We start from the raw sequence: 144,179 nt of genomic DNA, 5'->3' as shown, positions 1-144,179 counted from the left end.
CTTGTTGACTTTCTGTCTCGTTGATCTGTCTAATGTTGACAGTGGGGTGTTAAAGTCTCCCATTATTAATGTGTGGGAGTCTAAGTCTCTTTGTAGGTCACTCAGGACTTGCTTTATGAATCTGTGTGCTCCTGTATTGGGTGCATATATATTTAGGATAGTTAGCTCTTCTTGTTGAATTGATCCCTTTACCATTATGTAATGGCCTCTTTGTCTCTTTTGATCTTTGTTGGTTTAAAGTCTGTTTTATCAGAGACTAGGATTGCAACCCCTGCCTTTTTTTGTTTTCCATTTGCTTGGTAGATCTTCCTCCATCCTTTTATTTTGAGCCTATGTGTGTCTCTGTACGTGAGATGGGTTTCCTGAATACAGCACACTGATGGGTCTTGACTCTTTATCCAATTTGCCAGTCTGTGTCTTTTAATTGGAGCATTTAGTCCATTTACATTTAAAGTTAATATTGTTATGTGTGAATTTTATCCTGTCATTGTGATGTTAGCTGGTGATTTTGCTCGTTAGTTGATGCAGTTTCTTCCTGGTCTCGATGGTCTTTACATTTTGGCATGATTTTGCAGTGGCTGGTACCGGTTGTTCCTTTCCATGTTTAGCACTTCCTTCAGGAGCTCTTTTATGGCAGGCCTGGTGGTGACAAAATCTCTCAGCATTTGCTTGTCTGTAAAGTATTTTATTTCTCCTTTACTTATGAAGCTTAGTTTGGCTGGATATGAAATTTTGGGTTGAAAATTCTTTTCTTTAAGAATGTTGAATATTGGCCCCCACTCTCTTCTGGCTTGTAGGGTTTCTGCCGAGAGATCCGCTGTTAGTCTGATGGGCTTCCCTTTGAGGGTAACCCGACCTTTCTCTCTGGCTGCCCTTAACATTTTTTCCTTCATTTCAACTTTGGTGAATCTGACAATTATGTGTCTTGGAGCTGCTCTTCTCGAGGAGTATCTTTGTGGAGTTCTCTGTATTTCCTGAATCTGAACGTTGGCCTGCCTTGCTAGATTGGGGAAGTTCTCCTGGATAATATCCTGTAGAGTGTTTTCCAACTTGGTTCCATTCTCCCCATCACTTTCAGGTATACCAATCAGACGTAGATTTGGTCTTTTCACATAGTCCCATATTTCTTGGAGGCTTTGCTCATTTCTTTTTATTCTTTTTTCTCGCTTCATTTCATTCATTTCATCTTCCATTGCTGATACCCTTTCTTCCAGTTGATCGCATCGGCTCCTGAGGCTTCTGCATTCTTCATGTAGTTCTCGAGCCTTGGTTTTCAGCTCCATCAGCTCCTTTAAGCACTTCTCTGTATTGGTTATTCTAGTTATACATTCTTCTAAATTTTTTTCAAAGTTTTCAACTTCTTTGCCTTTGGTTTGAATGTCCTCCTGTAGCTCAGAGTAATTTGATCATCTGAAGCCTTCTTCTCTCAGCTCATCAAAGTCATTCTCCATCCAGCTTTGTTCCATTGCTGGTGAGGAACTACGTTCCTTTGGAGGAGGAGAGGCGCTCTGCATTTTAGAGTTTCCAGTTTTTCTGTTCTGCTTTTTCCCCATCTTTGTGGTTTTATCTACTTTTGGTCTTTGATGATGGTGATGTACAGATGGGTTTTTGGTGTGGATGTCCTTTCTGTTTGTTAGTTTTCCTTCTAACAGAAAGGACCCTCAGCTGCAGGTCTGTTGGAATACCCTGCCGTGTGAGATGTCAGTGTGCCCCTGCTGGGGGGTGCCTCCTAGTTAGGCTGCTCGGGGGTCAGGGGTCAGGGACCCACTTGAGGAGGCAGTCTGCCCGTTCTCAGATCTCCAGCTGCGTGCTGGGAGAACCACTTCTCTCTTCAAAGCTGTCAGACAGGGACATTTAAGTCTGCAGAGGTTACTGCTGTCTTTTTGTTTGTCTGTGCCCTGCCCCCAGAGGTGGAGCCTACAGAGGCAGGCAGGCCTCCTTGAGCTGTGGTGGGCTCCACCCAGTTCGAGCTTCCTGGCTGCTTTGTTTACCTAAGCAAGCCTGGGCAATGGTGGGCCCCCCTCCCCCAGCCTCGCTGCGGCCTTGCAGTTTGATCTCAGACTGCTGTGCTAGCAATCAGCGAGACTCCGTGGGCGTAGGACCCTCCGAGCCAGGTGCGGGATATAATCTCGTGGTGCGCCGTTTTTTAAGCCGGTCTGAAAAGCACAATATTCGGGTGGGAATGACCCGATTTTCCAGGTGCGTACGTCACCCCTTTCTTTGACTCGGAAAGGGAACTCCCTGACCCCTTGCGCTTCCCAAGTGAGGCAATGCCTCGCCCTGCTTTGGCTCACGCATGGTGCGCGCACCCACTGACCTGCGCCCACTGTCTGGCACTCCCTAGTGAGATGAACCTGGTACCTCAGATGGAAATGCAGAAATCACCCGTCTTCTGCGTCGCTCACGCTGGTAGCTGTAGACCAGAGCTGTTCCTATTCAGCCATCTTGGCTCCTCCCTCCTCTAAAATAATAATTTATAAATAAAATTAAAATAATAATTTTAGAATAATATCAGTTAATGCAAAGGCAAATGGATAATCATATTTTGATCTTATAATAAATGTTAATGAAGTTCCTTAGCTATTGTCTAATGGACTTTGAAATACAGGGTAATTATTTTTAGCCAACATTTGGTTAATCAATCCAAATGGTTGCCACAGAAGGGGTATTTTAAAAGACAGCAATTAGGATTTCGGTAAATTAATTTGGTTAAATTGTAGTTAAAGTTAAAAGTTATTCTAATCATATGACATAAAATCCTGAGTAAACGCTCATTTAATAATTAGTTCACGCTGAGTGCTGTAGTTCACACCTGTAATCCTAGCACTTTGGAAGGCCGAGATGGGTGGATCATAAGGCCAGGAGTTCGAGACCAGCCTGACCAATGTGGTGAAACCCCGTCTCTACTGAAAATACAAAAAAATTAGTTGGGCGTGGTAGCATGTGCCTGTAATCCCAGCTACTCAGGAGGCTGAGGCAGGAGAATCGCTTGAACCTCAGAGGCAGAGGTTGCAGTGAGCCGAGATCGTGCCACTGCACTCCAGCCTGTGTGACAGAGCAAGACTCCGTCTCAAAAAAAAAAAAAAAATTAGTTCAAATTTTGCCTGCTAACAATAAAGTATTTAAAGTTTCCATTGGGTAAATGCAAAGTTTGATTGTTTCATTCAATCAATCCTGTCAGTGCCTCTTTTCCTAACATTTTGCAAAGGAATCTATACAATTAAAATAAATGGAATTGAGTACTTGTGGGTGGGAGATTTGACTGCAAAATGGACTCCTCAGAGTGTGTTTACTTATAAAACGATGACAAAGCCTTTTAAAATTCATACACAAAATAGTACGATACAATTGTCTAAGACTGTAATACAATGGGTAGATCCAAATCTCTTGAAGTAAAAATAGATCAAATGTCAAAACATGCCAAAAATATTATATCAGCAGCTTTCATCATTGTTAATATTTTATGGAATGAAAATATTCCTTATGCCTCTGTCAGAAGCCTTCTTGAATCTTGACCTAATTTGTTGGGATAATTTAAGAATTTAAGACTTGCTGTTTCTATCTCTGGCTAGTTTAATTCATCATTTAGCTCGCTACAAGACTAAAGACACATAGCAAAAATAGCTCTTACATATCAACATTTAAATGAAAACAGCCTCTATATCATGCAGAGTGGAGAATTTGCTAATCAAATGTTCGCTGGGGCAATACTTATAGAAATATAGTAAAGAGCATCTGACCAAATGTTAATGCTTTGTAGGAAAAGAAATGATGTTATTTGCTTTAGATATAAAGTCATTTCTTTTTAAAAATTAGCCTATTTAATGCATGGGAGATTGCCATATTCCTTCATTTAATGTTGCATTCTCTATAATGATTTCTGATTACCAAAATGCATAGTACAAATGCTAATCAGGGCCCTTTTCACAACAAGTGCGGATGCTGAGTGCCTCCTATGAGTTTAATCACAGTGTGTGATTCACACAGTAATGGGTCATAATTGCCCCCCACCAAGTTGTCTTGAGGGTCTTGCTTCATTTTATTACCACTGGACCTTATCAACCATTGAAATCCACCACAGTTGCCTTGAAGGTTGCAACCAATCTTTACATGCATAATTATTTCCAAATAAGGATGCCCAAGAAGGGTGAAGGATTGTATTTGTTCTCTCCCCAGTTTTACAATAAATTAAAAAATGAATAGCAGTATTTATATAATTTTATATTACCTTTCACTTTTCTTTTACTTGAAAAACAGGCTGATTGCCATCTCTCCAGGTAATCAAATCTAGTTGATAGCTTATGTACAGATGCATTAGAAAGCTTTTTATTTCTGTTAGCTTCAGACATCCTGGGGTTCATTTTCTGTGTGATACCTGGGGAGCTACACATATAAATCACTGTCACTTTAGAGAATAGCAGGCTCCATCATTTCTCCTTTAAATCAAACTTGGAAGATTCCAAACTTTGCAATTGACTGCTGCAGATTATTAGGAGTAGACTGGATGGCTGTTCTTCCCCAGAGGGCCTGCAGTGTCTCCTTGCAGGACTGGCTGTGCATAGTTAGAGTAAATGGCTGCCTAGGTTATGTATCGTGATTACTTCCCCTTTAAATAACTATCTCCCACCTAGACACCTGTATAGTTGACTATATATTTTATAATTAAAAAGAACATTTTTTCACTTTAGTGTAGATGTTCAACAGTTTCTTGATGCCTAAAGTTGTTTTAACAAGCACAAGCTATTTGTGTTCCATAATTAGAGAAATCAGGCCATGGATATTTACTAAGTATGCACTATGTGCCAGTCATCATCTAAGGTCTTTGGAAAATAGGAGTAAGCAGGAAAAGTCCCTGTTCTCAAGGATCTTATAGGCTAGCGAGAGTAGTGATAACACAAATAAGTAACATAGCAACTTAAATTGACGATAATGTGTAAATGAAGGGAAGACTTGTTGGGGTTGGGGTGGAGAGAAAACATGGGACTACTAAATTGGAAAGAATGAATGAATTATGGGAAAGTAAAACACATGCCAGACCCAGTGTGGTGGCTCACATCTGCAATCCCAGCATTTAGGGAGGCCGAGGCAGGCGGTTCACTTGAGGTCAGGAGTTCGAGACCAGCTTTGCCAACATGGCGAAACCCTGTCTCTACTAAGAATACAAAAATTAGCTGGGTGTGGTGGCATGTGCCTGTAGTCCCAGCTACTCGGGAAGCTGAGGCAGGAGAATCACTTGAACTGGGGAGGCGGAGGTTGCAGTGAGCCGAGATCACACCACTGCACTCCAGCCTGGGCAACAGAGCAAGACTCTGTCTCAAAGAACGCAACAACAACAGAGTAAGACTCTGTCTCAAACAACACAACAACAAAACAAACCACATGCCCAAAAGAAGGGAATACAAAGACAATTACCTACTTAAGACTTTTGTCTCAGACTCACTCTATTTATTTTTCTTTCTAAATAGGCAATAGCAGGATTTTAGCTAGGCTTTGGGATTCTGATTTCTTTTCTTTCTTTTTTTGTTATCAAGAGTATTGCTAGTGGTTGCTCAAAAAGTTTAACATAGAATTTCCAAATGATGCAGCCAATTCACTCCTAGGTACATATCCAAAATAATGGAAAGGAGTTACTTAAATCCATGTATAGGCATGTTCATAGCGGCCCTATTCACAACAGCCAAAAGGAAGAAACAGGTCAAATGTCTATCAGTGAAGGACTGGATGAACAAATTGCAGTATGTACATACAACGGAATGTTATTCATCCATAGAAAGGGATAAAGTATTGATACACGAAAACATGCTAAGCATGAGAAGCCAGACAGATAACACTACATATTGAATGTTTCCATTTATGCAATATCTAGAATAGGTAAAATCCATAGAGATAGAAAACAGATTGGTTGTTGCCAGGGTCTAGGAGTAAGAAAGAATGAGGAGGAACTGCTTGATGGGTATGGATTGTCCTTTTGGAGTAACAAAAATATTTTGGAACTTCATAGAGAGATGGTTATATAACATTTTGAATATACTAAATGCCATTGAATTGTATACTTTAAAGTGGTAAATTTTATGTTAGATGAATTTAGTCTCAATCATAAAAAAAGAATATTGCAACATGTTTACTCCAGGAGAAGGTAAGCACGATGATATGGAATGCTGTGTCATACCCTTGTTAATTGATTGATTCATTCATTTTTTTCCTCAAATTTATTGTGTACCATTTACCAGACATTTGTACTATGTGTCACCAAGATAGACTTAGTTACTTGGTGTCTTTATAGACACTGTCTTGTATGGGATCCAGACAAATGTAAGCATTTTGTATGGACCATAGAAGCTTTCCTTTTTCCAATGTCCATCTCATGCTTTTACAGGTTAACTATATATTTTGCAATTAAAAAGAACATGTTTTTTACCTTAGTGCAGATGTGCAACAGGTGTTTCCTCAGCTAGCAGTACTCAAAGTAAGATGCCTCAATCACTTCTTTAAATTCAGCATTGAATCCTCCATGTTATTAAACACAATGGATATTTGGGTCACTAAAGATTTGTCTATACAGCACAAGTATTTGCAGATATACAGCTACAACCCCTATTTTATCAAAATTGACAGTACTCAGTTTTTTGCCCAAATGCTTTCTACAGACAATTTGTTTAGCAAGTTCTACAGTCAAAACAGGGAAATGCTCCATGTAATATCCTAATATTCTTACATTATAAAGCTCCAGCACATAGTAGCATTCTATACCCTCTGATAAACTGTACAGAAATACATTTATTTTACTTTAAGATTTCATGAGGCTATTTGACCATAGGATTTTTTTTTTTTTGCATAAAACACTTGTTATTATCTGACAGAATTAATATTATACAGGACACATAGTGTGAAATGCAGTTTTAGATCTCTGAAACTCTTCAATGTGTTAGCCTTGCCTTTATAGCCAAGTAATTTATGGAGTAGTAATCACAAAATAGCGTAGTGCTCCTGTACTCTTAGTTGGCTTCATTTTTCTACACTTACGACTTCCGAGATTATTTTATTTTATTTTAGAGACAGGGTCTCACTTTGTCACTCAGGTTGGAGTGCAGTGGTGTGAACTTGGCTCACTGCAACCTCTGCCTCCTGGGCTCAAGCCATCCTCCCTCCTCAGCCTCTAAAGTAGCTGGGACTATGGGCATACACCACCACACCTGGTTAATTTTTGTATTTTTTTGTAGAGACAGGGTTTTGCCATGTTGCCCAGGCTGGTCTCAAACTCCTGGGCTCAAGCAATCCACCCACCTCAGCCTCCCAAAGTGCTGGGATTACAGGCATGAGCCCCCATGCCCGACCCTGAGATATATTATTAATTATTTTGTGTACTCACTGTCTCTTTCTCTAGAGCATAAGCACTATAAATGTAGAGATGCCTCATGTTTTATTCACTGCTGTATCTCCAGTGTCTAGAACAATGCCTGGCATGTAATAGGTCTAAATATGTTTCTGTTGAATGAATGAGTGAAGTGGGTGCAAAAAAATAACTATTGATTTTTTGGCTGATTTTTTAATAAACTAATCTTATGTTCTTGTTCTGCTAAAGGGAGAATAGAACAGACATGTACTGTAATCAGATGCGTTTGACAAGATTCTGAAAAAAGAGCAATTTCACTCACCATTTGGAATAGACCATTTTTTGTTGATACTATGTTTATAACACATAATAATATTAATATTAATAAAATAAGAGAATATAAACTGCCAAGAACATCTTGGACAGTAAACGAGACAGGATTGGATTTATTGTCTGTCCATTAAGTCTATTTTAATTTGTGACTAAAGCATTGGAGAGGGCCTGGGTAACCTGATATTTTCACCAACAAGGCATGGTAAAAGCAACCACAACCGCTGACTACATGATCCAAATCCAGATCCAACTCTGCTGTTAAGAAGCTGGGTAAATCATTGTGCAACTCACTTTTCTGGACCTCTCTTTTGTTATCTGTGAAATAAGCAGACTGGACTAACATATTTTGAAGGTACCTTCTGTATTTAACGTACCATAATTCCCACAGTTCTGGATCCATTATTTTCCTCCTTTATAAATCAGTCTCTCCAACTGCTTACTTTTCATCACAACTGTTTTGAATTCTTTCTCTGTGGCTACATTTTGAGTCTCTTAGGAACTGACTTCAATAGGCTATTATTTGGATTCACTGAGTCCTTGTTGTTATTCTGAGGTCAGCTTCTGCCCACTCATTTGCCATCCATCACCAGTCTCCAGACCTTCCAAACAAAACCTATTGAATACATCATCACTTCCTAGGGTCAGGATGAGGGTCAAACAGCCCTAAAAGCACATTTCCCACCGATTGGCACTTGGGGTGCAGACTCTCATCACTCTAAGTCCCAAATCAGCTAAGTCCTGAGGGATCTGCTGGGGAAATCAGTCAGATTGTCAGTTTTCTCATTGCATTCCTGGCCATTCGGTTTATGGAGAGCGTCTGAGTGATGCCTGTAGATTAAACCAGGCGTCCTTCTTTTACAATTCTTTAGAGTCTGGGTCAATCTTGTCTCCCCAAGGGAGCCGCAGTTCTGCTTCCTCTTGGTTAAGATCCTTGGGCTCTCTAACCCAGGGGTCCTAAGCCTCTACTACCTTTGTATGTTTCTCTTTTCTAGGAATCTTCCAGGACTGGGTTTACTAAGAGTCATCTACAACCTCAGGCTTGGGCTCTTCTTGTAGCACCATCCAAGTGGGAGGGGAGGAAGATAGCATGGAGCTGGAGAAGCCGCATTAATGTCTCTTTCGTAGCTACATTCTCTTCTCTGTTGTCTCCCAGTGAAAAAGGGCCTTGAGACAAAATTACTTCTTTTCAGTGACTTACATGGAGGAAGTTTCATGGATTCAGTTGTTGGTGTGAATGTTAAATTAAATGTTAATGTTAAATCAGTATGTTAAAATGAGAACTATTCTAAATATATGTGGGGAAAAAAAACCTGATGCAGTAAAAACTCCTCTAGAATAGTGTGTTTCTTGTTAAATACCAAAAATTAGCACCATTTTGCTGATCCTAAAACATGAAGTTTAAGGCCAAAACATTTTTAGAGTCCCACAATGGATTTTTCAGAGTTCTTAAAAACATTGTCATAAACTCTCATATATTCTAAAATAATTAAACGGAAGTTCTTGGAGCTATCTTGCCAAGGTCATTTGGAGATTATTTCTTGAGCTGCTTTGAAATAATGAAAAAAATTGTAATGTGAATTGTAATTACTTAGAACACTGTAGAATAAAGCTACAGTAAATTCCTTCACAGTTGAACTAAACTGTTTAACACATGGAATGTCTAATTGACAATTCCGTACCAAAGTGTAAATTTGTCAAGGAAGGATACACAACAAGTTTTTTTTAACATCTCAGTGAGTGCTGTTGTGATTTGGATCTATTACTTCTGAATATTGCATGAAGCTGACAAGCACTTGTCATTTAAAGACCACATGGAGGCATTTAGTTTTCCATTTAGACATAATAACACATTATGCAAATAAGCTTGCAAAGGAAAGCTGGAGGCTGACATGAAATAAACTGTCAAACACAAGTTGCTAATAAATGAACATTTCTTTATAGATTATCTTAATTTGGGGAGTTGAAAAATACATTTGGCTGTGGTGGATCAGGAACCTTACTATCGTGGTACATAGCGGAGGTTTCAATTGTTGGCTTTGCAGCAACATTCCTTCCCTGCAATTATGGCAAGAGGTTTTGGTTTAAGAAAAACTCTCAAAACTTACATTTTATAAAAGAGGTTTCTAAGTAAATTGTATTCCCACATTTTCATGGTTTAGAGATACCCTAGTTGGATTTATTCTCATGTGATTTTTCACTCCTCAATTTTGCACTGTCCTGTAATACCTGTAATAGGTCTAATACTTTCAATTTGATCTAGATAACAGATTATTGGAATTCAAAGGAGTTTTTGACATTTGTAATTTTAACTAGGCAGGATTTCTCAGAGAACTCATCCAAATCTCCTGGAAGCCTTCTTAAAAATGCATATTCCTGGAAGACTGATTACAAATGCATATTCCAGAGTACCAACCAAGACTGACCTAATCAGAATTTCTGGGAGTAGGACTTATTAATTTGCAATTTTGAAAAGTAGCCCAGTAATTCTTGTGCTCAATAGAGTTTGAGTAACTCTGGACTAGACAGTCCTTGAAGGCCCATGACAAGTACAATTTTAAGACTGCTAAAGCTGGAATTTGTGTTTCAAATCAGGTGTAGCGTGAAGTTGGAGACTGATTTATTTCTGGTGAGTCTGGCTCAAGATGCAGCATTTGCCACCCAGTGAGCTGCACTCTACGTTTGTCCTCATGTAGCAGTAACTCCAATGAAGTAATATAAGAAACACAACCACAGCTGTTTCTCTGTGACAGCGGCCCCTAGGGGCAGACCTGGAGGTGGGACGGATATCAGAAGTAGGAGAATGTGGCTGGAAAAGGGGGAAGGTCTAAGTGCAGAGACACAGTGGAGGCTGTTTAGCCTCCTCCCTTCATCTAATCTCTGCCCAGAAGTAATCTTAAGAGCTTTTGATCATTTTTTTTTTTTTTTTTTCACAGAACATAGAAAAGATAGCAAAAGTTTCCTTCTGGCCTGGTGTGGCAGTTTATGCCTGTAACTGTGGCACTTTGGGAGGCTAAGGCAGGTGGATCACTTGAGCCTAGGATTTTTTATTTTTATTTTTTTATTTTTTGAGACAGAGTCTCACTCTGTCACCAGGCTGAAGTGCAGTGGCATGATTTCGGCTCACTGCAACCTCTGCCTCCTGGGTTCAAGCGATTCTCCTGCCTCAGCCTCCCAAGTAGCTGGGACTACAGGTGCACATTAGCACGCCCAACTAATTTTTTGTATTTTTAGTAGAGACGGGGTTTCACCATCTTGGCCAAAGTGGTCTCAATCTCTCAACCTCGTGATCCACCCTCCTCAGCCTCCCAAAGTGCTGGGATTACAGGAGTGAGCCACTCTGCCCAGCCAAGTCTAGGATTTTGAGACCAGCCTGGGCAACATAGTGAGATCCCATCTCTAAAAAAAAATTTAAAAATTAGCTGGTGTGTTGGCATGCACCTGTGTCCCAGCTGCTCAGGGGCTGAAGTGGGAGGATTGCTTGAGCCCAGGGGTCAAGGCTGCAGTGAGCCATGATTGTACCACTGCACTCCAGCCTGAGCGATGATTGATTGTACCACTGAACCCCAGCCTGGGCAACAGAGTGAGATCCTGTCTCAAAAAATAAAAAATAAAAATGTTTCCATCATTGCCTTAAATTAATTGGGAGAGCATTAGATTGAAGCAGCTCCAGGGCTCTGGGTTTCTACTTAAGCAAACTGAAACCCAATTTAGTATAGCTATTCTAGAAAAACAAAACTTAAGCTTAACCAATCAGAAACCACTAACCTCTAACTAGTGACTTCCTAGTGGAACGATGGAAATAAGGTTGCTGTTGCACTTTAACGAATTGAATAATTTCTTGGCCTTGCTTCTGATCATAAAAGCCTTCCTCTTGTGCCCTTGGGCTGAGCCTCTGAAACACTTCTGTTTGGAGCCACCTGATTCCTAAATCATTGTCTACTCAAGTAAACTCTTTAAAACGTTAATGTGCATAATGTATCTTTCAACACCCCTCAGACTTCCTTTTGAACCCATTAACTATCAGAACAGGAACACTTTTCTGTTCCCTGACACTGCTGTGCTGTCGCTTAGTTAGCTGTGATTTCAGACTTTAATGGATTCAGTTCTGCATCCAGTTTAGACTTTTGAATTAGCTCAAATTTTTGTCCACTGTTCAGGTGCTTGAAAAAACATTTGCTTTATCTGCCACCTCTCATATGGAGGCATCCTGATGTGTTTCTAATGCTGAAGTGTAGTCGCTTCTTTTAATTCCAATCTCCTGCCTGCCTTAGTGCCCCAATCTACATATTGACAAAGACTCCCTGACCAAACTTAGTCAGGCTCCTCTGAGCCCTCTTCTCTAGGGCCCTGACTTTGGTCCCTGTCTTTGCTGGGTTTGCATAGCCCACTTGTAGCAAGAATCCTGCTGAATCAATTTAGGGAGAAAGTCTCACCCTCAATATCTGATCAAGCTTTTCATCCCCCAGCCTTGATATCTTATCACCCTGGCTTGCCTTCAGCAATAATTTTATTAAATTGGTTTAGAAAGAATCCTTCCACCCTTGATGACTTCTTGTAGTAATTTTCCATTCACTGACCTCCTCATTCTGCTTGTTGGCTGTGAATCTCCATTTGTCTTTGCTGTATTCAGTTCTATCCTATTTTCCCCTATTGCAATATTTTATTAATAAAATCTGTTTTAACTTCTCTGACTACTGTCTGGCTGAGATTGTCTTTAACAGTTACAATGCCCAACCTTGGATGGGATCAGATTGCTGATTGAACCCCCAGGTCTCTCACTCAAGACCCCAACTGCACATCTTTGATGTCTTTCAGGAAGCCTTAGTGAGTCCCACTCTGGAGCCAGTGCTCCAGACCACTGTCCATTGAAGCACAGAAAGGACAGGTTTTGATTCTTAAGACTCCGAGTATGCTATCTTTGTCTGAAAGGTTATCTCCTAGGCTGGAAGTTCTTCCTGCCTCCTTATTTCAAGTGGAGATTCACTCCTTGACTCCTCGGCTAGAAAATTTTTTTTTCTGAGGCTTCTTTATTCTATTTCATCCTGTTTCTCCCATAGGAAATTCTCAGTCTACTAAAACTCAACCACCTCCTCAAACCCTCCTAATGATATGCTCCACCAACTCTGTCTGCTTCCTTTCTTGTTTGCATAATTTCGTTAAGGATAATTTGGAACTTCATTCACTTATTACCTACCCACATTTAAGCTCATTTAAGACCTCTTCTCTTTTCTTCTTTTTTTCCTTTACTACCTTCAATCTTCCCATCAGCTTTCTTGAATCCTTTGATATGACCCTCTTTAAAGACCCTACATCCTCTATTTCTCTGTGTGCTCCTTCCAGACTTTTCCCTCTCCAGTCCAGCTGCTCAACTCCCTACAGTCACTTGAACTTGAGGTCCCTTGTTCCCATAGGGGGCTCTCAAGGGATTTAGGAGCCCCCAACACAGCCACCTGAAGCTTAAAAGAGAGAGAGAGAAAAAAAGGTTAATTTAAAACAGGCTCAATATTTTACCTCCTCAGATGGACTTTGGAAACAACCAATCACTTGGTATTTCCCAAAGGTCCAATACCCAAAATTTAGTCTACAGCCTCCATAAGATTACATATCAAAGCAAATGAAAATCTTGAGTTTCCTCTATAAATAGTGGTAAAAAGAACTAGTTGTCATATTAGGCAGGTCATCTTAATTTTTTTCATTTGCCAAAAACACAATTCAGAAAAAGATGAGAGCCAACTATCATACATAAACCAGTGAGTTTTGTATTATTGTGTTTACCTGCATCATGGCTAAAATTTTAGAATGAAATGTCTGAGGTCTCCATTTGTGTCTGCCTGTATGTTTATATGTGCATGTAGGTAGGTTATGTATATGTGATATTTTTCTTCCTCCTGATGGTATTAACAAGTTTATTTATAAAATTCCTTAAAGAAACTGTTCAAATTGGCTGAAGGCTAAGTAATTATGTATTAGAAAGGAAATACTCTTACAACTCAAGAAATATGGAAATTAATCCGAATGTTTTTCAAATTTAAGTGATTTGAGTAGGACTACTGATATAGTTTGGATATTTGTCCCCTTCAAAATCTTATGTTGAAATGTGGCCCCCAGTGTTGGAGTCTGGGTTTGGTGGGAGGTGTTTGGTCGTGTCAACAGATCCCTCATGAATGGGTTGGTACCCTTACCACAATAATGAGTTCACCCAAGATTTGATTGTTAAAGAGACTGGGACCTCTCCTCTCTCTTGCTCCCTCTCTCATCATCTGACGTGTTGGCTTCCCTTCCCTTTCACCTTGAGTGGAAGCTTCCTGAGGCCTCACCAGCAGCAGATGCCAGCACTATGTTTCTTGTGCAGTCTGCAGAACTGTGAGCCAAAATAAACCTCTTTTCTTTATAAATTACCCAGCCTCAGGTATTCCTTTATAGCAATGTAAAATGGACTAATACAACTAGTTTGGTTTTGTTGGTTTAATAAAAATAGGCATGCCTTGTGAGTTATCAGAATAAAGTATAATATGAGCACTTATTTTTATCCTACTTGGGCTTACTAGTCAAATAAGGTGATATTATAGCTACTAGATATTTAAGATTATAAAAACTATAAATTCAACCTAAGAACAAGTGGACAAGTAAAGATGCAGTAAAAATGAATATAAATGGCTCAATATATATATCAAAGCACAGTAGTAAATAAAACATAGGCACATGTATTTAATTTTTAAGGTTTTTTCTATTGTGATTATTTTGATACTTTCCTAACATGCATGTATTATAAAAATAGTTAACAGGGAAATGACTCAAAATGATGACTAGCTTTGTTTAATGTCTCATAAAATTTTCATGAACAATCTAAGCATAATTTTTTAAGAACATGTATTAAGTTGACATAAGTGGAATAAAAGTTTTATGAGGAGACTTTTGAACAATAATTATGTTTTATAGTATCTATAAACTAAAAATAGTTTCTAATATCATTTTAGTAATGTGCAATCTTTGACCTATGCTAAAGTAAATTATGTAATAAATATTTATTATTAATTTATAAGATAAATTACTAAAACACTGACTGATAAAAATAAGTTTAAATTTATTATTAAGTTGTAGAAGGTTTACAGAAAAGTGATCTCACATGGTCAAACTAAAATTTGATGGACTTATTTATAAGGTTTTCTTGGATGAAGTTTTTTTAGAATATTGGTCTGCTCTTAATATTATATTATAAAAGGTTTTTCTCTACCTTTTGAGTAATCTACCCAGGAAACAAACATTTTGTGCCTTGTCAGAATAATTTCTTGTGTTTTTTTGTTAACTTTTATCATGCCCTTGACTATTTAAGAGAACCAAGTTTCTCACTTTTTTTTTTTTTTTTTTTTTTTTTTTTGAGGGGGAGTTTCACTCTATGGCCCAGGCTGGAGTGCAATGGTGCAATCTCAGCTCACTACAACCTCCACCTCCTGGATTCAAGCAATTCTCCTTCCTCAGCCTCCTGAGTAGCTAGGACTACAGGTATGCACCATCACACCTGCCTAATTTTATGTTTTTAGTAGAGACAAGGTTTCACCATGTTGGTCAGGCTGACCTCAGATGATCCGCCCACTTCAGCCTGCCAAAGTGCTGGGATTACAGGTGTGAGCCACGGCGCCCGCCCAAGTTTCTCACTTTTAAAAGAGCTAAGATTGGTCAGGTGCAGTGGCTCACACCTGTAATCCCAGCACTTTGGGAGGCTGAGGCGGGCGGATCACTTGGGGTCAGGAGTTCGAGACCAGCCTGGCCAACATGGTGAAACCTATCTCTACTAAAAATACAAAATTAGCCAGGCATAGTGGTGGGTGCTTGTAATCCCAGTTACTTGGGAGGCTGAGGCAGGAGAATTGCTTGAACCCGGGAGGCGGAGGTTGCAGTGAGCCAAGATCATGCCACTGCACTCTAGCCTGGTGACAGAGTAAGACCTTGTCTAAATAAATACATAAATATAAATAAACAAAATAAAAGAACTAAGATTTTTTTACAATTGTGTTACCTCCTATAGTTACTTTTGAAGTCTTGTATTGTCACTTTGGTTAAATAGGTAGTTAAGTACTGTTTCACAGTGACTTAGGATCTTATTTAGTCAAGGGTTCAAGATTTTGACACTTTTGATATGTTTCTTTCCTCAAATAAAATCCTAATAATTTTGAGTTTTTACATAGGGCCCCTGGAAAGTCTCAAAGGATTTATTCTTTCACCTTGTAAAAGGAGAAATATTTTTTTTAAAATGAGGTTTATTGTATATGTTAAATTGCATGAGAAACATTGTCAAATAAGAAGAGATTCTTATTCTTCCCTAGGTTAACCATTCATATTTGTGTGGATACATGATATTAATACAAATATGTTAGAAATTGTATAGTTCTTAGAAACTTGTCAATAACCTAGCTGTCTATGATATGTCTAGTCAGTATAATTTTATTAGTCACAATGCCAGTTATTATTCTGAAATGTTGCATGCTATAGAAATAACCAAATTTCCTTGTCAAATGAACTCTCATAAACTCTTTAACTATGGCCACTGCAAGTCTTATCTAAGTCATCATAGATAGTTATTATTTTACTCTGATGCTTTCCTGAAAGTGCTTGCAATCAACTACAGGTCAGACTGCTTTGTTTTCAATAAAAAGGAACTGTTTCAGAGACGCATGGAAAGGCTTATGACAGAACCCAAACCTGACTGCTCAGATCCTTATTGGGACTATCCAAAAAGCCTGGTGAGCTGAAGTTAGACTCTCCCATGCTCTGCTTGGGATATAACCATGGCTATGACACTGATGTCTATGGTACCACCAAAGACGTTCAAGCTTCAAACCAGGAAATCTGCTGGATTGTCGCTTCTGTCCTCACTTTACCATTTAAAGCCCAACATCTAGAAATTTTTTTGACTGGTTGCACTATGGACTTAGAAACTGGGCTTGTAGACTGCTCCAACCACTAATCTTGTTTTTTCTTTTTATTTTCATAGAATTTCTCCTCATTAAGTGTCTGATGGTTTGTGCTATCCAGCAAATATTCTTTACTACCAAGTCCCACCAGATGGTTTAGCTGGTGCTTAATGAACAAAAGAAGTATAAATAAATTTATATTGTTCAGAGGAAAGAAAAATGTCTCTTCTTTCTTTGAACAAGAAGAACTGACAAAGACTCTCTCCCTGACCAAACTTTAGTCATGTTCCTCTGAGCCCTCTTCTCTACTAGGTGTTGACCTTGGTCCCTGTTTTTGTTGGGTCTGCACAGCCCACTTGTAGCAAGAATCCTGCTGAGTCAGGTTAGGGAGAATTTCCCAGGCTAAAATCTGATCAAATTCTTAATATCTGATCACCCCGACCTGCCTTCAGCAAAAATCCTGTTAGGTTGGTGTAGCAAAAAATCCCCCCTACCATTCATATCTCCTCTTAGTAATTTTTCATTCATTGACCTCCTTATTTTGATTGATGGCTGTAAATTTCCATTTGTTTTGCTATACAATCAGTGAGTTGAGTCTGATCTCTCACCTCTGCTGTAATAGTCTTGACATTGCAATAGCCTTGAATAAAGTCTTTCTTACTGTTTTAATAAGTGTCAGAATAATTTTTTCTTTATCTATATATTTGCTTTATATAATACGCATATATATGATATATATCATATATATAAACCAAACTCCTATGAGCAAAAAAGATTAGCAAAAAAAATTTTTTTTTTTTTTTTGAGCCGAAGTCTCGCTCTGTCGCCCAAGCTGGAGTTCAGTGGCGGGATCTCGGCTCACTGTAAGCTCCGCCTCCCGGGTTCACGCCATTCTTCTGCCTCAGCCTCTCGAGTAGCTGGGACTACAGGCGCCCGCCACCACGCCCGGCTAATTTTTTTGTATTTTTAGTAGAGACGGGGTTTCACTGTGTTAGCCAGGATGGTATTGATCTCCTGACCTCGTGATCCACCCGTCTCGGCCTCCCAAAGTGCTGGGATTACAGGCGTGAGCCATCGCGCCCGGCCAAGATTAGCAAATATTAAACCTAACTCTTTTGTTTTACAAACAGTAAAAATGAGACAAAGCTAAGTGAGTTATTTAAAGTTAAAAATATTTTCCTCTGGTTGCAATGTAAGCCAGTTCCTCTTTGTGCTATAGTGAATCAAATCAGAAAAGCTGCTAACTTTCACAGATTCACGTGCTGTACTTTAAAACCATGAATGTTCAGGTCATCCTGTTCTCTCTGTTTAGTAGGTTGGAGAAAAAACAGCCATTTATCAAAGGTATGAAGCTCAAACTATATTGTTAGGGAGAATTTCCAAAGAAGGTTTATATATCTTCGATACATGAAATAGTGTCCTGAAGCCAGAATTCTTCCATTAAAAAAATTCTCTCTGCTCCTTCCCCTGTGATTGTATTGTTCTTTAGTGGAACTTGCCCAAAAAAAGGCCTGAAGAGTAAACACATGGCAAGCAATTGTGATCACTCTTCCCTTGCCCTGGCCAAAAGCTTATTAGATTATATTGATTTACCAGCTCTTTCCTTGCAGAAATAGCCTAATTAAATGCTTAGTTCTGCCTTTGAAGATGAGTTCAGCTCAATAGTTATTTTGGGTTCTAATTTTAGAAGCTGTCCCTCCTATGATTATAATTTTGGTAATGAGAATTAAATGTTGATGTCTTAAATTGGCATTCTTTCCATTTTAACATATTATTTCCTGGAGCCAAAATGTTGTTGGAAGTCCAAGTTTAAATTGGACCCAATCACAGAGTATTTTTACCTTCAGCAGAAAGATTATTCTCTTGTTTACTGAGGAGTGTATATGTAATTCTAGCTTTTCTTCTTTCTTTGAAAAGTTATTTGGGGAAAATTTCAAAGTTATTCTGGTTTAAGCTTTAGAGTGGATATATTCTGCATTCAGGATACTATCTCCTTTTTTTTGGGAATGGAGCCATAGGATTCTTTTTTCAATGGGCATTTTGCCTTTATAAAAGAAAAAGACAATTTTAAAGACTTTTTTTTTTTTGTAAAGCCGCATGATCTAACTTTTGGGGATAACTTCAGCAGTTTAAAAGGCAGGCTCTTATAATGGCTATAGGAAGAAGTAGGATATATGGATTTGGAGTAGCTGTGATTTTTCTCTTCTTTTCCTTCCTTTTCAAGAATAACTAGACTTATTCTTATGGTAGTAAAGAGTTGGCAAATCTAAATGACGCAGTCTGTCTTTAAGATAGTCTAAACTTTCATTTTCTAGCAATAGGTGACCCCAGAGTGACTATGTGAAAATTGTTTAAAAAGTAGACTAAACATCTCAAATACCTACCTTCTGTGGTTAAAAAAAAAGTATTTATGAGCCTTTTGTCTTTATGAGTCTTCATGATTGCTCTTTGCTTTAAATTGTCCACTTAAGAGGTCTTTGATGGTAATATTCGTTAAATACCTACTTCCTTTCCCAATGACCAGTTGATTATTATTATTTGTAATCTAGTAGGAGATAATTTTGAGCAATGTAACTGGACTTGTACAACTGACAGACAACAAAAAAGTTTCCTTTCATAGCTTCTTTTTTTTGGTTTCTGTGAAATTAAGGGCATCATCAACACCCTGGAGCATCTGAAAACAAATTTCCTTTTTTGAGGCTTTGGTGGTTATCAAATAGGGTGTGAATTTACCATGCTTCATTGCGCTGAAGGAGACCCGTGTTTGATGGTCTTGCCAGGCATTTACACATTGTATAATGCTGCCTCCACTTACAGTTCAAAGCAAGCATTGTCTCCTGGGTTTTCACTTAGCTTATATTGCCGCTTCTCATTTATTTTGAGATAACAGTTGACTTCAAACTAGATAATCTTCTGATCAGGAAAATGAAAAGCTAGTTCCTTTCCTTCATAAAACAACCTTTTCTTTGAAGACACAGTTCAGTAAATCCAATAAATTTTGCGACAGCATGACTTTTCATTGGTTGGGTACTATGATAAAAAATGAAAACAAGTCCTTTAAGGATGATTTGATACAAGACTTCTTTTTTTTGCTAAGTTTAGAAAGCCGTTCTATATGTATAATAATTTGATAATATTAGCCCGCATGAATTTTAGTTGTATCAGTGGAATGTTGGCTTTTGAACTGTGTATGTGAAACAGAAGAAAAGAAAGCAAAACAAACAATCAACTAATGTAGTTGGTTTTTTGTTGAAATTCTAAAGAGAATTCAAACATGAATTCAAAATACTGTTTATTAAACAGCAAACACAGAGATATTCATTGTAGAAGCTTAAAACATAGCAAGATTGATTTTAAAAGTGCAACTCAAAGCCATGTTTTAGAAGACGTTTCAGCTAATGATGGCTAGCAAAAGATCTCTGCTGGCAGTGGTTTTGGAATCTCAGAGTTGTTACTTTCTGTGAACCAGTGATTTCGTTTTTCTAAGGTTAGTAAGTAAAGTCAATTAAAAACAATTTCAGGTATGATTGGGAAAACAGAAACAAAACCAGAATCAGTTGTTTGCTTTCAATGTTGAAGCCCTGAAAGGGAGGTTGTTAAAAAAATTGTTTTGAAATTTACAACTTTTGATTTGTTCCTGAAGTTTTCTGAAAATATAAATGTCTTAGTATGTATTTTCAATACATATGTAAAATTTTTATCAAATCATTTTGGAATTCATTGCAAGTGCCCAAACATGCCTGGTAAATGAGTTAACTACACAAACTAGAAATATTAAATTCTAAGTTTATACAAAAGTTTGTGAATTTATGCCTGATTCAAATACTAGCTAACATTCAGTTGGAGTTTCAGTTTGGAAAATAATTCTTCACTCACCACATTATATGATTCTTCTAAGAGTCCTATAAAATAGATAGGGCAGTTTATATAATCTCCATTGTGAAGAGAGGGTAAATAATAGCTATGATTTGTTGAAGGTTAACTGTAAGCCATACATCATTTAAATATTTTGCATATATTAACTCATTTATTCCTCTCTAAGCCTTATGAAGTAGATCCTATTGTTGTGCCATTTTGCAGATGAAGAAATTAAGACACAGAGAGGTTAAGCATCTACCCAAGGCTGTATAGCTAGAAGTGATGAAGCTGAGATTCAAGTTGAGGAACGATTACTGTCTCATTTTGCAGATGAGAAACCTGAGGTTTAGAGAGGCTGAGATCACTGACGTCACTAACCTTACCAAGGTCAAAATCCTTGTAAAGGGGCTGGGTGCGGTGGCTCATACTTGTAATCCTAGTGTGCAGATCACTTGAGCCCAGGAGTTTGAGACTAGCCTGGTCTCAAGACGGCAAAATCTCGTCTCTGCTAAAAATACAAAAATTAGTTGGGCATGGTGATGTGCACCTGAAGTCCCAACTACTTGGGAGAATGAGATAGGAGGATTGCTTAAGCCCAGGAGGTTGAGGCTGCATTAAGCCATGATTGTGCCACTGCACTCCAGCCTGGGCAACAGAGCGAGACCCTGTCTCAAACAAACAAACAAACAGAAACAAAAAACAAAACAAAAAACTGACAAAGAACAATGCAGACATTAAAAAAAAAAGATCTCTCAATCTGTCTAGCTCTAAAAATCTTAGCTTTTAAGCTTTTAAACATGTTATTACAATGTTTAAACCCTGGCTTCTCAATTATTGAAATTATTGATTTTATGCCAAGATATTTAAGCTAATATGTTGCTCAATTCTGGTCACTGTATACAAAGATAAATTGACATTTTTCTCCCACTATGCAATTTTTAGTAACTATTTCTACTTTGTAGCTTTGGTAGATAAATGGCTTTTACTTGGGATATTGGGAAAGGTTTGGGGGAGTATAAGATGCAAAGTATATAGTAATGTACTGGAATCACTGGGGAAGCATTTTTAAAATATATCAGCTGATGCCTCTGAACAGATCTATCATATCAGATAGGCATGGCACTATCCAGGGTGGGTGGAGGCTATCAGAAGGAGGCTGCCCTGGCCTGGGTACTTTCAGAAAAGTTCCCCAGCTGAACCTGCTATGCTCTAACCCGGATGAAAACTGCAAGAGGCCCCTGTCCAAGCCCTCTCCAAGAGGCCCACCCTCACAAGCTGTCTCACATTCTGGAGACTTTTCATGTTGTAGATATTACCTGACAGTTACAAAGTTCAATGAGAGAACTGTTTTCCTCCATCTGGGTAGTAAGGCACCTGATCATTAATTTGGGGGCAGCATTATTGTGCTGTCTGTGGTTAACTAAAATCTGTAAATTTTTTTTTCTTACTGAAACCAAGATTAGAGTAAGTCATCCCCTTTAGGCTTGTCTATATTAAATGTATCTAATTTGGGTACATTATTCCTGTGTGTTGAGCTCTTTGTCAAAATGGATTTAGCAATCTAAGATATTAGTGAACTATTCTTTTCAGGTTTGTGTCATATAAAAATTTGAAAAGTAGAATCGTCCTGAAGCAGCGGCCAGAGAAGAGACAAGGGCACGAGCATCAGAACGCCATGCCTTTCTTGGACGTGCAGAAAAGGTTTGGCCTTAACACAGATGGGTGGTTGACAATCCAAAGTGCTGAACAGCCCTACAAGATTCCTGCTCGACACCATCCTTTTGAAAAAGAATGGAGAGAATGTGCACATGGAATTGGTGGTATTTGGGGAGAGAAAGAGTGCAGAATAGAATACGACTATTTCATAGAGTGTATACTTTGGCAGAAAATGATGAGATGTGTGAGTACCATCAGGAAGCAGTGGAATAAGCTGATAAAGGAAGGGAAGTACACCCCTCCACCTCACCACGTGGGCAAGGGGGAGCCTCGGCTTCTGAGCAGAGTCCCACAGTGCTGGGACTACAGGTATGAGCCACTGCACCCAGCTGTTATAAAATATTTTTCAGCTTCATTTCCTTCACTAAAAAATTGGGATAGTAATACCAATCTCAAATGATTATTGAACATACTGAGATTTTATATGCATATATACACAAACACATACATATATAACATATATAATTTATATGCATATATACACAAACAAATACATATATAACATATACAAAATTTCCTCTAGAATAGTACCTGACATGGTAAATATTCAATGAATAGTCTCTATTATTAATAACTACTAATTATTGGCTAATAATTATTAATGGCTAATAATTATTTAATACATTATTATCTTTGAGGATATTGTGAGAATTTGATCAATATATGTCTTTCTATGCCAGAATGTTATCTCATAAAAAAAAATGAGATGTATTAGTCTTAGCTTACTTTGTAGACCATTATGATTGATCACCATTAGTCTCATTCTTTTTTTTTTTTTTTTTTGAGATGGAGTCTCGCTCTGTCACCCAGACTGGAGTGCAGTGGCATGATCTCGGCTCACTGCAACCTCTGCCTCCCGGGTTCAAGAGATTCTCCTGCCTCAGCCTCTTGAGTAGCTGGGATTACAGGCATGCACCACCAACACCCGGCTAATTTTTGTATTTTTAGTAGAGATGGGGTTTCACCATGTTGGTCAGGCTGGTCTCGAACTCCTGACCTTATGATCCACCTGCCTTAGCCTCCCAAAGTGCTGGGATTACAGGTATGAGCCACCGCACCCAGCCGGTCTCTTATTCTTGAGTTAATATAATACACCATTTTAATCTATTCATATTTCTCAGTTTGTGAAATCTGGCTGAGTTTTTTATGTTTCTTTCTCTCTCTTTGGAGACAGAGTCTCACTATGTTGCCCAGGCTGGAGCCCAGTGGCTGTCCACAGGCCTGATCCCACTACTAATCAGCATGGGAGTTTTGACCTGCTTGGTTTCTGACTTGGGCCTGTTCACCTCTCCTTAGGCAAACTGTGGTCCCCTTCTCCTAGGTCACCATATTGATGCCAAACTTAGTGTGGACACTCAATCAGCTTAGTGCACTAGAGTCCTGGTGCGCTAGAGTCTTAGTGTGCTAAACTCCTGGACTCAAGCAATCCTTCTGGTTCAGCCTCTTCAGTAGCTGGAACTACAGGCACACTCCACAGCACCCTACAGTTTTTTGTTTCTATACATGATGAAATAGAATAAAACCTTGCTTTTCTTAAGCCTGGTATTAGGTATATCCCAAGTACCATCTGCCATTGCTGAGAACCCAGAACTAAATAAACAGTTGAGGAGATGAGCTTTCATTTATAGCTTTACTTGTGAAAGGTTGATCTGGCTTTAGTTTTCTTTGGCCGTCAGTTTCTAAAAGTTCTGAAAAAGTTTGTTTCCCAATCGAGTTAAATGAAATTAGCTAGAAAGTTTTGACTGTTGCTAAGAAGTCAAAAAGAAAAAACTGTAAGAGATTTTGTTGAAGTCAAGAAATCAAATTATAAGAATGTGATTGGTGTTTTTAATTCAATAATTTTGCACAATGCTATGTTTTCTTGTGGACGAGAGGTTAAAGTGACATTAGAGATTTATCTCAGGTTAAATAAGATTTCATTGCTTTTGGGTAGTGAGTAGACATACAGAAGGGTGTTCATTTAATCTCCAGAGAAAGTTTAAATGGGTTTCTGAGTGTGCCAAGAGATAACCATTCAGGTTTAGTTTATAAGCAGGATTCCTTAGCCATCATTTTTATTTCCCTTTTTATAGTTTCTAAAGTAACATTAGCTCTAACATGTCTAACAATCTCAAGAAGATATATCTTAGTTTGTGATATGCAGTCTCTGTAATGGTTTGCCATCACTTTAGACTTCAGGAATAAGGTTCAGTAATTTTAAAACTCAATGCCGTGACATAGAAAACCACTGGCATTAACTTTCAAATCAATGAGGAGAGTAGAAGAATGTTTTAACAAAAGAGCTAATGGCTGTTTTCTTTAACCTATAGTTGGAATAATTAAATAGCGTGGCCTTTTCATCCAACACTAAAAGGAAAATGGAGAGTCTGATATTTTATATCTGAATCCTGTAGAGGATATCATTGGCACATGTGTAATAGGTTTCAATTTTATTCTTCTTTTCTTAAACAGATATTCTTCATAGCAGCACCATATGATTCTTATTATTTAACATTTATTTAGTAGTGGCAATAGATTTGACTCTGCATTGAATTCAGAGAGTATGAGTAATTCCTTCCTGGTGGGCATAGTATAAAAATCAGGCAAACCAAACCTCAATATTAAGAGATAATTATCCACGATACGAGGCAGAGGCAGAACATGACACAGGTGCTCTGCTCTTTCAGGAGGCATCTTAAACGAAAATGGAGGCGAGAGTGCCCACCCCCTAGTGCTGTCATCTGGAATACTGGTGAAACAACCCCCTAAAGCTGACTTAAAAGGCACAGCTGAATTGAGCACAAAGAGAAACCAACGGGCTTGTGGATGTTACTGTGCCTTCAATGAAGCTTTAACTCAATAATATGATGATTTAAAAGCAGACGTGATGTTCCTAGCATTGCTACAGTTTCGACCACCCAGCTATTTTGCTCCTTTGTGATTCTGAATGAATTATTGATAAGGAATACTTCAAAGGTGTGCAAAAAATTATTTTGCGTTTAGTGTTTATAAAACGATGACGTTGATGGAGGGAAAAAGAAAACCACTGTCAATATTTCTCTGAGACTAAACAATAACAAAGTGCCTTCAGGATTCATTTTAATGAGAAATACTGGTGTGGCTCTGTGGAAATCTCGGGACAGGCAGTGCACACTAGCAAATTAATTATAGGTTGGCAGCCAGGCAAATGTAGGAGGCTTATGGTGGCACTGTAGAAAATAAATATTATTTTAATCAGCAATACTGGCTTATTTCCTCAAAGGTAACATCAACCTTTAAATGTACAAGTCACATATATGTAGAAAACTATTTCAAAACAAGGGGTGCGTGGCTTTTCTGCCTATTATTTTCAAGTTAGTATTTGCACAAGGTTTCCTCAAAATAAGGCACAACTGATCCCTTAGTCTTGTCCACGGTCAGAGAACAGGGTTATCATTACCGACAGCATTTTATCTAAGCCTGACTCTGATCTGTGCTGGAAGAGACATTGACTTTCATGATGGTTTTATGGATCGATGATTCAGGTGGTTCTCCAGATAGCTCTGCTGGATTCCTGGGCCCTGTTTGCAAGTCAAAGCTGCATCTCCTCCCCTAGGTGGAATTTCTCAGTTCAAGGATTCACCTCTTAGCTGCCTCCAGCTCCTGCAGTTGGCAGCTGACGGGGCAGCGCTGTTAATGCAACCAGAGTGTTTAAAGCGGCAGGTGATAAGAGACGCTGGGATTTTAACAGCATAATGAATTAATTCACAAACTCACTGAGCACAAATGATAACTTTGGTACAATTTCCAGTTGCAATTAGGAGGGGACTGCATTGTTTTACAGGATAAAGGTATTAGTCCTGATTCTTGTAATGTAATGTGTAGTATACTGGTATCTTTGAGGAAAAGCTAGTTTCTGGATGTGTGAATTTGCCCGTGACCAACTCCTGAAATGGATGCAAATTAAAATGAGTGATTTCTGTGATAGTGAATGTGCTGTAGCGTAGCCTCTATACCCAGATTCTTAAGAGGGGGCTGGCAGAGTCTCAGAATTTCATTTTGCCTCAACGCTTATCCAAAAGCAGCATAACCAGCCCCTGTTCAAATGTATCCCAAACTTTTATTATATTTTGAGTTCATCCAGCCTGAGCATGCAATCTTCATTTTGTACTTCAACCTGTAACTATTTCAGTGGCTGCCTTCAGAATCAACAAATTTGAGATAACTTTTAATTTCTGCATCCATTGTGGAGAAGAATCATTCATATCTTCACCCATTATTTCTGGCATTCCTTCAGAATATTTCTAGCAGAAGAAATACAATTTTAAATACCAAAGTCAAGTTTTAGAAAAATGAATTCTACTTTTATCAGGATTTGATTGGCATTATCAACAGTATTTTCAAAAAGAAAATTGTGAGTTTGTGTTAATGAAAATGTATGCTAATGTCTTTTTAAGAATTATTTGCCATTATTTTTCTCTTTAGATTGTTATACTACTAAAAGTAATCAATAAAATCTATTGTTACCTGTAGAATGCTCAGATAAGTACTAGGTATACATGGCTAATTAAAAAATGCCATTTGATGATAATAGTGGTGATAGACATAATGATAAAATACTTGTTCTTTCAGATGACTGACTTATGCTGAAATGATATATTCATTCAATACAATGAATATTCAATGCAATTTAATAAATATTCATTGGACACCTGTGCTAGGCCCTAGGGATATTAAGATGAGAAAGATTCAGTATTTTGGGAGATTATATTGTTACAAATATTCCCTCCTTTTCCTATATGAGGATTGTACTTCCTGCTTGTGGCCATGTACCTTGCAGTGTGTCCTGAGGGAAGGGAATATGTATACTTCTCTATTCTTGGCCATGTGACTAATTTTAGCCAATGACCTGTGAGTGGACATGACTCATGCTACATCTGAGAGGCATTGTGTGTTTCTAGCAACATTCTTACTTTTTTCTCTCCTCTTGAGAATGGCATATCTCAAAAAGGAGCTGCTCCTAATCTGAAACACAACCCTGACTTTAATCTCAGTCCTGGAAAGAAAAGATTAAACAAAGCCACAGCAGTTGACTATGGCTGCCAATATGTAACATGTCTGTTGTAAGTTGCTGATACTTTGGAAGTTGATTTTTCACCATAGTGAAGCTAACTAAAACACTTTACATGGCATTAAACTACAGTACCTTAATTCTAAGGCACTAAAAGTTGTGATAAACTGCACAGAAATTTATGACCCAAAAAAGAAATAGTTCTAGTCCAAGAATCCTACAAGCTCAAGTTATGTAACATTGTCAAGATGTACTGTGAGCAAATTACATCTGGGTTGTTCTGGCCAGATTTGGATACTGAAAAATTTTAGTGAATTAATTGTGCATCTATCTCCATTGAGTGTTTAGGTTACCAAAAGGAATAACTCTGCCATAATTTAATTGTCCTAGATGTACGGATCTGGTCCAAGTCAATTGGCAGTTCAAAGTCAAAGCTGCCATGCTTTGTTTATCCAGTGGAATGAAAATTAAGGCTTTTTTTCAGGACAGTTAACATGCCAGAGATATATATCCACCCATTCCTAATATCTCTTGATGCTTCTCAATAATTAGATATCAACAAGCATTTGCATCTCTCCTCTCTTTCTCCTCCTAGGGTCTGGGTTATCGTGGATGGAGAGGACTTCTGCCTGAATAGAAAAAATAGACATTGTGTGTTTTGTCATTTGTGTGTTTGCCTGCATCTGAGAGAGAGAGAAAGAGAAAGAGAGGGAATAAAAGGTTTAACTGAGTTCGCACTGTATTATACTTCCTTGAGAGTTCTCTTATACACCTGAAAATATCAGACACCAGATGAAAATCCCATGATATTGTAAGGAAAAAAAAAGATTATTTAACATATTTATTTTTGTTGTGTCTTTTCAGAATGTTTTCCTATATACCCTTTGCCAACTGCCTTTCCTTAGACTTAGATGCCGGGACACAGGCTGTGGTAGACATTGCTAGTGCTCCCCTGTGTTTGGCCCTCTTTGTTGTCCTTTGGAGCATGGCACACTCCATCTCCCACTGCCCCACAGCTGGGTAGGTCATGTGATGGGTTCTAGCCAATGGACCCGAACAGGGGTGATACAGTCACTCTCTGGGCACGGCTCTCCAGAACTCCTTTCTCTTGTCGCAGTTACCTTGGAAAACTCATGTTGAGAGGCCAGTGCCACCAGATGGAATTTGGACAGATCCCGACTCACTGCTTGGACCTGCAAAAGACTTTTTGGGAGCAAGACATATGTTTTTATATATTATTTTTACTGTACCATAGTCTAAGACAACCTATGATTTCTGAACACTTGTCACTTTTTTGCCTTGGAATTAGTTGCTTTTTCAAATCTGTCCTTCCTTCCTTCCTTCTTTTCTTTCTTCTTCCTTTCTTCCTTCTTTTCTTTATTCCAAAAGTATTTATGAAACCAGAGTCTATGCTGGGATTACAGTGACAAACAGTAGAGCCACACTACTGCCCTTATGGATTTATAGGGGAGTGAGAATAACTCACAATGAAAACATTTTTTTCCCTGTACCAACCACTCTATCAAGCTATCTCATTTAATCCTCATAACAACACTGTGAAATAAGACTTATTATTATCTCTATTTTATAGATAAGGAAACTGGCCTTCAGAGAAGTAAATGACATATCTTGAATCATACAGACAGTGAAGGGAAGATTTGGGCTTCAAACCTGAGCTGCTTGATGCCAAAGCCTTGGTGTTATACACCAGGCTATAATAAGGAGTAACTTTTGGTTATCTGGAGAGTTTGATGCAAACTCATCATTATTATTATAGATCTGTCAAAATTAGAGATTTCTCTCCTCTTTGGGCAAGAGTTTGTACTTTGATATTTTGATCATAATGAAAAGGGTATCAAGAGAGTGGGACCAAAGAGTTCCATTCCCCTTACTCTCTGTCTAAAACAATGCCCAGCCATATTCCAATATTGCCCTCAGTGCTTTCATCCCTCTCTTTAAGATGGGATTCCTCATTTGTGTGAACAGCTTCATGAATCCACTGCTGGGGTGGCTTACAAAGTGGTGGGCATGAAGAAGTTTTTCTCACAGTTTTCAGTAAAGCCCCCGTGAGGATAGAATTTCTATCAAAGGAAAGGGCAGTAGGGATCCTTTTTCCAGGGAGAAGTTCTGTGCACCAATAAGGATGTCTAATTACGACTTTAAAACAATATTGTTTGGAATACAAAGTGAGACCTTTCCCCCACTTATTTAAGATTTTTTTTTTCCATCAAAGGAGCAAGGAGGATTTTGAAACAAATCAAGTTTAAGGGAAAAATTTTAATGTCACTGCCTTCTGCCCCTGACCAGTGACTTATATACAGCTTATTTTACTGGAAGGGGCACAGAAAACTTCGGCTTTAACTTAAGGACATTTGATAATAGTAACTGTTTGTTAATTTCAGTTGCTTCTCCTTAGTAGCAACTTCTCAAGTTCTCAGGTCCTTTAGGGCAACTCTCAACTCCTGCATTGCTGATAACAGCAGTGTTTCTCAAAGTGTAGACCATTGATCACATCTGATCATTTGAGTCTTCAAAAATGCAGATTCCCAAGTCTCATTACAGATTTGTTGAATCAGAGTCTCTGTCGATATTACTTCCTAGCACTGAGCATTTTCTCAAGGTCCAAGGTGGTTATCATGCACACACTTAAGTTTGAGAACCAGTGTACTGGCACCTAGAGTCTCCTGGCAAAGGTTTTGCTTTCACAAAGAGCAAACATTTTAGCTTTTTATTCTTGTCCTCCTTCCCCCGTCCCACTCTGTCTTTAACCCATTTATGGAATAGTCTTACAGAACTTCTAACAGTAAATTTGCCATTAAAAGTGATCTACTTAGAATGGAATAAACATTCTTTTTAGGGCAGAAATCAAAGATAGGACCTTTGGGAAACCACAGCTTTCTTTGTTCCTCTCCACTAGGCATATTGAAAGACAATTTCTCCCCTTAAAAGAAATGTGCTTACAGACTAAAAAACCTCTCTTTAAACAGTTTCAAAAATTAGATTCACTGCCTTGTGCATCCACATTACCTCAAGCAGGCACCTGCAAAGATACCAAATGAAGGCCTACCAGAAGAAGGTGAAATTCAGGTTCATTTTATACATCCTTCATCATCGTTTTACTATTGTGCTCTCTTCTTTTGCATTTGTTTCCTGGGCACACATTTTTCCTTTCACTCAACCACCTCCCTATACCTGTTTCTACATTTATTTTAAGCAAATATTTAGGCTTTGAGGCTAAAAGACTCTTCAGACCATTTACAATGAAGCCCAGGACTCAGAAGGATTAGCAAGAGGGAGGAAGAGGTGAAAGCCAGGCTCTCCCTGGTGCATTTGAGGAAGACTGGGTTTACTAGAAGAAATGTAATGATCAAAACTCACATACCTGTGGGAGGCTCAGTGAGAAAACATCATTCCAAATGTGTAGTGGATAAATTACCCAAAGTTACAGGAAAAAAAAAAAAAAACCTCCTGGCTGCAGCAAGTTATGTAGGCTATGAATTATTTTATTGAACAGCATTAAGTGCTTTCCTGTTGGAAAATGAGGGACTTATTAATTATTTTAAGTTCGAAGTAATTAAGTCAGGTACTGTCAGGCTGACACGGTTTTCTCAGCAGGCGGCTCGATACATTCAGCAAAGTGAAGGATTTTTCCCATATGCTGGGCTACAGGTGAGCCAGTTGGTAAATGTGTGGCACCTTTTAATTATACCTCATTGCAATTGAGGTATTGCAATTGAGCTTGTCTTATGAATTATTTGATCATTTGATCATTTGTTGCTCTGTCATGAAAGAGAAGATATTGTTGAGTTTCCCTAGGAAGGATGTAGAGGGAAGAATGGGGGAGTGTCTGAGTTCATGGAAAGGAGGAAAATCACCTCTGTGGTAGGTACTTTTCCAGATTATTTTAGGACCTGACCTGCATGTGACCTCTTATTGTAAGTTCTGGGAAAGTTTCTGTCTCCACTGGCTAGCAGTTGTGAGAAAAGTTTTTCTAGCAGGCCACATCAGGACTGGATGGTAGGAAAGACTGAAAAGCTGTCTCTAGTTGGCCTCCCTTCTGGGCTTTTCCTAGAAGCCTTCCGGGTTACCAGCTGCCTAGCTAGATTCCAGGTGCATGATGGAGAGCCTTTTGATGTGGACAAGAGACAGGGAAATACTGGGTAGAAGACAGTGGTTCCTGGTAAAGGCCCCACCCTCAAGCCTGGAAACCCATGGCCCTAAATGGGAACAGGTATTCCTGTTTGCACACTCAAAAGTTGCCTTTTCGCCTGCTATGTTCCCCTATTCTGTACCCATATAAACCCCAAACCCTAGGCTCCACAAACAGATTAACAGAAGAGCAGAAGAATGACAGAGGAGAGAAGAGAAGAAGCGTCTGAACGTCGAGAGGAGCTTGACTGGGGATGGTGGGAGAAGAGATAGGCTTCTGGGTGGCCAGACTCCAAAGGAATATAATTTTTCCATTCCATCCCCTTTCCAGCTCCCCATCCATCCCACTGAGAGCCACCACCACCCAGTAAAACCCCCAAATTCACCATCCTTCAAGTCCATGTGTGACCTGAATTTTCCTGGACACTGGACAAGATCTCAGGATACAGAAAGCTGTCACACTGGCCCTCTTCCCTCGTGAAAAGGCAGAGGGTCCACTGAACTGTTTAACATTGGCAGATGGCAAGGCTAAAAGAGCACACTGTGACACACACCCATTTGGACCTTGGGAGTCGCAGGCACCCACCCCTAGACATTACCATGGGGCCGGAGCCCAAAATCACTCGCCATAGCTCCTGTACCTGACTGTTTGCATGCTCCCCCTCCTGTAAGGGATTCGAGCGCATGAACAGAAGAACCACATCCCTGTCACACGTCCTGTGAGGGGGGTCAGGGAACTCTCCCATTTCACTTTGAGCTCATATTTGCTTAAAAGAGGAACAGGGCAAAAAAATGGAAAAACGGGGGCTGAAGAGAAATTTGCAGCTGGAGAGATTGACTTCAATATGGCTGCAAAAGTTTTCTAAGATGTTTCTCTTAAAAGGCTCAAAGGTCCCCTTTCACAGCAATAGGTTTCCAACGCTTTCTTCCTTCAATTTGATAAGGTTGGGAACAAATTTGTCTTTGTCATTCTTACTCAATGTCCCACACCCCTACCACCCCCCATCCAACACCAAGTGCCTACTCCTCTATCAGCCCTCTGTGTAACAGAGCATGTTTGTATCCTCAGGTTGCCATATGTTGGTCATTTGTCTCTGGTCCTCCGGTGTTTGGGAAATTTTCTTTTCTGGACTTAAAACTTATTTGTTCTTCCTCTGTGCCTTCTGCTGAATAATAACTAACTAATAATGACATTTGCACTAATGTGTTTATCTAGTCACTCATTTATTTAAATGCTATTAATTTACTGCCTACTTTATGCCCTGTGGAAATGATACATAAGACAAATGTGTTCCTTCCCTCCTAGAACTTATCTTCTTATGTGAAAAGAAATCTTTCCTGGCTCCCATATGTAGAGACCCTGAACTTCGTCCTCAAATTCAAGAGGGCAAGAAGTATTATATTAACTTACTTAAAAAAAAATTCACGTAACTTCAAATTCAATCCCTTACCTTGTTGAGCTGGTGGAAAATTCAACCTAAGTGACTTTATTGTAATGGTCTATAGTATGTTTATACACAGAGATAGGAAAACAGAGTAGGCCCCTTCATCCCCTGCAATACAGAGTTCTTTCCACAAAATATACATAATTTAGTGGCCACAGTGGGGAAGGAGGAAAGAGTACAACGTGGAAGGGAAGGGATCAAATTTCTTCCAGCCCTCTGGGTGAAGAACGGGGACAGGGAGGGGCAGGGGTAGGGAGAGGAAACCATCAGCACTGTGAGGATGGGGGACACAATGAGTGGCCATAGAGGGAAACCACAGGCCGGAGGCACAAGGTCTGGGGCATGAGTGGAGCATCTGAGGTCAGTGTTTGTGAAGAGAAGGGTACACCAGTCTGGGAGTCATCAATAGAAATAAAGCAGGGGCCAGGGAGCAGGGGAGGAGTGATTTCCTGTGAATGCTTTCTGAGGAATCCTACAGTGGCTGTGATGTGTGGAGGAGCCCAGTCAGGAGCAGGGCAGGACTGGGGAGAAGGAGGAAGATATCCAGGAGAGAGGAGGAGGTGAAGAACCCTTGGAGCCTCATTCTCTTATTGGCTGGAGGCCTCTGAGGCTCAGTGACTAGGAAGGAAGGCTGAGTGGGGAATGGGACCAGCTGGCTGTGGGGATGAGGGTGGGATAGGTGACTGCTGGTGAGAGAGTACCTCACCCAAATGTCCCTGAGCCCTCAGCCCAGAAAGATAAATACACACATACATACCCTTAGAAACCCCATATTTTTTCTTGATGGGGACATGTTGCACACAGTCCTACCTGATGCCCAGAACCCAACTGCAGCTCTGGTCTGGTCCTGCTGGTCATTTAAACACACACCAAATCTCCTGCCCTTCATTCACAACTGCTGCCTAGAGTCCCCTGCCTCCACTGTTCAAGGCCCACCCCACTTACTCCCTTTCTCTGACGTACTTTCAGACTCATCCTTAGTCCATCTAGGTTGCACCTACTCTTGGAGAAAGTGGTGGGGGCATGACAGGACCTCAGAGAAGGGGATGGCCATGGTCTTCAACAAGGAAGATGACTAGAGGCCGGTTTGAAGCTGGGAGAATAGCTATGTAGGCTCTAAGGGGCCCCCACCTCTTTGGGGGATCAGTCCTCAGACCCTGGTCCAGACATCATTCTCAAGGCCCACAGTAGGGACTCCTGCCTCTCATATGATCACCAAAGATGACACCATCAGTGAGCAGAGGATGGGACAGTACTAGAGCCAAGAGGAAGGAAGCAGCCTGGTAGGGCTGGGGAGAAGAGACAGAGCATACTGCAGAGCAGGTGAAGTCTTAGCAAGGGACCACCCACGGGGTGATGAATGTCCTTGAGCTGAACAGCAAAAAGATGAAGAAAAATAAGAAGATATTCGATAACTGGATGACAACCCAATAACTCTTAACCCAAGGCACAAATCACCAGATGGCTCTAGAGTATACAATTCATTATCAGTGGCTACTGTTTCATTTTTTCTGCATATGAACATTAAAATGAACGCTATCATGGTAGTAGAAAATCGTGTGTTGCTCAGTGCAGCAAGTTTCTGTATATAAGATAAATACAGTCATCAAGTTTATAGTCAAAATTCGTAAACTCCACATCTCTGGGTATAATAGCTCTACTTTAACTGTAGAAAACCACTCTTATTATCTTGAAAGACAATAATAACAAACAGCTTTTTTTCCAGATTAAAAAATTTGGTTTTCTTTTTTGATTACCTTTTACATAGTGTTTAAATAAAAATGAAATTATTTTGTCTAATTTCCCAGAATAATTTAAACTATATTCATTTAAAAAGTTAGACATGTTTTTTTCTGCCAAAAACACAAATCCGACTGCCAATTTATATTTGTAGTGAAACTGTATTTTATTTTATTTATTTATTTTTTTTGAGATGGAGTCTCGCTCTGTCACCCAGGCTGGAGTGCAGTGGCGTGGTCTGGGCTCACTGAAAGCTCCGCCTTCGGGGTTCCCGCCATTCTCCTGCCTCAGCCTCCCGAGTAGCTGGGACTACAGGCGCCCGCCACCTCGCCTGGCTAATTTTTTGTATTTTTAGTAGAGACGGGGTTTCACTGTGGTCTCGATCTCCTGACCTCGAGATCCGCCTGCCTCGGCCTCCCAAAGTGCTGGGTTACAGGTGTGAGCCACGGCGCCCGGCCGTGAAACTGTATTTTATAATGTTACCTTGCTGACTATGTTTTATATAAGTGACCACTAATAAAGTGTTTAAGACAAGCTTTCAACTCAACTCTATCAAACTCTTCAAAGATTTAGTATTGATAACCTTATCAGCAGTATTCAGAGTTGGATTACAGCTATAAGCATTTTCCTGGTTAAGCTCCCCAAGACACTGTATAAAGGTTTTAACAGAAGACATCATGTTGTGCAGTTTAATGCATGTTTGTAAATATTGCTGCCCATTGGAAGTATTTGCATGAACAGGAAATGTAGATGAAAACACTTATAACATTTTAAATGCTCATTGTAGTAAACTTGTATTTTGTAGATTTGAAGGTACAGACTTTTGTAAGCAAGTTCATAAAATGGTGATTAGGTTATAAATATTAAGTAAAATGAAGTTAAAATAAATTATTTTCTATGTGGTATGTTTTGAAGTGATACTTCATATTGCAGTAGTACCTACAAAACAAACACCTAGGCTGGGAGCGGTGGCTCACGCCTGTAATCCCAGCACTTTGGGAGGCCGAGGCGGGCGGACCACGAGGTCAGGAGGTAGAGACCATCCTGGCTAACACGGTGAAACCCCATCTCTACTAAAAATACAAAAAAATTAGCCAGGCCTGGTGGCGGGCGCCTGTAGTCCCAGCTACTCTGGAGGCTGAGGCAGGAGAATGGCGTGAACCCGGGAGGCGGAGCTTGCAGTGAGCCGAGATCCCGTCACTGCACTCCAGCCTGGGCGACAGAATGAGACTCTGTCTCAAAAATAAAAACAAAAACACCTATTACAATGGTGAAAATTTAAAAAAACTTATCTAACATGTTTGGATTTCCTTACTTGACCCTGTGGAAATCCTCCCAGCCAATGGGTATGCTGGGTACATTTGGCCTTTGTTGGTCTCTGCCAAAAACTTATGAACGGAAATGTAAAACAATCTCTTGCCCTATACTCTTCCCTTTCCATTAGAACATCTTATTATACTTATTTTTTAAATTTGATTTGTTCCAAAGTCTATATTTTTATTACTTATTACCATAAAGCAAAGTTTCAATGTATGTACAATATTAGAAGAAAGTCACACACACAAAAAAACACTTAGAATAATGACTTTTCTGGTGTACACATATAGCTTGGAAAATGTAAAGATGCAAACACAGAGCTTTGTGAAGTAAAACAGTCACCAAATAACTAGTACAATTGAGGCAAGAATTTCTGTGAGAGAATACGACGATAAACCCAGAGCGGGAAATCAAGTCATTTCCAAAAGCCTTGGGAGAGGAGTCCTTGGATTCTTACCAAATCATAGTACATAAGTAGATGTCCGTTCTGCTTATGCTAAAGACCAGCCTTCTGCTTATAGAATTTGTACACTTGAGCAAATATTTCTGAATTCATGTCAGGGAGAGGCAGCTTTCTTTAAAGGAGAAATCATGTTGCATAAGTCCAAGATGCTAAAAGATAGTGTACATATTAAACTCTATGGAAAACTGCATATGCCTTTCAATAAACAAATATGTATTTTCCGTGTTATTCATGTAAAACATTGCACTAGCTATTCTTTTTTTGTTTCATTTCTATTTTGAGCCACTCTTTCCTTATAATAAACTAAATTACATAAAGAAATGTAGAAATAGTAGAAAAAGTCAATTTTTAGACAGGGTCATTTTCTCTTAAATCTGAATTTTGTGGACTGCAGGATATTGGCAACCAGTAACCTATACCTCATTGAACACGTTAATTCCCAATTTCTCAGAAAACAATTAATGCTGATTTATAGAATCTTCAAGTTAGAACACCTCAACCTCAAAAGTGCCCTTAAATTCAACCATGTAATTGTCATCTCACGTGGGAAGCATTTAAAACTTTTACTCACTTTCCATTAACAAGGTGGCATCATAGCACATTTTATATTTTCAAAAATATTGGAAATAAATCGACATTTGGCTAGGCATTTTCTTGAAAACAGCTCAGCACCCGTCAAATTTAGCACATCTTCCTTTGCCTAGAAAGGGAACAGAATAGCCATGAATATTGTGTTGTTACCATGGGTTAACATTTTGGAAATCTTTTAAAGGCAATGCTGTCTGAAAAGTGACATCTCCTTTGGTGTTTAGAGGAGGCTGACATCGAGTGCACCACTTGCCTTTCTGTGGGTAGATACTTTCATGTCTTTCATAATGACTGCATATTCATATTGCTGAAATGTGGCTTTCTGTCTGAGCTAGAGCTCAGGGATAATTTTGAATTGGACACATCATGTAATGGGCTAAAAATCAAGGAGAAAAAAAGAGACTTGTATTTGCAACTGGGACAAAATAGATATTTACAATAAAATTAAATGTTTGGTTTAGCTTGGCCCCTAGTGGATGGTAATTCTCATTTTCACATTGAATTGGTAGACTTTGCTCGAATGAGGTGCAGAACCAAATGACCCTGGAGACTAAATTACCTCTTCACTTTGGAAACGGCATTCACCTCAAGCCAGTTTTGAGATGAATTTGTGGTGAGTTGATAGAAAGCCTGGAAATATTTGCACACTTGGTAGCAAGAGTGCAGATAAACAGAGATGCCAAATTCAGAAAACAAATTCTATGCCATTCCCAGTGAATTCAGAAAAAAATTCCTTATCTAATTAGCACAAGTTTAGTACAGAGGTTTGACATTAGTGTTGCCTAAAATTAAAGAATGATTTGCTTTTATTTTGTATTCTTTAATTAAAGAAAATTTAAGAATGGTTTTCTTTCTTTTGTAAGAGTCATGTTTAAAAAAAAAAAAGCAGCCAATAAATCAGCCAACCAACCAAACAAACAAGCAAAAAATCAGGCATTTTCAACTTAGGAACACTCAAGGTACACTGAGGAGAGAGGGTATAATTTTGGCATTTTAGCCCTGTGTGCAGCAGCTTTCATATGAGCTCTGTGATGCCTGCCATCTCTCACCCCAATGAAAATGATGCCATTTGCTTGCGATTATAGACTCCTATTGATTTCCAATTTTCACCAGGCATGTTCAAATCCCTCGGGCTCTGGGCGCTTGTAGATTCTTATCAGTCTTGCAGGGAGGAAACAATGTGGTAATATAATTGGCACAGTGTAGCAATAAGACTCCTGTTGTACTTCCAATTTAGTTCTTTATTGCAATATCTTGATTATATATATTGTCATATGTATTTAGAATTATATGTATCTGTATCTGTATATCTGTGTGTGTGTGTAAATACACACACATGTACTTAGCATTTAGCACTAGTAGATTCGAAAAATTTCTCAAAGACCAGACTAAATTTTAATAAAGCCAGGGCTTATCTATTGTGTGTGTGTGTGTGTGTGTGTGTGTGTGTGTATATATATACACACACATATGTATATATATATATATACATACACACACATATGTATATATATATATATACACACACACACATATGTATATATGTATTTGCATATATATTTATGCATATCAATAGTACCCTGAGTAGATTAGGTTGTGTCATATTACTCTTTTAGCTTGCTGTGACTTCCGACTCCAGAGTAATGATTGGTTCACAATTACACTGCAGCTGCTGTCTCAGGAGCTACTTCTGTGGGGGAATCTGCATTCAGCAAGTGTTTATCTTATGTAGTACAGTGCCACCCAAACAGTTCTGAGCTCTTACCAAAAGTCATCCTTTAGAAAGCACACTTCACAACTGTAGTATGTAACATGCAATTACTTCCTTTTTATCATGAAAATATCAGAGTAACACTTTTATTCGATCTAGGAAAAGGACTTTCTAACAATTCCAATTTTTTTCCTGAGGTTGTTATGTTCTAAATTTAGGTTCATATTCTAAATTTTAACTTACCAATTAATACAGACCATGAGGCTTGATGTGTGCTAAACCATAGAGTCACACTAAAAGTTAAGGTGATTTGCCAAAATGTGGAAGAAATGTGAATGCCTACATTTCAATTTGTCTCTGAAAGAGTAGACACTAGTAATTGCTTTAGGGAGCTGACCAAGATGAAAGAAAGTAAACAATTTTAATTTCTTCTTTATGGGATTGTTACAAAGTCCCTGCTTTGGATGGTGCCTCCCCATAGGCTTGTGCATTGTGCTGAAGCTCCATTAGAGAGAGTGCACACTTTGATCCAGCTACTGCACTGCACGTGCTCTGTTATGTGAAGAGCATGACAAATCTGCATACTTTCCAATCTTTCCCTTTATTTTCTTTTACACAAACTTAGAGCGGAAAAATAAATCTCTGAAAAAAACGAATGTAGCAGTATTATAATCTTCATGTAGTCTTGTGATTAAAGAAAAAAAACCACCTCTGTGTTTTCGATGGAAATACAAACAAAATTATTTATCTGTTCTGCATATACCCTTTATTTTTACTTTCTGATCATTCTACTGAGACTGGGTTTCAGTAGAGTCTCCAAGGTAATGGAGCCTGGTGGCTAATCCATTGAGCCATACAAACTCCATCTGCTTACTCACTTTGACATTTTAATAATATCCCATTTGGACCTTTGTTCAATTTTGCTTTGTGTGCTACATCTTTGTTTTAATATTACAGCTGAAATAATTTATTATAATGAATACTATCAAGTCTCACTAATTAAAACACACAGAGAGATTTTGTATATTTCAACTCTGTATACTTTCCATGGAAAATGGACCCATTAAAATTTGTCAATGGACCATCAAATTGCCCTCTGAATTATTGTTCATTGTGTATTTTACTTGGAATAAAAGAAAAAGTAGGCCATTTAAAAAAAGTAGCACCCTATCTTATTTCCATCTTACTTTGAAATTTCTTGTATGAAGTTTTTCTCTGTAAATACAATAACAGATTATTCTAATTATATAGTACAGTAGGAAAGTTTCAAACACAACTGCTGATGATGGAAGTAATATTAAATGCTGCCTTATTTTGTTTTATAAATATGTGATTTCTTTAAATGAAGATTATGACCTACTATTTATATACATAAATCATACAAATTGTAACAGACTTGTAACATGCTTTATGTGTTGCCCTCCAGGACTTGATTGTATTCAGCATATGTCACAGTCAAAAGCTTATTAACTATATTGATTAATTAATATATTTCTTCTCATTCATACCAAGATACTGAGGAATATCATAGATGGAAGAATTAAGACTTAAACATGCATTAGAAGATCCCCAAAATATTTAGTCAAATCTTAGTAGGACATGAAGTACACAAAAATACTGTAATGTAACCTAGATTTTGCAGAAGACACAGATGGTAAAGCAAGTGATACATCATTTGCAGGATGTTAAGTTGCAAACAGAAAGTTAAGCACGATCCAGACTGTAAAGCAATGTAGGAGTCCAAGTGTGAAGAGATTTAAATAATAGAACAGTAATATGCAACATATTTTCTCTTTTTCCCAAGTAGTCTCAGTATCAAGAATTTATCGGTGAATGCTGCTCTAATAAAATAATGATTATAGCCTGAATTTATAGAGTGTTCTTCAGAAAGTAATAACCTTTTGCACACATTATCTCATTTAATCTTCTTGACAACACTATGAGGTCAGTATCCCTATACTTTGACTTAACAGATGTGAAAAAGGAGGCTCAGAGAGGTTAAGTGGGCTGTGAAATGTCACTTGTCTAGTAAGTGGTGGAGCAGAATCTCAATTCAAGCTTGTGACCCCAAGCTTAGTACTCTGAATTTCATCATCCTCATAGTCTGGGCAATATCTTGGGCCCATAACTTATGCCCGCATCTCAGAGCTGATTCATTTATTTCAGTTATCTTTACAATATGTACTAATGGCCATGGTTTTAGCAACTGTCTAGTGATCTGACAGTCTAGTGATCTAATATAGATCAGTCATGCAGACACTAAATACATGGATTTGCTGTACCAAGTTCATTAGTTCTACCATACATTAAAAATCTGTAGAGTAAAAATGAGATGAGAGGTGAGATATTAATCAGACAATATGATCACTGAAGAGACAGCTCACCTGTATAATGAAGAAGTAATGCAGAATAGAGAAAAAAAATACAGGCTTTGGAGTTGCACAAATCCAGGTTCAGATTATGAATCTTACGTATACTAGCTGAATTTGAGCAAGTTAAGTAATCTCTATGAGCTTTAGGCAACTTCCTTATCTGTAAACCACACTGTTTTTTTTTTTTTAAGAATGAAATATCTGTAGGGTTATTGCCACATTATAAGCACTCAATAAAAGTTACTGCTATTAATATAATTCTGATATTGCATCTAAACATCTCAATTACTTCAACTAGAAACTTTCAGGGGATATAATTTTAATAATTAAATAATAAATAAAGAATAAAACAATTGTTATCAATTTACTAAATATTTTAAACACTTGAAGGACTAGATATTAATCAGGCTATTTTCTGGGTGGTCTTGAGAAACATTCCTGATTCATATCTAAAATTACACTTAAAGAACAAAGAAAATTGCCAAGAATTTATTCAGAAATAAAATATGGTCAGTGACAGAAAATTATAATTATAGCATTTAAGAGCAGATAGGCTGGGCATGGTAGCTCATGCCTATAATCCTAGCACTTTGGGAGGCTGAGGTGGGAGTATTGCTTGAGCTGAGGAGTTCAAGACTAGCCTGGGCAACATAGCAAGACCTTGTCTCTTAAAAAAAAATAAGTAAATAATAATAATAAAAAAAATAAAAGTGGGGAAGTCAAATTATATTTGATTTTATCAGCATAATGATGACAATTAAATTCAAAAGTGAACAAATATCAGTAGGTACCCAAAGATCTAAAAGGTGTCAACTTTTAATATTGAGAAAACCTATCATTAGGTCATGCCAACAGTTGAACTAAAATAAGCAAAGAAAAGGAAAACAGCTGTCAGAACCATAATAGATACTTTATTTGTATACATTTAATTCTGAAATTTAAGAATGGTCAATTGATAGTAAGCATCCTATTATGATGAAAGCTTCAGTTCTCTCATTAGAAGAATCCAGATGGTAGGCCAGGCGTGGTGGCTCATTCCTGTAATCCCAGCATGTTGGGAGGCCAAGGCAGGCGGATCACCTGAGACTGGGAGTTTGAGACCAGCCTGACCAACATGGAGAAACCCCATCTCTACTAAAAGTACAACATTAGCTGGGCATGGGGTGCATGCTTGTAATCCCAGCTACTCGGGAGGCTAAGGCAGGAGAACTGCTTGAACTCAGGAGGCGGAGGTTGCAGTGAGTCATGATCACACTGTTGCACTCCAGCCTGGGCAACAAGAGCAAAACTCTGTCTAAAAAAAAAAACAGAAGAAGGATCCAACTGATGATAAATCATTCAATTTTATGACAATATTTTCATTCAGTTTTGTAATGGTATAACTTATGAATGACTAACGCTATATCTGGGTTGAATTGGGCCCACCAAATTATGAGACTGTAGGCAGAGGCAACTCACAATCTTTAGTTTGAATCTAATAGGTAAAAACTGATTAGGTAAATAGAAAATCTTCCCTATATTCTTAATATTAGCTATTTTTCTTTGCACATAATGTAGGTGACCAATAGATAAAGTTACATGAAAAAATCCAAGAAATCAGAGGTGAAATATCATTAGCTATAAGATGAGAAAGAAAAGATAAAGATATCTATGAAGAAAACCTAAAGGGACAAGTTCAGAGAGCTAGTAAGTCTGTCTGACCTTGATTGTAAGAGCAAAGACAGAAGCCTCAGACACCAGCTGGAAGGAACAAATGTGAAAAAGATGAAAAAGACAAAGAGCCAGAAATACAACTCTGGAATCATAACATGATAAGTTATCTTGAGTTCCATCAGTTCATCTTTTTTTTTTTTTTTTTTTTTTTGAGATGGAGTCTCGCTCTGTCACCAGGCTAGAGTGCAACGAGCCACCGTGCCGGGCCCAATTTATCTTTTTTTTTTTTGACGGAGTTTTGCTCTTGTTGCCCAGGCTGGAGTGCAATGGCACAATCTCGGCTCACTGCAGCCTCCACCTCCCAGGTTCAAGCGATTCTCCTGCCTCAGCCTCCTGAGTAGCTGAGACTACAGGCATGCACCACCACGCCCGGCTAATTTTGTATTTTTAGTAGAGACAGGGTTGGTCAGGCTGGTCTCGAACTCCCGACCTCTGGTGATCCGCCCGCCTCGGCCTCCCAAAGTGCTGGGATTACAGGTGTGAGCCACCCACCCCCCCGGCCCCCAATTTATCTTTTTAAATGTAGCAAATTCACAAATTAAGTAGATTAGTAGAGATACAAATAATTCTCTTGAATTCCAAAGATGATAGAAGTTAAACAAAATTTTGAAAAAAAAAATGTGAATCCAGGTAAAAACTTCAATTAAAGAACCAAAAGGATGTTTTATTCTTAGCAGAAATACTTATAAACTAAAAAGAGATTTGAAGAGTATTCAAGTAAATGCAAGTCCAGACTCAATTGACAGTCCCAAGATCGTTAGATTGATTTATCACCTAGCAAAGGTCAAATATTAAAACATGGGTAGGGAAATAATATCCTTTAAGAGTCTAAGGAGAGAAAAAATGTGTGATCTTAGCATAGTTTTTAAAAATATTAGCTCCAGTTGCAGTATTTCAAAGTATAGTAAAATTTCAGTTCAGCAGTAATTCCTGTTAACCAGAGTCTATTATCTTTAAAAAAACAGGTGGGGATAATTTTCAAGCCAAGACACTCATACACGAGTGATTTCAGTATGCATTTGGATAAACTGCTTCTTCCTTCTTTATCTCAATATTGGCAGCTCAATATTGGTATGTTCCAAAGCTCATCTCTCAGTTGATTGTTTGAAACTCAGAGTATATATTTTTAATAGCATCAGGATAATAATACTACTTTGCATGTGAAGCTCACAAAAGAACGGGACAGATCTGACATGCTCTGCATTGATAATAAAAAGAAGCTATAGGGTTATAGTACCAATGATTAAAATAAATGTTTAAGTAAAAGCAACGTTCAGATTCTTTGAGTTATCCTATTACCACACTTATCTAATCTATGATGGACTCAGAGACTTCTACAGTGGGGGCGAAAACCAAGCCTCCATTTTCACCTCTCTGATTGTTCACAGAAATGACTGATAATAGACAAATTAATAGGAGAAAAAGGCATATGAATTTATTTTATGTGCATAAGCACAAGGGAATCACAAGAGTATGATTACTCCTTAATCCAATGATGTTCAGATGCTTATATGCACTTCTTTATAGGGCAAGGGGAGATCGAAGTGTAGAAGTAAATAATTTTGCCGGGAAATGAATGAGCTTAAAGAACAGTGGCCTGGGACAAAGTTCCTCTGAGCTTTGGGGGAAGTGGTGGGAAGGTGAGGAGTGAAACTTCACTGTGAACAAAGGTTGTCTTATTATGCAGATAAAGTTTTCCAGGTAATCTTTTTGAGCTGTCTCAGAAGAACACATAAAAAGTGTGTCTGAGCACAGTGAAGACTCTCAGTGTCTTCTCTTTTCTGGTGTTAAAATTTTCCTGTTTATTTGATGAGATTCCTAGGGAGGGGGTCTTAAGACAATTGCATTTCTTTTGGAAAAAGGTTTTCCTAGTGATATAAGGGAATTCCAGAGAGAGTCCTTCCTGGTGCATCAGAAAAGAAAGAGGATCAGAGAGACAGGTGCAGGGCTTGGGAGGAAGATCAGAGAAAGACCTTGGTTCTGAGGCTTATTTCTGAGGTCTTTTAATTTCCCTTAATTCAAAGCATTCAGCATCCAAGACACCATATTTTGATGTATCATTTTTTAAGCCCCAATACTACCAATAGCTGAAGTTCTTCTAAAGTCCTAGAAGGCAAAGACTGAAAGTTTAATAATGTTTACATGGCAGAATATTAGTTTCAGGTTAAATTCATGAAACAGAAAGATTGGATATTTTACGAGATGTTAATTTGCTTTATTAAATAATGCTGTCTCTTCAATAATAATTTATGCTGCAGATTTATAATATTTTAGTATTTTAAGTTTTTATGAACTCTTATGTTGATACATTTGCTTTTAAGAAAGATTATTATCCATATTTACATATTATTTGATGGTAAGTCCTTCATTAAGAATACGGCATCCAGGCCGGGCATGGTGGCTCATGCCTGTAATCCCAGCACTTTGGGAGGCCAAGGTGGGTGGATCACGAGGTCAGGAGATTGAGATCAGCCTGACCAACATGGTGAAACCCTGTCTCTACTAAAAATACAAAAATTAGCCAGGCATGGTGGCACGCACCTGTAATCCCAGCTACTCGGGAGGCTGAGGCAGGAGAATCGCTTGAACCTGAGAGGCGGAGGTTGCAGTGAGTGGAGATCACACCAGTGCACTCCAGCCTGGGCGACAGAGTGAGACTCTGCTTCAAAAAAAAAAAAAATTAGTCAGACATGGTAGTGTCTACTTGGGAGGCTGAGGTGGGAGGATCCCTTGAGCCCTGGAGTTTGAGGTAATAGTGAGCTATGATCATGCCTCTGCACTCCAGCTTTGGTAACTGAGTGAAACCCCATCTCAGAAAAAAAAAAAAAAAAAAGAAAGATAAAGGAAAAAAAAAGAATACAGCATTCAAAATTCTAGGACGCTTGTTGACACCAACAACTAGTCTTCTAATATTTTAAACATCAACTGGGTGTCTAATAATTCAATTCAATTCTGTTACTATCTACCTAGAGCTAGCTCCAGATCCCACAAATTGAAGCAGCTCAGTCTTACAAGACCACCCTACTAGAGATGCCAGCTGCAAGTCTTGAACCACCTGCACTTCTTATTGACTGACTATAAATTGGCGGTTCCAATGACCTTCTCCTCATGTTTGATAATTATTAGAATGGGTCACAGAACCTAGAAAAAATACTTTATCCACATTTTCTGGCTTATTATAAAGGATATAACTCAAGAACAGCCAAATGAAAGTGAGGCAGAAGGCAAAATATGACAGGAGAAGTGGTACAGAGATTTCATGACCTTTCTGGGCACCTTAGTATGTTCACCAACCTGGAAGCTCTCCTAACCTTCTTGTTTAAGAGCTTTTATAGCACTCAATCTTCAGCCCCTCCTTTCCCTGGAGGTCAGGTGTAGGTCTGAAAATTCCTATTGTTATAGGATCCATAGGTTTGTATGACCCCTGCAGTAACAGACCAATTACACTGAGATAGCAGGCTTTGCAGCAGAGAAAGGATTTAATAATTGCATGGTGCTGAGTGAGGAGATGGGAGGAGACCCTGAAATCTGTCCCCCTGAGGAGTTCTGGGCCAGGACTTTTAAGAGGACCATGGTGGGTGAGGGGCTAGAAAATTGGAGTTGTTGATTAGTTAGGTAAGGGGGATGAAATCATCTGGATGTAGAAAATGCGTTTTTTCGTGAGTCAGCTTCTTGGGGAATTCTTCAGACCAGCGGGCATCAGTAGTTTCACTGGTATGCAGGATTGAAAAAATATTGCAAAGGCAAAACTTAAAGTTTCACAATGTTCAGGTTGTTATAATAGAGCAGTCAAGGGGAACTATGATCCTGTGACAGGGTCTACATGATTCTGATGAAACAGTCACCAAACAACCATGAGGAAGCAGGTCAGTGAGCCAGCTGGCCTAGTGATTAATGCTTAGTGTGCTGCAAGCTTGGTTTGTTTTCTTTCTCTCCCTCCCTTCTTCCCTGATTAATTCTGTAAAGTTTATAGGAGCAGTTTCACTTCTCTCTAATGGTTTGGTCTTTCTAGTGGCTAGCACCACCTTGATGCTACCTAGGATTCCCGCCCTAAGTCACCTCATTAGCATAAACTTAGGTGTGATTGAAAGAGACTCCTTATGAATAACAAAAGACTCTCTTACCACTTAGGAAATTCCATGAGTTTTAGGAACCTGGTGCCAGAAACAGAGACAAAGATCAATGAATGTATTCCTGATTTCACAACAATTATCAAGCTACTTTATAACTTAGTATCCAGAAATATTTTATCACCAGAAAAAGAAGGTTCAGTTCCCCACTTCCCTTTTATTTTGCATGAACATATTTTGAGAACTGATCCTTTTATAACTGAAGGAAAGAAATGGTAGCTATTATAAAGACTACAAAGGAGGAAAGGATGACTAAGGAAGGAAATAATTTTGGGAGACCACTCCATTTGACTAATTGAAAAGATACAGTCAGTTGAGGCAGCATGGCTTTAGAATTAGATAGATCTGCATTTGGAGCTCAGTTCTAGCCCTTTCTAGGTATGTAAACTTCATCAAGTTACATAATCTTTCTGGGCTTCAGTTTCTTCATCTATAAAATAGAGAAATAACAATAACAACTTTGCAGGGTATTTCTGAGGTCTATAGTTAAATTATTGGAGCACCAAAAGGATAGTCTTGATCTGAAGTTAAATTATTTGGAACATTTATTCACGGTTGTATGAAGAACAAAAAAAAGCGAAAGCAAATCGGCATGTGTCTTGAGTATAAACAATGAATCCCTAGGGAAAGCAAAATCTGCAATAGAGAGAAGAGAGAGAAAAGAGTTTCATTTATTAGGTAGCCAGACTAATCCTCCTGAAGAATGCAAGTGAAAACATGGGACTGTATATGTGTATTGCTGTTTGGGTCAAACGCTTAATCAGATTTCTAGAAACAAAAAAGCCTTAATTTGTTGTTGTTGCTGTTGAATATTATGGTGTAAATTCTCTCTCTATAGCTGATTTTAAGGTTCAAAGATGACATCACTGAATGCACATTTGGATAGAAATGTTAACAATTCAATCTCAGGATCCAGCATAAGCCAGCTCTAGCACGCCACTGTGTGTGTGTGTGTGTGTGTGTGTATCTTTTATATACATGTATATATATGAATAATATATGGACAATTCATATATGTATATAAAACACATAAAATCTTAAATGCATGAAATTGCTGACAAAATAGTAATAATTCATTAGAATAAAGTCTAAATAAAAGTTATTTAAACATTGATGCCACTTTTATCTTGAGGTCATTTGCTAAAGTTGATGACATTCAGCTTTGAACTGTGTTGCCTCCTGGGCCTGGGCAATGGCTGACTAAGCCTCAGGCTCATACAGGCAGGAAGCCTAAAAAGAGACAATCTCCCCATAAAAAAAGTCCGGGAGCAACATCCTCAGTGCAATCAGAAGGAATATCTCCTTTTCATCCTGCCATTGGAGACTGAGTGGACATTCATTATCAAGCTAATCAGATGAAGGGGGAAAACAAATTGCCTCTGAGAAGTTTTAACCACTAGCCAGCCCTCAAATGGATTGGTAGCCCACATGAGCGGTCCAAAACACTTGCAAACATGAAGTATCTCTACACACTTGGCATAAGAAAATGCAGATTATCTCCGGAGGAGAATGCGCTTTCAGCCCAGACTTCAAAGTATATCCACCAGTAGCTTTAGCATTTTTCAATTGAAAAAAAAAAAAAACCATTAAGTACAAAAGGAAACATGTCATCATGCATGAGATATTCAGAAATTAGATAAAGCAGAAACAGGTCCTCTAAGATTTCAAATATTGAAACAGAAAACAAATATGCCTAAAGAAGACAAAGATATTCTAGAAAACAGAAAACAAGAGATTACAAAGCATATCTTAAAAAGAATCAAATTCAATTTATAAATTTAGAAATATAATACTGTAAATCATTGCTTCTTCTAGATTAGCATGCATAAAAATTAACTGGATAGCTTGTCAAAACATAGATTCCTATGGGCCCTACTCCTGTTTAGTTGTTCTGAGGTCAGTTCTAAGAATTTTCATTTCTAACAAGCTCTCAGATGATACTAGTGCTGCTGGCCTGAAGACCACACTTGGAATAACACTATCGTAAATAAAAGAGCTCAATGGATTGGCTTGACAGCAGTTTAAATCAGCTAAAGAGAAAATGAATAAGCTAGAAGGAAGGTCAAAAGAAATTATTCAGAATGCATTCAGGAAATATAAAAAGACAGAAAATAGAAAAGAGAGAGATAAACAATAATGGAGAATGGAGCACAAGAAGAGAAAGAAAGGGTAGCAGAGGTCATATTTAAAGAAAATAATAATTAACATTGTTCAGAAGTGGTGAAAGATACAATTCACAGATCTGAGAAGTCAAATAAATCCCAAGTGGTATAACTTTAAAGAAATAAATAAATAAAGGAAAGATAATAAGCTGATTCCTCAACCAAGAAAGTGACTGGTTGGTTTCCTTGTTTTCAAGGAATGTGACTGAGAAGAAAGAAAACGCAGCATTCTGGAGATATTTCTCAGACATCGGTCCAGGATTCCTTCAACTGTGGCTCTGCATCATTAGAGATTTCACTGATGGTTTGCATATTGGTTTTCCTCTGATCATGGCATGAAACAGAGAAAGGGCATGTGTTCCCTTAAGTTGCTCTACAAATAGCTGGGGTTGAGTCAGTGTCTTTCTTATAGGAGGTGTTGTGAAAGAATATTCATTTGTTTCTGGAATCACACGTGAAGTTGGGGGTGGAGTCCTATGCATTTGCCGTATTGGGAACGATCAGAATTTGGTGTAGCCATAATTTAGGAGAGTTACCTGGAGATTTTCCTCTACCTGAATATGGTATTAGGTATTGTCTGGACTTAGGGATTGTCTGGACTGAACAGAGTGGAGTGGTATTCAGAGTTATTGTAGAAAAATTCATCTATCTCAAATTTGCTGGTTGTTCAAAGACTACATCTTCTAAAGGAAAATGAATTCTTTTATTTCATACACATTTTCAACAATAAGTATCAAAACAGAAAGAATCTTCTGTTAACCCTCACTAGGTGGGAAAATTACATTAGCAGAGAATTCCCTTCTCTGAGGCACTGTTGTTAACCTAGATTTTTGCTTTAATTTGCCTAAGTATTTATCTGTCTACCATCAAAGGACTAGAAAATTGTGTTAGTTATAAATAAATGGAAGCAACTGAAGACTAGCAGAGAAAATTGTCTTCTTACCCCCCTCCAATTAATTTCAGCAAATTAATTTTATGTCAGAATAAAAATCTATTTTGGTGATCTCATGGGATAATAAAAACATTACCTAGCTAGAAGAGTATAGCTCATTAAAAGGTATCACTCATTCAATACTTTCTTACATAAAGACTTATTGATTAGTGGGGACACAGTTTGCTGGACACTTATAAGTGTCTGGGTTATAAAGATAAATAAGAGAGATTTCTTTTTTTTTTTTTTTTCGTAGAGATGGGATCTCACTATGTTGCTCAGGCTGGTCTTGAACTCCTGGCCTCAAGCAATCCTCCCTCCCTGGCCTCACAAAACACTGGGATTACAAGTGGAAGCCACAAAGCCTGGCTAAAAAGAGAGATTTCTGTTTCTGTCTATGCTGTTATCAATGATACTAGACTATCTTTCCTGACATAAGTGACTTTAAAACTGGGCAAAATATATGAAACAACTATTTTCATTGGACAATAGTTGACACAACACTTGCCACCCTAGGGAAGAGGAAAACAAGAGATGAGCCTCATGACTGCCCTACCTTCTGCCTGGAGACAATTCCCTGAGCATGGTGTGAAGAGCTCGAGTCTGAGTAGAGCACTGTGGCCTCATTCAGCTGAGGAGACCAAGATCAACGTTTGGGTCAACTGAAATGGCTGGAATCTACAGGGTAGGGCATCAGAAATTGGGAACTGTGCAGAGTAGGACCCAGAAGTTTCTGTGTGGGATCCCCTGTGGATTTGTGGCTGATGACTGGGTTATATATATGGAGAGTGGGACCACTTCAGGATCACTAGAAAGAAAAACAGAGACACCAGTGGGTGAGCATCTGTGGGAAAAGCGTGCCTGAGAACACTGGAATTCTGGCCCTGCCAGAGTGGAGAGATCACTCAATACTTTCCTGCTAACACCCTTGCATGCAGCTAAGACACACAAAAGCTGTACTTTAGGAGTAAGGGGAACAACTTCAAGTAAGGCCTAAACTAGACCCTCCTTAACAAAACCTAAAATTGTGATTCAACGAGATCTTCAGAGGAGACAAAGTTCAGTTTGGATGTTCAGTCCTGGCAAGTTAAAGACATTTGTGAAACACATTAGGTTTTTCATGGATCTTAATAACAAACCAAGGTTGCTGTAGTACATAGTGATCAAACGCAATAGAACTGACTGATAACATAAGAATCAATAATCTTCCAAAGAAAATGACAGAATTGAGTTCCTACAATGTGTTAGCAACGATTCAGTATTCAATCAAAAATTGCTAGACATACCAAAAAATTTTTTTAACCAGGAAATTATGATTAATAGTCAAGAAGCAAAGCAGTAGATAGAGATTAACTCTGAGATGGGCCAGGAATTAGGTGTAGAAGACAGGGATTTAAAGTTCCTGCTCTCAAGGTCATTACAATTTGTTAAGGGAAGCAGATATGTTAAAAAAAAAAATTGCTGGCCTTGTGCAGTGGCTCACACCTGTAATCATAGCACTTTGGGAGGCCTACAGGCTGAGGCAGGAGGACTGCTTGAGCTCAGAAGTTTGAGACAAGCCTGGGCAACACAGTGAGACCTTTATAAAAGATTTAAAAATTAGCTGGACCTGGTGGCATGCCCCTGTAGTTTTAGCTACACAAGAGGCTGAGGCAGGAGGATTGCTTGAGCCTGGGAGGTTGAGGATGCAGTGAGCTATAATCATGCCACTGCACTCCAGCCTGGGTGACATAGCAAGCCCTGTCTCGTTAAAAAAAAAAAAAAAAAAAAAAATTGCTGTGAAGTGAGAGATGGGCAATACTAAATTTTGTAGTTGCTATAGTTTTGGTCCAAAAAAGGTAATGATCAAATCTGTGAAGTAGATTTAAAAAGAGTTCACAGACAAAGCATCTGAAATGGGCCTTAAAGGATAAATAGAAGTTTGCAAGGCTGTGGAGGGGGAATAAGGGCAGTTTCAGCTGATAAGCAGAAGGAATGTGTGTAAAGGCATGATGGCTTGAAATAGGAGCCCTGCAAGCATAGCAGCGTTAAGAACATGGTTTCTCATCAGTAAAATGGGGATGATAATAATAATAATACCTACCCCTTCGGGTTGTTGTAAAGATTAAATGGAGTAATCCAGGAATAGTGCTTGAGTTGTGATAAGCACTCAATAATATTAGTTATTATCTTGGCGAAATTGCTTAGCGTATTTTGGAAGAAGCTATGTACATCAGTATAGCTGCAGTATACGTAAAGAAAAAAAGATGTAAAGCCTAGTATGGGATCAAAGCTAAATGCAATAGAAGATCTGAAAGTTCCTGGCAGTGTTGGTGCTCAATCAGCTCAGGGCAAATCAGTTTTTACAGCTTCGCTCTGCAGAGGCAAAACAAGAACAAAAAATGAATCAAGTGCATTGTGTGAGGCCTACAGGAATGACAAGGGGCAGAGAGCAGTTATACTTTCCCCAGCACAATGATGTCAATTTCTTTCTATGTGAAAGGCTAATAGACAAAATCAGGGTCACTATCCAAACAACTTAGAGTTCAAAGAGAGGTAGTTGCAAATAATGGCTGCAGATGAGAAATAAGGTCAATACGGAGTAAAATTGCCAATTAGCTCAATATAAACCAGATGAAATGTATTCTTGAGGACATGAACAGAATGCTATGTTAAGAAATAAAAGTATGATCAAGAAAGTAATGACTGATAAAAATTCAAGTGTAGGTACTAGTAAATTCCCCTAGCAGGTAAAATAGCAGTATATCGTCCTTTCTCTTAGACAAAGTTTTTAGGTAACTTTCTAAAATGACACTTTGGAATTAATATTTTTATGTGTATTCATTTTCTTTAATGTCTAGGCCAAAGAACTTTACTAATAATAATACAGTATCCAATTACAAGTATTCTGTTCCAGACATACACCCTCTTTTCACCATCCATCAAACCTTGATTGAATGCCAGGACACTACATCACATCCTAAAACATTTGAAATTTGTCAAATGAGAGCAAAAATGAATCCCTAAGATATGGGCTTCCCTTAAAAAATGACTTGCTCAGATTTAGAGACCATGTAGAGAAGGACTAGCCTCTTCACCTACACCCCCACTCATTCATTTAACTCTTCTCCCTCTGCTGTGGAAAATTTAAAAATAAGTAAATAAGTGAAAGGAGTTCCAGCCTCTGTTTTTAAATAATTTTTGGTCTTTAGTTAACAGCATACCAGGGTAAGGTACAAATGAACCCATTCAATTGATAGCTAATAGTTGGTGTACTCCAAAATATATATACATCTCTGATAAAACAGCTGAATCGATTATATTAATCACCAAACAATAATCTTGAAAACTATTGGGGATTTTTATTCATGTTGAACAATGGCCAGCTCTTTGCTGATAATAAACATTATATAGAGTCACATATACAAATAAAAGAAAACTTCCTAGGTTACATATTTATCAGTGAAACACACATATGCTAGAATAGCAAATAGCTAAATAGCAAAACACTAGTCTCCGAAGGCAGGGGGTTTTTTCATATGGCTACATAAGAAGTATCATAGAATCAATGTCTTTTGCACAGTGGGAAAACAATTTCAGTTTGAATTCAGCTTGGAAGTTTTTCTCTATCCATCAGAAAGCCAGGACTGTTTATAAAGCCCTTTCCATTGCCACAATACTCTGAGAGAGACAGTGAGAAGTACAACACAGAAAGAGATGTAGCTGTAAAGTGCTGGAGTAGAATTCAAAACCATGTCAGATTTACTGGAGCTCATACTTATCTGTTCTTCTTTCGAAAAGGCAGGTTGCGGGGAAGATCATGGGCATTGGACTAAGAAAGGTAAGAGGCTCAATCCTTGACCTTGGATACATTTCCTGATCTTTCTGCTTTTCATTACCTTCACCTTTAAGATTCCAGTCCTTAACCATATTGTCATACTTAATAAATATGTATTGAATGAACGGATAACTACAATGAATAATAGGTACTTGTGAAGTTGTATAGATTAAAAAAAATCATTTCTTTTTTATTTTTTAGGCAAACGTGATAACCACTAAACTACAGAAATGTATTCTTTTATATTTGTATCATGCTTTACACATAGCAGGTGCCAAATAATTGCTCCTTTCTATTCCCATTCCTTAGGGAAAGATGCCATACCTTTTTTTTGATTAATCATAGTAACTGGGATAGTACCAGAACAATAAAATACATCTTTATTGGTTACTTAATAGTACTCATTTCATGTAACAATAATTGGAAACTGGGGATTTATGTCAGGATGACTTATGCCAAGTATATTATAGTAATCTAGGCAAATAATGTTTAAGACAAGCTGCAAAGTGCAGGCCTGCAGGCCATGTCTGCAGATGTGTTTGATTTGGCCATACACATGCTTAAAAGAAAACAATACATACTGGAATATCTTTACAAGGGCATATGCACTCTGGATATACCTTAGCCTCCAACATTTCCTACTACCTTTTCAGGCTGTTCAGGTCATGATTCTATTACCATTCTGGCTGCTGTTGGCGTATAAGAGTATAACTTTGGTTTAAGACCAAGGAAAAGTATTGAGACTCAACACTGGAGAAATGGGGATATCACCTCTGAATGAAGTATAGGTAGAGAAAAGTTTTATTGACAAGTGCAAGCTGAGTACTCAGGGACTGCTGAATACCTAGGCGTATTCTTAACTCACACAACGTATCAGTTAATTGAAAATCTATACACTTTAAAGACGCTAAGGAAATTCTGATAGATGTACTTTGGTAGATTGCATATGTCAAACCCGATAATTTTTAGAAAAGCAAGTATAAATTGACTCAAGATTAATTGTAACAAATGAAATACATATGAAGATAATCAGGTAACAACATAGTGCAGATTTTAATATGTTCAAAACCTTAGGAAATAGATACGACTAATAAAAAATAAGGTTCCAATTTGACCAAAAGGTAAATTGAGAATAATAATAATGAAAAAAATTTGTTATCATATGGTACATCAGAAAGTAGCCTATCCCAGGTTTAATAAAGATGCTAATATAATTGTGTTATTAAAATTGTTCAGCCAGGCCAGGCACCATGGCTCATGCCTGTAATCCTAGCCCTTTGGGAGGCCAAGGCGGGTGGATCCCTTAAGCTCAGGAGTTCAAGACCACCCTGAACAACATGGTAAAACCCCATCTTTACAAAAAATACAAAAAATTAGCCTGGTGTGGTGGTGCGTGGCTATAATCTCAGGGCGTGAGGTGGGAAGATTCCTTGAGCTGGGGAGGTCCAGGCTGCAGTGAGCTGAGGTGGCACCACTGTAATCTAGCCTGGGCAACAGAGTGAGATCCAATGTCAAAAAACAAATAAACAAACAACCAAAAAACTGCTTGGCCAGGAATATGCATATATTCACTAAAAAAGGACAAGATAATAGTGCAGATTTTAATATTATCAAAATAAACTTCTACTTCTATATTCAGCCAACTGAACGTAGTTTTCTGTTTTCCACCTTAAACTTACTGCTTAACTTGAAATGAAGCATCAAAATTTCCCTTTAATTTTAGTAAAGTCCCATTGTATTTTACAAAAAGGAGCAGGTTTGTTTGCTTTAATGTAAGATCTGCATTTAATTTTAGTAGAAAATTCTATAATTCAACATGAAGAGCAGGTTTTTTATTTCAGGCTAAATTAACCATCATCATAAACTTTATTTCTTTTTCATAATTTAGAATGAGGGCAAGAATCTTCATTTTGTTCACGATGTACTACAAATGCCTAGAAGAATTTCTGGAACATGGTAGGAAGTCAACGTATTTATTAAATCAATGAAACTACATCATTCTACGACACTATAGTAGGGTTTTTCAAATCATAGCAAAATGAGAAAAATAATAGTTCATCCACTGAAAGGACTGTTTTTACTCTATAATTATGTACTTTCTTCTAATTAAATTTGATGATAGACTATGGCAAGATTTGGTTCGTTGTTAGTTTAATGACAATATTCGGAAAATAAAATTTGGCCACCATGTATAATTTGGGAGGGAAATTTTATTGGTTTATTAAATCACAAAGCCTGAATGCCACAGCTATATAGCAAAGAATGAAATGTGCTGTCCTGTCATCTACAACATTGTTTTTTACTTGTGCTTTGGACAACGCCTTCTGTCAGCTTTTAAATTTGTTCCCACCTATAACTGCATGTGGTCTTAGAGTCTACTCTATGTGTTTGAAGTGTCCTCTCAGATCAAACACCTTTCATTCCTTCTGAAGAGTTTGTATGTTTTCCATTAGCTCATATATTGTGTAAAAAGAATGACATGGCATGTTTGAGAATTCCTGAGTTCTTATCTATTTTTTGCATGTTGTAGGTACGAAATGAAAATTTGTTCATTGAATGAATTAATGGATGAATCAAAGGAATGGATTGAACAAGGTCAGGGATTAATGAGTAAGATTAAGAAGCAGATTGGCTTGTTTGGTGCTCTTGCAGAAAATTTATTCTTCTTATTGTATTAATGTACAAGTACTCCTCTACAGTTAGAAATGGCATCATTTCCACATTACACTTGTGGGAATTGAGGCATCTATATATAATCCCAAAACATGAATAGCTAGGAAAATAGTCCACAGAGCAGTAAAATCTTACACCTGGAATCCAAATTTTCTTACTGCCTATCTAGTCAAATGCTGGCCATTGATATCAACCCAACACTCATGGGACTGAAGTCATGCAGAGAGCCACAGGAGCTGTGGAAAGGATGTGAGGAAATCCCTTCCACAGTCACTGGTGATGAAGGGAAAAAGTAAGTAATTTTACAGGCAGAGGTTTGAAAAACTAAAACAAATACAAAAAAGAGGTCCTTGGTTCTGGAAAGAATAGAGCTCTGTGGAAGAGAAGATACTGTTGCCTCATTCCGAGAAGGTCAGAAATGACATTTTCTGTCCTGAACCCAAGGCTTGATTTGAAAGATTTCCCATACAGTTACATTTTTCTGTATTTACTTCTTTTGTAAAAGTTGTCTTAACTATACAAAACAAATAAACCCAGAAGAAAAGTCTTATGCTTTAAAAATTATTTGGAAAATAAGTATACAATATTTCAAATAGCAGAAAATCTAGAGAAATTTGAATAATCACATGTGTACCCACTACCCAGACTCAACATATGGTAACAGTTTGCCACATTTACTTCAGTTTTCTTTCTTTCTTTCCCTCCCTCCCTCCCTTCCTATCTTTCCTTTCTTTCTTTCTTTTTTTAGAGGAAGAGTCTCACACTGCCACCAAGGCTGAAGTGCAGTGGCACAATGACAGCTCACTGCAGCCTCAACCTCTCTGGCTCAAACAATCTTCCCACCTCAGCCTCCCAAGTACCTAGGACTATAGGCACACATCACCATGTCTGACTAATTTCTTTATTTTTTGTAGAAATGGGGCCTTGCTGTGGGGCCGGGCGCAGTGGCTCACGCCTGTAATCCCAGCACTTTGGGAGGCCGAGACGGGCGGATCACAAGGTCAGGAAATCGAGACCATCCTGGCTAACACGGTGAAACCCCATTAGCGGGGCGTGGTTGCGGGTGCCTGTAGTCTCAGCTACTCGGGAGGCTGAGGCAGAATGGCATGAACCTGGGAGATGGAAGTTGCAGTGAGCCGAGATAGCACCACTGCACTCCAACCTGGGCAACAGAGCAAGACTCTGCCTCAAAAAAAAAAAAAAAAAAAAAAAAAAAAGAAATGGGGCCTTGCTAAGTTGCCCAGGCTGGTTTTGAACACCTGGGCACAAGTGATCCTTCAGTCTCAGCCTCCCAAAGTGCTAGGATTACAGGCATGAGCCACTGCACCTACTCAGTTTCTTTTTAAAATTTAAAAAAAAAAAATCAGTTTTAATTGAAGCTTCTTTAAACCCCATCCTGATTCATTTTTTTTTCCTTTCTCTCCCTGGTTAATTGAATGTTTATTATTTTCTTACTTCCAGTCTGTACATTAATAATGTAGAGTGTTGTCATGTATTTTAAAAATCTTTCTTATGCAATTACCTTTTTCATTAACAAAATATTTTTGAGATTAAAAAAACCGTGAATATGCCACAACTTATTTACTCATTCTCCTATTCCCAAGAGTAGGAGTCTATTGGCTATCATGAAAAAAAAAATACTACTACAAATATTTTAGTATATCCTTTTGTGCACGTGTGCATGAATTTCTTAGAATTGGAATTCCTTGGCCAGAAGGTACATGCAGCTTCCACTTTGCTTGATGTGGTTAAATTGTTCTCCAATGCGGTTTCATTGTACAGAACGATTCCTGTTGCTCCATTTTCTCTCCAACATCTGATGATACCAGGATTTTAAATTTTTGACAATATTTCTGATGTGAAGTGTTATCTCATAGTGGAAATTTGCACTTCTCTGAACACTAGTAGATTTTTTCATTGTTACATCTTTTACCATTTTTTTCTATTAGGTTGCTTTTTAAACATTAATTTGGAGGAGTTATTTTATATTCTGGATTCGATTCTTGACAGTATTTTTATATATTAGCATTTAAAAGAAAACACAAAAAGTCAGTATAATAAAAAAATGATTTTCCATACTGTTTGAAGTTTTATTTTTTTAACGCTATTTGGCAATGAGACTGCATGAGTTTGCTACTTTGATGATAGGATTTTTTTTTCTTTTGATGGCATTTACTACAGGATTTATAAATAAACTTTCTTGTTTGGATACATCAACTGTAAAATTTCAGATAATATTACTCTCTTGCAATTGTTAAGTTTAAATTTCATAGTCTTTGATATGGGCCACTGTTGCCCAAAAGAATGAAAGCTTTGCCGAAAGCAAAGTTCCAGGGTGGAGGACACCCTCACCAAATCATCCAAGTGGCTGTGAAGACACTTCATTCATACTAGGTGATTTCAGATTTTGCGGATTATGAATTGGAAATAACTAATACTATTTTCACATTAATTTATAATTCATTTAGTAATTCATATTTATAACAGCCTATGATTAATTTTATGTGTCAACTTGACTAGGTCATAATGCCCAGGTATTTGATCAAACATTATTCTGAATGTTTTTTGTGAGGATGTTTTTTGGATGAAATTAACATTTTAACTGGGTGGACTTTCAGTGAAGCACACATAATGTGGATGGGCCTCAGCCAATCAGTTGAAGGCCTTACAGAACAAAGATTGACCTCCCCTGAGCAGGAAGGAATTTTGTCAGTAGATGAATTTTGGGTTTAAACTACCACATGGACTCTTCCTGGGTCTCCAGACTGACAGACAGCTTTAGGACTTGAAGCGCCACATCAGCTCTTCTTGGGTCTCTAGCCTGTTGGCCTACCCTATAGATACTGAACTTGTCCATAATCACATGAACCAATTCCTTAAAACAAATTTCTTTCTCTCTGTGTAATTATATCAGTTCTGTTTCTCTGGAGAACCCTAATACAGTGTGCTTTTAATATACAGTTACTCAAGAAACACATTTTCTATTATCAGAGCATACTATGTATTTCTTGACACAGCTGGCATGTTAAACCAAAACTATACCCATGTCTTCCACTTTTATTTAGAAATGAAGGTCTTCCATAAATAAGTGTCTGCAATTATTACTGATTCAAGATTGTTAGAATCATAAAGATAGAAAGCATCCCAAGAATTTATTAGGACATGGGTAGAGGTTTTACCTCTTTACTCAGGCTGAAATATGAGTTAAGCCATGCTTAGATAGCAGGTCAGGTTGACAAACAGGTCTACAAGGCCAATTTCTGATTTTTGGTGATGGTCAACAACAGCGCTGACTTGAGAAAATTTCTGTGGCCATTTTTGGGCTCAGCGAGAAAAAGACTGTTATTTGTCTCAGGAAGCAGAAGAATCCTTATGCTATGTATTTGCCATCTCTGGCCTAGGCCTTAGGCCAGTGATTTAGAAGAAATTCCTCCAGCTTATATGTGAGACGGCCTACCTGTTAATGGCCAGGAGCACCGAGGCTTCTTATTAATATTAATCTGTATTTGCCTGAATGTTCCTCCTGTGTATGTCCCTTGAGAATGTGCAATAAGATCTTGGGCAAATATCTTACCATTGAACCACAACTAATAGAAAAGTAATCACTGAATTCGTTCTATTACATATGTCCCATTTATGGAAGAATTACATTACCATTATTATATCCCAGCAACATATTTGCTTTAAAAGCACCTGGATTCTTTTAAATTTCTGAAATATTTGCAATCTAGTGTCTGGCACCTAATAATATGTTGCTGTTTTTTATATAAGATGTTCATAAGTTTATGGCTTCATGAGTATAGTATCTACTTGAGCTTTTTGCCAAGACTGAGCCTTTTGCTTCTTTTTTATCCTCTGTAAATGCTCAATAAATAGTGGCTGGATTGAACTGCTTCTAAGAGACCATGGAGTCTCAGGTCTTTAAGACTCTGTAGCAGTAAGGGGAAAAAAAAAAAAAAAAAAGGTCAGAGTGTTCTTGGCATCGCCAAGCAGGGTATTAGAATGAAAATAGAAAGTATAATGTTACCCTTGAAGAACACGTTCTGGTCCCTACACTTCTAAAAAGCAATAACTGACCTGGAAAGGGGTGAGAGATGGGCAGTTTTGTTTGATAAAGGTGCTGGAATAGTTTCCTGATAAGACCAAACAAAAATGTCTATTATTATGGCCTCGTCTGAAGGCATTTGCTATCAGAGCAACACCTATAACATGCATAACAAGGGAAGATTTTGATAAATGTAATATAAGGACTCCAATAGGGCAGCCTCTATTGGACTAGATTCATAAGAGGATTCTTAGGTCTGGCTGGCAAAGGATCCTTGGGTCTGGTTGGCACATGTAGCTTTATCCACACATGTAGGTGTCAGTGATCCTGAATGAATGAGGAGATCACTTCTGTGTTTTAAGATTCAGGCCTGCAGTAACAGTCGCTGGTTTCTTAAGATGAAAAACACCAAGGTTGCCTCCAGATAATCAAATTTCCTTTACTTTCTATCTTTGCCAGAGCAACCAGCTGCCTTTAGAATTTTCCACCCAGATTCTTTTAATCTACCCAGTTTGCTAAACCTGGCTTAAATCTGAAGCTTACCTGGATTCAGTGTCTCCTCATCTGTTATCCCTACTGTAAGCAGGACTGGATCAGTCAGACCCATGCCAGTGCTCTTATCGTTTTTGATCCCAGGAAGTCAACTATGTCTTTTCTATGACATGGCCTGGGTCTCGGACTGTTTTGTTACATCAAGTCTTTGGTCACCAGCTTTGCCTTTACACCCAAGACTGAGAAATTAGCACTCTTCTGTGTGCAAAGAGAAAGGGAAAGTAGGCTACTGATAAGTCTATAAAATTGTGATTCATTCATTAAATTTCTAAAATTTAAGAACTAGAGGAGTAAAATATTCTGCCCTTTTCACAGCAAATAGCAGGCCCTAGGAATACTATTATCCCAGAGTTGTACAAGACAAATATAAAGATCGCCCTCAAAGAACTTGAATTTAGTTAAGGAAGGCTGGATTCATTATTCGCTAAAGGAAATTTATTAATATTCAGTGTTGTTAACATTTGAAGATGATATTGAAGGGCAGCCAGCCTTTTTCACTAAAGGCAACTCTTGGCATTAGACTGTTGGCCTGAATAAATAATTACTTTATATGAGGCTTGTTTTTTTGGTTGTTATTCTTTATATACTCTTTACTTTGTTAAGTAGTGTTATTTTTATGCCTTTTTCATGTTTTCTTCAGACTATGCTGAAAGAGAGGAAATTAGTTCTACACCTTCATAGCTCTACCATAATAATAATAATGCATATTATTGAACACATCTGAGTAAATGGTTGATGTAGATATCCCCATTTAATCCTCAAAACAATCCTATGTGATTGATACTATATGCATTTTGCAGATGAGGAAATGGAGGCGCACAGAGACTGAGTAACTTGCTCAAGTTCCTGTGGTAGGAACTGGCACTCCAAGATGCAAACTCTGTCTGTCTGATTATAGAACCCACATATTTAGCCACTTCTTACACTGTCATTGAAGGCTACAAGGCCACACTTTCTGATTGTGTGCCTTCTTGGGAAAGTCCAGCCCAGGAAAGGCTGGCATCTATCTTCTCTTGAGACTTTATTTCAGGGCTATTTTAGCAGTGTTGTCAATATCTAAACCTGTCGCCTGATGAGATTATTCCTACTGTAACCAGAAACCCAGAAAGTAAAGTTAATAAATCCTCTACTCATGCCCAGGAACTTAGGAGACTGAATGTGAAGAAGGCCAAAGCAGATTTAAAGTGATTGAAATGACAAAAGGTGAAATGTGAGTGAAGTGAATGAATTACAAAAGCGTGTATGAATAGTATTACACAAGTGAAGCAAATTCAATATCAATTCAATTTCTGACCACGTGCAGAGGGAAAACAAGGGTAAAGGAGCAGAAGAGTCAAGGGTAATGAACAGCTTTATTACTTTTTTTCATTGTGCCACTACATATGAATTTTTGTTGCTATTTATTAACATGTAGAGGTTAAAGTTTTTGTAAGATCTGATCATAAAATTATGGAAGGCTAAGTGAAGTCCTGCAATGGAGAACGCAGTCTGAAGTCAGGTTACAACAAAATATTAGCTGCGTTTCATATTGTAAAGTGCTGAGGATATTTTAGAAATTAAACATAAAGGCTTTAATACAAACATGCTGGGTCTTGTTGGGTGAGTCCATTGTTCCTGTCTGTAGGCGAATCTCTTCTAGGTTATTTGGGGGAATGGTAGAGTTTCATACTAAGTCATCTTTGCTGTTCATGGTGTATAATATTCAGCTTTAAGCAATATAAAAAGACTTACCCATCTAAGCAAACAATTCTCAGATGACTCCATTCTCCATCTCCATTTGAATTTAGACTGGCCTGGGTTTGAGTCTTGGTATCCCACACACAAGGTGTGTCCATAGGCCAGTTGTTTAGTGTTAGCTTTTTTTTTCTTTTCTTTTCTTTCTTTTTTTTTTTTTTTGAAACAGGGTCTTGCTCTGCTGCCCAGTCTGGAGTGCGGTGGTGGAATAATGACTCACTGCAGCCTCGACCTCCTGGGCTCAAGCAATTCTCCCACCTCAGCCTCCTGAATAGCTGAGACTACAGGTGGGCTCCACCATGTCTAGCTTATTATTATTATTTTGTAGAGACGAGGTCTTGCTATATTTTCCAGGCTGGTCTCAAAATTCTGGGTTTAAGTGATGCTCCTGCCTTGGCCTCCAAAAGTGCTGTGATTACAGGCATAAGCCACTGTTCCCAGCCAGTTGTTTAGCTTTCTGAGCACCACTTTCTTTACTGTAAGATGCAAATAATTGCTACCTTGGAGGATTAGAAATAATATAGTATCTGGAAAGGGATTTGTAGAACCCCCAGTATACAGTAGGCCCTCCATGAATGACAGCAAATACAATTACATAAAGTGCACAATGCCGTGCCAAGTACATACAGAAGCTTAATACATATTAGTTGAAGGAGTTTAATAAATGAAGGACTAGAAGCTATCTTCAAACAATAAATTTGCTTTTAATTTGTAGCTTCTTGTTTCCATATTTAAAATGTGACTCTAATAGTGGCAATTGCACCTGTGCTATTGGTGAGGAAGTGGAATAAAGCATGACCCAGAGGTTCAGGAGATTCTCGATGAATACACCAACTTTCATTGGTCCTTAAATTACTATGCATAGGTTGCTATTTATTTGAAATATTTATAGAGACTGACTTGGTTGCAGATGCTCTATCAATCTTTCAGGGCAGGGGCTGAATCAAGATAAATGTAAATGGCTGACGTGGACAGGGTTTTAAATAAAAACATCGATACTTACACATTCTACTTATTAAACACATAAGACTATTCCTACACACACACACACAGAGGCACAATAGTCTCTCTCTTGCATGTTTCTTCAAATACATGGACTTCTCTTATTTTCCTACTTTTGATAGAGACAGGGGCACAGAGAGATCTTTCTCTACTATTAGAAAACCGTAAGTGCCAGGGTGATGTTAAATAACCTTTGTGCCATAGGGAGCACTGATGACTATATGCTGGCGGACATTTGTCCTTTGGAAGAGAACCTGCTCAGCGTCAGCTGAGTGTCACCATAGGACAATTTGAGCATAGTGTAAGAGCTTCTGGTTTCTCACAAGAAACCAAAAACCAGGGGTTTTGTGTGAGATTTATTAAATTTCATGATTGACACAAATATTTTTAAAACATCACGTGGATGAAATAAAGCCTTTTGTCAGCTGAAGGTGGCCCAATGATTTCTGTGATCTTTCTTCTAGATCTGGCTTCTCTAAAGTACTCCATGCTTTAATCAGCTAAGAGTAGGAGAATATCTAGGTTGGAATGCAAGGGACTTCATGGTCTGAACCTGTATTCTGAGCTCAATCAGCAGTGGGAGGAACTAGATATGGAGGCTGGAAACTGGAAAGTAGGCACAGCCCTGAGAACGGGCAGTGGGGCGGTGAAAACTTAGCAGCAGGTGGGGCAGATGTTTCAGAGGGCGTGTTAGGAACTCAGCAAGACCTAACAGAGGGGATAGGTGGTGGTGTGGGGGCAGACAGTGGGGACAGACTCAGCGTGGTGAAGAGAAGGTAGTGGATGTCTGTCTAGATGGCCTGCCTGCACACACTTAGTAGGAGGATTTCTGAGAGGAAAAAGGGATGGAGAAGGGCCGCATAGATATGATGTAGAGCTGCGAGCTGGAGACTTGGTTTCAGATGTGGAACAGAAGTGATTTTAGAATAAATGGCATGATGCAGAGTCACTTGGGTTATGGAATGAGGGCTCTATAACCCACTAGCTCTCATTCAACAATAACAGCAGCCATAACCCCGAAGCCTAAGACAGGGCTGAGCCTGCGAGTTGTGGAAGAAACTAGAACTAGCTAGAACTCCGGCTAGAATTCACCTGTGAGCGAGGGATCAGGAAAGTCAATATGTTAAGAATACAGAATAGCTTGAGGGACTGCTGATCTTTCTAGCAAGAAAAAAAAAGTATTAATATTGAGAACACCTGGAAGCATGTACACAATCCATTTTCATTTCTGGTGAGAGCACAGGGTGGAGGGCCTGAAGGAAAAATCCCAGGCTGTTCCTAGGAAAATTCCTTTCTGAAAATGACTCAAAAGACTTTGGGCCTTTGAAAAGCAAAAGATGTCCTAAGCACTTTGTAGCTGATTCCCATCTAGCAGTTAAGCTGCCATTTAGACCTATCTGGGTATGTTTTGTGAATTGATGGGCTGGGCCTGCTAGACAGCTTTTCACAAGAGGGATTGTTAAGATTTTTGGTAAAGAATTTATTTAAAATGAAGGGAATGCAGAAAAGAGTAGGTTGACTCAGAAAGGGAATCTGAAAATGTCGGCAGTGTCAGGGCAGCAGGGTGATGCAGTATAGTGACTATCACTGGGAATCTATCTCATGGATTAGCACAGGCGCAGGTTCCACTGGAATCATATATGAGTTCTATGGAAAGTAGCAGGGTTTTTTTTTTCCCCCTTAGAAATTGTTTCACCATACTACTAATTATCAGGAAAAGGCAAATTAAAACCACAATGAGGTAATACCCGACTCCTGCAAAACTGGCCATAATTAAAAAGTCAAAAAATAATAGATATTGGTGTGGATATGGTGAAAAGGGACACTTTTACACTGTTGGTGGGAATGTAAACTAGTACAACCACTATGGAAAACAGTATGGAGATTTCTTAAAGAACTAAAAGTAGAGCTACTATTGGATCCAGCAATCTCACTACTGGGTACCTACCCAAAGGAAAATAAGTCATTATATGAAAAAGACACTTGCACACACATGTTTATAGCAGCATAACTCGCAATTGCAAAAATATGGAACTAACCTAAATGCCCATCAACCAACAATAAAGAAAATGTGATATTTATACAACATGAAATACTACTCAGCCATAAAACGGAATAAAATAATGGTTTTTGCAGCAACTTGGATGGAGCTGGAGGCCATTATTCTAAGTGAAGTAATTCAGGAATGGAAAACCAAATATCTTATGTTCTCACTTATAAGTGGAAGCTAAGCTGTGAGGAGGTAAAGGCATAGGAATGATACAATAAACTCTGGGGTCTCAGGGTGAAGGATGGGGGTGATGAGGGATAAAAGACTGCATATTGGGCACCGTGTACACTGCGCAGGTGGTGGGTGAACCAAAAACTCAGAAATCACCACTAAACAACTTATCCATGTAACCAAAATCCACCTGTACCCCTGATATGGTTTGAGTGTGCCCCACCCAAATCTCATCTTGAATTCCCACAAGTTGTGGGAGGGACCTGGTGGGAGGTAATTGAATCATGGGGACAGGTCTTTCCCATGCTGTTCTCGTGATAGAGAATAAGTCTCACGAGATCTGATGGTTATACAAAGGAGAATTTCCCTGCACAAGCTCTCTTCTCTTGTCTGCTGCAATGTGAGACGTGACTTTCACTGTCTGCCATGATTGTGAGGCCTCCTCAGCCATGTGGAACTGTGAGTCCATTAAACCTCTTTCTTTTGTAAATTGCCCAGTCTCGGGGATATCTTTATCAGCAGTGTGAAAAAAGACTAATATAACTGGCAAAACTATTGAAATAAAAATAAAAATTTAAAAATTGTTTCACCAAATATTCTGACAAGAAGTAACACTGAGTAGAATCTCATTGGAGAAAAACATCCACCAGGAAATTCCTCCCCACCTTGAAATAGACACTTGTGCAGCTTTGGCTCATCGAAACCCTAACCTGTTGGTAGGAGCAGCAATGCTGGGTGGCAGATCTGGTGTCTGGCAGGAGATGGCACCTGCTAGGGATGAAAGTGAGCAAAGCAGGAGAAGAGAAAAAGAACTGTTGACAGTACAGCTGAGCAGAGTTTTCCTGAGTGCATGAATGAGGCATGCTCTGCAGACAACTAGAAGTATTTGGAGGACAAGAGGAAACTGAAGTCCTGCCTGAGTAAGCCTGGGGAAGGAATACAAATGATTTCTGTTCACATGAACCTCTCTGTGCTTACTATCTGCTAAAGTTTACTACAAACTTATATTCCATTTTTAAGTCATGACACAAAACCCCCATGCTTTTCCATTATCAAGTAAGTGTAGTCAGTGAGGCCTTGCCACTTGTGAAAGATCTGAGCTGTTCTAACAGTATTCGGTGTCATCTCAAAATTTAGTGTTCTTAGGTTCTTTGACCTTTGGATGGCACTTCTGAGAAGCCACTCTGGCCTGTGACATTATTTATCATTTAGGACGTAAAGAAACTAATCCATTTTATTTAACGATTTGTAGAGGTAGATGCACAGAAGTGCACACCTGCTGGCAAAAACACACACACAGACAAAGGAAAGCAGAACTATATAGAAAAAGAAATAAGTATGTAGGAACTGCTGGTCATGCAATTCATTGTTGAGACCCCGGGTCTCATTTATCTCACTGATAGACTATTTAAAAAGAGACTTTGCAGGACCATAGCTGGAAAAGGTGTAGAAAATGAAACAATTTGTTTTGTGTCCCACTTTTAAGACTATGCATAAAATTAAGTGGCTTGTTAAAAGACTCATGTCAGAAAGATGTGCTAGCTTTGTAAGAAAAACACTGCATATGAAGCATATTAATTTTTCCTTTCTGCAAGCCTTTTCTGGAATAGTGTTTAGATCAAGAAAACAGCCAGAAAAGGAATAGTAATACATTGTTAGGCAATTATATTATAAAATTTTACCCCCTTATATAGGGTCTCTTTGGCAGGCACTCACAGTCCTGTGTTTTTCATTATAAGTGGCTTACATCAGTACTGACATCTTCCAGATGTTAGTAGCTTTGATTTTTTTCCCTCGTGTTGCAAACGAGTTGGCATGGAAACAACTCTTTGCTGGCAACATGACATATGATTCAAGGCAAAATGCATTTTAACACAGATGAATAGTTCAGGAATCTGCCTTTAACAAAAGTCATTTTGAGAGCTGTTTTGAATCTGTTGGTGTTTTGTGACAACTTTTTCAACTTAGATGGGAGAAATCAAAGCATTTCGCGTTATGCAACGTAGCTGTTGCTAAAATGTGATTTGGCTCTTAGGCTGAATAAACCCTTCAAGTTTAGAAATGGACTTTAGGTATAAGGAACCTAAAAAAAATCTTCAGTGGAAATTACCTGCTTGTTTTAAATCATGAACCTTCTAAAACAAACCAAATACGGACTGGCAGTGTGCTGCTCTTCAAAGTAAGAGCTAGTGCTATAATTATTTCAGATGGTTTGAATTTTTTTCCCTTAAGAGGACTGTAGAGAAAGGAGGAAAAATTCTCTTCACTGTGCCTTGCTAGCTACCATTGTTCACCCACTCTACAATCTCTTTACCAGAGAGCCTGGGAGCACAGGATGTTCTAGATGCCCTGATGTCATTCCTTCTGCTTGCTCCAGATACTAGAGAATTCAAGTGCTTGTTCGTTTCCTGTTGTCCTCTCCATCTGAGCACAGGAAGAACTGCACTTCTTGGCCTCTTTGCAGGAAAGAGAGCTTTGTGACTAGCTCTGGACAGTAGGCTGTAAGTGGAAATTAGTTGTCTATGCAAAATCCTTCAGCGCCCTCTTTCTCTCTGCCCTAGCAATGAGAGATCACATGTTTCAGGCGGTGCGACTATTAAATGCCATTAGCTTGGGTACTAGTGACTCTGCTGAGTAGAATCTCCAAAGACTACCCATGAGGGATATGTAGCAGGGTGTGAGAAAGAAACTTCTGTGTGTGTGTTAAGGCACTGAGATTTTGAAATTCTTCATGACCACAGCTACCTCAGAGAATGTTTGAGCCATGATATATGTTAGATATCATCCAGTCCAGCCCCTCATTATGCAGATATAGAAAGTAAAGCCCAGAGAAGTGAGAAACGTGCCCAATTATTACACAGCTAGTAAATCCATAAACCAGGGGCTATAATTCTGCTTGTAGGAGAAATAAGACTAGTCCTTAGGCTTTTCCTCATGGGACTATTAGGGTGTTCGATTTGCATATGCTACCCTAACCTAGTCATTCCCAATCAAATCTTGGTTATCATGAAAATGCATATTATATCTCGTCTTCTGTCATCCCCCTATCAACAAGACACCTATGCCCAAGAGACTGGATAGGAAGGTATGATGAGCAAGAAGAGAGTTTGTGTAGAAGAAAGCACATATAGCTCTATTTTGACTACTTCATGGATTTTTTTGTTACTGGTAAATTTAAAATTAAAATAAGAAACTGGGCACAGTGACTCACACCTGTAATCCCAGCACATTGGGAGCTGAGGCAGGAGGATCCCTTGAGCCCAGGAGTTCAACACCAGCCTGGGCAACATAGTGAGACCCCATTTCTGCAACAACAACAACAACAATAACAACAACAAACTAGTCAAGTCTGTGGTCTCAGCTACTAAGGAGGCTGAAGTTTGAGGATTGCTTAAGTGGGAGAGATTGAGGCTGCAGCGAGTGACAGAGTGAGATCCTGTTTCAAAAATAAATAATAAATATTAAATTAAAATAGAAATAAGTAAATGAAAAATTTTGAAATACTGATTGAAATTGAACTGGTAGTAATTTGTCCACTGAGGGAGAATATAAAGTGGTGAAGAGTGGCAGCCACGAGCCTTGCTGGGCCTTTCTCACTTCATTCTCATCATTATTTCTAATGAGTCCCACTGCCCTGTCTACATCCATGATGCCTATAGTTGGAATATAAGCGCCTTATATTAAGCATGTCATAAAACCTCTTTAAAAATGACCACAGTTTACCTTTCTAGTGTCAATTTTAGAACCTCATACTGGCTCCCCACTAATTATTATGCATCTTCTACTCCAATAATGTATACACTTGGTTGCAGAGTCCAATCTATAACCTAAAATTGTCATTTGTAAATTTTGACATCTTGAGCTGCATTTATGTTGCGCACAGAGTCCTCTTTGTCTACTTAGATATTTTCTAATCATCTTTCATGACAGTTCTTAAAAATTTCCTCCTTGAAGAGGTCTTCTTCAACATTCCTGGGCAGAGTAAGCCACTCCTTCCTATATAGACCTCCATATCACAGCTATGTCACTTCAAGTTTGTATTTTACTTCCTTATCTATATTTTTACTATTACTGGATCATGGATTCCCCAGGGACAAGAGTCATGTCAAATTCATCTTTGCATCCCCAGATGACTAAACTATAAACACAATGCTTATGCTTATTTTTTTCCTTGTGCAATACAACTTGAGTCAATTTTCAGAGTGTTTTCTAAATGCAAAGTACTGTTCCTAGGCTAACAACATACTTAAGACACTGCTTCTTCTCTCAAGAACTTACCATTTTATCTCATTGATATATACATTTTGAATAAAGACTTCTAGGGAGCTTGTTGTTTCTTTAATACAGCAAATTTGTGGCATATTCTTGGACTCATTTACAAAGTCAGCTTGCTCTAAACAACTACCATGATGTAGTTATTATTATTATGTGTGATATATTGGCATTTAAAAGTTTTTAAAATATGGCTACAGTCTCAATAAGCCATAATGCCTGTGAACATGTATTTCATATACTGTATATAACCACCGATCTTTCAAACAGCCTGGTGAGGCTGGGACGTGTAAGACAGCCATAACCCTGGGATTTAGAGTCAGAATATATGAGTTGCAACATCTCTTCTGGCACTTCCTAGCCATTATCACCCTGGATTAAATGAATTTAGATATTATAAGAGACTTAGAAAAGTTTTGAAGATTAAATGAATTTAGATATTATAAATAATGAGACTTCAAAAAGTTTTTCGTACATTGTAAATGCTCAATAAATTTTAGCTATTGTAATTATTTCATACATGAAAAAATAAAGATCAGAAAAATTAACTAATTTCCCAAAGATCACAGAATCAGATGTAACCTTAGGTCAGATTAACATTAAAGTCCTTGCTGTTGTCACTACAACGCCTCCCTCTCCATAGAAGCAGACTGGCTCAATGTACCAAAACTTCATGTGGGTTATCCAAACTTTAATTGGTCAGCTTCAAACTGATGGTGTACACTTTACCTATTACTGCCTCCATTTTATCATGTGCAAAATAAAATGACCCAAATGTTCAGTAGCCTATTAATCAACATGTAGAAAATGTTTACGGTTGGGGCTCGATAAGCAGAGAAGCAGTGTATGTAGTGGAAAGACTTCAGGCATCTGAGTTTGAACCTCAGTTTCTCATCTGTAAAATCATAATAACATCCATAGGCAGATTTGTTTTGAGGATTAGAGACAACACAAGAACAGTGCTTGGCACATAGTAGATGCTCTGTAAACAACAGCCATTATTGTCACTACTACCGTCAGTGCCAGTAAGTTTAGAGCAGCTGTCTGTAAGTTCAACCACAGGGAAAAGATGAGCTTTGCACATGCCTGAGGGCCACAACTCAGTGAGCTACTGCTTAGCCTGTTTATTTATGAAAGTTTTTTATTCCATTTGTGGCTGGATTATGGTCTTAAGGCAATGACAGCGCTGCTGCTTGGTGTTAATTTCTGAGCAGTAATGCAAATTGATGGAGCACAAGACTCAGGCCACCAACTGTACAGAGTGATTCCCTCTGCCATCTGACTGTGAGCTTAGCACCAAGAATTCACATAAGGAGAGACAGCGTGAGGGGCCAATCTTTTGGCTCTGTGCTTGAGAGATGTTTTCCTGCCACAGAAGTGGAGCCTATGGTGAGTGATTGGAGTCCATGTTGCTAAGGCAAAGCAGAAAATGATTTCTTATTAGTAGTAGTGGTAGCATTAATAATAACAATAGCCATGAAATAACAAAACAGTCCCTGTCTTTGAAATGTAGAAGAGAAATAATTGGCCCAGAAAGACATTATCAGTTGGAATGTTCCATATTTGCTTGATTTACCATCTTCAAGCAGTTCAAACAGCTTTGCACAATAAACTTAAATGCCCAAAATGTCCTGCTCCTGCACTGAAGCGTCTTTTATATACTTGTTTCCATAGTTTGGAACACTCTTGCTGCAAAAACAAGAAATCAGAATAGGCCCAATTTATTTTACTGATATTTGAAGGTAATTTTTCCCTTAATGAATGCATCTGTTTGGATGATAAATTGTCCATTAGACAATGCTCAAGTGTTTTTATGCTCTCTGTTTTGATTATGGAGCTTTTAATGTAGTGTTGCCTCCACTCTTTGAATTTCTCTGCAATTCAGTCATCTGCCAAAGAGAATTGACTGAAGAAAATGCCAGACTGATTTTCCTTCCTTAAGTATTTTAATTTATTAAACAAATGACCTAATAGATTGCATAAAGATGTATTTCTCTGCTTTATGCTGACCTTATTGAGAGTTAATCAGTTTTATAACGATAATTAGATGTCAGCATTAGTATCCTGCGTGTACGTAAAGATAATGACTCCAGCACACAGCACGCAGCACACGGCACACAGCACACATAATGACCAAGACTTGACCCAACACAATCACAAGAATTTCTGAATTTGCTCCACTTTTCAAGGGGGTGGTGTGCTGCTTACTTACTTTCAGAATCATGAGGAAAAATGTTCTATGTAGTGTGAGCAGAAGATACATACAATGTGGGGAATTAGTTACACAGTTGCTATTTCTGTCATATTGTTAATGGCAATTACACATCTAAATTCCCCTGTAGCAATAGTTCACAGTGGGCACTGGAAGGGAGTAAAAATGCATGAGAGAATTTAAATAATGTACGACATGGTGACTATAGTTAAGAGCGATATATTGTATTTTTGAAAAATGCTAAGAGAGTGGATTTTAAAATTTTATTTCTTATTTTTATAGCTTTCAGGGGTATAAGTGCAGTTTGTTACATGGATATAGTGCATAATGATGAAGTCTGGGCTTTTGGTGTAAACATCATCTAAATTGAGCTTGTCCAACCCTCAGCCCGCAGGCTACATGTGGCCCAGGATGGTTTTGAATGTGGGCCAGCAGAAGTTCGTCAACAACATTATGAAATTCTTTTTTGGAGATTTTTTTTTTTTTTTTTAGCTCATCGGCTATTGTTAGTGTTAGTGTATTTTATGTGGGGCCCAAGACAATGCTTCCTCTTCCTCCAGTGTGACCCAGGAAGTGAAAAGATTGGACACACAGAAAAATAGTGAACATTGTATCCATTATGTAACTTCTCATTCCTCACCCCCGTCCCACCTTCCCACCTTTCTGAATCTCCAGTGTCTATTATTCTACTTTCTATGTCCATGTTTACACACTATTGTTTCCACTTATAAGTGACAGCATGCAGTATTTAACTTTCTGTGTCTGATATATTTGAGAGTGGATGCTAACTGTTCTTACCACAAAAATCATAACTATGTGAGGTAATCCATAAGTTGATTAGCTAAAATTAATTAATCCACAATGTATGTATACTTCAAAACATCATGTTGTGTGTGAATGAATACATAAAATTTTATCTGCCAATTAAAAAAATAAAATAGTAATAATTTTAAAAGAATTGAAATAATGAATAGTACTGTGTATTATTCCATTTTCATGCTGCTGAAAAAGACATACCTGAGACTGGGAAGAAAAAGAGGTTTAATTGGACTTACAGTTCCACATGGTTGGGGAGGCCTTGGAATCATGGCGGGAGGTGAGAGGCACTTCTAACGTGACTGTGGCAAGAGAAAATGAGAAAGATGCAAAAGCGGAAACCCCTGATAAAACCATCAGATCTGATGAGACTTACTCACTATCATGAGAACAGTATGGGGAAACCACCCCCATGATTCAAATTATCTTCCACCGGGTCCCTCCCACAACACGTGGGAATTATGGGGGTACAATTCAAGATGAGATTTGGGTGGGGACACAGATCCAAACCATATCATATGGTATTTTAGTTTGGTTGAATTTTAAACTACCTTTGGAAATGAACACATCTTTATCTTACATAAACACTCTATATATGTAGGCTTCCTGTCAAAATTGGTATATGTTTTACTTCAATATGGGCTCTACTGCCAGTGCTAGGAAATGGTATTTGACAGTGATGTCCAGTTCCATTGGATCTTCCTGGAGAAAACTAAGTAATGATATTAAGTTACTTTGACAAGTAGCTTTGCATTTCCTAAATGTTTATTCCACAGTATCATTTAGCACCCTGACCTACTAGAGAAGTAATCTTCATGACACTAACTTGCGTAAATGAAGGCCAAAAAAACAAAAAACAGAAAACTTCCCCGTGCATCCTGTGCTGTACGTCATCGAAATTCAATATGCTTCTCAAATAGAAATAGGTAAAACACGTGCTTATATCTGACTTTTCCATTTTTTAAACCACTAGTTTATACACTGTAAAAAAGCTGCAGAGTCCCCCCACCACCAAAGAAAACCCATTTCATATTAAACTGTAAAATTAAGCCCCCCCCACCCCATAATCCTAAAACATTAAATGGAGCTTCTTAAGTTGAAGAAGGGGTGGCAAGACTAGGGTAGACCTCTTCGTAACCCTAACCTGCTACCACACAGGGTCCCCGGAGGCACATCTGAAAAATTTAGGGATCCTAGGAGCACAGTTTAAAAACCATAGTTTAAAATATTTGTATGTCACAATAATATTTTAACAATTCTTCCTCAACAAAAGAGAGAACAATCAGTAAAACTGACCTTTTGGATGGACTAGTTTTAACCATAAATAATTAATTCATCCTTCTTTACAGCTGAGAGCACTTGTTTCCCAATCAAGGAATGGCTTGGAATATTCTCTATGATGTAGTTGTTAAAAACCACCCCTTCTTCAATAGGTTGGATATGAAATGTCCCAGGTGTTGAAGGTCTAGAGCACTTGCTCTGTGTCATTACTGCCATGGCGTGTGCATCCGTTGAGGTAGCGTTGCTATATTGGCAACTCACTAAACTGTTAGTTGTGCGAGGGCAGAGACCTCATCTTGATCTTCCCTGAAGTCTGGTCCAAGCAGACCATCTTGCTGAATGAACAAATAAAATCTCTGGGGTCTGATCTCCGGCTTACACATTTCCCCTATCATGATCCTGAAGTCTTTCCACTGGACTATGAGTACTCCTTATTTTATATTTTCTTTTAGATGATTCTTCATTGATACTCACCAAAATGTATAGATCTTTTCCATTTAATGTTGAAACATTTTGAAAGTCTGAGAATGGAATTTAATAAGATCAGTTGGAAATAAGCCTCCCCATTTTTATTTTTATAGTTCATAAAAAATAATTCATTCAATCAGAATGAACCCCTCTTGATGTATTACAGTTGCAGTAGGCATCTTCAGAATGGCTCCTGAAAAGAAGTCCTAAATAAAAACTTCAAAATAAGAAGCATTTTCCTCTTGCCTGAAAGGCTTTTCATGACACAATGAGGCTGCTGTCCTCCAGGAGTTTATAATCTCTTCAGATAAATAAAACAGATATAGAAATTATGACTAACAGTGTGTGAAAGATATTCCAAACTAATGATACAGAAAGTAAGCTAGAGAAATTCAGAAATAATGATAACATTTCATTTGGTACCTGAAGCCTCACATTCACATTCATAATTATTTAGATATTGTATTCATCTGTTTTCATGCTGCTGAAAAAAACGTATCCGAGACTGGGCAATTTACAAAAGGAAGAGGTTTAATTAGACTTACAGTTCCACATGGCTGGGGAGGCCTCACAATCATGGTGAAAGGCAAGGAGGAGCAAGTCACATCTTACGTGGATGGCGGCAGGCAAAGAGAGAACTTGTGTGGGAAAACTCCCATTTTAAAGACCATCATATCTCATGTGACTTATTCACTATCATGAGAACAGCACAGGCAATACCTACCCCCATGATTCAATTACCTCACACCAGGTCCCTCCCACAATAGTGGGAGTTCGAGATGAGGTGTGGGTGGGTTCACAGCCAAACCATATCATTCCACCCGTTGCCCTTCCCAAATCTCACATCCTTATATTTCAAAACACAATCATGCCTTCCCAACAGTACCCCAAAGTCTTAACTCATTTCAGCATTAACTCAAAAGTCCACAGTCCAAAGTCTCATCTGAGACAAGGAAATTCCCTTCTGCCTATGAGCCTGTAAAATCAAAAGCAGGTTAGTTACTTCCTAGGTACAATGGGGATACAGGCATTGGGTAAATACAGCCATTCCAAATGGGAGAAATTGGCCAAAACAAAGGGTCTACAGGCCCCATGCAAGTCCAAAATCCAGCAGGGCAGTCAAATCTTAAAGCCTCAAAATGATCTCCTTTGACTCCATGTCTCATATCCAGATCATGCTGATGCAAGAGGTGGGTTCCCATGGTCTTAGGCAGCTCCACCCCTGTGGCTTTGCAGGGTACAGCCTCCCTCCTAGCTGGTTTCACAGGCTGGTGTTGAGCATCTGCAACTTTTCCAGGTGCACGGTGCAAGCTTTTGGTGGATATACCATTCTGGGGTCTGGAGGATGATGGTCCTCTTCTCACAGCTCCACAAGGGATCACCCCAGTGGGGACTTTGTGTGGGAGCTTCAACCCCACATTTGCCTTCTGTACTTCCCTAGCAGAGGTTATCCATGAGTGCCCCACCCCTTCAGCAAACTTCTCCCTGGGAATCCAGGCATTTCCATACATCTTCTGAAATCCAGGCAGAGGTTCCCAAACCCCAATTCTTTTTTTTTTTTATTATTATACTTTAAGTTTTAGGGTACATGTGCACATTGTGCAGGTTAGTTACATATGTATACATGTGCCATGCTGGTGCACTGCACCCACTAACTCGTCATTTACCATTAGGTATATCTCCCAATGCTATCCCTCCCCCCTCACCCCACCCTACAACAGTCCCCAGAGTGTGATGTTCCCCTTCCTGTGTCCATGTGATCTCATTGTTCAATTCCCACCTATGAGTGAAAATATGCGGTGTTTGGTTTTTTGTTCTTGCGATAGTTTACTGAGAATGATGTTTTCCAATTTCATCCATGTCCCTACAAAGGACATGAACTCATCATTTTTTATGGCTGCATAGTATTCCATGGTGTATATGTGCCACATTTTCTTAATCCAGTCTATTATTGTTGGACATTTGGGTTGGTTCCAAGTCTTTGCTATTGTGAATAATGCCGCAATAAACATACATGTGCATGTGTCTTTATAGCAGCATGATTTATAGTCCTTTGGGTATATACCCAGTAATGGGATGGCTGGGTCAAATGGTATTTCCAGTTCTAGATCCCTGAGGAATCGCCACACTGACTTCCACAATGCAAACCCCAATTCTTGAATTTTATGTACTCACAGGGTCAACACCATGTGGAAACTGCCAAGGTTTGGGGCTTACACCCTCTGAAACCATGGCCTGAACTCTACACTGGCTCCTTTCAGCCACAGCTGGAGCAGCTGAGATGCAGGGCACAAAGTCCCTAGGCTGCACACAGCATGGGGACCCTGGGCCTGACCCACAAAACCATTTTCTCATAGGCCTCCAGGCCTCTGATGGGAGGGGCTTCTGTGAAGACCTCTGACATGTCCTGGAGACATTTTCCCCATTGTCTTCGGTATTAACATTTGACTCCCCTTTATTTATGCAAATTTATGCAGCTGGCTTGAATTTCTCCTCAGAAAGTGGGTTTTTCTTTTCTATCACATTGTCAGGCTGCAAATTTTCTGAACTGCTATGCTCTGCTTCCTTTATACAACTGAATGCCTTTAACAGCACCCAAGTTACCTCTTGAATGGTTTGCTGCTTAGAAATTTCTTCTGCCAGATACCCTAAATCATCTCTCTCAAGTTCAAAGTTCCACAAATCTCTAGGGCAGGGGCAAAATGCTGCCAGTCTCTTTGCTAAAGCATAACAAGAGTCACGTTTGCTCCAATTCCCAACAAGTTCCTCATCTCCAACTGAGATCAACTCAGCCTGTATTTCATTGTCCATATCATCATCAGCATTTTGATCATAGCCATTCAACAAGTCTCTAGAGAGTTCCAAACTTTCCCACATTTTGCTATCTTATTTTGAGCCCTCCAAATTGTTCCAACCTCTGCCTGTTACCCAGTTCTAAAGTCGCTTCTGCATTTTCAGATGCATTTCAGCTGCACCCCACTCCTGGTACCAATTTACTGTACTAGCCTGTTTTCACACTGCTGATAAAAACACACCCAAGACTAGGCAATTAACAAAAGAAAGAGCTTTAATTGGACTTACAGTTCCACATGGCTGGGGAGGCCTCACAATCATGGTGAAAGGCAAGGAGGAGCAAGTCACATCTTATGTGGATGGCAGCAGGCAAAGAGAGAGCTTATGTAGGGAAACTCCTGTTTTAAAAACCATTAGATCTCATGAGACGTATTCACTATCACGTGAAGAGCATGGGAAGACCTGCCCCCATTATTCAATTACCTTTCACCAGGTCCCTCCCACAACACGTGGGAATTCAAGATAAGATTTGGGTGGGGACACAGCCAAACCATATCAGATACTGAGGAACTTAAGCAACTGTGTAAAAGATCCTAGGCCAAGAGAAAATGGATTTCTGTCTCTCTGCTTTAAAGTAAAAACTTTGGGAAGAAAATGTGGGATTTTTTTGCCCACTGTTAAATTCTTGGTTGTTAGTACAGTGCCTGGCACATAGTAGCAGTTCCTTAAATATTTGCTCAATAAAAGAATAAATGAATACAATGCTATGCCACTCAAATCTTCTATCTAACCTTGAAACCCCAAGGAGGGAATTAATACATTTCAAGTGATAATCCACTCTTGATAGACAGAAAATATCAGGCAATATTCAATGGTTGACATCTATAATCCAGGCATAAATGAGGGAGTGTCTTAGAGTTAGAGTTAAATGGTGAGAGGGCTTGCTTATACAGGAAATATTTTAAACTACATTCAGTACTTATGCTTTTGGAATGTAGATTTTAATGTAGCCTGGAGTAGAAGTAGAGAAAAGATTATGGTGGCTCATAAAACCTTCTCCACTTAATTCAGTCTTTACAAAACTCTTTGGACTCACAGAAACACAGGGATGAAAATTATGCTTATGAGCGTTTTTACCTAACTCAAGGGTGAGTTTCATTTGTGAGGTGGCCTTAATGAGGAATAAAGAATGGTCAAGAAGACAAGAATAATGAAAGGTGAGTGTGTGAGGGCCTGAGGGAAACACCTGGCTAAGTTTTGTGATCTGCTATTACCTAGGGTGAATCTACAAATTTGAATATTGTGTTAATAATTACTGTTTTCAGCCACACAGCTTATCAATTACCAAGCTAACTGCCATTATGAGGAGCTCTTACCATACCAAAAGTATGTTGAAACTGCAATAGTTAGCCTTAGAGATGAATGATTATACAGATGCATTAGTAAACATGAACATATATAATTAGTATACATATGCATCACATAAGTATTTAAACATTTCTTCTGTTTCAATAACTAGATCATTTATGCCTTGAGGTCAGTAAATTTTTCATTTATTTATTCAACAAATATTTCCTGAGTGTCTACCATGGGACAGCCAGGCACTGGTGTAAATGATGAATAAGTCAAATGTGGCCCTACATTCTCGTGGAGATTAGCCTGGAGGAAAAGATGAATAAATGAGCTTTTGCATGAAGTGTCTCACTATGTAAAGTGATGTATTATGGGGAGTACAGGTTACTTTAGTGACATGTAGGAGGAACATCTAATCTGTGCTTAGAGTTGGGAAGCTACCAAGAGAAAACTAGTCTATGTAAACTGAGGCTGGAGAGAGGAGAAGGAGTTGGGCAGGCTGATATGTCCTTTACAAATCTTCATAGCATCCAGCATGGCATTGCACATAGACTGGATGCCAAATGATTTTATTTGATTTAAATTCTTTATTTTTGAGCGCTTGCCACAGATTCAGCTTTGCACTAGGAATTGGAAGAGATTCAAGGGAGTGTAAGAATTCATCTCTGTAATTAAGCATTCTACAAATTAGTTAAGGAGAAAAAGTGCATACATTGTTCTCTAATTGTTTTATACACAAGAGGATGTAATTAATAACTACATGCATGGTATAGGCAATAAGTACCATTGTAACCGCCCAATGGGTTCACCTTGCCCGCAGCCTAGACAGAGCCGATTTATCAAGACAGGGGAATTGCAATGGAGAAAGAGTAAATCAGGAAGAGCCAGCTGTGCGGGAGACCAGAGTTTTATTATTACTCAAATCATTCTCCCTGAGCCATTTGATGATAAGTGTTTTTAAAGATAATTTGGCAGGTAGGGGCTTGGGAAGTGGGGAGTGCTGATTGGTCAGGTTGGAGATGGAATCATGGGGGGCAGTGGGAGTCGAAGTGAGTTTTTTTTGTTTGTTTGTTTGTTTGTTTGTTTTTTGCTGTTTTCTGTTCTTGGGAGGGATGGCAGAACTGGTTGAGCCAGATTACCACTCTGGGTGGTGTCAGCTGATCCATCCAGTGCAGGGTCTTAAGCACTGATCTTAGGTTTCACAATACCGATATTATCCCCAGGAGCAATTTCGGGAGGTTCAAACTCTTGGAACCAGAGACTGCATGACCCCTAAACTGTGATTTCTAATGTTGTAGCTAAGTTGTTAGTCCTGCAAAGGCAGACTGGTCTCCAAGGAAGAAACGGGGTTTTTCAGGAAAGGGCTGGTTCCAATTTGTTTCAGAGTCAAACCATGAACTGAATTCCTTCCCAAAGTTAGTTTGGCCTATGCCCAGGAAAGAACAAGGACAGCTTAAACGTTAGAAGCAAGATGGAATCAGTTAGGTCTGATGTCTTTCACTGTCATAGTTTCCTCAGTTATAATTTTGCAAAGTGGTTTCACTATGAAACAACAGGAAAATGAGAGATTAAAATAAGGGTGAAATTAAAAAGTGGGAAAGGGAAACAGCATAGAAGAAAATAAGCTTGAGATGAATTATGGGACAGGCAGAATTGATGGGGTACGACTTGGTACGGGGGATGAATGTGGCAATAGAGGAGAATGGCTGCAGAGACTTCAGGTCCAATATAGCAGAGGGTGTGAGTTTAGCTGCAGTTTTGACTGAATTTTATAGGTCATGGGATCTAATTTCCTGAGTAGGAGCATGGCAAAGACATGTCAATAAGTTGCCAGCAAGGCAAATCACCCCTCTCCTCAACTTTCTTCCTCCCGATGGGCCTACATTTTGCGCAACAGATCTTGAGGGATGGGACAGGATGTTCTGATACAAAAATAAACTGTTAATTGCTTGAAAATAGAAAAAAGATCTTAGAAGATAAAGGCCTGGTTGTCTTTCCAGTGAAGGAAGTAGGAGGAAAGTCCCTTCTAATCCTTCAAGTCTTCTATAGCACAAATCAGAAATACAAATCACAAATTAATATCTCAACAGATTATCCTATCTAATTATCGGGGTTGCTAAAAAAGATAGATATACCTTAGAAAGAATAAGGATAAGGCCAGAGAAAACAGCTCAAAGATGTTGGTGAATAAATACAGGATTGAGAATACAGGATAAGTGGGAGTTGACAGGATTTATAGAAATCCCTATTTATAATAAATGTAAAGGCTTTAGCTTTTAAGATAAAGAAGGTATTCATTGAATTTGAATTCCCTCAGTCATCTAAGGAAAATAGGTCATATCTTGGTGCTGTTTCCTTTTTCTAATCTTCCATGGGGTCTTGCATATGCTGTTACCTCTGCCTAGAATGTTTCCCCACTCACACACCCTGTCTTTTGCCTGACCTTCTTATAGGCAACCTTCACCTTTCAGCTTAAACATGACTTCCTCAGAGAGGCCTTTCATAACTCTTTTGCATCCCTTTGTTATTCCCTTTCATATCACTGTACAACCTATCTTTCATAGCACTTATTGAAATGTGTATTTCACATTGTGTCTTTGTCTTCTGCTAGACTCTGAGTTCCATAGAGACAGGGAGCATTTTTATTTTGTTCACCACCGTATCTTTGGAGCAGGCACCGTTTCTAGAACAGAACATGCCCCCACTAAGTGTTATTAAATGTGTGCATATATGCAGCTGCTGCAGGTAAAGACAGGTGACAGCCTTGCGGGGGAGTCGGTGGAGTGTAATGGTGGGACATTGTCACAGCTTGTGAGTCAGTCAATGGACAATGGCCAAAAAATTTTCTGCCATTGTCAGAAAGCATGGATTTGTATTGGGTTGACTTCTTGCATTCTGGGATCACGGTTCAGGAAAGCCAACTGTGGGGCACATCCTAAGGTTGTTGGTTTCCTGACACAAATCCTAAGATCCACATTTCCTAGATTTGAATAGTTTTAATGTTTCTAATAATTCCTGTTCTTTTTCTATAACTGTTAATACTGTAACATATGACAGGATGAAAACTATTTGGAGTTAAACATTCAGATTAGAAAATTTCAAAATTACCAACCAATTAGTAAGTCAAAGAGGATTTTATTACCGTTTAGTGAGTCTTTATTCTTATTGTCTCTTCCACCAGAAAAGTAAAAGTTATCCTGAGTGGGGTTTCTTCTGTAGATCAAGTCAAGATATCAGGACTATTAACTTGCTTATTTGGAGCCATAGAATTTGTGTTCAGAAGGTTCCTCTTCACATTGTTGTCAGAGCTTCCTGTTTTCAGCACGTTACACACCACTCATCACTCACTCCCTGTGTCAGAACTTTTACACACCACTCATCACTCACTCCCTGTGTCAGAACTTTATCAGCATCCCGAGCTGTGGCTGCCTCTAGTGGATGGAGAGTTTTCCAGCTTACCTAAAAGAACATCAATCATTCTTCATTTTCAGTGTTCAAACTTGCTCATCAGTTAGTAACAACACTTTCTGCAGCCTTGAAAATTATTTCTGAATAAACACAGGGTGGAGGACAGCTAAAGTGATTGACAGCTCATAACTTCTCCAGTGCTTGATGTTTCAAAACCAGTGTATATGCAGATGTCTCCTCATTACCAACGTTTGAATGTCACTTAGTATAGCTGCTTCTGAGAGAAAAATGGCATGGGTTAGATTGTCAAGCATCTTAATGGGGGTTTTGTGTCTGTAGCAGACACTCTAGCAAGCTCTGAACCAAAGTTGAGATTTGAGTAGGAGAAGAGTTATTGCTTGCAGATCAGGTAGCTCACAAAATTGTGATGTGGGGAAAAATTGTTTTCAGTATTTCTTTTCCTTTCTTTATGTTTTCTTTCCAGATCCCCACAACCAAAGCAAGGCTCCCCTCTGAGATACCTGTAAGCCTTCTGAACAAAACAGATGTTCTTCCCCAATAAGGGATTAATCACTGCCATCCCACTCCACTTCCCAGTCTTGGATTTACAGCTACTGGAGCAGAGACAGAGGTGGGAATGGGTGGGGATAAAGGCAGGGGTTAAGAGGAGAGAGGGGAGAGGGTAATGGATTAATTAAATACATTAATTCCTGATAATGAGTAAGATTTGATCATGGATTTTTTTTTTTTAATTTCCAAGCATCTGATGACTTAATCTGGCGAAAATGGCTTTCTCGGGGGGTCATTAAGAATTTTGTAGTTGGCAGGGCATGGTGGCACTCGCTTTTAGATCCAGCTACTCAGGAGACTCAAGGGAGCATCACTTGATCCCAGGAGTTTGAGACCAGCCTGAGTAACACAGTGAGACTCCATCCCTAGTTTAAAAAATAAAAAAGGGAAAAGGAAAAAGAAAAAGAATTTTGTGGCTGGTTTGAGGGTATTTTCTAGGACAGGATGGGCTTTAGGCTTCTTCAGAGGTGTCAGGCCTTTCTGCCTATGCATGACAACTGCTGTATATGCATAATTTGGAAAGACAAGGATGGCTGCTTACTGTTTCTAGCTGACCCCGTATTAGATTTCATTAGATTCCCCCACTTCCTGTGGAGTATATTTGGTATTCACTTGGGCAGTGGCAGCAAGCCTATTGGCATGGAAGAGTGACCATAGTGCTCAACAATGCATAAGCTAATAGCTCATAGTTCAAGTTCTGGGAGGTTTCATCCATTATCAGTTACCCTCCACACTAGAAGAGCCCAAGGCCTAACAATCACTTACATAGTATAATTTTTGGGGCAGTGAAATCAGTAAGGCTATCAGGTTGATATACAGCAGCCCCTAGTAGATTTTAGGTTCTTTGAGAAGAGGGACTATGTCCTGTTTACCATTATTTGGCAAGAACATAGCCCATTACTTGGCTTAGAGTAAGTAAATGATGAATCGTGATTGAATGAACAACAAGACGTTTCCATCCTCTTTGCTTCCCTTCTTCTCACACTCCTCCTTTCCCTCATTTGCAACTCTTTGCTCCACCCCCACTCCCAATACATGCACTCACACTGCCAGTAAAAGTTCAGTGGCACAGAATTTCAGATTCAGTAGTTATTCATTTGAATGAAAGCCACAGATTCTCTTTACTGACAGCATAGTGATTTGAGTAGGTGTATTCTTATGGTTATTTGGATTAGGAGCAAGGATAATGACAAAATAGGAACAGCAAGAGATAGAGAGCACAGTGCTCATGGAAAATACCAGGGCCATCGCTCATGGTGTCTTATAGTCTTAGTAAAAGGGTAAACTCAAAAGGTCAAACTGCTACAGGTTTAAAAATTTTTGCTTTTGTGTTTGAATCAGATGGTTCTGTAGCTCTAACATTGAAAAGGCTATTTGTTTATTCGTTCATTTAAAATTATTGAAATCCCTCTACAGGCTAGGCACTGTCTTAGAGTTTGTGAATAAGACAAGATGCCTGTCTATGAGCTGCTCAGTCTAGGTGAGTCATATATGTAAATAGTTGCTGTGTATTAACAAAACAATGGCTCAGGGGGAATATCACAAAGCACAACCTATCATATAATTTATTTTTTTTTAACCCCACAGTCTCCTGGGGCAAACACTGGGCCAAGACCAAGCCTCCTTACTCAGTCAGACCATCAGTCTGGGTGGTGTATCTGTGAAATCTTACAGTTGTATGGTCAAGAATGTGTCTTTTTTTTTTTTTTTTTTGGCTTTCTTGAGTCTCACTCTGTTGCCCAGGCTGGAGTGCAGTAGTGTGATCTTGGCTCACTGGCTCATTGCAACCTCTGCCTCCTGAGTTCAAGTGATTCTCGTGCCTCAACCTCCCGAGTAGCTGGGATTACAAGCATGTACTGCCATGCCTGGCTAATTTTTTTTTTGTATTTTTAGTAGAGATGAGATTTCACCATGTTGGCCAGGCTGGTCTCGAACTCCTGACCTCAAGTGATCCACCCGCCTCAGCCTCCCAAAGTGCTGGGATTATAGTAGTGAGCCACTGCGCCCAGCTAAGAGCATGAGTCTTCAAAGATCTTATGTGAGCTGAGAACAAGAACCCATCCTATTAATGACTGGATAGCAATTGGAGCAACCTGTTTTCCCCAAACTTAGTTAAAACATGCACAACCCCTAATTTGGGTCAGTTTTGGTGAATTCATGAGATTAGATAAATCACGAATGGAAGGCTCAGAAAGAGGTCCTAGGGACAAACAACAAAAGAACATATACAGTAAGGCACACAGAAGAAAGAAGAATACAGCAAGTGAAATGAAACAAGTCTCTAGAAATAAAAAATGGGCCTTACCACGAACACTTGGGGCATCTGACAGAACCAAATCAACAAGCTCTGTTGCACTTTCTATTGGCTGTTCATTTTCTATTTTTCTCTCTAGACATCTTTCTTTAAAAAGAAAATCCAGATTTCCCGGGCTGGGCAAAGTGTTGGGATGAAATGACAGGAGGCAGGCGCTGTCAAGGAAAGACGTTCTCTCTGGAAGGAAGTGAGGGGACAGACGGGATGGCTGGCTCCTCTAGGCAGGTTTCCTTGCTGCCATCCCATGTGTCTTTTCCCTCCCACTCCTGTGGGCACTTTCTTGCTTGCTTGGCACAGTGAGAATTTAGGAAAGTCACGACAAAAATCCTGTCATGTGCTAGAAAGGAGAAAAAGTTTTAGATCTTTGCCTTTTCACGAATGAAGAGTTTCATGGAAATTAATGTGCAATTTTAGATAGAAGCTTTGCCTTGTTGAAGCTACTCTAACATTCTTTCTCCCCAAGTTCCTACAGTCCCTGCTTCCACACTTTAACAAACAAACAAAAAGAACAAACAACTGCTCCCCCTGCTACACACACACACACACACACACATACACACACAAAATCCAACTTGGTTGGCAGCCCACATCATCTACCCCAGGGCTTTCCCTAAGGACTGAAGATTTATCTTGGACTGACTTCAGACATTTCCCCTCTGATCTTCCTCTGGCTACGTTTTTCTCCAATGTTTCCTCACTGCCTCCCTTGGCTCTCATTAATTAACTGCTCCTCACTCTGTGACTAAATGCGAGCCGTTGTGTTTGGCTGTAGAGAGGATTATGACATTTTGCAAACACACACACCACTGGGGAGAATATCTTGGGTATCACACAGGCAAAGGAGGTAAACTAAGAAAACCCATTTTTAAAAACCTGTTGAAGCAAGTAACCAAAAAAGAAAAGATAGCGAAACAGGTTGATTATTTGGTGACATTTACTTATTCCTGACATGATATTTTAGAAGGCAAATACAGAAACTGGAACTTGCTATTTAACCGAGGTTCAGGTATTTCAAAGCTTGCTTATCTCTCCAGCCCGTCTGGTGTTTCCATGGTGTTCCTTTTCCGCTTCTATTAGTCTGGAACGTGGGTAGCAAGTTGATGAACATTTTTAATGAGTAAATCCTTTTCTACACCAAATTTTATAGATAATTAAATCTGATTTATAGGGCAGGTTTCAGCGACAGTAAAAGAGGAAGGCAAGGAATGCAAAGGGGGAGGGGGCCAATGATTCGACTCTGGGCCTCTGTGAGTGGGCTCTGCTTTGTATAACCTTCCCAGCAGGCGCACTGCAGGGCTTGCAAGATTTCTGAAGCAGAACAAGACCCAGTGAGGGCTTTGCAATAGTTTTTTTTTTTTTGAACTGTTTGGTTTTGGTTTTTAGGCAAGGACGTTCTCTTGTCCAAGAAACTGATCCTGATCTTTATTTTCTCCTCTCCACTGTTACTCAAAGTTATGCTAAAAGCAAAAGCCACACATATAAAACCTCAGAGCACACCACTAAGGAATTTGCCCTTTCAACAGAATTAAACATCTTCTATGTACTAAACCTCATTCTAGTTGCTGGAGGTACAGCAGTCAACAATACAGGCAGTTGGCCCGGCACGGTGGCTCACGCCTGTAATCCCAGCACTTTGGGAGGCCGAGGAGGGCGGATCACGAGGTCAGGAGATCGAGACCATCCTGGCTAACTAGTGAAACCCCGTCTCTACTAAAATTACAAAAAAATTAGCCGGGCGTGATGGCGGGTGCCTATAATCCCAGCTACTCGGGAGGCTGAAGCAGGAGAATGGCGTGAACCCGGGAGGCAGAGCTTGCAGCGAGCCGAGATCGCACGACTGCACTCCAGCCTGGGCGGCAGAGCGAGACTCCGTCTCAAAACAACAACAACAACAACAAAAACCAATACAGGCAGTTCACACTTATTACCTGTGGTGTCAAATAGACTCAGTGGAAGAAAATGTAGACAAAAGGCAGTCTAATGAGAAAATTGAAACCCAGAGAGGGTAAGTGGGTTGACCAGACTCACCCAGCGTGTCTGTCAGAAGCACATTTGAGTCTAAGAATTCAGGCCCCCTGACTGACTTCCATATTGGACTCTTGTTTTGTTTTTTCATTTTTGGAGACAGGGTCTCCAGCCTGTTGTCCAAGCTGGAGTTGCAGTGGCGCTGATACAGGAGTTGTTAAGAAGAAATTACTTAGGCAGATAGTGAGGGTACGGAAGTCCTCGGTAAGGTTTTCCTTTTAATGAAAAGCAGCCCCCAAATCATTTTCTTTTCTAACAAAGAGCAGACTGTAAAATCGAGCTGCAGACATAGACAAGCAAGCTGGAAGCTTGTGCAGGCGAATGCCGGCAGCTGTGCCAGTAGGAATAAGCTACCTGGGACTAGACATGTTCAAAATGGCAGCTCCTTCTTCTCTTCTCCTTGACAGCCACGTGTACAGTAAGGAGCAGAGAAGACTGCACTGGCCAAGTGGAAAGTCCATTTGCATAATAAGATTAGGGTGGGGTGGGCAGCCTTCCCCATGCGCTACGTAAACATCACAGCTGGTTGAACCTATCTGTGGGCCCTACGTAAATCAGACACCACCTCCTCAAGCCTGCCTATAAAATCTATGGTCCACCACAGACGGACTTTCTCCTTTTGGAAGCCTCTCTGTCGCAAGAGAGAGAGAGAGAGAGCTGCTTTCCTCTCTCCTTTCTTCTGCCTATTAAACTTTTTGCTTCTTAACCCACCCATATATTTCTAGTGTCCCTGATCTTCTTGGCACAAGAAAACAAACCCCGGGTATTTACCCCAAACAATGATGCTGCTTCAGTATCACGGCTCACTGCAATCTCAATGTCCCCAGGCTCAGGTGATCCTCCTACCTCAGCCTCCTGAGTAGGTGGGACTACAGGAGCATGCCACCATGCCCTGCTAATTCTTTAAATATTTTTCTGTAGAGACAGGGTCTCCCCGTGTTGTCCAGGCTGGTGTTGACTCCTGGGTTCAAACTATCTGTCTGCCTTGGCCTCTGAAAGTGCTGGGATTATAGGTGTCAGCCACCATGCCTGGCCCAGGTTGGACTTTTCTGAATGCAATCTATTCTTTTCCATTTGTGGAATACATTAAAAACACAAAACCTTATGATTTAAAGTGCCTAGGATAATGCCTACAATAAGGCAACAGATATTAATTGACCTTGAAACACTATGTGAAGTGGTTAAGTATTATCTTATTTCACATCATCATAGAAGTTTCTAACAGCTCCTCTACCCCTTTTTTTGTATTCATTAATAAATAAAAAATTGTGTTAGTTGGAGTTATGAGTCATGAAATATTTGGTACTGCTGAAGATTAAACATAAACCAGATTTTATCAATCAAAGTTTCCTATCCTGACTCCTCTTTGATAGAATGTGTTCATTCCTGTCAGTCATCATCATCATCATCATCATCATATTACTCTGAGTGATACATGTGTTAGACACCTTATAAAAATTAAAAACATAATTAGTTCTCTGAAATAAGACAAATGGCATCCTGCCAAACTGTGCCCTAATGCTTAACTTAAGACATTGAGAGGCCAGGTGCGGTGGCTCATGCCTGTAATCCCAGCACTTTGGGAGGCCTAGGTGGGTGGATCGCTTGAGGTCAGGATGTCTGAGACCAGCCTGGCCAACATGGTGAAACCTAATCTCTACTAAAAATACAAAAATTAGCTGGGCATGGTGGTGGGCTCCTGTAGTCCCAGCTACTTGGGAGGTAGAGGCAGGTGAATTGCTTAAACCCAGGAGGCAGAGGTTGCAGTGAACCAAGATTGCGCCACTGCACTCTAGCCTGGGCAATGGAGCAAGACTCTGTCTCAACAACAACAACAAAAAAAAGGCATTGAGAGAGGAGTGTACATGTCAATGGGCAGCTTACTTACATATTGTTTTCCCTTTAAATTTTTTAATGATTCTAATGGTAATATAAAGTTGCAACCAATTTGCATATAACAGAAAATATATAGAAAATGAAAGTCCCATCCCCAGGGAGAACTACTAAGAAGAGTATGATGCATGAGCTTCTAGCTTTCTTCTCTATGTATACTGATACAGGAACATAGACATAGAACTGTGCTGCAATATGGTTGTCACTTATTGATAGATTTGGATTGTCTTTTTATGTCCATACATGTAAATTCACCTTTAATTTTTTTAACTGTATAGTATTTTGCTATAAGTCTGAATAATAGTTTAACTAACCTATATTTAATTAATATTTGAGTTGTTAAGAGTCACTTTTTTTTTTTTTCAAGACAGAGTCTTGTTCTGTCACCAAGCTGGAGTGCAGTGGCACAATCTTGGCTCACTGCAACCTCTGTCTCCTGGGTTCAAGTGCTTCTCGTGCCTCAGCCCCCCAAGTAGCTGGGATTACAGGCATGCGCCACCACGCCCAGCTAATTTTTGTATTTTTCAGAGAGACGAGGTTTCCCCATGTTGGCCAAGATAGTCTTGATCTCTTGGCCTCGTGATCCACCCACCTGGGCCTCTCAAAGTGCTGGGATTACAGGCGTGAGCCACAGTGCCTGGCCAAGAGTAACTCTTTATTAAAATCAATGTTACAGAGTTCATTCTTGTACATATGTATTTATGAACTGTACCCCTAAACCCAGAATTCCCTATTTCACTCTTAGGTTAAACATCAAAGCGTTTGGGATGATATATATACACACATATGTGAAATATAGTATATATATTATATACATATAAATATGGGATCGTACATAAACACACACATACACATACATATATATTTCTTCCCATAGGTAAAAGCACTATCCTACTTGATATTGAAGGCAGTTAGCATTACACTACTTACTGATCGGAAGAAACCCCCACATTACCTACCGATCTTCCTCACAAACATAAAATAAATAAAACCACTTTTAAAAAATCACTTGGCTAGGTTATGTTATTTAAAGCTGGGCAAGTGGGGGTGGTAGCCATTAGCAAAACCGGTTTAAAATATAGTGCAAATTAAAAAAAAATTCTTCATGAATCAAGCCGTTATTACTGTGAGTCAATTAAACCAATCTCCCTCAGGGGAAAAAAACCTAAGAACCCAAATTCCTTTCTTAGAAAGATGTTATTAAAATGTCTCTGTGGTTTATTGATTTCTTTACTTCTGCTTCTTTAAGAATATGGGATTTGCTAACAGAACTGATACCAATACTAAATGCTAGGAAATGCTTGTCAAAATAATATTTAGAAACAATAATGTAGTGTGTCACTATGAAGGGGTTGGTTAGAAACTTTTCTTTCAGAAGGCCTCTCATTCTAACCAGGCATACTCCTTCCTTCCACCTGCCAACCTCAGGTTGGCCGCTATTCAGAATTAGTTTTCAGTTTCTTAAGGAAGAAAGCCTGAGATTAAAACTTAATGGACTGTTCCATAGATTTTTTTTACTGCTGGTATCTTGTAGTGTTGTGCTATCTTTTGCTTGGATTTGCTTACTCTTTGCTTTGACCCTTTGGCCTGGAAAAATGGGACTTTGACGTTTTTTCCGTGTTCTTTGTTGGAATGCAATCCTGAACTTCAGTATAGTCTTGCTCCCACTCTGTACTCTCTCCTACTTCCACTTTGTTGAACATGGACTTAAAAGTATAAAAAGATCTGCAGGAAACCTTGGTGATAGTTAATATAAAATTCTTATTTAAGAGATGAGGAAATGAAAGAGTGAGGTTAAGTGACCCATCTAGAATCTTACCACAAGTAAGAGTGAGAACTGGAATTAACAGCTCCTGAATCTCAATCTGGTGTCATTTCAGTACACCTGTCAGTTACACTCTTCTCCCGGCTGGGTTGGTCACTGTACCTGCTCCAACCTGTGTTCCCCACCTTGGCCCCCACGTGTGGCCTTCATACCATTGCTGCCTGCATTCACTGACTAAAACTTGGTGATTATTCCTCCTAATGGATGAAGTGAAGACAGGTGCTAGTTTTCTACGACATCTTATGTAAATGTCAGCATTAATCTTGTGAGTTAAAAACTTCTGACATTCGGCTTGATGACCTCTTGTCTCTTTGGGGCTCTAAGGCTCTTGTGGCTAGATAAGCCACAGGTTGATTATTATCCTTTAAAATAACTGTGTGAATGCTCTGCATCCGTAATTCAGCTAATCAGGAAGCAGACTGCATATTTTTATAGGAGTTGGTCTACAATATACATTTCTAATGACAGGATTACATGTTTTGTCTCTGTGTTCAGTGTGTGGACACTCAATACTATTGGGGTGTTGATGGCATGGATTTTATAGTCAGATGTATCATGGTTTGAAAACTGGTTCTTATCACCTGCTGGCTGCATGACCCTGGATTACATCAGTAAAACTCAGTTTACTCATGAGTAAAATGGGGATAATGATGCTGGCTATGAAAGAGTGGTATGGGAATTAAATGACATAACACACAATTCAGTGCTCAGTGTGGGGCCTGACACATTGTAAGTTCTCAGTAAATGCTACTTTGCTTTCTGTCCCTCTTTTTCCTGTCCACTTTACCACCCAAAAAACTCCCTCCAAGAGGAGAAGTGGGAGAGAATTGTAAAAGACTAAATACATCAATTTTAGTTTTTCTTCTTTTTTTAAATCAAGGATTTCTTGCTGGAAGTGCTGCATTATAAATGGACTTCTCAAAAGCCACTTGTATCTGTAGTCTGATCATTTATTCCTTGATGAGAAATATTTTGGTCTATTAGTGAGAAAGAAGAAAGATGAACCGAACATTAATCAAACACTTCATGATGAGTAGAAACGTGCATATATCACAGAAACTGCCAGAGAGGAGCCACTGCCACAGACTGGGAAATGCGTGTTTGGTGTAATGACTTTGGTCTCACACTGCTGAAGTAGAGCCTGACTACTCTGTTAACTGGGCAACCTTAAAATGTTCTTAAAAATCCATATGTGCTATTATTTTTAAGAGAAGTTTATCTGATTTTGTTTTACTTACATTTTCCCCCCTTCTCCTAGGCAATTAATTTCTTGCTGGTACTATGCCTGGAAACAGTAGGAGAAAATGAGTTGCTAGAAGTGTATTTCTAAATTAGCAATCATCTCAGTGACGTGTGCACTTAGTCAATGTGTTTATTTCTTGGTTATTGCCTGTTTTTTAAAAGTACCTAGACCAAGGCTATGCATATCCTGGTAATTCCCTGGAAGCTGAATTAGAGCATGATAAAGTTGGCCAGAGTTTGCCATTTTGGGGTTCTCACCATTGTTTCTGGGATGAGGCAAGAGCAGGTCTTACCAAAATAGGATGAGTCTGTCTCCACCTGGAAATCCTCTGGCTAACATAAGTATCTGGTGAAAAACTTGGTTAAAAATTCAAGTTCAATTCAGGGTGTCACTGCAAAAAAAAAAAATATCCTCTTTGAAAGCTTTGAAGGGAAAGCCCCATTTAAAGCTCAGTAGTCACAAAAATAAAGGAGCCTTCACAGGGAGTAAATTCCCTGTCAGGGGTGGAGAACTGTTATTTAGCTATTTGCTAGCATGCCATTATATCAGCACATAATGCGACAGAGTTATCCAGGAAACAGTGATCAGTGGTGCAGGGCTGAAGATTGTGTGTGTGTGAGCGTGTGCATGCACATGTGCGTGTGTGTTTGCGTTTAATAAGGTCCACTAAGCTATCAACCATCCATCGTCAGAATTCTCTTCCCTATTTTTGCTTTTTCCCTGAGGCTCACTGCTATATGGAGTGTGTATAGCGTAGCTTTAGAGATGCAATACTGTATCAGGAAATGGGGAAGTATAAGTTGTGAGTCTCTAAGGAGAGTTGTATTGGGTTTATAACCCATTTGGAAATGTAACCACAATTTCATTTCATCCCAGAGACCCCCATGGAGCAGTAACAGGGGAGAGTAGGATGATTCACCTAATTTCTTTGATGTAAATTTAAAATTTCTCCTGACAGATTCTGCTGGAGAACTGGGGCTTGAATGCATCATCCTGAAGAATTTTTGCAGTTGCCCAGAAATGTGGGGCTAGAGAGAGCAGATGCTTGGAAATGCCGTTGACATTTCCAAGTTTTTATAGCCCTGGTACATAGCCCACTAACTCCAGCATGCTTCACACATGGAGAAGGATCATTTGTCATTTTGATGCCAAAATGATACTCACAACTCTAAATGAAATTGATTACTTCTTTCTACCTCCTGCTTGGACAGTCAAAGTCAAAGCATTTCAGGCATTTATTGGTCACCCTGTGTATGCATGAATGGCAGAGTGGTATCAGTATTTGCTCTGTAGCTGTGAAAATGAGGGCCTCCAAAACTACTCATGACAGCAAAAAGGACAAATTTCTGCCACGCTCTATTAGGACACGATTTATTTGGCAAAAGCGGTTTCATTGAGAAGCATACATGCAATAGTCATTAAAAATGTATTTAAATTCTGAAACAACTCACATTCAAATAGATGGTACACACCTATACACACCATTCTTTGTATTTAAACAAAAGTGTTTTTCTGGGTAACTCAGAAACTTGCCAGCATTGAAAATCTGGACAACTTCCCAGACAGTAGATATTTTGTGTTTTGAGTTGTAGACATTATAGTCAGGAAATCTCTAGAGCAGGTATCCCTGCTTTCAGGGAATTATTCCTTTACAGTATCACCCAACTCTTGAATATTACCAGATAATATACTGAGGTGAGCATTAATCATATTTTGGCTACTGGATGAAGAAGAGTGGTCAAGCACATGGTTGGAAGCAAGTTCCTACTTCTCTGGATACCTAAAGATAATGGCAAGATCAATTAATGTACAAGTATTTATTGTGTGCCCACACTGACCAAAAGGCATTCTGGAAGTCATGTTGCTCTCTCTGCCCTGCATGTCTAAAATATTCCATATTCTTAATTTGCCTTTTCTGTCAAATGCATGTGAGATGATCCTCTCAGGGCAAATTTTAGCCACCAGGATGCTCTAACATTTTTAGTTTTAGTTTGCTTCTTTCTAGGGCTTATAAAGAAGTCTTTATGCCTTGGACTTAAGGGTTCGTGAAGCAGGTGCACCTGGGACACAGCCTATGGGCAGGCAGGTCTCCATTGCGAGGCTGGAATCTGTGTCAGACAAACTCTTACAAAGGATAAGGAGACAACCCAGTAGTCCCAGAAGTTGCCCAAGCTGCTGATCCTATACCCTTCATCACTTTTTTTTTTTTTTTTTTTGAGACAGAGTTTTGCTCTTGTGGCCCAGGGTGGAGTGTAATGGCATGATCTCAGCTTACCGTAACCTCCACCTCCTGGGATCAAATGATTCTCCTGCCTCAGCTTCCTGAATGGCTGGGACTACAAGCATGTACCACCATGCCTGGCTAATTTTTTGTATTTTTAGTAGAGACAGGGTTTCACCATGTTGGCCAGGCTGGTCTTGAACTCCTCACCTCAAGTGATCCTCCCGCCTCGGCCTCCTAAAGTGCTGGGATTACAGGTATAAGCCATCGCACCCTGCACCTTTCATCACATTTTGACCACCTGTGGTTCACCTGGTAACCATCTGATGGGCTTTTTTGCCTTGAATTATAGAGCTGGGCTGCTTGGCTCTCATCTGGAAGTTTTTGCTTTTCTTGTTTTTTTTTTTTTTTTTTTTTGAGACACAGTCTCACTCTGTCATCCAGGCTAGAGTGCAGTGATCATGGTTCACTGCAGCCTTGAGTTCTTGGGCTCAAGTGATCTTTCCCACCTCAGCCTCTTGAGTAGCTGGGACTACAGATGTGTGCCACCTTGCCTGGCTAATTTTTGTATATATATAGATTTTTAATAGAGATGAGGTTTGGTCATGTTGCTCAGGCTGGTCTCGAACTCCTGAGCTCAAACGATTCTCCCAAAGTGCTGGGATTAGAGGCTGAGCCACTGCACCCAGCCTGGAAATTTAATTTTATTCTAAATCTACTGGTGGGTAGAATTAGAGTGGAAGGCAATGAGTCAGTGGCTCAGGCTCTGGTTAGTCTTTCTACCTTAGCTATCTTTCTGACTTTCTACCATAGCTACCACCTTTCACTTTCTACCCTAGAGTTGTGAACAAAACTCTATCTTGAATCCCAATTCCAATAATTAGAAAAAAATCCATGGTTCTGCTGCCTAGAATCCTGTATCCTCCACTACCGTGATCCTGTTTTGCCACCTGAGTTATTTTATAGACCTGAACTTTAGTGCCGTGGTTGGCTTCCTTTACCTGTTGTCAGATTTCTCTGATATTGACTCTGTCTGCTGCCAACCTGGCTCCTGATGCTGTATTTGTCTTCTCTGCCAGCACACCTGTTGCTCACTGCTGACTCTCCCCTGATGCAGATTTGCCATCTGCCTGGACTTTCTCCTATCTATTTCCTGCTGCTGGGAATGTGTCCTGTCCTCTGTGTCTGTAGCTATGATTAGACCATACTTTGTTAACAACAAATAAGCAAACTTTCGAAAACCAGGATATGTTTATTTGCCTTATCCATCAAACCTTGGCTAAAAAATGTATTGTTTATGATGCATTGTAACACTAGAATATTTGTATGAAAGTTCAATTTTATGAGATAATTGCTCCATAGACTTGCTCAGGAACAAATGAACAAATGGAGTAGCATCCATATGTAAATGGTGAGTATGGATTAAAAGTTCTGGAAAAGTGAAGTCAATGTTATCAAATAGAAATGATTCTAACATTTCTAAGAATGTTTGCTGATGGACTTTACCAGAGCCAGATGATGGCTGCCTTTAAACATGCCCAGAGATATTTCAGGGATATTTATTAAGTGACAGGAAGCCCTGAAAGAGAGATGTGATCTCTCCTGCTGGGGCGAGTAGAGACAATGGAATGCGCTACCTGGACAGTTGTCAGGAGGTTGCTGAAGCAGTTAGAAAGGAAAGAAAATTTTTCAGTAAACCTGTGTGTTTACAGAAGGAAGGGAAAAGGAGTCTTAAAGGAGCCAGGAGGAGTTGAGCCTGGGTTAAGGGCCTGAGAAAACAGCAATTTGAAAAGGATTAGGAGAACGGATAGGAGAGACAAAATAGAAAAGAAACCAGATTAGGTGGTGAGAGTGAAGACAACAGGGTGGGGTGTGGGAAAGAGAGAGAGACCTTTCAGGAAAAGTGGATTATATTGGAATTCAGTTTAAGGAGACTGAATAACAGGTGGGGCTTCAGAGTTAAGAAAAATATTTGGCTGAGCCAAGGAGGTTTCCAGTTGCATACATGAAGCAAACCACTAACATATGATCTCCTAAAGTCAAAAAGGTTTGGAGCCAGACAGGAACAGCTATCTTTCTCCATTGACCTAAGTATCTGGAGAAGAGGTCTTGACTCATGCCTGGCAGTGATACCAGGGAAGACTTAGAAGAAAGCCAGGACCAGGTCTTAGGAGGGGCAGATGGATGAGATAGAGAGAAGCAATATATGAACACATAGCTCGTGCCTGAGTAAGTGAGAAATGGAAGTGCACGCTTGTTACTGGCTCTTAGTATCTACCGCTTTGTGCCTCAAGGGTTCCTTGAGTGGTAGGACACCTGCATCAACTGGCAGCAGAGCAGAGGAATTAAGAATGTGACCTCTGGCCCAAAGGATTCAGTTTAAATCCCAGGCTTTACCATTTATAAGCTATGTAACCTTGGACAAGTTATTTAATCTCTACATAGCTAAACTTTTCACCTATGAAATAGCATTAATAATAGAATCTACTTCACTGAATTGCTGTGAGAATTAAATGAGATAATGTTCTGAAGAGTATTAAAGGTGTCTATTAACACAAGAAAGGAAAGGAGAGTGTGGTCCCCCTCCTTTACTTTCTGGAAGTGTCAACAGACAACTGTCAGGACATCAACAACAACTCATGGGAAATGTAACAGGGATAAGCCCTTTATTTGCATTCTTGGCAAAGAAGGAGCCTTATATTTGTCCTTACCTTAGGAGTAGTGTGTGTCTATGGCAGCCAGTTTCCTGGCAGCATTCAAGGGAATTGCTCCTCTGCCCCAGTTCAGCGAAGACTTTGAGCCTGGATTATCTTGATTTTTTGAGCACCCAAATAGAATAAGTCAGTTCTCCACATATTCACCATTTGTTCAACTTGCTGAATACAACAAATTATGAGAAAGTTTAAAGTAGACATCACGTTTAATGCTACATTCAGCAAACACATTCCACCTGACAGTAAACTAAAATGTTCATGTGTTGAATTCTGCAAAGGTAATTTCATGTCAATGATAAGTAAAATAATAGATGGTGCTGAAAGAATTGTGAGGCTGTAATACACTTGAGGTGCTAAGGCAATTGACTAATGGGAGCTAGGCCATTTGAGATATTCAGACTTGGAGACATTTTAGAGTTATGGATGTATTTATAAGATTGCCATATATCACTTAACTTGTTCCCTTCACAATTCTAAAATCTTTTACAGAGGATGAGGCCAGAGAATTGTTGAGCTCCAACAATTCAGCATTTTGGACAGCTGTTATACTGGTCCAAAATGGCTAGGTCAGCTTCTGTCAGGTAAGAAAATTACTTGCTAGGTGTGGATTAGGCATTTTGGGAAGGGATGTTAAATTTTTAAAGTCTTCAATATGTCATCTCTCCCCTCCCTTTTTTTGGTCGATATAGCCAAAAGCATTTATGCTTCCTTCAAAGAGTCTGTTTGTAATTGTCTTAAGAACCTCTTTTGGGATTATGTACTCAATTAGAAATATTTCCTTAGAGCCAAAATAATGTTTAAAGTGAGTGGTTTAAGATGGAACCCATGGTGAATATCTCAGTCTCTCTTGACCAATTCCTATAGTTAGAATGTTCTTGTGGTATAAATGCTTTCAGCTTCTTGTGGCAAAGTCTAGTTCCTTATGAGAGGCTTCTAATGCCCCTTTCAGAGTTGGTGGAAGATTTCTCTCCAAAGGATATATGCAGCACATTCAGCATGTAGCTTCTGTGGATGCCATCTGTGTAATCATTATAATCTTGAGAAGTGCGTGGTGGCCGCCACACAGTGGCAAAAAGCCTCACTGTCGGTATCTTTACTGACTGACAGAGCAGAGCCAGTATTGACTCCCATCTGGCAATCTTAGCCATTTTCTAATTCTGTGCAAAAGGCTGCAGTATCCTCAAATACCTTCCCACGAGCCCTCTGAACACAGCCCAGTTCCCAGGCTTGTTTGTCATGATTATAAAGTAAACTCTAATGCCAGGTGATGTGATTTGCCATGCCCTTCTGTGAGATTTATGTTGAAGTTTTCTGAATATCCTGTTAAGATGGTGCCACTTTTCATATCCTAACAAGGTGATGTGTGTGAATGTAAGTGTAGATTTCATGGGCATCAATTCTGTTAATAGCAAAATTCTTAGATTGTTGTCAAGAAATTTCAGACTTTTGCAATATAAACAGTATATATTTGCTTTTCTGTACTCTGAGGCTCTACAGCAACTTGACCACTGTATTAAACTTTCTTCTCTAGCTGCCCTCACAGTTCCACTTGAGAAGCCTGTTGAAATAATGTTGAAATGACCAAAAAATAAAATGCAATAAAAATTTTTTAAAAAGGACAATCTACATCAATACTGGAGACTAAAGAGTATTTGCCCTTTTCCTGTCAGGTACTCTGAGTGAACTAGTGATAACATAGATGGGATAAAACTAAAACGAGTCATTGTGGGTTGATATACAGCTCTCCTCTATAACAAAGCAGGAAAATGTTCCAGACAAGAGTGAAGTACCTAGTAGAACCTAACTAACACCTACTAAATGTAGTTAGTGGACCATGAAACAGATGGAAGCATTTTCCTCAGAATCTCTTTTTCTTTAAAAAGGCTTATACATTTAGATGTGGCTGCATTGGGAGGTCATGAGGTTTATGCAAGTGGGCACAGCACAGATGATACAGTACAGCACACTCTATAGTATCAAGGTTTCTAGCTGAATAACAGTGACTATTTCCCCTGACGTGGAAGGCAACACCAGCAAGAAGGCCTGGACATCTACACAAGGTAAATAGCATGGAGAATGGAACAAACTGAAAGCTGGATACAACAAAGCATGGCAGTTCTGCTACACATCTGCTTGGAGACTGTGGCATGGACTTCCCAGGGCTCAGACAAACACTTTCTCACAATTCCTCTGGCTGTTGGATCTTAATATGTAGTGCTTCCATCTGCACTCTAGCACAAGGTTTGGACAAAGTTTTCTGACCAAGAAGATAAAATGGAGATTGGGAGAGCAATCCACACTTCTGCTCTTAGGCAAATAAGAGGTTAGGAGAGTCAAATTGTCACTCAAAGATAAATAGTAAAGGGTAACAAAAAAGTTTTTCTTTCATAGAAGAATAAGTAAAAGATAGTACTTAAGAGCAGAGGAACTTTTTTAAAGACAATTTTTTTTTAAATGAAGCAGAAGTAAATGTATAAAATCTACTTCATGCATCCCATAAAATTCTAGAAACCATGAACTATAAGGAAAGAGGAAATGAAAGATAAGATGACAGACAAGAGATAGAGAGAATAGAAACTGTCTTATGTGCATAAATAACAAGACAAGAAAATAATATAATAGTACTGTAATAGACAAATGGAAATGTGTACTAGAAGCAGGCAGAGCCAACACTGGAGAAAATCAAGTCAGATGTGGCAGTTAATTAAAGTGATTTTACAAAACTTAGAAAAAAGGAAAAAAATAGTGGATTTAGAAAGTAAAGAAATCCAACATACAGATATTTTATTTTTTATTTTTTGAAACAGAGTCTCTTACAGTCTTCCAGGCTGGGGTACGGTGGTGCAATCACGGCTCAGTGCAGCTTCCACCTCCCTGGCCCAAGCAATCTTTCCACCTCAACCTCCCAAGTAGCTGAGACCACAGGCACAGGCATGCACCACCAGGTCCAGCTAATATTTTTAGTTTTGCAGAGACAGGGTCTTGCTATGTTGCTCAGCCTGGCCTTGAACTTCTGGGCTCAAGTGATCCTCACACCTCAGCCTCCCACAGTGCTGGGATTACAGGTGTAAGCCACCATGCCCTGACAATATTTCATATTCTTGAAGAAGAAGGAAACAAAAGAAAAAGAAGCAATGATTAGGGCTAAAAAGGAGGTGAGTTTTTGAAACTAAAGAAGGAAATCAGTGGAATTAGAGACCTTAACATGTGTTTAGCGAAATTAATTAGAAGAGAAAAGCAACAAGGCATATTATTGGGAAACTTAGGAATTTCAAAACTCAAAATGATTTCCAGAGTTATCCTTTTAGATACTTAGAAATCCATAAAAGTCAAGTAGGTCTCTGAATTTTCTTTGATAACTCTAAATACCAGAATAATGATGATATTGATGATGATGAATGATAATAAGAAATTAAACACTTCCTGGACATATTTAATGCATCAGGTACTGTTCAATATGCTTTTTACAAATAGGTAATTAAAACCTCACAAGTTTATGACTTAAGTACATATAGTCTCATTTTATAAAATAATGTTTTAAATAAATCTAAAGAAAAAAAACCTGAAATTAAAAAATACCAGAAAACAAAGAGCAAAGGAATCATAAAAGGTATAAAATGTGACTGTGAGATAATTCAGACCAGCCATGTTAATTATGTCAGTAAATATAATTTTAGTAACCCTGTTTATAAAAACATACAAAATTTTAAAAGTGTAGAACCAAAAAGTAAAACCAAATCTATGCTATCTGTAAGAGTGATCTCCCCTGCACCCTAAGTAACTCAGAAAATTAAAAACAGAATTGGCAAAAATATTTAAAGTAAATGAAAACAAACAGAAACAAGGATAGAAATGCTATTATTAAAGGAGTTTTTAATGCAAAAGAGCCTTAAATGGAATAAAGAGAGTAATTTCATATTGAAAAATCATCATTATATGTCATCATTATAGTCAACAGAAATATCTCACTATACTTGAAAAATTAACAGGCAAAAAACAAATAAGGATGTAAAGGATTTAAATGGCTTGAAAACAGATGATTTAGCAAATATAACTAATGTTCTGTTTTCTTAAGCATAGGTAATATCTTCTATTCAGATGGGCAATGAATATTTTTAAACATTTCAAAGTATATTAGACCAAAAACTCCTTAAACATATGCAAAGTAGCAAAAAGTGCACAGGGCTCATTGTCTGACCACAGTGCAAGGAGTGAATTATAAATGTATTAAGCTACTCCCTTGCTCCAGCACTTTGGGAATTAACGAACCACCACAATTTTTCTAAATAATTGTGGGGTTAAAGCAAGAAACAAAGCTGCATTTTCAATGATTAGAAAATAGATATTGTGTGAGTAGCATATATCAAAATATATGGGATCTATCTAGTTAGAGCTGCAATCACAGGCATCTTACTTATTTAAATTCACTCATTATTAAATAAGAATGAATGAAAATATTGGATCTAAACCTTTAACTCATGAAGGTGAAAAACAATCAAACAAACATAAGGAAATTAGAAAGAAAGTAATAAAATAAAAGCAGAAACTGTTAAACACCAAAAATTGTAGATTTGAAAAATAAACACAAGCGCTAGTAGTTGAAAAGCAGACAATGATTTATAAAGAAAACTCTCTGCAGCTTTTCAAATCAAGAAAACAGGAAAACAAGTACATAATTCTAGAAGAAGAGAAGGAAAAGATGAGCCATCAAAGACACTGGAAGATTTCACAAAACAAAATCCAGGCTATTATGTGCAATCTCGACTTTAAAATCTGGATTAAGTGCATAATTATTTAGTAAAATAAAGTAACAAATTGATTAAATAAATGGAAAGTCTCAATAGACTACAATTTTGAAAGTTGTCAAATAAATACTTGCAAAAATATGCCAAGCGCAAATGGTTTTATGAACAAAGTTTTTCACAATTTCAAGATGTAGCTTTTTAATTCATTTTTGATATTTATTTCATCCCAATAAAATATTAAGATTAGTATCAAAATTTTAGAAAATTCTAATTAAAATACATATTGTGAATTGAAATTATTTGTATAATAAAGTATGTTAGCCCATGATTAAGTTAGATTTATTCCAGAAATGGAAGCTGTGCTCAATAATAGGAAATTTATTAGAATAGCAGTTAGATTAATAAATGAGAGGAAAAAGACTGTACCTCGATACATAAATGACAAAAATACATTTGAGAGCATTGAAATTGCATTTATTATGCTATTTTTTGGTAAATTAATAATGGAAGATTATTTATTTAATATGGTAGAGAATGTCTATCATACTTAATGGAAAAATTTCTGAAGCATCCCTGGTAAATAAGAAACAAGACAAGGATGTCTACTGCCATTGCTATTATTCACTATTTTTCAGGAAGCTCTAGCCAATGCAACATGTCAAGAAAAAAAATTCAAATGAATAAGTATTATAAAAGAAGAGATTTTCATACGATATGAATTCTCTATGTGGGAAATCCAATGAAATCAACTGAAAAACTATCAAAAACAGAATTCAATAACAAGGTCAGATACAAAACAAATATTGGAAAAAGTAAAAATGTTTATATACATTATTGATCCTTAGAATGCAATATAAATGAAGCCTTAGTTACTTTAGAAATGTAAAATCTAGGCTGAGCATGGTGGCTCATGTCTGTAATCCAGCACTCAGGGAGTCCGAGGTGGGAGGATGGTTTGAGCTCAAGAGTTTGAGACCAGCTTGGGCAGCACAGTGAGACCTCATCTTTACAAAAAAATACAAAATTTAGCCAGCCTTGGTGGCATGCGCCTGTAGTCCCAGCTCCTTGGCAGGCTGAGGTGGGAGAATTGCTTGAGCCTGGGAGCCTCAGGTTGCAGTGAGCTGAGTTCACACCACTACACTCCAGCCTGGGCGACAAAGTGACAGATCCTGTCTTGAAAAAAAAAGAAAAGAAAAGAAAAGAAAGAAACGTAAAATGTATATAATTTCTTGAATAAACTTAATAGTAGAAATTCATTAAACTTATTTTAAAATTCATATGGAAAAGTAAATAGAATGAAAGTCTACTTGAAAAAGAAGCACAAAGATTTTAAAATTCATATGGAAAAGTAAATAGAAGGAAAGTCTACTTGAAAAAGAAGCACAAACAGATGAGACTTTTTAAAAATCAATTATTATTAGGTAATCAAGCTACGGTTATAGAATCTGTTGCAAAGGAAAGTAGACCAATGGAAGTCTGGAGAGTTCAGAAGCAGGGTCATATATATATGGAACATTAATATACAATAGTAGGAGCCCAAGGTATTAGTGGAAAAGGGATAGATTGCAGATAGTGTTGGGAAAAAATGTCTTAATATATAAGGAAACATAGAACATGAGGTATGAAGAGGGACTCCAGATGGATTAATTATATAAATGTGAAAATCATAAAGCTAATAGAAAAGAATAGGGTAGACTATCTCAGTACTGTAACTGTGGAAAAGTCCAATACTTCAGAATCATGAGGTGGAAAATTGCTATATTTGATTACATCACATTAAAGATTTGTATTCAGTGTTGAACACCATTGAGACTAATATCTAGAATATACATGAGCCTCATATGAATAAAGAAGTGGATATGAACCCCGATAGGAAAACGATCCAGGGATATATGTAATGGCAATTCATAGAAGAGCAAACCCAAAGGACCAATAAACTTATGAAGAGATATTCAAAATCACTAGTAATTAGATGAATGCAAATTAAAATAACAATAACATATCCCTGAAGACCTGTCACATAGATAAAACAGTAGCTGATACTGCTAAGTGTTGGTGGGAGGAAAAAAATATAGGTATACTCAAACACTGCAGTTTGATACACACTGACTAAATTATTCTGTAATCCACTGCTGGTTGAATTACAGAATAATTTAGCTATATGTATCAAACTGGCAATACCTAACCAAATTAAATAAAGGTATCTCTTATGACCAGTGGATTCTACTCTATACAGAAAAATAAATGGAAACATCCTCATTTGTTTCCACTTGAAGCATTGTTTGTGATGTTGAGAAGCTGGAAGTAATCTAGTTATCCTTCACTGGAGGAAAGGATACATAAATGTTGTGACTGCATCCATAGAAATCCATACAGGTTAGAATCAATGAATGATGTGGAGATGTGTACTCACAATAATACGGACAAATTTTAAAAACCTTTCATGGAGTGAAACAAAAGCAAGAAAGAATGAAGTTTACATCTCACAATAGAATTTGTGTAAATTAACAATACATGCCTATAAATAAATACACATTTCCTAGAGACACATATAAACACTTGAAAAAGATACAGAAACAAATGACAATTATTGCCTTTGGGGAAAAGAAGGAAAGTGGATATGAAGGGAATAAATTAAAAAATAAAGAAGAGAGAAAACCTGCAAGGTAATGTTAAAGAAAGAAGAAAAGAAGAAAAAAAGGAGGGAAGGCGGGAAGGGAAAAAGGTCTCTCATAGTGATGTTCTTCCAGGATTTTCCTAGTCCACCTGGATTCACACAAGCTAACAGTAATCCAATCAGGGCTCTTTAGCATCAATTACCTCCCTTCCCATGAAAATGTTATCTCAGATGGTGAAAAGGAAAACTGTTTTAGTTTACCAAAAAGGCAGCCCTCTCCTGTGTGTTATAAACTTCTGTTTTTAGGAAGTTTGGCCATAGGAATTTAGAAATTTGCCATGCTATCCAGGCCCTGAACCCTCTACCCATAGGTAACTTGGTTTCTTTGACTTTAGAATCCATCTTAGTTGGTAAAGGGGCATGTGATTTGGTCTCTGAGATCACACAACCCTGCCTCCTTCAAAGATCACTGTGGACTGAATAAACCCTTTATTGTCAGGATGGCTTCTCTACACAGCCCTTTTTGTACCTTCAGGCCTTGAGATGATAGTGGTGTCTGGTGTTAACCGACCCAAGATGATGCACTATTCATTGTTGCAAAAGAACAATCATGAAAATTTTGGAAAAGATGACCAAGAAGTGACTTACACCATCAGATACATTTTAGTGCATCCTAAAATCATAGTAATTAAAACCAAGTGATGGCACAAATATAGACAAAGTATGAGAAAGCCCTGTATGTTTGTGCTTTTATTTGTGCATGTATGAATATAAATAAGGGTAACATTTTAAATCAGTGGTTTGAGAATATTTGTTTAATTTTTTGAAACCATAAAATTACATTCCCATGTCATGGCACACACTGAGATAAATTCTAGGTGGATGAAATAATAAAATCTAAAATAAATACATAAATAAATAAATGAAGAAAGGAAGAAACTCAGCAAAAATTAGTTTGAAATCTGGTTGGCAAATTTATGCTTAAGCATAAGACAACTATAGAGACCATAAAGGCAAAGAGTGCGCTATTTGATTATATAAAAAGAATAGGCCGGGTGTAGTGGCTCATGCCTATAATCCCAGCACTTTGGGAGGCTGAGGCGGGTGGATCACCTGAGGTTGGGAGTTCGAGACCAGCCTGGCGGCATGGTGAAACCCCGTCTCTACTAAAAATACAAAAATTAGCTGGGCATGGTGGCAGGTGCCTGTAATCCCAGCTACTCTGGAAGCTGAGGCAGGAGAATCGCTTGAACCCCGGAAGCAGAGGTTGCAGTGAGCCCAGATCACACCACTGCACTCCAGCCTGGGCAACAGAGCGAGACTCTGTCTCAAAAAAAAAAAAAAAAAAGTATAAACACAAACTGTCCATATGTTAAATGATATAAATAAATTTAAAACGCAAATGTCAAATAAAAAAATTTGTAATGTATGACTGGTAAAAAATTAATTATAAAGATTCTCAGCTTCTTTAAAAATATCTTAAAACATGAACAACTCAATAGAAATGTAGAAATTCACTAAAAAATTGCAAATAACCAATCAATTTATGAAAATGCATTTAACCATGCTAATGCTAAAATGAATGTAAATTAAGATAATATGATACCACTGTCACTTGTTAATTTGATGAAAATATAAAACCTAGTGCTGGCAGGGTTTTGAAAAATGAAGTTAAATTATTAAAACTATTTTGGAGGTAATGCAGATGTGTATACATACACATACATATATTTGAACTTTAATTCTATATACAGAATTTTAATCTTTGAATAAATAGTCATAAACATAGGCAAAATATATGTAACAAGAAGTTTATGACTACATTACATGTGATACTGGAAGATTGGAAGTAATCTAAATATCTTAAATTCATAATTAGTTAAATAAAGTAGGGCATATCTATTGGATTACATAGTATAAAGGCATGTAAAATCTTTTCATGTAACATTTAAAGAAATGAGAAAAAAATTTTTTTGTTTTGGTTAAGGGAAAGAACAGTTTACAGAGCTTTAATATATTAAGTATGAGCTCAATTAAATACAAAGACATTGTATAGTTTCCATAAATCATAGAAAATAAAAAAATCAAGGTATTAAAAATTGTTATCTCTAGGTTATCATAAATATGATCTTTAATTTCTTCTTTGTTTATTTCCTGTATTTTCCTAAAATTCATAATTTATATAAATTAATACATTTTATAATCAGAAAAAATTTTAATTTTAAAATGAGCTGTTCCCATTAATTTTGATTCATATTGTATGACAAAGTCTTGTTGGCTAATCAGTGGGTCATTTTAAATACCAGTTTTGCTTTAGTAAAGAAGCATTGCTGGAGGGCTTTACATGATTTACTTTGTGATTCCCAAATATGTCACCAAATAATTTCCTTAAACTGCAGTGTTGAGCCAAATGGTATATTTTGCTAAATAAGATAATTGTTTCATTAGGCTGATTAGTTTATTGATGATTTTATATATCTGAATGATAATAATATGAAAGGCTTCCTTTTAAAGCTTTCTATATAGATTACAAAGTGCTGTATTTTATAACAACCCAGCAATGCAGGTACTATTATTCCCATCATGTAGGTCAAAAACCAGATTCAATTTATGAATGAGGAGCCAGATCTCTAATTGATGAAAATATAATAAATGGGTATTTTAATCCTAACCACTCATTGCTTTTCTTCTCCACAATACTGGCTTGTATAGACACAGAAAGAATAGATCACCTTTGGATATCAAAGTATTGCTATATTATGTATTATTTGCCAGATTAAAGCAAGGCCCTTTACCCTCCCCCTCAAATTCTCCAGTCTTCCTACTTTCCTCCCTTCCTCTTTTCCTTTCTTTCTTCCTTTTACTTTAATGCAGTCTACATCAATTTATTTAGGTACCGTGTATGGATACTTCTGCATAACAGTGGCTGAGTTGAACAGTTGTCAGAGGGATTGGATGGCCAACAAATTTTAAAATACTAACATCAGGCCCTTTACAGAAAAAGTTTGCTGACCCCTACTGTATAGAAAAGGGTTTTTAAAAATAGAAACAAGCAGTCTTTCAGAAAGTACCTTGGACCTCCCTGGCATATGTAATAGAGCTGTTCCTTAAAAGAGCTATTTCCCTAAAAAGCGGCAACACGGTTGTAAACTATCCTCTATAGATTTGTGCTGACAGAACAGAAATGAATTGCTCATTTCCCAGAGGACCTTAGAAGCTATTTGAGCAGGTAGTATATGCCTAAACCAAGAAAAACCATTGACAAGTTTAGCACAGACAGACCTGGTGTTTAGGCAGGTACCTGGGAATGAAGTAGCAGTCAATAAACTTTAACTTGGAAACGAAGAGTTCCCGGATGAAATGAAGACATTACAACAATAAAGAAAAAAGGAAATAAGGATGGTAAAACCCCACAGCAGTTTAAGGAGCCACTGGACAGGGCATTAAGCTTAGCAATTTTTATTACCTATAAGTAGGGCATCCCACTCTACCACAGTGTGAGATGTGGTTGTGGGAAAGAGTTGTGGGAGGTCTTATTGTTAGGGTACACCTGAGGAGTATGCAGGCTATTTTGGGTGACTATGGGGGCCAACAATAATACTACTGAAGGAACATGATATTATGTAAGCCCTTAAAACTCTAGGTATCTGGATGGTTTCAAACTGCATAGAAAGACTCTGGGCGTAGAATCTGAAAAGGAGGATTCAAAACCGTGGATGAGTATACTCCAAAGTGAGATTAGTGGAGAACTGGTGGGAGATTACTTCGGAGGCCAGGGTGCAGGGAGAGATGTTTTGGGGATCCATCTGAAGGCAGAGGGTTTCTACAAAGCAGACTATCCATGAGTGTGCCGAGCCAAGGAAGAGAGACAAAAGCACAGTCCACAGGGAAGGGAGAGTAGGAGACCAAGAAGGACTAGCAAGGTGAAAAAAGGATAGAAATGTGGAAGTTAGGGGGTATGGAGACTGGGACGAACAATGAGGAACAGATAAGATGATATCATTTCATGGAGGAGGGAGCTCCCTTCATTTTTGAAAACCTGATCTGCCAGGGTTATAATAGGACATAATGGATTAGAATACACAGTGCTTTCTTTCAAGGAACTTGCAATCTGGGGTTGGGGGTGGCTGGAGAGAAAACATGTACACATAAAAATCAACTAATAGTACAAAGCAGTAAAAGGAAAACAATCTACAGAATCATAGCAGGTGGTTTAACCCACACAGATGTGAACTGTAAAACATTTCTTTTTCATTCCTGAATTCCTTTATAGGAAAATCTCAGATCAGTGATTTAGTTAAAAAATGGTACCTAGCACAGTAGTTTCCACTAAGGTTATCCTGAGGGTCATATTCAAGTGGCATAGATAATAAAAAAGGCCATGCATATATTTGCATTTAAAGTGGTATGATTTACATGTTTTTGCATATTCACATGTACTACGCATATGATTATGTTGACTGTGTGGTCTGCCCTTACACACAATATTAAAGTTTAATAGGCTGGTGGGAGTCTGTTCTTAATTTTTCTTGCCTTGATTTCTTCTAATCATTTGTCATTGAGCTAGCCATCTTGTGGGAAAGGCAAAGAAAAGGTGCATAGGGACTGGGCTGGTAGAGTGTTGAGTGTTGACAGGGATTTAAACCAGATCCCAACGTAGAGAGTGCTGGACTCAGTTTATCAGGTTACTATGTCCCCCAAAAATAAACTAAAGCTATATGTTCTGTGTCAGTGAGAGGTTCAGTCAACAATTATAAAAAATATGCTAATACTATTAATATCATTACCAATTATTCACATCTGTCCATTTTTTTTTCTCTGCCCTGTATGAGTGACATAATCCCAAAGAGACAGGGATTAATGAAAGCAGTCACTGCTTATTGAGATCTTAGTATATACCTGGTACTACCTGTGCCAAGCACTTTACATACAGTCTTTCACTCTATTTGTATAAATAATTAATTACCTAATGAAGTTGGTATTATTGTCTCTATGTTTGAAAAATAAGAGACTTAAAGAGGTTATGTGACTTGCTCAAAGTCTCACAGCTAGTAAGTGTCAAGGCAGGGATTCAATTCACTGATTTATTCATTTAATACATATTGAGTGCAAGATACTGATGAGGTACTATTTGTTGAACTCCAGAGTCATGCTAAGTAATTAAAAGAATTACATAATTACAATAATTATTTTCTGCCTTAAAACTACTTATCCTTTTGGTGTCTCTTCATAACAATCAAACCATTCACCCACTGACTGAAGCCATAAATCCACAAAGCCATCTTAGAGTATACCTACTCCATCGACTCCATCATATCCAAATAATCATGCAGACCTGTCAATATCTCACTCTTCCAAGGCCTCCTTCAAATCTGCATTGCCACCAAGGCATCTTTCGCTCATATTACCATATAACTTTCTCCTTGTTCTCCTTTTGTATAGAAAATGAGTAGCCAGAGATGGCAGGGATGACCTACTGGGGATCTTTCTTTCCCAATGCTCAACACAGAGGCCGTAACACAACTAGGGCTTAATGTTTGTTGAATAAATTCTTGAATAGAATTCTTACAAGTGAAATTTTGAAAAGTAGTCTGTCCATGAGACAGAGACTTACTCAAGTATATGTATACTTTTCTATTCCAGTGGAGACATGTATATGGCCATATCTATACATGGTATTTGTAGATGACATTTTCAAATGAGGTACCATTTGGTCAGCAACAGAACTGTGCTGCAAAGAGCCAATGGGTTTAGGTCAGTCTGCTACATAATATAGTAATTTTATATGGATGTAGGGGGAAGAATTGTCCTGATTGAAAATGATCCTAAAAAGCAGGTTGAGAGAGGTACCAGACTGAGAAAAAAACCTAGATCTTAGAAACCCCAACAAGCCAACTCCAGATACTTTCTGGCAATGATTTCTTACCATTCATGCCAACTTGCTTTCTCCCCTATTCTCCAATGTAAGATGGACCAGCCATAGTGAATTTAAGTCAAATTAATAAACATTTACTATGGACTGATTGTGTGTCAGGAGAATGGAAAACAAATAATACATAAGCACTGGGGACTGAGAATTAATTAGTGATGCATAAGTAGAATCTCTGCCCCTAAGACGGTAACTGAATACATCAGTCCTTTAATGTTTGTGATGTGCTTTCACATAAACTCTCTGTTGTAAACTCATTTTCCTAACTATTGTCCCCATTATTTACTGGTGAGAAAATAGTCTTGAAACATTAAGTGAATTACTCAATATCACATTACCAATGAGGGTTAAAATCCAGGACTCTGAGACCAAATCTTTGCTCTCATATTATGCTGTTAGGTTGCTGAGGCATTTATTCAGCGACTTTCTAATCAAGCAAATACTTATTGGACATGTAGTGTTTTCTAAGCACTTGGGATATATCAGTGAACAAAAGAGATGGATATCTCTGCTCTCAAGGTGCTTATGTTCTTGGGAAGCCTTAATAAGCTGCAAATCTCCCTTTGTATGGGAAGGCTCTGGCTGCTACACACTGAGGCTTCAAGATTCTTTCCCTTTAAGGACAGTAGCTTACTCTGTGGAACAACTGTCTTCAGGCCCTAACCACTGAGGATGGCTTTTGGGGCCGCAAGCTTTTGGGTTAGCCATTTTTAACTACATTCCACTGATTTGACTGCACATATCAGTTACTACAAAATTACCTAGAGCACAAGCCTGTTTGCATTTAATTAATTTAAATATAAACACACAATCTTAGGAAAATTAAGTAGACAAAAACGTTTTCATGCATCATAGGCATTTTGCAAACATATACAGTGTAACCTGTTAATTACATTTCCCTCACAAACCATTTATCTTCTCAAAGACTTGCCTAATAACTTGATGCTTCTCTCTTACATTTTTAACTCCTTATGATTTATTTTTCCATGCTGTTTCTAAAGCAATTGCCACGTCCCAAATGAGAGGGAATATTATAATAATGTGGTACAATAAAACAGCATACAGTATCTAATTTTAGCCCAAAGACTATGAGAAATCATTCAAATAGTTCCAATTTACTTGAACAAAATAATACAATGAATTCCTTCCTAACCAATATCCTCTCTTTGATTTGAAGGAAGCTCATCAGAAGACCAATAATAGAAATTTCCAAAATTGGATACATATCAATTGGCATCACCATTTATGCACTCCTAAACTGAATCCTGGAAGTCATCCTCATAGTGTTCTTCTGCCTCACTCCCAATTGACAGTCTGTGACTAAAGTTGGCTCAGCTCTAGTCACAGCCATCTAGTCCTCCTTGCCATCTCCTCTCCACTCCATTCTGACATTCATCATCTATTTCAACTACTGCAATAGAACTCAATTTCATCTCCTTGTCTCCAAACAGCCACTACGGGAAATAGATGTGTAGCAAGGAGTACCACCTTAAGCTCCAGCCACACCAAATTATTTGTGTTTTCCTGAATAAACTCTATTCTTTCCAATACCTGTGCCTTTGTAAATCCTTCTTTTATTTCCTTCTAAAAAAATTCTTTCCTTTTAGTCTGCTTAAAATTCTGCTCTCTTTTTTCGTATTCTGATCAGAGGTCACTTCTCTCCCAAAAGAAACATTTCTTCTCCCTCTTCACTTGGTCTCGGGTAAAAATGGCTCTTCTCCTTTGTTCCAACTCTACTCCACACTACAATGCTTTACTAGTTACCTTTCTTTGCAAGTTTGTCTTTCTCTGCTACAAACGTTAGCTCCTTTGGTAGATGGCATGAGGCATTTATTTCCCCAGCATCTACCAGAGTGACAATCAATGATTCAGGGAAACCTACTGGATAAATAAACAGACACCTTCAATACGTAGGAATGTGCCCACTGTTCAGGTGCAGTATAACTCTGAAGTAGCACAAGAAGCTACAGAAGGCTGTTCCTAAAAAGTGGTGAGATATGCCGGGTGTGGTGGCTCACGCCTGTAATCCTAGAGCTTTGGGAGGCCCAGATAGGCAAATCACTTGAGGTCAGGAGATCGAGAGCAGCCTGGCCAACATGGTGAAACCCCATCTCTTACTAAAACTACAAAAATTAGCTGGGTGTGGTGGCGGGCACCTGTAATCACAGCTACTCAGGAGGCTGAGGCACGAAAATCACTTAAACCTGGGAGGCAGAAGCTGCAGTGAGCTGAGATCGCCCCACTGAACTCCAGCCTGGGCAACAGAGCAAGATTCCATTGCAAAAAAAAAAAAAAGTGATGAGATCGCAAGATTTGCCAATCATTTTTTTGCTTCTTCTCTCTTTTGATTCTTTACTTTCCCTTCTTGCCAAACAGATAGCTATAACATTTCTATTCAAATGATATTTGCTATGTCTTAGAAAACTAAGAATTGTAGAGTTTTCAGCACTGGAAGTTTCTCTGCTACCCCTGGATATTTTCTCAAAATGAGCTACACTGGTACAAGCTGGTGGAAAATGACTTTGTCACAGTGTCTAAACCACAAGCCATATGCTGGGCCTGCAATTCACATGGGGCTCCTTGACCAATCTCTCCTTCACATACTTGCAAAAATAAATTCCTCAACTTAAATTATTTTATTTTAGTTACTTACACTATTGTGTGTCTTGAATTTGCTTGTATTACTGATGTGTAAGACAAGTCCACTTTCGCCATGAATGATTGCCTAAGATACGCACCTGACTTTTAAAACATAAAATATAAAGTTGATCAAAACACGTGACTTTAGTAATTCTTATCAGGCAAAATACACTTGTTTGCACTGCATAGCTCCTGAAAACTATGGCGTTTGGCAGTAATATGAAAATTGATTTATGCTAATTCAGTGGTGGAAAGAATCTTGGGATAATTTTACTATCCAAGTTATTAAACTAGGCTCAAACATCTACCTTTAATGGTTTCCTTAATATCTGTTTGATATTTCTTAATAATCAGCCAAAGTAGATGCCAACTGGTTTAAGAAAAAATACAAGGAAAATCAAAATTACAATTAAGAGTTGACTTTACCTAAGGGTAGTGTTTTCTTAGGATCATAAATTTGAGAATCATTAAAATGAATCACACCTATGGAGCAAACATTTGATTAAAAACCATCCTATGTATTGTTACAACTAAGAAAAAGTCACATTAGGTCATCCTTGACTTTGCTCTCATGGTTTGTTCTGCCAGAATTCTCTTTAGACTCAAATCACCTGATGACTGTCTCCACTGTAGCTTTTCGTTATCTACCTTGTCTGCTCCATTGTTACCGTGACAGTGTTTATAATGTACTAGCGAGTTATTTGTTTATCGGTGACTCCCCAGGTGGACTGTGAGCTCACAGAGGACAGCACTCACATGTATAAGATGGTATCTAGCACAGGGTCTGAGCTAGATCTGGTATTTTAAACATTAAAGTCATTATTAGTTACAGAAAATCTGTAGTCTCTATGTACTTGATCAGAGTGTACTATCAGAGTACTATGTACTCTTAATATTGCCTCTATTGTAGAATTTAACAGTGTGTTGAAGGTTGATTTCTTCAATATTAGGGAAATGCCTGCTTCACAGCTACCATTAAACTGGGGAAGTGACCTTTTTCTACTCACTTGCCCCTGCAATTTCTCCGTTCCCTGAATCTCTTGCACTGCCGCCTTTATTCTCCAGGAGATGAAATGTGAAGTGGTGCAGCTTCCTAGTTAGGCAATTGGACGCTGGTGTCAGGTGTCTGGTGTCAGGAGTCAGGCAGCTCTGCATCCCCCTCTGCCACGTACTAGCTGTGTGATCTCAGTGTAGTTACTTAATCTTTCTATTTCCTCTGACCAAAAACAAAGAGGGGTTAGTTTTGCTCTTCTTTTTGCCCAGGTTTTCTCATTTTTTAAACAAGGTAATGTTAGGATTTACCTCACAGGGTTGTGGGAAGCATGAAATGATGTGAGATGTTGAAGTTTCTCAGAAGAGGATCTGACATATGGCAAGTACTTAAGAAATGTCAGTTGTTATTATTTTATACTTCAGTGGTAGAAAGGGTTTTATAAGCCAGTTCTTAGTATAGGAAAATCTTCCTGATTAGGGTCTAAGCTAAAAAAAGTTTCTCCAAATAAACATAAATTCTCTGAAACTTTCTATATCTATAACGTCATTAAAAATGCTTCTTGCTGCTGGAGCTTAATGCTTTTCTGTTTTGTCATTTCATATAATTTTATCACACTATATAGACTCTTCCTACTTTAATTATGATCCCTGGACCAGCAGCATCAATATCACCTTGGCGCATGCAGAACTTTAGGACCCACAGATAGCCTACTAAATTAGAATCTAAATTTTAATAAAAACCACACATGACTTTTGTGCACATTAAAGTTTGAGGGGCACTGGTGAAGACTAGATTGTAGTTTCCTCATCTAAAACAATGGGAATGACCAAAGTACCTACCTCACAGGTTTATTGTGAGAATTAAATGTGTCATCGTCTGTAAAGCATGTTACACAGTGCCTAGCACACATAGCAAATGCCAAAGCCATCTATATACACATTATATACATATAATGTTGGGAAACGTGGAAGTGAGGATATTGTTCTCTTTTAAATTGGTCACAAAAAACACATGCCTGGTATTTTACTCCATTTGAGGTACCATAATTTATGTAGACATCGAAAAACCATAGCATATTCAAAAGACAGTGTGTTGAGGAAAACTAAACTATGTCAGAAGAATGGTTAAAGAAACTAGGAATATGTATGCTAGAGAAGAACTTACTTATGGAAGGTGATAACTGCCTGCACATTTTTAAAGGTTCAGACTAATTCTTTATGACATCAGACAATTAAATAAGGACAAATGAAGGGAAGTTATAGAAAGAGATTTCATTCAAAATAAGGAACAGTTCTAATTTCCTTGCAGCTAGATCTGTCCAAAGCAGAATGGACTTCCTTGCAAGAATGTGAGCTTCCTGCCCTAAAAGGTCTAAATAGAGCTTGATGTTCACCTCTTGGGGACAGCAACAGGAATTCATTACCTGGATGATTCATTACCTGTCTAAGAGGAGCCTCCCAACTCTGAGATGCAATTCTATGAATGATATAACTGAAGGGTGCTTAACCTTCATCTAGATTCTGGAAACTTCAACTTCATCTTATAGATAAGGGAATTAAGACATAGAGCTGTTAATTGGCATGCCTATGGTTATAATTTGGTGGCTGGTTGGAACAGGTCTTTGGCCAGAATGCTGATCTTGTGAAATCTGCTCTAGTACTTTAACTATGGGTCTTTTTGTTGGGCCCTTATAATCACTAAATTAGTACCAAGCACCAAATACATTAACAGTGACTCTAGATTTTGATACTTTGGATTCCTTTTTTTATTGTTATTTGAGGTAGAGTCTCACTCTGTTGCCCAAACTGGAGTGCAATGGCATGATCTCGGCTCACTGCAACCTCCACTTCCTGGGTTTAAGTGATTCTCCAGCCTCAACCTCCTGAGGGGATTACAGGAGCCCACTACCATATGAGGCTAATTTTTATATTTTTAATAAAGATGGGATTTCACCATGTTGGCCAGGCTGGTCTTGAACTCCTGACCTCAGGTGACCCACCTGCCTCGGCCTCCCAAAATGCTGGGATTACAGGCGTGAGCCAGCATGCATGGCCTGGATTTTTTTTGTTTTTTGTTTTTTGTTTTTTAGAGCTTACCTTTGCTTCTATCTTGGATAAAAGATATCCTGAATCTTATGAAGTGCGGTAATTTAGGCTAGTTTTGTATAGAAAATCTTTCTCTTGGCCACTATTGATCGGACTTTCACATTATGGCAGAGTCTCTCAAAGCAGAAAGTATTCATTGAATGCTAGTCCTTTGATATGCTCTCTGAAAAACAAGTTCTGAGGAGAATTACATTTGTAAAACCAGAACACTTAGTTGAGTTCTTGATGTTCCACAACATACAATAGCATATTAAAGATTCTTCAAGGTCCTGTAATACAGCCACTTGTTTAATTTGATATCAGAATCTCTTAGGCATTTCACCATTCAGACACTGAGCACCCCACACATAATTCCCCAATCTCTTATATAATAAACATTAATACTTTATAAAATCCTTTTTTTTTTTTTTTTTTTTTTGAGACAGTCTCACTCTGTTGCCCCGGGTGGAGTGCAGTGGCGCAATCTCGGCTCACTGCAACCTCCACCCCCTGGGTTCAAGAAATTCTCCTGCCTCATCCTCATGCACCACCATGCCTGGCTAATGTTTTTGTGTTTTTAGTAGAGACAGGGTTTCACCACGTTAGTCAGGGTGGTCTCGAACTCCAGACCTCAAATGATCCTCCTGCCTCGGCCTCCTAAAGTGCTGGGATTATAGGTGTGAGCCACCACTCCTGGCCTATAAATTGCTTTTCATGAGACTTCAGCTTTCGTGTCTAGGAAAGTCACAGCAAGGAACTTTGACAATCAGTTACCTAATTTCTTATGGGTTCTCTGTCTCTCTTAATGGTTCCTTGTTTGTCTTTTCCACATTTCAAAAGCAAGAAGAAAGCAACAGCAAACTTAGTGCTTTGTACAATTAGTATATGAATTGTCCTCTACTGATTTAGTCCTTTCAAACCAAAAGACAATTATCTACTTAACTGTCAAAAGGGAATGGAGCTGCCCCATCTACTTGTAGCCTTCTAGGTATTTTTTTCTATAAATTATGTTACATTAAATAGTTCTTCCTTTGCCAAAGGTATAGAATGCTTATATACAAGGTTTATATATTTCTTCAGTAAGAATTCTATAGGATTGTTCTACATATATCCTGGACCTACTTGGAGCAGTATATATATATATTTTTCTCTTTTCTTTTTCCTAAGAATTAGAACCTGCGAATGGAGTAGTATATTTTAAGACCAATGTAAATATATGTTAGAGCTGAAAGTTCCTTAATTAGCTAAGTAAGAGGTTAAACATCCATCAGGGTTCATTATCACTGAATCATTGCTTCCACTAACGGGAGTATATTCTAGGAGAATTCCAGGCACCAAGACAAGACCAGTAGGGGTAACACAAGTCAGACTAGCAGCATGATAAGATCAGACTCCTTAATCTGACCTACACTAAGGTGAAGAAATATGACAGAATGATTGTCTCGTCTTTCATGGGCAACAATTGGTCTAGTGAACCTGAGAGAGCAAAGGGCAAAACTGAAAATGAAATAAAAACTAACTGACAATCTGCTCTGTGTCAGATACTTCCACACATATTTTCTCATTTAAAGCCTCACAATAAGGCTATGAAGAAAGTTGAGTTCTCATTTTACAAATGAGGTAGCTGAGGCTCAGAGAAGTTGAGTGACTTACTCATCACACAGTTAACTGATTGCTAAACTGATATTCAAACTTGGACGTTGTGATTTTCAGTGTCAGTTCGTTCCCATTACACTCAAAGTGCTGGAATTTGCAAATCCAGCAAATCTTATCCCTGAGACTAGACAACAAACAGAAAGGTAGAATCTCTTCTAAACAAGTGCTCACTCACAATTATTTCAATAACTTAGTAGACAACATTCCAGGTGGATAATGTCAGAAACCAAATTTTTGAATGGAAAAGAGGCAGCATTTTAGATGTAAATGGATCCTAGAGCCCTGTGTGTGGTCAGACTTAGCGCCACAGTTCCCGTCTCTGTAGAGAAGCAACACAGCAAGAGAAGGCAATGTAAGGATTCCAAATTGCTAAGAGAATGAAGTAATCAGCATATATGTACTCCTTATTATGTTCGTGTGGCCAAGTGTGTGGGGTGGGGGCTGAAGAATCAGAGACTACAGAGTTGGAAGAACTACCATTTCATGTCAGCACGAGGGCAAAGAATGGAGGGATTGGCTGTGATCGAAGTGTCAATAGTTAGAGCTGTAATCACAACTTCAGGAGAGATCAACACCTACTGTATAAGAGGATTTAAAAATCCAATAAATGAAGCTAAATGGAGCTGCTATACTGAACGGTGGCATAAAGCCATGGTTTACTGGCAACATAGAACATCATTGCATAATGGCTGAACACAACCAGCATGCTGCGCCAGGCAACGTGAAGCCCAGCCTGCAAAAAGCCAGAGAGAGGTTTTGAAGTGATTGACCAAGTTATGTGATTTGCAGGTGCTTTTGTGTACTGTTTCACTGGTTGGTAACTTATTCAGAAGGTAGGGAAGGCTTGAACCCAGGCTGGCAATTGTGCCACTGATTTTGAGTTTGGAAAGAAGCCATAAAGGGGTAACAACATGGTCTGGAATCTACAGGTGACTTCCAATTTCTCTTTAAAAAGAGAATTCAAGGGAAAACTCAGTAAGTATTTTAAATCACATTTGTGTAATCATATTTAATGAACAGGTGGCTTATTGTAGAATTTATTTAAAGTAAGACAGTGCGTGAGTGTGTGTGTATGTGTGTGTGTGTTTCCTCAAAAACATACAGGAATTATTGAAATTAATGGCATGTAGTCCTGTTCTGGGCTATAGCTGGCATGCCAGAAACAACAATGCCATAGCTGTTACCACATTCTTTTCCTCAAAAGGGGAACAAATGAGCTTCTGTTGTTAAAGCCACTCCTTCCTGAATCACCATTTCAGTCTCTCTCTTTTCTGCTGCCTGTCATATAAAGCCGTTTTAATTTAAAAAGCAAAATAAAATAGACAGCTATTTTAAGGCAAAATATTAAATATGAGAGTGATTTGAGCTCTGAGTTTGTTTTTTAAAATTAAAATAGAGAGCCAGTGTGTGGGTATTGTAAACAGGCGAAGCTTTAGCTCTCCCTACAGGCTTTTGTTACAGTAGCTGTCTAAGAGGAAGAGAATATTGGAAGCTGAAATCATCCCAAAGTGTTCATCAAAGAGAGTGATTTCCTTTGTCCAAGACAAAGTCACAAGCTGTTACCTGGGTCGACAGTAAGACTGTGCAAATGGCATTTATCACATTATTGAGGCTACAGAGTCTTTTTTTTTATTTAGTGATTCTCAGCTTTTTATTGGAAAAAAAGGAGAATAATAATAAAAACAACAACTGCAATGACAATGACACCAGAAATGCTGCTGCTGCTTTCCAGTTTGCCCATGGTCTTTTCATAGCTTGGCTTTTGAGGCTAAGTGTTATACCGGGGCTTCTGATTTGGGGTTGGAGTCAGTATGGATTCCAAGTGGAATTCTGCAGAATGATCATCTATTGGCATAAACCCTTGCTAAAAAACAGACCAACAGCGAAGATTCTCAGTGAGCCTCTTATCTTAATAGTCATACATCAGCGACATGGATGCCATCTAAGAAATGTGTCGTTAGGCAATTTTGTCATTCTGCAAACATCATGGAGTGCAGTAACAGAAACCTACATGGTATAGCCTACACACACCTCGGCTGTATGGTACAGCCTATTTCTCCTAGGCTACAAACCTGTACAGTACAGCACCTTACTGTACTGAACACTGCAGGCAGTTGTAACAAAACAGTAAGTATTTGAGTATCCAAACACATAAAAACATAGAAAAAGTACAGTAAGAGTAGCTGTAACCCCAGCTACTCTGGAGGCTGAAGCAGGAGAATCGCTTTGAACCTGAGAGGCGGAGGTTGCCCTGAGCTGAGATTGCACCATTGCACTCCAGCCTGGGTGACAGAGGGAGACTCTGTCTCAAAAAAAAAAAAAAAAAAAAACCCACTAAAAAATGGCATGCTTGTATAGGGCATTTACCATGAATGGAGTTAGTAGGACTGGAAGTTACTCTGGATGAGTCAATGAGTGAGTGGTGAGTGAATGTGAAGGTCTAGGACATTTCTGCACACTACTATAGACTTTCTACACATGTGTAGTTAGGCTGCACTAAATTTGTAAAACAATATTTTTATTTCTTCAATAATGAATTAACTTTAGCTTACTGCAACTTTTTAATTTTATAAACTTTTTACTCTTTTACAACAATACAGCTTAAAACACAAACACATTGCACAGTTTTTCAAAAATATTTTCTTCTTTATATCTTTATTCTATAAGCTTTATTCTATTTTAAAAATTATTTATTTACTTTTTAAACTTTTTTGTTAAAAGCTAAGACACAAACACACACACATTAGCCTAAGAGTACACAAAATCAAGATCATCAATATCACTATCTTCCACCTCCGCATCTTGTCCCACTGGAAGGTTTTCAGGGGCAATAACACACATAGAGCTGTCCTCTCCTATCATAACAATGCCTTCCTTCTTCTGAAATGTCTCCTGAAGGACCTACCTGAGGCTCTTTTACACTTAATTTTTTTTAATCAGTAAAAGGAGTACACTCTAAAATAATGACAAAAGTATAGTACAATAAACACATAAACCAGTAACATAGCTGTTTACTTTCATTATTATCATGTATTCTATATAATTGTATGTGCTAGACTTTTATATGACTGGCAGTTCAGAAGGTTTGTTTACATCAGCATCGCCGCAAACATGTGAGTAATGTGTTGCACTACGACATTATGACGACTATGACATCACCAAGCAATCAGACTTTTTCAGCTCCATTATAATCTTATGGGACCACTGTTTTATATGTGGCCCCTCATTGACTCAAACATAGTTATGTCGTGCATGACTGACTGTATAAAAAATGAAAACCAGTTTCATAAGCACACTTTGGCCCACACCCCAAACCCAAAGGGAAAACTGTCTCCATATACTTTTCAGTGTAGCAGCAGTGGTGCATTGAATCAATAATAACAATCGATAACAATAATCAGTAATCTATAATAATAACAGCCATCATTTATTAATTATTTGCCCTTGCTCTTGGCTACACATTCAGCTGAATAATTTTGCTTAGTACTCAAAATCATGCAAACAAGTAGACATGATTATCCTCTTTCACAGAAGAACAATCCAGTTCAGAAATTAAGCAACTTGCCGAAGGTCAGTCACCTAATGAATTCGGGCTGGAAGCAGAACTCAAACCCTGGACTGTCTGACTGCAGAGCCTTGCCCATTAACCAATCTGCTGTGCTGTATTGTCTTTGTTAACTATTATATTATACTGCTTTTGTTTTGTTTTGTTAAGAAGGTACCTCTAGATATCGATTTAGCAGACATCGTTGCTTTTTAACAGGTACATTTAGTATTTGTGGAGTGCTAGAAATGAGCAAAGTATTTAACAGACACATAAAAAATTGTTAAGAGAAATCTGTCAGGTGAGAAACATACAAAGTAGGACTACAGAATATGGATGAGTCAGATAAAAAATAAGTCAAAAGAAGGTGAGGGGAAGTAAGTTATTGAATTAAATAGGACATCCTGGATAACACCACCAGTGAGATGGGTGAGGGGCACCAAAGATGCTATGATGAGAGGAGTCAGTATGGGGATAGACTGAAATAATGAATAATAGAGAAAAGACAAATAAGAATTCTGTTTGAATTTTTTAAGGTTAGAAATTAGGGAGAATACTCAACCTTCCAATATTCATTTATTCCACAAACATTCCTTAAGTGCCAATTATAAAAATAGTAATTGTTTTATGCCTTCTGGTGACAAAGATTGAGGAAGAAAAACAGACATATAAACAATAACATGTCATGAGTGCTATGATAGAACTTGTGCAAGGAATAGTGAGGCAAAGAGGAAAGACTCATTAAAATTCTAGAGAGAATGCCAGTTAACTTCTATGTTTCATAGAAAATGCAACAATTTAATAGATTCTCAAAAGATAAGGAAGCTTTTACCAAGTGAACTGGGGAAGTGATATGGGAAAAGAAAGATATTTCAAGGAGGAAACAGGATGTGCAATGGCATGAAGGCATGGGTCATGGGGGATCTGTGAGTAGTTTTGAACGGCTGAATGAAGCATTAGGATTTAAGAAGACTGTGCAGAGATGTAAGCCTAGAGAAGTAAGTGGGGTCAAAGTCATGGGGACTTTAAATGGGGAGCTGGTGCTGAGAAGTCACTGAAGAGACTATGAAAGACATCCATCATCTAAAAATCACCCTGGTAGCAATGTGGCAAATGAGTAAGGGGGCTAAAACTGAAGACAGGAAGACAGGGTAGGAAACTGTGCAATACATGGTTGAAATAGGGAGAGAAACAGCTAGATAAATTCAACAGATCGAGCAAGTAGAATTTATGACTGATTGTGTACTGGGAGTGATTCTGTACCATATTTTGTAATTAAGCAATGGATGTTAGAATTGTGAATAAAAGGATGGCTCTGTCACTTCCTTATGGGAAAAGAACAACTGACTAATTTTATACAAATGCTATTTTTCAACTTCTGTACTGTTTAGTGGTTAATACAGCTCTTGGTTCAAAATAGTCCTACTTCTTCAAATCTATCCACATCTCCTACAATAAGAATTTTTGATACTTAACAGGACCTCTGTAATTCTCTAGTCCCAAGCTTCTTCTCTATTGTCCCATCACCTAGATAAATAATTTAAAGGTGAAACTACTTATCAAGGGCAACACAGTAAATTAGAGGCAGGGTCATGAGTAGAACCAGGTGACCTTACGCCCAGGCCACACTGAGTGCCCCTTAAACATGGACCGTATGGTACATTTCCGCTTGGGCTCAATTCCAGGGAAGATTATAGGTATTCAGATGATTTTTGGGTTTCCGTAGTTGTCAGAAAATTTACATTCAAATATAATATTCAATTGCTATAATTTGCTCAACACGAGTGACTGAAAGCATCTATCTCTCTGCTTCTGTTCTATTCTTTTTTTTTTTTTTTTGAGATGGAGTCTCGCTCTGTCACCCAGGCTGGAGTGCAGTGGCGCAATCTCTGCTCACTGCAAGCTCTGCCTCCCGGGTTCACGCCATTCTCCTGCCTCAGCCTCCCGAGTAGCTGGGACTACAGGTGCCCGCCACCACGCCCGGCTAATTTTTTGTATTTTTAGTAGAGACGGGGTTTCACCGTGTCAGCCAGGATGGTCTCGATCTCCTGACTTTGTGATCCGCCCGCCTCGGCCTCCCAAAGTGCTGGGATTACAGGCATGAGCCACTGCGCCCGGCTATTCTTAAGTACCTTACCTTGCATTGCATTTTACACTGCTGGCCACCTTTATGTCCTTTAGGATGGTTGATGGGAGTAAATTTATTCACTGTAAGTAAATAAATTTCTCAATAATTAGTTTTCTTCACAGCAGAAATATAACTCTTTTATGTTTATGTCCAACCATCTCATCATGATATTTTTGTGAGGTGGGAATGTAAAAATTTCAGGGGACTTTTCCATGAGCAGGAGAAAAGTCTGCTTAGGATGAACAAGTAGAAGCATTGGTGGAGTTGCGGCTCTGTGAAAGCTCTTTTGAAGCTGTGTTTGTCTTTGTTGAAATATCACCAGGCAAGCCTCTTTATCCTAATGGCACTTGCTGCATATTTTGCTCTCCCAGCTTCTCAGTCTCCCGCGGAGTCTTTACTAGAAGATTATCATGATAATTCAGTCGTGCATCCTTCTCCCCACTCCCAGTTCAAATGTTTTTACTTTGATTAAATTAAAACAATCAGAGGAAAGTGTATAAAAGCCTAGAAACCTAGTACTTAACCTATACAATTTAAAAAAGGTCTAATATTATAGCTGCAGGAAAAGCATAGCAGTTCAAGATAAAACGAAAGCAAAGGAAGGCAGTCTTACCAAGAAGATGTGATACATGATGTGACTTTTCTGCTGGAGGCAAGTGGGAACTTTACTTGTAATATGTGTTATAAGGCTAAGTCCTAGAATGGAGACTGGAAAGCCTTCTTTTGTGAGTGGGTGGAGACTGAGGCCGGGGAGGAGAGGAGCAACTTCTACTGTAGGTTCAGCAGGGTTTGCATTAGCTGGTTCTGGCCATTCCAAGTGAAGGTCATCAAAAAATTGTGTGGGAGAGGCAGGCCTGTGATAGCCAGAGAAAATACAGAATAAACAAGTAGCTTTATAAATGACATCATGTGCTGAGTGTATTTTATAAACTGATAGTCAGGACTTAGGGACTTGGGGTTTAACGAGTCTGCATGTATTTATAATGGCAATAGAAATAAATATTTGAGATTAGAATTAATTCTTGGATATAAAGTCACTGTAACCATAGTAAATATTGGTTGATTTTACATGTAGTATAAGGAAGAGTTGGATTCTTTTGGAAATTGCATTCGCTGTCTGCTATGGTTGTGGCTTGGGTGGTAGCCTGAACTTCAAATTAAGCAGAAAGCATATCTTCATATCTTTAGTGCTTTAAATTTTTTTTTGATTGTGGCCCAGTACCTTTAATTTCACAACCTACTAAAACTATACACATAACAAACACATAAAAGTAAAACAAAAGTTCAGGAAACAATACTGTTACTAAATGTAATATATTTGGATTTTTTTTTCTATTCTATTCTTTTATGACCTATTACTTTTATTAAAATCTTGGTGCAAATCTCTAAATGGATTTCAAGACTCATCAATGGGCTGCAACCAGCAGTTTGAAAATCACTGCTTAAGGCAACTGTTGTAAAATCAGTCAGCTCGACTAAACCAGAGAATCTACTTGATCCGAAAGGTAGAAAACCAAACAGATGTAGAATGGTCCCTCTTGATCATATGAAAGCAGAAGCAAGAAGTGTTTGATGGTGGGAAACTACAGAGAGGAAATTCTTAGTGGGAGATTTATTAGCTTTGTGGTCTAGGAAACATCATTCTCAGAGTCAGTATTCTACTTGATGATAGAAAACCCAGAGAGAGGAGGGAAACAATATTATTTTTCTAATAAAATATTGAATTGCTATTAATATGATTTTCTATTGCAATTATAATCTGTTGTAAGCCTGCTCTGCAGGGACTGAGCCTAATTCTCTCTTGTGCAGAGCCTGGCATCCTGTTGGCAGCCAGCACATGTTTATTATGGGTAATAACAATAATAATACTAATAATGATAACTTGGTGATTAGAATCATTTGCAGTAACATCCAAAGCTAGGATTATAAGAACTTCTTTCCTATAGCTTCCACTTTTATTCTCCATGGTTTATATTTTTTCTAATCATAAAAAATACTTTCCTTATTTCCCTTCTGATTTAGTCTATTTGGCAAACATTAATGTTTTTGAGCATTTTTTTTCCTTATGGACCTCAAAATTAAATGTCTTCCCATTTGACTCCTTGTTTGTCTTAACAGAATCACTGATGAGGTCAACACAGCTAGAACAGGGAGATTCATTTGTTAACTGTTGCTGCAGAAGCCACAAAGAGCACAAAATCTCACAGAACATCATTTTGGTGTTCTTTCTATAATAACAGCATAAGTTACTTAATTTTCTCAAATTTTCAGTGATTAACTTATTTTTAAAAATTAAGAAGCAGGAAAATGAAAATAAAATAAGACAGTGTATGCTTTTTTCTCAGACTTTACCAAATTTTAGTTTCAAATTAAGGCTCTAATTCAGCAGGGGTATAAATGGAGAGAGGGGATGAGAGAAGTAACTACCTGCCAATGGGAGGATAGGGATACTTGAGACATAAATGTGACAGTAGGAAAGGGAAGAGGAAACCTGGTGGTAAGGTAGACAGAGTGGTGGGAGAAAGTATGAAGGAAGTATTAAATATGGCCACAGCAATAGATAGGTGACCTGAGCACCAATCCAGGGAAAAGGGATGGAATAGAAGTGGAAAGGAATGGACTGTTGGTAATGGGATAGGGAATTCCAAATAGGGAGAAAGGAAAGGAGATATAGAGAGATATGGGCTTTCTGGCTGGAAAAGATGGAGAAGAATTTCAAGTTGACACCATCTTTTATAACAAGGAGATTAAATTAGTAGCTATTTGCTTACCTTCAAAGTTTTTTCCCCCTTATATTAATTATATGTATAAAATAACTTTAGGCAAGGCGCAGCGGCTCATATCTGTAATCCCAGCACTTTGGGAGGCCGAGACAGGTGGATCACCTGAGGTCAGGAGTTTGAGACCAACCTGGTCAACATGGCAAAACCTCATCTCTACTAAAAATACAAAAATTAGCCGGGTGTGGTGATGTGCACCTGTAGTCCCAGCTACTTGAGAGGCTGAGACAGGAGAATCGCTTGAACCTGAGAGGCGGAAGTCGCAATGAGCCAAGATGGTGCCACTGCACTCCAGCCTGGGTGACAGAGGGAGACTCCATCTCAAAAAAAAAAAAATTAATTAAATTAAATTAATTTCCTCACCCTAGTAAGTATGTTGTGCTTCAAGAATTTTAGGCCGGGCGCGGTGGCTCACGCCTGTAATCCCAGCACTTTGGGAGGCCGAGGCGGGCGGATCACGAGGTCAGGAGATCGAGACCATCCTGGCTAACACGGTGAAACCCCGTCTCTACTAAAAATACAAAAAATTAGCCGGGCGTGGTAGCGGGCGCCTGTAGTCCCAGCTACTCGGGAGGCTGAGGCAGGGGAATGGCGTGAACCCGGGAGGCGGAGCTTGCAGTGAGCCGAGATCGCGCCACTGCACTCCAGCCTGGGCGACAGAGCGAGACTCTGTCTCAAAAAAAAAAGAATTTTACACATTTTAATATTATGCCCAATGTTGTCATTCCCTCCCAAATAGTACTGTAAAACCAAATTTATTCTTTTTTTAAAATCTGTATAAATTTAAATTTATTCTTTTTTTAAAATTTATTATTATTATACTTTAAGTTTTAGGGTACATGTGCACAATGTGCAGGTTAGTTACATATCTATGCATGTGCCATGCTGGTGCGCTGCACCCACTAACTCGTCACCTAGCATTAGGTATATCTCCCAATGCTATCCCTCCCCCCTCCCCCCGCCTTAAATTTATTCTTAATTAAGTCTATTAACTATGGCTTTCCCTCTTAGTTGATATCACATTCAATTAAAATTCAGGTTATTTAGTGGAAAAATCACAACCTTTCCTATTTATATTTTTATAGAATGGGAGATCTGATCCAAGCCATGGCATGGATTGAAGGTAGTGTAGGTTATAATGGTTAGGACAACTGGCTCCAATCTTGGCTTTATCCCTGTCCAGTTGTGACGCTTTTAATAGTTTCCTCATTTTTAAAATAGAGGTAATAATATCTAACTCAGAGGGTTATTGTGGGGATTGAAACAACAATGATGAAAGCAACATCTTTAGCATAACTTAGCACATCACAAAGGCTAGTAAAACAGTATCTGTTATTATATATTCATTAGAAGACTTCAGGGGAGTGTATTTATTAAGACAGAAGAAACAGCTAGGAGATTACAGTTTATTTTACTTTTTAAATTAGGTATATCTGAGACATGTGTGCATCGTGGCACCTGTCTCACAGACTCGATAAGGAGGGTTGAGGGGGTTAACGTAGAGCGGAGTAAGTAGTCACTATCACCGGCAACATCTACATCACTGCTTTCTCATACCCATCGGATATGAAAAGCTGAGTTAAACACCGTGACATCTACTGCTCTTTATGTTAAATAAACCGACGCCTTCCATAAATTAAAATGATTTTATTATGCAGTGTGACACAAGGTTATCCAATATGCCAGAGAGGTGCAACTGAGTCTGTTGTCAGGGGAAAGTGCAGGTAGGCTGTGTTCAAAGCTGCAAGTACCGTGTCAAAAAAGTAAAAGCCCTCTCTGTTTAGTAAATGCATTTGCTGAGCCCTAATAAACTAAGAATGGAAAAAGGTTAATTGACAAAATGATACTTGTCTAATGCTGTCCCAAGCACTGCACTCAGGCAGATGTGTGCGACAGGGATCCTGCTGTGCTGACAAGGATGATTATCGTAACTGACACTTTTTGCCCTCAAGGGTGTGTGACTTCTAGAAGCTTTTCACCCTGGAATCTCACTGTTGCACTAGAGCCAATCCAAGAAGGTTTACAAAACACGCAAGCCAAAGGACAATGCAGTTTAGACTTAAGTGTGGTAAGGCAAGGCCACAGATTGGCATGAGTTTCAAATGTTGCTGTTGAAATTCCACTTTGCATTCACTGCTTTCATTTACTGAATTACCCATGTGCCAGGCACTGCGTAAGAGCTCTCTCCCTATAGCTTATTTTATTCCCACAAAGATTCAGTGAGTTAGGTGTTAGTCTCCTACAGATACAAATAGTGAAACTGAGGCCATCACAATACTCTGACTACATTGTGCTTTCAGTTTCCAAAAGCAATTGATTATATCAATATATTAATCCAACTTTTTCTTTTTCATGATTTTTGACTAATTTACTGATACAGCTAGGGTCCTAGACATGGTGTCTGATTCAGCTCAGCAAATAGAAAAGGATTCCCTTAAACCTGTTGCTGTGAATTCCACTGGAAATATGAAGGGCATCCACTTAACTTTCCAACTGAAGAGGATGGGGAAACCCACACCTTTGCTTTTCTAATCCTTGAGCAAGACTGAAATTCCCTGGGAAGAGCAACAGATTTGATATGGAGCTTAGAGGAGATGGTGTTGTAGGGGAAAAAAAATAATTTTCTCCTCTACCCTTCATGAGAGCGTAGGTGGGACTCCCTGTAACAAGAAACAGATTTAAAAGAGAAAAACAAATAGAAGTTTAATAACATGTATATTTCTTTTATACGTGGAAGATAACTAAGAGAACTGAGTGCATCTCCAGATCTCAAATAATTGTCTTACACGTCAGGCTTAAATGCCATGTTCCCTGAAACAAAGAAAGAAGAAGGTAGGGAAAAGCTTGGTTAACCATAAAGCAACGGTAAGGTTTATTATGAAGATTGAAGTCCCCGACTTTATTTTCCATTGACTGAGACTCTCTAGTGATTTAATCTTCCCTCACTTGCTGGTGCAGAGTGGGAGACACACTCACAAACGGAGATTTTCTTGATAGATGTAAATTTTGCCTACGAAAGGGCAACTTCTCAAAGCTTCTCCTATGTCTGCAGTTTCTTAAAATAACCAGCTCAAAATAATCCGTATGCCAAAAAAGCATATTTTGTGTGGCATATTCTGGTTTTCTATAGTCGTATTTTGCAGGGAGTGTCCTGAACCTCATCAGTGCTGTGGCTCTGTGACTGTCTGATGGTTGAAATAAGAACAAATCAAATAGCAAACCTACATATGAATGCATACATTAAAGTGACACATAGTACCTTTCATAAATAGTTACCTGCCTGTTGGGTCCTACTGGAAAGCAGGGAATAATCATGATTTTTTTCAAAGCTACTAAGGTTGTTAGCTGTGATATAAACTAAACAGAATAACAAAAACCTTTTCCAAGTAGAAACTAGTTCTATTTTCATAGTCAACAGAGCAAGGCTCTTAAAACCTAAATGTCTCACAAGTACCTTCTAATGGGTTTATTGCTTTGTTTATTCTGCTTAGAGCAAGTCAGGGGGCAATCTGCAATTTGCATCACTAAAAATCTTTTTTGAAAGTGTGTTGACATTTCAGTTTCTGGTTTTGAAGTGCATTAAACAGCTCTCTTAATGTGTGCAGTGGTCATCTGTCCAGACACTGTGGACACATAGGCATTGTCACATTCCAACACAGGCTGTCACATGTATGGATACATCTACCCACATTAATATGCCTGCCTTCCCAGATGCACATTAGCTGTGGTTATTTTGATCCCTTTTGCCTAACCATTTCTAGATGTTACTTTCAGATACATCAGACATGATGGTTCACCTTAGGTCTTTCTAATCAGTAGGTGGATATTTACTTTATTCTTAAACATTCTTCTTTTAAGTCAGACATCTTTTTTTATTCTCTTTCCTCCAACATACTAATGACAAAATTCTCCACGTTTTTCCATACAATTGGACATATCTCCCAGAGTGTTCACTTTCCCCAAGCACTCTTCCAAGAATCATTTTCTGAGTTCCCTTTAGACAAACTAAAGGGCTCCTCCAGGTAATAAAGCATGACTAGGAACACAGAAAAAAGCAAATGCACATTAAGATGCATAAAGTAGTCATCAGTAAAAAGAAAATTAAAGAAATTGTGTTGGTCATTTTATTGTCTCTTGATTTGAATACATATGCTATGTAGTATATATAGTTCAGATTTTAACATAAACTCCTTGAGTTACACTGTCTTTCTCTGTTTCCATTGAATAGTGAAGAGACTTCATTGTCAGGACACTTTGCCTCCAGTCTTGAGAACAGAATGGAGGGGGAAAAGTACACATAATTAAAGATCTGTCACCAATGCCCAACGAACTGGAACAAGTAGACAAGCCATTTGCCTTCTCTGAGGTTCCATTTCCCCAGAAAATACGTACATACATACATACATACATACATAAACAAATAATAAATTTCGTGATTTGTGTGTTGTCAAAGCAAAATTGCATGGAACAAAACAGTCAAGGAAGATTAGTAAAGGCTACTGCAATAAGGGATAGAGACAAGAATAGTCTTCATGAACTCAACTCTTCTCAAAGAAAGCCTGAGTTTTTAGGAGCTGGTGTGGGGGCATTCCTAGGCCATCTGTGCTTGCTAACTGCCTTGGCCAAAGGAAAAGTAAACTTTCTCTCATATCTTCATGGCAAGGGGTAGTTTTACAACTGGGAGCAAGTACCCTAGGAAGTTGGGCTCCTATCCTCCCACAGAAACTGGGAGGGCGGGGCAAATATATTTCCCTTGATGTTTACACTTGAAAGAGATGGCTCCTGGGCCTTTGAGAAAGACATTCTTGGGTTGTAAAACTGGCAAGAGGAGTTTTAAAAGATTTACATCTCAAAGGGGTGGAAAAAGAATTTACAAGGTTTCTAAAGTAAATGCTCTAAGAAAGAGGTCGGGGGCCTTGAAGAAGACCGTCTAAAGCTTTGTTAGACACCCACTGACCACCAGGGCTTTAATGATTCCCTTTAATCAAGCTGAGGGGAACCATGAAGGCCCTCTGGGTCAGTGGGTGTGTTTGAGGGTGGGAAGGAAAATTGTGGACAAGATCAATGTTCTCCTTTCTGGGCTTTGATTGCATTAAGTCTCCTGCATGTTAGGGTAAAGTGTGACCAAAACCGAGGAAGAAGTGTCCCTTAGTGAAATGTGTGGGCCAAGCCAAGCCCTGCAGGGCATGCTTCCTTCCTACTGTGGCCTTCCAGGTGCCCCCTAGCTATGTCTCTGAGCGGTCCCTACCACCCCACCACAGTACTGGCATGCCCAATCCCACATGTGGCCTAGTGTGGAGGAAGGCTGTAAGGGCGGGAGAAAGATAACCACTTGCTGCTTTAGCATCACCCGAGGAAATTTCTAGAAATGTAAAAACTCAGGCCTCACCCCAGACCCAGTAAATCAGAATCTACATCACAACAAAATCCCTGGGTGATTGGCAGGTACATTAAAATTTTGGAATAGAGGATCCTGTAAACAAAATCTGTCAGGAAGTGGCACACCCATGACACCTACCATTAAGCAAGAAAGACAGGGAATTCACTGAAATGCCCATAGTCAAGGTGGCTACCACTATGCCAAGAAATGACTAACTTGAGAGACAAGCCATCTTCCTCAAGTTAAGAGTTTTGAATCAGTCTGGGGAAACTTACCCTCCTTCTCACAAATAACCAGCAATTTTACTTTTCCAGTTTTTCCCGCTGGTTTCCTACCGCCCTCATTAGAACCTCCCTCTTTCCACTCTGTTGCCGTTGACACCTAGAATCATCCTTTAGCTATGCCCAGATACCTCTGCAGCCCTTTTTCACTGCCATTAGCCTCTGCTCTTTAGGGACAGACCCAGGTCCTGACATTTGGATTCTGGTATATGTTATTTGTTATTCAGATTCACCCGCTTCTTCCAGAGAGCAGCCTGAATTTTTAAAAGAGCATAAACTCATAACACAATTTCAGAAGAACTGGATGAGTTTACTGCGATACTCTGAATAACGATAGACAAATCCTGGGACGTGAGAAATGCTAATTTCAACTGGCGCTGTGAAAGCAGAGGATCGGCTTTAGCCCAGAGATATTTGCAATGAAGAACACACCGCTGAGCAGACAGCGCTCACTCCCTCTGCTCCCAGCACCCTGTGGCTTAGCCCTCCTTTTTATTTCTATTTTCTCCCTCCACTGAAAACACCTTCCCTGGTGCCCAGCTCCTGCTCAAGGCCAACACCCTGACAGACAAGCAATCTCACAGTACCTGGGGGGAAAAAGCTGTTTTAACTAAAATAGATCAGCCAGGATATTTTCTTTGACAATGCTCTCTTCATGCAGTTATACCTCTCCTACACACTGCCCAAGGGGATGAAAATGGGAGTCAGCGGGGAATTCACATCTGAGTCATCTCTCACCGACTCACTCCCTGGGATCACTGAGGCTGTGTCTAAATGCAAAAGTGTCTCCCCCATTGTTCCTGAATTCATTGTGCATCAGAAAGCATTGCAATGGGAGTCAGGAGGTGTGTGGGGTTCTAATCCCAATTTTGCCAGGACCTCACTGCTTAGCCTTGGGCTTTAGCCTATTCTTTCTGTACCTCAGTTTTTCCTCGGTTAAAAGAGAATTTGGACTAGACCAGTGGCTCTTAGCCTTGGCTACTCATTAGAATAATCTAAGGATCTTACAAAACAAAACAATACAATGACAACAAACTAATACTGGAACTCCACCTCCCTGTCAATTAAAACAGACTCTCTGTGCATGGGGATCGACTTTGGTAAGTATTTTCAAAGCTCCCAAGATGCTTTCTAATGTGCATGTAGGATTTAGAACCATTGGACTAGGATTCTCATCAAATGTGTGTCAGAGGACAAGAAGCATCAACATCACCAGGAAACTTGACAAGAAATGCAGAATCTAGGGCTCTACCTGACATTCTGGCCAGATCTCCATCTCTTCTAGCACTGCCTAATAACATATGAATTGTCATTTCATTTTAGTCACAGTTACAGATTTTAGGGACTCTTTCTTTTATGTAATAAATATCCCTTGAGCATTTACTCTGTGGTAGGAACATGTGAAAAGCTGGGGATGAAAAGTGAACCAGGAAAACATGGTTTCTACCATGGCAGAGCTTCAGTCACTGGGGGAAGACAGATCCTAATTACATCATCACACAGGATAATGTGCTTGAGGAGAGGGAAAATATGGGGAGTTCTGAAAGCACCTAGTAAGCAGGAAGGAGGTCAACTAGGTTAGGGAAGACTTTCCTGAAAAACAAACTTTAAGCTTTATAACTAGTGCATCCTGTGATGACATAGATCTAGTTTTATATCTGTATATACCCATGATTTCTGGAAAAGCATAGACTGATATTGAACCTTCTTTGCCTTTGTATGTTTGGGTAACTGAGAATTGACTATGAATCCAGTGCAATTTAGCAGTTACCCTTTGAAAGTGTTCTCATCAAGTCTACCAATGATCTTCTCATTGTAAACTTGGTACAGTTTTCTAAATCACATCTTGTTGATGAGTAGCCTTTAATAATAAGAACTACTCCCATCTTGAGTAGTTCATTTCCTTTGGATTCTGTCTTAGCTTGGATTTCCCTCAAATAGCTTGAAATATGTGCATGCTTGTGGTAAACTAGTTTTGAAAGTGATCCTAGATGTGGTAGGTTGAATAATTGCCACCCCCCCCAACCCCCACCAACCCCTTCATCAAGCTATGCACAGAATCTCCTTCCTTACATGGCAAAAGGGACTTTCCAGGTATGACTAAGTGGAAAGATTTTCCTGGGTTATCTAGGTGGGCTTTAAATGCAATCACAAGGGCCTTTAAAAGAGAGGGAGGCAAGAAGGACAAAGGAGGAAGTATGAGATATGTTAATTAAAGCAAGAGGTTGGAATTGTTCAGTAAAGATTATAGGTCATTGTTTTGGACTAAGTTCCTACTCTAAGCCCCAACAGACCAGACTAAAAGTCAAAATGAAATCACTCATACTGAGTCCCACCTCGTCAAACTAAATCCGAGTTGTCACCTGGCCTTCCCAGAAATCAGATGAGAAATCTAACAGCCTAATTTCCCAAAATGCTGGTTTTGGTCTACAAGATAATTAAGTTCCCTTGGTTTCAAATCTTGACTTAAAGTAGTCTGGTTAACCAATTGGTTAGCTTTCCATTCTCCCGTTGTCCCTGCCTTATAAGGAAAGTTAAGTTTGACATGACCAATCCACTTTTTGCTCTTTATTTCTGCTTTCTTCAACCTTTTTTTTTTTTTTTTTGGTCTACAAAGCCAATCTCCTATGTTCTACTCATTTAGACACTTATTTTATTTCAAAGAATAAAATGTTGCCCAATTCTAGAGTCTCAAAGAAAACTGACTGACATCTTTAAACTAAATTTGTTGTAATTTTGACAGAGTGATTTGAGGAACTGTCATGTGCCAAGGAATGCAGATGGCCTCCAGAAGCTAGCAAAGGCAAGGAAACAGGTTCTCTCTGAGTGTCTCCTGAAGAAACCAGCCCTGCAGACACCTTGATGTTATACAGTGAAACTGATGGAGGACTTCTGACTTCCAGAATAGTAAGAGAGTCTGTCTGTGTTGTCTTAAGCCACTGAATTTGTGGTAATTTGTTACAGCAGCAATACAAAACTGACTCACCAGGGAAAAAGGAATAAGGGATTGGGAAGAATAAAGACAGGAAAGAGAGAAAATCAAGGTTGAATTGATTTTTCCCATGGGCAACTGGGGCTTCATTCCACTGGGGACCTTCTGGGGTATCAGGTACAATGTCATGTCTGCCCAAGACATGGAAGAGTGAAGTATTTATTTACCGGCTCCTACTCCTTACTGGTTAAATCTTGAAAGTGGTGTTTATTCCCATGACTTTCCAGGGCAAGGAAAAAAAAATACACCTGTAGCTTCCTTCAGAGGCTTGTAATTCAATGGGAGACATAGTCAAGAAATGGGATAAAGTCCAGCGTAATATGTGATAGTGGTAAAGGTAAATTTATACTGTATGAAGAATAGAACAAAGTTTCCATAAGAGCCTCTGGAAAATATCATGGGGAAATGGTTACTTGAATTCATAAGTATGACTCCTTGAGATTGAAAAACAAGGGAGTTCATTCCAGGAAAAAAGGACAATATATACACAAGCAGGAAAGTAGAAAGGCCTATTGTCAACAGGTAGACGTTCTATGTAGATGGGGTGTGGCATTATATGGGCCAGTAAGAAGGAGATGCTGAAAGAGCTGAGACTGAAGGCCAGATCCAGAAAGGCTTTGTGGCTGTGGCTGTTGGCTGAGTACCTGAACATATGAGTACACAGCAGCAAACCCCTGACAAAACAAGAGTCTTTTGATGAAAACTTATTTGGTTCCACGTGGGGGTATGAGAACAAAACCCCAATTATGTGATTCTTTAAACTTCCCTATAGCAAATTTATAGTTATAAAAGTATCTTGAGTTATCAGCCTTGACTTTACATTTTCTTTCAACACTGTTTAGAGCAATTCTACAAAATAGAGAAAAAAGTTAATTAGAACATAAAGCAGGAAAAGTTTAATTCTTGTTTTCTATAAGAAGCTGGATTCAGTTCATACAGGCTTAACGATAATTCTATTTTGTGACTAATAATAATTACTCATGAATAATTATGGAATAGAAATGTGAAAAATATCTAATTAGAAAATAAATGCTTTAGCTCTAGCTCTCACTCTCGCTCTCCCTCTCCCTCTCCCTCTCCCTTTCCCTCTCCCTCTCCCCCCTCTCCCTCTCCCCACGGTCTCCCTCTCCCTCTCTTTCCACGGTCTCCCACTGATGCCGAGCCGAAGCTGGACTGTACTGCTGCCATCTCGGCTCACTGCAACCTCCCTGCCTGATTCTCCTGCCTCAGCCTGCCGAGTGCCTGCGATTGCAGGCGCGCGCCACCACGCCTGACTGGTTTTCGTATTTTTTTGGTGGAGACGGGGTTTCGCTGTGTTGGCCGGGCTGGTCTCCAGCTCTGAACCGCGAGTGATCCGCCAGCCTTGGCCTCCCGAGGTGCCGGGATTGCAGACGGAGTCTGGTTCACTCAGTGCTCAATGGTGCCCAGGCTGGAGTGCAGTGGCGTGATCTCGGCTCGCTACAACCTCCACCTCCCAGCCGCCTGCCTTGGCCTCCCAAAGTGCCAAGATTGCAGCCTCTGCCCGGCCGCCACCCCGTCTGGGAAGTGAGGAGTGTCTCTGCCTGGCCGCCCATCGTCTGGGACGTGAGGAGCCCTTCTGCCTGGCTACCCAGTGTGGAAAGTGAGGAGCGTCTCTGCCTGGCCGCCATCCCATCTAGGAAGTGAGGAGTGTCTCTGCCTGGCCGCCCATTGTCTAAGATGTGGGGAGCGCCTCTGCCCCGCCGCCCCGTCTGGGATGTGAGGAGCACCTCTACCCGGCCGCGACCCCGTCTGGGAGGTGAGGAGCGTCTCTGCCCTGCCCCCCCGTCTGAGAAGTGAGGAGACCCTCCGCCTGGCAACCGCCCCATATGAGAAGTGAGGAGCCCCTCCGCCCGGCAGCCACCCCGTCTGGGAAGTGAGGAGCGTCTCTGCCCGGCAGCCCCCCCATCCGGGAGGGAGGTGGGGGTCAGCCCCCTCCAGGCCAGCCGCCCCGTCCGGGAGGGAGGTGGGGGGGTCAGCCCCCCGCCCGGCCAGCTGCCCCGTCTGGGAGGTGAGGGGCACCTCTGCCCGGCCGCCCCTACTGGGAAGTGAGGAGCCCCTCTGCCCAGCCACCACCCCGTCTGGGAGGCGTACCCAACAGCTCATTGAGAACGGGCCATGATGACAATGGCGGTTTTGTGGAATAGAAAGGGGGGAAAGGCGGGGAGAGGATTGAGAAATCGGATGGTTGCCATGTCTGTGTAGAAAGAGGTAGACGCGGGAGACTTCATTTTGTTCTGTACTAAGAAAAATTCTTCTGCCTTGTGATCCTGTTGATCGGTGACCCTACCCCCAACCCTGTGCTCTCTGAAACATGTGCTGTGTCCACTCAGGGTTAAATGGATTAAGGGTGGTGCAAGATGTGCTTTGTTAAACAGATGCTTGAAGGCAGCATGCTTGTTAAGAGTCATCACCACTCCCTAACCTCAAGTACCCAGGGACACAAACACTGCGGAAGGCGGCAGGGTCCTCTGCATAGGAAAACCAGAGACCTTTGTTCACTTGTTTATCTGCTGACCCTCCCTCCACTATTGTCCTATGACCCTGCCAAATCCCCCTCTGTGAGAAACACCCAAGAATGATCAATAAAAAAAAAAAAAAAGAAAATAAAATAAATAACTCCCCCAAATTAGGTATTTATTATTGCAATTAGGTATTATTAGAACCAATAATGACACGATGGAAACACAAGATATTAATGAATACATTGTTAGCCATTGTATGTATTTTGTTATGTCAGAAATCAATTTGACATTTTCTGAAGACATTTAGTTGAAACTGTTATTGCAAATGTAAACAATCTGGGGTGATAATTCCATATTTTAGCTACTGTATTAATCATACATCCAATTAAAAGCAGAATTTCTTGCTGTGATGAAGATAGATCTGTCTCAGTTAATTGAAAGGTGAAATACCTTGAGAAATTGTGATGATGTGTAGGGTCACCCTGCTAGTTCAGATTTTACAAGAAAAGTGTCCTAAATATTGTATTAGCTCAGAGAAATAATACAGGTACCAGACTTCTCTAAGGAAAGGCTTAATTAAGAAGAGAGATTTAATAAGCCTTTAAAGAGGCATTTTGAAACTTTGTGGTTGCCATGATAGTCTGGAATTGTCATATTTAACTTTATTCACTTATGAGTTAGTGTATTATTTTAGAATAACTTTTTAGTGAGCCAGAAATATAGGAGGGAGGCTTGCACTGCCCATTGCCTTATAGGCTGCCTGAGTATCCCTTAGCTAATTTTTGGATTTCAGAGATATAGCGGCACTTCAGCACTCACTCTGAAGTACACACTTAATATTTGGCTCTCTTGAGAGACCTGGCTCATGCAGTGAAGGAAGGGCACACAAAGCCTGCCCTAAGAGTCTTTGTAACAGCAAGGAAAGGATACATTTCTGACCAGGTTTGGGGCCCTATTGGTTTCTAACACACAACTTAAATTTCCACATTAGCTCATATTCTCTAAGGCTCCTGGACCAGGTCATCCCAGTGCTGGCTTGACGCATGATGACCTGGGGCACATTTTATTGACTGGTCCATGAAAGAACCAACCTCTAAGGCAGCTATGAAACCTTGCTAAGGTGATTGGATTTTGTTCAATGTAGGATTTTGTTTATAAATTGGAAGAACTGAAATTAGCTGAAATGGAAAAAAGAGAATTGGTCACTTTACGGAATAGATACATTGAGAAAGACACCATTGGGATTTATGCCTCCTGGTGAGATATTTATTGTAAGAATGTTTTACTGTAAACAATACTGTAAGCTTAGGTGATGCCCTCCAGCTGGGCACATGATACCACTCGAGAGTGGAAGTCTACACATTGAACTTGGCTTTCAATCCTGTAGGAATTCTAAGACCATGGTGGAGATATGATTTTGGACTGAAAAATGCATATGAGACCCACAGCTGTTTGGAAAATTTATAGGCTTAAGTGTAGGGAGTGCAGGGTAGGAGAAGGCATCCTCTGTGCTTGGACTTAGGTCAGCTTCTAGGTGGGTGATGAAAGAAAAGGAATTAACAATTACTGAGTACCACTACATACCAGGTTCTATGATTACCTCATTTATTTTTTATAGCTCTATGAGTTAGGTATTATCGCTGTTTTACAGATTAGGAATTTGGAGAAACTAAGACAGTTGTCCAAAGCCATACATTTAGTTCTCACCAAAGTTGAGATGTAAAGCAATTTTTGTCTGTGTCAGTAAATCCATGCTCTTTCCCATACTAGGCTACCTCCTAATAAAGGACGTAGGTTTTCTTGGGATCCACTTAGGACAGGAGTCCAAGGATACCTTAGTAGGATATCACTTTAATTGGAGAGAGTATTCTAGCTTTATCAATGTTTTCTCCTCCCTCTTCTCCCCTCTCCATACCTTCTTGAGACTAGGGAGACCCCCACACATATTTCATTCATTTTATAATTCTTTACAGAATAATGGAAATAGCCTAGGCTCAGACTAGTCTTCAACTGAGTCTAGATGAGAAATTGCCATTTACCTCATCAATATCAGACATGTTTTAGATTTTGAATCTGCTGCTGCTTGTGTAGACCTTATTTGTAAGTGCTCTGAAAAAAGACCTAAGAGCATAGGCTCTGGAATCAAATAAACCTTGACTTGTATCTATTTTTATCTCCTCAACAAAGCTCTGTTACTCTGGGTAAATTATTTAACTTCTCTGAGTTTCAGTTTCCTAATCTGTAAAATGGGGATGAAACAAAATAACGAATGCATGCTCCACTTAGCAGGTGCTCAAGTACATGGAAATGAAAAGCAGGAGAAAATGCCTTCACAACACTGTTTATCCAAACAACAAAAGAGAAAACCTGAGTCTTTTAAACCTCACAACTAGAATTTTCTGCCTTGTGTATTAACAGCCAAGAAACAACTCCAGCATGTTACCTGCAGTGATCTGTGAAGCACAGAAGGTTTGCAGAGAAACTCAGATCATCCATCAGCAAAACAGAACAAATTGTTTCTTAAGGCTATCATATAATCTTGCTATCATTTCCTTAATTCTAACTCTTACTTTCAACTATGATTCACATCTGCAGTTGTACTTTGAGGTGCACAGTTAGAGAATGGCTTTTGTTGGTAAAATAAAAATTGTGAGTTTTCATTTTCTGTCTTGCGCCTTATCAACAAGTCTCAATGCTACTCCTACATTACCGCATCATCTAACTCAGCCTATTTACCTATGTACAAATCCTCAGTGGATGGGAAAGAAGAAGGAGAAATACTGGCCTTTTTAACTCATCTGAGCGGCACGGGAACACTTGTTTTCCATTTGGACCTCTGTTTCCTTCAATGACTGTCCATCTGCATAAAGAACCTTTTACTTCTCTGCATGTTGACTTCTGAGAGAGCCCACCACATGAGATCCTTAAAAGTTAAAAGCAGGAAAAGCATGAAAAAGCACCCATGGGACTTCTTTCTAGTGCCTTTGCACCTAGCCTTGCTGTGGCAAGCTGTCTACCAGAGAACAAGTGACTTTTCATTGAGCCACATAGCCATTGTTTATGAGGCTATTTCTAACTCACTCTCTAGACTTTTGACACAGTGAAAAAGATAATCTTGTGAGTGAATGACTTTGAGTCTTGATGAATACTCACAACAATAGTTGAAGAGCTAATACGTGTGTGTGTGTTTGCAAGCACATGCATGAACTCACTGGGGCCTGTGTTGGACTGTGAGGTGGTCTCCTTCAATCTCATGTTAAATTATTCTCTTCGAGATGAAAAATAAATCTAGTTTTTTCTTCCAGGAAAATCTATTCATTATTCCTTCTCAGTTTCTTTAATTTTGAAACAAGTTAACTGTGTAGAAAGAAGGCCTGGAACTAGGGGCTATGTGTGATCCATTCGTTGAGCAGAAAGCACGAAATAGGCCATGAGGGATCTGGAGCTTAAGTGTAGTGAACTCCGGAGAGCAGTAGCAAAGAATCACAGTGCCCACAGCCAGCTACACCGAGTACCGAAAACAGGTCATTGGCTTCTGCCCTGCAATTCACGGTAACTGCCAGCGATATTTCTACATAGGGGAATACATGTTACACAACAGCTCCCTTTGCAGGAAACCTCCATCCTGGGGAGTTGAAATTGCATTAGGATTACTTCTCTGCAAGCACGCTGACACCAATATGCAATATGTAGTATGAGAAACCAAAAAGCCATTAATCTAAAGCAGGAACTTAAACAATTGCATCTAACTCTGGAAGAATTCCATTGAATTAGAATGCCTTTCTAAACTGAAACTGCTTTGACTGAATTCAACATTGCAAATAAAGATTTAAATTTAGCAAAACAATCAGATTTAAATGTAAATGACCTACTCCCACATTTATTCCAACTTTTTAATTGGAATCTTTGGAATTGAATAAATATATTCATTCATCCATCCATTCATTCAATATTTATTGGGTACGTATTCAAGGACGTGCTTTGTGCTAGGGATTAGGATTACAAATATGAATAAATTATGATCCCTGACTTCGAGAAGTGTGCAGGACAATGGTGAAGACAGATGAGGAATCAGATAGGTATAACACAGTTTGACAAGGGTTCATCAAAGACATTGGAAGTACAAAAGACACTACTTCACTTGGGTTCTCAGTTTATTGAATTTTGATGCTGTGCAGCCAGTGTCTCTAAACTAGGGTGCCTACCCCAGTTAATCTGCAATCTACATTCAGAAAGGACAGGAGAGTGCCAACCAGTATTGTGCCACCTTTCCTAGAAGGAAATATTTCAGGAATATTTCAACTGGACTTGACCTAGAAATCCTCATTATATTAATAACCGGCTCTGGAAGAGATGTCACACTTCAGCCCTTGCCCACCTTCCATGAGAAAGCGTCTTGCTCGTGACTTTACATTCATAAATACGCTCACAATGCCAAGGGATGTTTTTTTTCTTCCATCAATTCATTAGATCTGCTCACATGAATTATTTATATGCAGTGCTAAAAATGATTCTGAAACATTACAAGAATTCAATATCAGTTTTCACAGTGGGATTTCATCATTTTAGCATTGCAGTATGGTAGCCTAATGCAATACTAATAAGATATGGTGCTAATAGGGTACAACGAGAATTCTCTCTAATATGCAAACATTTCCATGTTGTCTTATTATTTCTTTTAAGTTAATATGCTATGGTGATAATATGATGAAATGAATTAGCTTCATATCATTGTCTGCATGAGTTGTGCATATTAACGGCATCTTTCTTCCCCCACCCCTCCTTTGAATTTACTTGGAATGAGCTTGAAAACTTACCCTGTAGTTATGCTTATGTTAATGAGGCTGTTTAGTAGGAAACATCCCTGCCGTTGCTTAGCCAGCTGGAGAAACAATAGATGCGTATCCCTTCTCTTTGGAATGAAATGTTTCCTGGCCTCCCTTCAAAGGGTCTATCTCCATCAGGCTGCTTTAGTATTCTCCACTTGTTCACAATCTCAATCCACCCATGTGTTAGACATTTTACCAGCAACATTTAACCAGATTGTATATTTCTATTAGATATGAAGCAAATCTTTTCCAAGAGAAACTGAATGCATGGCCAACTGGCCCAAAGCTTCGGAATATTTAAACACATGCACACACACACACACACACACACACACACAGACACACACACACAGACAAACCTACATGCATATATACATGAAATGCATAGAAACATACACATATTTGTGTGTGTGGATTATGTATAGACATGTTTACATATGTATACAGACATACACATATGTGCTGCTTTGTTTTTGTGTGTAAATTACATAAAAGTTTATGGAATTCATGCCATAACCAACATTTCTTTTCTGGCTGTTAAATCCTGGGTGGATTAGGTCCAGTGAGTATGAATCTTCCAGATTTCAGTGTTTATTCATTTTCAAATACATAACCAAAAGCCAGATGCTTATCCAAATCTTAGCTGACATTTGCAAATCATGTATTTCTCACCCAAACCTGTGTGACCTTTCCTATGGAGTTGCTATCAGGTTCAACGAATTCAGTTTCAGAAATCCCAGATGTCATTGCTTTCAGGAGACTTCTAAAGCTCCTTCTTAGCCTTTCAATCAAGTTTCTTCAAAAGGTACCTTAATAAGGATCAGGACCACATGCCAGGCTATATGGTATCTTAGTGCAAACTAGCAAAAGGTTTGGACCAGCACAGTTCCTCAGGAAGGAGTGTGGTGGGTGAAACTAGGCTGGACTTCTGTTTCCTCTCATCCGCTCGGATAGGCTTTCTTGGGTTGCAACTCCAGTGATGTTTTGTCTTTCCCTTCTAGGAACACCTCTGAGTGGGAATGTTTCTATCTTAATGGTAGTTTGAGGTTGTACAAGCAATACAATTCTTATCCAACTACACTTAACCTACCTGTAGCTCATTTCTTCATTTGCAAAATGAACAAAGATATGATCTCTGGTGACCTCCAACTTTGAACACTATTATCTATGATTGAACATGATAAACCTCTTCATCATTTTAATGGGAGAAATAATGAGTTTCTGCATTTGGTGGGAGAAAGAGAATACTATGAAAAAAAAAGTAGGCTTAAAAGAAAAGCAATGTGGGCAATTTCAAATATTACAGTTTGGATTCTGGGCTTTCAATAGGATTAAGTATAAGTAATATGCTTTCTTAATAAAGGAAGTTACTAAGAAGAATGTAGGTGTGTTGCACATCTGCAAGATGCAAATACTGGCAAATATCAGTGGGTTGATTATTAAGCTGAAACTGAATATGTAACATTTGAAAGACATTAGTAAAATGTATATTTTAGGGCCTTGTAATATGACCTTGGTTATTGGAATAAAATATTATGATTAGACTACATGGAGGACCACCCCAAATGCCACCCCAAAATATTCCATTTGACGTAAGTATTATTTTGAGCTACAGGCAAATGAGATCAACAGATTCAGAAAGAAGTGTTCTTGGAGCTTCTCTTCTCTAAAAGCAGAAACTGGCCAGGCACGGTGGCTCATGCCTGTAATCTTAGCACTTTGGGAGGGCAAGGTGGGAGGATT

At 38.8% G+C, this 144,179-nt stretch overlaps 1 long non-coding RNA gene and 2 pseudogenes across 2 annotated transcripts, besides 4 other annotated features; 1 reads left to right on the top strand and 2 right to left on the bottom strand.

The window, feature by feature from the left end:
• NDUFS5P2 (NADH:ubiquinone oxidoreductase subunit S5 pseudogene 2) lies at nt 22,059-22,439 on the top strand (annotated as a pseudogene).
• Nucleotides 23,319-23,637, bottom strand: RN7SL831P (RNA, 7SL, cytoplasmic 831, pseudogene; annotated as a pseudogene).
• Nucleotides 61,464-62,431: an enhancer, noted in NCBI's record as "OCT4-NANOG hESC enhancer chr1:97009971-97010938 (GRCh37/hg19 assembly coordinates)". NCBI's record gives its function as "activates a minimal SCP1, AML or CMV promoter by ChIP-STARR-seq in primed H9 embryonic stem cells {active_cell/tissue: H9 hESC(primed)}" and the evidence as "EXISTENCE:reporter gene assay evidence [ECO:0000049][PMID:30033119]".
• LOC105378866 (uncharacterized) lies at nt 82,503-124,379 on the bottom strand. 2 transcript variants are annotated; one of them, XR_947617.2, is made up of 3 exons: nt 124,305-124,379; nt 85,425-85,770; nt 82,503-82,826 (listed from the first exon to the last, which is right to left on the bottom strand). It is a non-coding gene; the product is annotated as an uncharacterized LOC105378866 (long non-coding RNA). The 2 variants fall into 2 exon arrangements; XR_947618.2 differs by having other exon boundaries at nt 82,503-82,600.
• Nucleotides 118,046-118,545: an enhancer, noted in NCBI's record as "H3K4me1 hESC enhancer chr1:96953857-96954356 (GRCh37/hg19 assembly coordinates)". NCBI's record gives its function as "activates a minimal SCP1, AML or CMV promoter by ChIP-STARR-seq in naive H9 embryonic stem cells {active_cell/tissue: H9 hESC(naive)}" and the evidence as "EXISTENCE:reporter gene assay evidence [ECO:0000049][PMID:30033119]".
• Nucleotides 119,059-119,353: a silencer, noted in NCBI's record as "tiled region #15484; HepG2 Repressive non-DNase unmatched - State 24:Quies". NCBI's record gives its function as "represses a minimal TATA promoter and a strong SV40 promoter by Sharpr-MPRA in HepG2 cells {active_cell/tissue: HepG2}" and the evidence as "EXISTENCE:reporter gene assay evidence [ECO:0000049][PMID:27701403]".
• Nucleotides 130,858-131,710: an enhancer, noted in NCBI's record as "OCT4-NANOG hESC enhancer chr1:96940692-96941544 (GRCh37/hg19 assembly coordinates)". NCBI's record gives its function as "activates a minimal SCP1, AML or CMV promoter by ChIP-STARR-seq in naive H9 embryonic stem cells {active_cell/tissue: H9 hESC(naive)}" and the evidence as "EXISTENCE:reporter gene assay evidence [ECO:0000049][PMID:30033119]".

This window comes from Homo sapiens, chromosome 1, assembly GCF_000001405.40.
Source record: "Homo sapiens chromosome 1, GRCh38.p14 Primary Assembly".
In the NCBI taxonomy this organism is placed as follows: domain Eukaryota; kingdom Metazoa; phylum Chordata; class Mammalia; order Primates; family Hominidae; genus Homo; species Homo sapiens.
The sequence above is the reverse complement of the archived record's forward strand: the minus strand, read 5'-3'. Positions and strand labels throughout refer to the sequence as shown.